A 130,429-nucleotide genomic window follows, 5' to 3' on the forward strand; every position below is an offset into this window, starting at 1 on the left:
TGTAAATGGGTACCTAACAAGGCTTAAGGCCAGGACCCATCGTTTCTAGATTATGGGGGGATACTTGAAATCTTTTGATAATTAATTTAGGGGGGATGTTGAAATAAATTAATTATCTTAGATATGATCGGCACAGACCAGCTGCCCAGCACTGACCATTCATTTTCCATGTGTAGCCAACCATTCAGCCATCCATTTCAACTGTCCACCACCATTAATATTGCAGCTGACTTCTACTATACATTTATGATGTATTTGCTTATAAATATAATGGACTGGGTTGTGTTCAGCAGAGCCCATTTTCTGGGTTTCTCCATGGCTTCTCCTCTCTATGACTTTCTCTCTTGTTTAGTTTCTTTTTTGTCTTGTGCTGTAATTTTCATCATCGCTTGTATAAATTTCTTCCCCATTATTCGATCTTTAGATATGGAATCCGTTGGCTGTAAATTTATGGTTGCACAGACTCTTCCTCTCAATCGTTACCTTATTAGAGAACACAATCTTTGCTAGTATCTAGGAAATTCGCTGCCTTGCAGAGCAGCTCATTGGTCTCCCTTTATCCTAAAATGATTCACAAGGCCTTTGCTATATAGGTGATTGTTGGGGCTAAAAGGCACATCTCCCTGAAGAGCCGACCTGGGTAGTTTCGATGACAAAAAATGAAATGTTTTGGGCTTCCTCCTTGCTGGCTGACCTGACCATGCTCAATTATTATTTTATTATTATAATAGAGCTTTTTTTCATTATTTTGTTTTTACTTGTTTCCACTAATACATTAAATATTTTATCATGTTCATTAATTATTTTTATTTCATACTCTATTGATATATTACATTCATTCTTTATCTAAATAATTTTGTTAAAGGCAAAAGCCTACACTGCAATGGTAACTTACGAGCCTCTCATATGGGAGGTCCTGGGTTTGAATCTACCTTTGCTTAATATATAATAATAATTAATTCAATTATAAAAAAAAATTCGTTTTAACAATAAACTATATTATATTTTATTATTAATATTTTTTAATGGAGGTCATCCACAAAGACGTTTTAGGTACCTGATACGGGCCCACGCGTGCCTAAAACCTCTTCAACTAAGAGCCAAGGACTAAGGAGAATCCACGCTACCAAATTCACCCGAGGCACGATCTTGACCTCATCTGTTTTTGATGTCTTTGGACCTTGCACTCAACAAGACTTGATCCTTGGTGGGCTCTTTGTGAGCCATTCAACTTCACCAGTAGACCAAGGGCCCTTTGACTATTATTAATATTTTCATTTAGCAAGCTATTTATTTATTAGTAATTATTTTTAATTATTACCATTTTATTATTCTATAATTTTGTTATGGTATTTATTATGATAACTTTTTTATTATAATATTGTTTGTTAGACTTAACCTCAAGAGTAGGGACATGACATATAGCTAGGAAGTACTTTCTATGCTAGATAAAATAGCACCATATCCAGACGAAGAAGTTGCTAGTGGGTGCTACAAAGCTTTTGCAAGACTTCCAAGATGACGACATTCACAAAAATGTAAAGACAAGATTTGGCTTGTTTGATTGAGAGAAAAACTTAGTCTAATTGCAATAAAGGACCAATGTGACATATGAACTATCACATGGTGGTACCTCTATAGTCAACCATTTAGGCATCTACAACCTCTCGCAATCAAAATCCTCTCACAAATAAGTATATAATTTTTAAAAAAAATTTACCACTTGTACTCACAATTCTTTAAATTGCTTTCCATTTTTTTCTATTACTTTAATTTTGTGAACATTGTCCAGGTTGCAAGTTCTTTTGCTGCTGAACAGAATCAGGGTACACACTCTTCTATCTACTTAGTGAAGCGTAACAAATTGGACTTGAAAAAAAGCTGAAGGCTTGGTTTACATTTATACCAACTCGTATCTTTTGGAGCATAAGGAGGATCACTACAAAGAAGGGGCAGCCAAAATTTGGGATGTAGAACCTAAATATGCAAACTTGGATGCAACGATTCAAGATCTTAGAACATTTATGGATGATGGTACTGATGGCATCATGACACATGGTACATCTAGCACAAGTGGAATTGTTTTCAGTTCAAGTGATCTTGACCTTGCAGCAATTAGAGATGATGAGGATATTTTTGTGAACTCATATGATTTTGATTCAAATTGATGACATTGAATCATGAACTATATTTTGATTTTGTAATTGTGATGATTTTCTGATTTGTATTGGAATTGTGAACACAGGTGTTCCTGTTATATTATTAAAAGAGTAGTTTATCCAATTGTTCAGTTGATTTTAAAGTTGGGGTATGTGTGTTGCTCGTTTATGTTATTAATTTTCCTTTAGCTAGAAGTTTAGATGCCTTTTAATATAATTCCTTAAAATAATAGTAAAAAAATTGTATGCCTTTTACTTGGTTGTTGAGTTGCCTTCTCGGGTTCTTGGAGTGTTACATTTGCAGATTATAGATTTCACCTACTAATATTTTGTATGCAAAGTATTATCACAAGGACAAGATTAAGGGAGTTAATCAAAATCCCAGACGAGTGGACAAATTAAATTATTTGTGACATTATATTTGACAATTTGAAATTATTGTTTAACAATTTAGTTAGCTATTATTCCAGCTCTTTGAATATTTGTTTCAAATTTGTCTTAGTTTACAAAATAAACATCTTAGATAGTTAGTGTTCTGAAAATTTTGATTTTATAGATTGAAATTGGTTTATCTATTTGATATTGTTAACATACAATACTTCATTATGGTAATATCAAGTTATAGATTAGAGTTTTAGGAGATTTTGAAAACCATGGACCAATCAATGTATTATATGGTGTCGTTAAAATATTAATTAAATTATTAAATAACGTATGTTATTAGAGGTGTCTAGCTAGATAAATTGGTATTACCCATATTTTATTATTATTCTATGTTGAGTTCCTATTAAATTTTAAGAAAGTAGTTTATCCAATTGTTCAGTTGATTTTATAATTGGGGTATGTGTGTTGCTCGTTTATGTTATTAATTTTCCTTAGCTAGAAGTTTAGATGCCTTTTAATAATAATTCCGTAAAATAATAGTAAAACAATTGTATGCCTTTTACTTGGTTGTTGAGTTGTCCTCTTAGGTTCCTTGATGAGGCATTACACTTATAGATTATAGATTCACCTGCTAATATTTTGTATGCAAAGTATTATCACAAGGACATGATTAAGGGAGTCAATCAAAATCCTGGACAAGTGGACATTATGTTTAATACAGTTTTTTGTATTTTATGTTTTTATTGGAAAGTCTCGGGTGACGTTATTGACCACCCATAACAATGGTACAAGTATAATTCAACCACATTCTTGACCTTTTAAAAACAAGCCACACTCAAATCTGCCCCATAATTCTTACACCATAGCCTCACTACATGCCCATGCAAGTTATGAACTGCCTTATATCCTTTTTTGAGTATCCCTCATTGTTATTACACTACAATGAATCAAATATGATACCATTCACATGTAAAGTTGTAATTGGATTGTATACCAGATTAGCATTGTCATTGATAAGTGTTTAGCTAAAGCAATGGCAATAACCTCTTTAGGACATAGTTACCTGGAGATCCGCCACTATGCATTACAAATGCTTTATCACCAAAGCTCTTCAGAAGGGAGCTTTCTATTAGAAATATTTTATAACTTATGAGAAAAAAATTGATTTGAGCTATTCAAGTTGAAAATAAATTATTCAATGAGTGACATGTTTATCAATCATGATCGATACACAAGAAAATAAAATTGAGAACACTCAAAAGCTAAAACCGATACATCTCTTTGCAAAATAACACACTTCAGTGCTTTATAGAATTTTACAATTTTCTACTTTCATCCATGAACATGGATGTGTGTGTGGGGGGTAACTATGTGTGTGTGTTATTCAAATTAGGCATACCCATGAACATGGATGTGTGTGTGTGTGTGAGAGAGAAAGAGAGAGGGAGATTGAGATTTTACCCATGACGAAAAAGGAAATCGATGATGAAAAGTGAACAATTTGACTTGAATAGTTTAGTTTTGTAAATGACATTTGCAACTTGCAAAGCTGGAACCAGCATGAACCTTTCCACCTCTCCATCTGCCAAATATATTTCTAAAATATGCTCAGAAAACTATAATTGAAAGAGTAATGCGACAACAATTTTCATATATATATTCATATTATGAAGGATTTCCTACCACGCCACAGCAACAAAGATGGCTAAAAGGCCTCAGACAATTTGCAAAGCACAAATAGATGTAAGATGGATAGACACGGGAGTCACAATAAATGGAAATGACATTCAAGGTAAACAGCTTTAGAAGAAATGGAAAAGGAATGAGGGATGCCACCTTATGTGCGTTCATTTTAAAAGTACAACGTAGAAATTATAATACTCAAAAGAGAATATAAGTAATTTATCGAGGAACAAAGATAAAAGACAGTAAGCATATGCATGTCAGATTCAAGAAAAAATACTGAGATGACTGATGAAAAGAAAAAATACCAGTTAATTCCACTCACTCACAATCTATTTCCATGGGAAGTACCCGGCTTTCTCCTTAGATTGTCTAGCCATGCCATCAACAACTCTTGTATTGGGTCTGTCATGGTGATCAGTGATGCAACTATTGGCCCTCCTGCTTCAAACTTTGATGCATAGAATAGAGTCTAGACAACTTTGATCTCAATCATTCATGGCCCATTGGGTCTTTCAACATGGTTCCATTGAGGTCTCTTAATTGACATTGTTACATGCATTTTAATATGGCTTTACATTTTATAGCTTGTCCAAGGTCTATGCCTCATGCCTTTGGATTCTCTCCTCTCACACTAGCATCACCCCCCACTAGATCTTCCATGATTTTAGAGAGAGTTATTTTTTCAGCTCTTGGAGATCAATTTTTAAGACTTCTACTTGCTTGTACAATGTTTATTTTGAATCCTCAAGTCAATTTTTTCCTATAATGGACAAATAATATTTCCTTCTATTGTAGCTTGTATTATCCTTGTCCTCTTCTATTGACTTATGTTGCCCATTCATGGACAATAACATTATTTCCTTCTGTTGTAACTTGCATCATCCTCATCCTCTTCTATTGACTTATGTTGCCAATTCATAGACAATAATATTCCTTAATAACATTTGCAATAATCAATATATATTTGTCAAATAGCTCCAATCACCATTAAGAGTGGGTCTATTATCACACTAGTGTGCCAATGCAAGCTAGCCCCCTTGTAGAAACATGGTTGTTGGCTTTGCCATTTCATTAAGTACACACCCACGAACACTGTGAAGGAATGTTCGTTAATGTTTAGCAAATATATTGGGTTTTCCTCTAGCACAAATATTACAAGATGTGTATACAATTCACTTATATATATAACACCTCCATTGAATTCCAATTGTTAGATAGGATACAACATTACTAGTCAAAAGCCCTAGCTTCAAAGCCTACACACGAAGAGCTCCTTAATTATTCAGAACCAAGATCTTGACCTCTCTTTGATAATAAAAGTTGGTACTTCAAGCATTGCAAGATGAGAAAGGCTAAATTTTCTACAAAGCTTTGCTTTTAATAGAAAGCCAAGTGTACAAAATTTGAACAATATGTAATGTAAATGAAAAAGAAAAATCGCATGTGAGGATTCTTCAGACTAAACTGGCATTTTATTTGCTAGTGACTTAGACACTACCACTATTTTTGCTTCACCCATACCTTTATCTTTGCATATATATGCAAATTTTCCTTTTACCTTAGAGAAGTGCTAATCAAAGATCTAATGATCAAGGAACCAATGATTGACAGCTCCAAATACCCTATCATCACATATAAAAATGATGACTAACAATCTCCACCTCATCTTGTTCCCATACCTTAGAAAACAGAAGAAATATGTTAGGCCTAGGAGATCATGCCCTGGGTGTATCATAATTATTAAGCATTGAACTACTAATCTTGGAAAAAATATGTTCTAGATTTTAATGCTATGAATTGGAAAGAACGAACTCTTTGTTCAGCAAGTCATAACATTTGTTTGCTTTCCAAAACAAAATCAACTATATTTTTTTGTTATACAATACACATATTTAAATTATTAGAACTTTACATGTTAAACATGACTTAAGTAAAAGAAGAGAACTGGATTATGAACAAACCTATGTTCTTCGGTTCGAAGTCATGTGGAAGCAGCAGATCATAACAGAAAAGTACATCTCTCTTGAAACAATTTCTATAAGCATCCTCATAGCTAACAGCTCCAACTGGGACAGCCCTGTGATATTTGTTTTAATCAGCAGTATTATATTAAGAGGAAATATTCTATTGGCCAAGAATCATCAGAACTCTTTAGAAGGCTACATATTAGATCTTTGTATATTTCAAGCATAATAATTTCTGTGTTTATGTCAATTTATTTGTAAGTAGGTTAGCATTTTAATCACACCATTCTCTCTGACATCAAATCAGGAGCTCCCTAAGAATAAAATGCCAAACTAATTTGCACAATATATATTTGCTAATCTACAATCTTTATAATATTCTTTTTTCTGGAATTTTATGCTAATGTTAAACAAAAACGAATGTATTTCTTTTAGAGTCCACCTATGGCAAGGGCCATTAGTAGTACCCATGAGAAAATTTTGTGTTTTGTCAGGTTCCAATGTTAAAACCTTTTCTTTCTGTCCATCCCTGTTAGTCTATGTTGTTATTCTCATCTTTATTACTAACTTTGGAGGATTAGATGATGACTGTAATCTCAATAAAGGCAATACGATAATGATGGTTAACGATAGATTAAGGTAGATAAAAAGTATTAAAATGCAAAAACAACAAAGAAGATAGAACTCTTACAGCACCCAAAAATGGCAGCAAACAAATTTTGCAACCAGGAGGAGTAAAAATATTAAACCTTTGCAAAATGGCCGAAATGGAAGCGATTAGCACCCACTAGAATAAAGCGTTTCTTATAAATTTTAGCACACTTTTTTGTGGATAAAATTCATAATGTCTGCCTAAATATCATAAGCAATGACAGAAGTCTTCATGTAAAACATCTAGAAAAAGAAACTGACTAAAGCATTCGTAAAATGAACCTACGAAGGTAACACATTAGTCAATACAGAATAATAACTCTGGTCGCATTTGCTACTCAAAAACTACTCCAAAAAGGTAAAGTGCTTCATTCAGTGCTCTGTTTACAAATCCTCAACACTCTCAGGCTCTGTTGCAAACTATCTCACGCTCAGCAATCTGTCCATAAAACGGGAATTCCTGCTCAATAAATTATCTGAGTAGCTCCTCTTGTAACTTGCTCATACACACTCCACCATAGATCTTATGCAAGACTACCTCAAATTTGGCAGTTTGGCTGTGTGCTTGGGAACATGCTCACACACTTTGATCACAGATCTTGGTGCCAAATACCTCCATCACCTCTTCTGCCTGCTCATCAGGAACTCCACTCTCATACGGCTGATGCAAGGTGCTCCCATATCCTATCAAAAATTATAAATGCAACTACGAAATATAAAAAAATGAAAGGAAAATCTGCAAAACAAGTCTTCTTATTTAGTATCTAAATGTTCCTGCATCACTACAGTACAAAGGCCTTATTTTGTTAAACATATTGAGGAGACACATCTTGAATTATTTGACATGTTTGGTTTCATTTTTCACTTCTAATTAATTGTATGTACATAATATCCCCTCTTATGATTATTTGGACACTACATGGATTACGGAATTCCTTCTTCAATACAAAGTGCTACAACAATGAAATATGAATACAAGGCAATGAACTCTGTGTGTGTATGGTAATTCCAAATACTATAATAATGGAAATGCAATAATGAATGGTATGTGACATGTGTGATGTGTGATGGTAATAATAATGCAATTAACAATACAGTGACAAACGGATTACAACAGAATGTACTGAATCCTCTCTCTCTCTCTCTCGCTATATACTTATATATATAATCTGTGTGTGCCTATATGTATATGTGTATATGTATATGCATATGTTTATGTGTCTATGTATATGTATATGCATATGTATATGTGTATGTATATATATATATATGACTGGTAATTCCAAATGCAATGTTGAATCCTCTCAATATGGATAATGGATGATTCTGCACTCTCAGACTGCAATTTATGTGCAAAGGTTGTTTCTGATGTTACAGTGTATTATATGCACTCAATCCTGTATAGCCATCTCTGGTCTTTGAATGTATTATATGCTGTAGTTACAGGTTCACATGTAAACTTCTGGCAGAGATAAGTTGTCTCTAATATTCAGTATTATGCGTGCAATCTTCTCTGTCACACGAGCCGTCTCAAATATTCAATTATGATGTATGCTCTTCATATGTCTGTCGTCTCTGATATACTATTATAATGCTTGCACCACTGGTTGCGGCAGCAACCTTCTATGCTCTGAATACGAGTGCTTCCACAAAAGGCAAGTATAAGTAATAATATCAAATCCTCTTCAATTTATCTCTCCAATGAGAATGAGTGCACTCTTATATCTGTTGAATAGTTGAATAGATGTGATTTATAGTCACATTCCATATTCATAATGATCTTCATACTAATCATATCTTTTAATCATCACTTCCAATTGATAATTGTCAAATTCCTTTTATAATAATGGCTATGTGGATATGGCCAATAGTGGCATGTTGTGATGGTTAAGTTGTTGCATTGTTATCCTTGTCATCAAGGTTCAAATCTCATGGGGATGAGGTCCCCTGTTTGTGGCCTCACTGGTTCATAGCTCCAGGTCAAAGCGTTTACCCCTCTTTAAAAAAAAATAAAAATAAAAAATGGCTATGTGGATATGATGTCCTATGGTCAATTCTATGTTATATCTATAACCAAGGTATCGATATATGATATAATTTGTTATTACTGTATTTTCCTGAAACAGTCAGCATTATGTACTCTTTTAGATTGTTGTTCCAACATAGATTAATGATGTTTCCATTTCCTCAGTTAATTTTGGTACCCATATTGGCTTTGACTGATTTTTGAGTGATGAAATGATGCTATCAATCAATATTGAAAAATGTTGAATATAAATTCACAGGTCTAAATCAGAACTATAGGTATTCGATCCCCAAGGGTCAGGACATTTATTGATTTCAATGATCATGTCTCTTGTTTGGATCCTCATCTTATATTTGCTCCAAGGGACACAATCATAGACAGTCAAGTCTATTCACCATATGCCTCTTCATGAAGAGACACAATTAAATATTAAAGAGCAATTATTAAGGGCCCTGATCCTAATCGGGTGTGATTAGGTTAAACTAATCATCTGCAAACTTTGATCTGGAATAAACAATCAAAAATGTGATTTGTTTGATTGATTGAACATGATCCAAGAGAATGACTGCTTCAGAATTTATACTCAGTTTGATGATAATAATTTGGTCAATTTCAAGAGCTATTTTGCTGATGGCAATAACAGTTCTGATTATGTATGTATATGTATGCATGTATACCAATTCATATGATGAACTGGTATACATACGTGCACATATGTATATAGATTTGTCAGATCAGTTCTTGAATTCTGACTGGTGCTACCATATCTTTAACACTCCCTCTTAGCTAGTGAAGATGGTTCAGTATGAATTGGTTTAGATATCACCTAACATGTGATATCAAGGAGTCTACAAAATATCAAGTCACGTGATATTTGTATATCCTAGTTATGGTATGTGCACTGACATCACGTCACATGATGTATACCATAACTTATCATGGCATGTCCATGGATATTACCTCACATAATATCCATCATGATTATCTCATAAAGAGCATATTGATCCATAATTGATATCAAGTCAGCATGATATCTATCAATAAGTCTAAGAGATATTAAATTTCAAGACATTTCCATGAATATCAAGTAAGCATGATATTCGCCATGATAGTGAACATTGTAAAATCGTCACCTTACAATGTTGTATACAAGTGTATATTATCAAAAATATTGTCACCTTTTAGTAATGTACACAGGGGGCCCCATAAAGTCATAGAGTCACACATATGACAAAAGAGTTTACACAGAGTCGCCACGGATTCTCTCATGAGATGTTTTCATAGCGCCATGCATGTTTACCATATAGGGTAAAAGGATACTTATCGCATGTACTATAGTAAGATATAACATTGAATAGATACTTTATTCATATATGCAATATGCACTCCAATGCTTATAATATGATTATGATGATGTTCCAAAGTCCCTTCTAGACGGTGTACATATACTTTCCCGAAGGAGTGAATCAACCGTCACACGCCCTTTCAGATACAATTCTACCCATCGGCTACACTATAGAATTTAATGACAACATCATCCCCCCCAAAAGGTAAAGTCATCTCTGGACGACAAAATAAAGACAACAAAACTCAAATTACAAAAAAATTCAATTACATCAATAATTAAACAGTAAGAAGAGGGATGCGTCCTTGGTGTAGTAGCCACCCATGCCCTAAGCTTGTTCAGCTTTGCTCATAGCTTATACACTTGCTCCTTTCGTACTATCAATTCTGCTTCAACCTCCATCTGAAGCTCCAAAGCTAACTGCATCATCCCAACAATCTCTCCCAGCTCTTTCTTTTTGTCATCTGCCACCCACTCCTTCTCCATTGCTAATTGTTCCTTCTCTGTTGCCACCTTCTATAGCTGACTCTGTCTAGCTAACAAGGCTGCCCTCTTGGATTCCTAAGTTGCCCTCTCCGCAGCTAGCCTACTAGCTGATTCCTCTTGAGCCCTCTTCGCTGCTACCTGATCTGCCTAGCTCCTCTGAAGGGTGTACTATACATCCCTATCCATCTCGACTATCTCTTGAATCAAAACCTCTACTTGGCTCTCCATACCTAGATCTGCCGTAGTGGCCCAAACCTAGTGCATCTCTACAATCTCCACACTTGGCCATCCCTGTTCCTTAAAACAAATTCTAAAGGCCGTCGGGCATCCTAATTGCATGAAGGATACCTTCTCTCCAGCTCCTTTACTACTAAGTCCAAAGCTTGTATCTCTGCAAAGGCCACTACTTGGCAAGCCCGAGTCGCTATATCAGTGAAGAATGCCTCTCTCATCACTGATTCTGGCACTAGTGGAGGTTGTTACTAAGCACCCATAGCCTTCTCTATTGCTTCCACCATCCACTCATCAGTGCTATGTGGAAATCCATCATTCTGTGTCAGTTGACACTCCTCCAGCTGTGCCTATAGAGGGTCTTCCTCCGGAACTACTTCTAGCATAGGTGTGTGCAGGTATGTCACTCGAGGCACTAGGGTACGAAGAACCCTCATACTTACGTACATGCTCAACCTCTGGGTTCTGCTCTTTGTCTGGCTCCTGAGGTGATGCTAACAATGTTGTATCCACCATGACCACTACATCTGAACCCACTACGTCCAAATAAACACCCGGCATCCTCAAACCCTCACCTATCAGTATCTCCATCACTCCTTCCTGAGTACCTATCTCCTCATCAAGTACAAGTACCTCAGCCCTAGCCTCTGGCAAAACCTCACGAGCAGGCTCCATCGTTACCTTCAAAATAGCTCTCTGTTGGTGATGGATGTGCCTTTGCTAATGCCTCTTGAATAGCTAGTGTATCCGTAGCAAGCTAAATCACAACTAAAGCCAGAGTCATCACCATTGGCTACCTGAACTAACAAAACCTCGAAATGCCATGTATGCCTACAAGAACCAAGTGTGTTGTCGCTGAGAGTGCAGGCCATGGGAATCTCAACAATGTAGCTATAATTACTTCTACCTCCTTGTCTTCCTCCTCCATGTCAGTCCCACTCTCCTTAGAAGAAGTCTCCTCATGACCACTATTAGTATTTCTGTTGTTCGATCTTCGATCATTTCTATCCGACCATGGTCTTGGTGCCAAGTGTATTGAGATGCCTTCACTGCATGATCAGGGGTTTTCCTGGCATGAGTGGTCTCGATTTCGCGTCCCGTGCATCATTGGGGATCATCCACGTTGTTGCCTCCAAGAATAGATCGGTTGCATAATGCGGCATATGGAACGTCTTGTGTTGTAGTGTCATAAATTCGTACATTTGTTCTACCAACAATGCAACCCAATTGTACACTCTTCCATTCAAAATCTTGTTCATCATTGCCACCTATGGGAATGAAATGTTTAAAGCACGACTAGATCCTATGAGGCAACTTTTTACTACATCCATAAGACAACGCCAATGGGCTTCCTGCATGTTGGGTTTCTTCAATCCTCTACCCCTCGACACGTCTGTGAGAGCTTCTTGCTCTGTTTGTGTCAGATCCCCATATACCAGTTGTATCAATTGTGTCTTTACCTCTCGACTCAATTTTTTTGGTTTGCTACCTATTTTCCTTCCCCCTTGTGCATGACCAAGTATCTGAAATACTTGTGTGAAGTCCGCCAGTCTGAATGAAATTACCAAGTTGCAACAAAGGTAGAAAAACGCATTGGTTCGAGAGAATGTATCGTACGTTTCTATCATGAGGCACAAAAACCCTTCATAATCTCTGATATAGAATACAAGTATTTGTATTACCCACTCAACTTGTGACTTTCAAATGCTAGCCTTCACTGGAAGGTTATCAAGTGTCTCCTGCCACCACTTCTTGCATTCGGCTCCATTCAACCCTTCAAATGAAACATTCTATGATGTGGGATTATCCGTCGTAGCCGACTGTGCTAATTGCTTCCCTTTCTTTTTGCTTGGTCCTATACTTGTCCCTCTTGCTACACGGACTCCAGATGGAAAAGTCTTTACATTCCTTTTCATGGCTACAATTGTCACTGTTTCTTCTTCTAATTTCTTTTTCCAAGCTCTTTTACCAGCTAAATGCATAACTATCACCTATTTGTCATTTTTCTTGAAGAGGACAAAAAAAACCATTAGGTTAGTTGCTCACACCTCATCACATTCCATTGTACACCTTTTCTTCTTAATGGTACGGCTCTATAACTCGAGTTCCACTCTACTATAGGGCTGCTTACGTTATGAAACCACAATTTACCAAATGTTGCTTCCCCTTATGTTTCCATTCATTTTTTACAGTACACAATACAACTATGCTCCAATTGCATGCATTTTCTTTATAACACTTTGAAGCCGTACTAGGATGTCATACAGTGTACGATAATAACTCTCCTTCAAATGCTATTCTCGTTGGCTGTACAATTGTTGCTCCTCATACAAGACCATACAATATTGTCTCACATGCTAAGTGTTTTGTGTCACCTTATGTCCGTACTCTTGAGATAATGGGTGTTGCACACATTGCATAATATTGTTATTTTATTATTTTATTTTATTATGTAATGTTGTACCTAGATGGACATGCAACATGTAAAGATTCCCATGAAATATTCTTGATGAGTTGTATTGTAACATTGTGATAATTTTTCATGTAATTATTTAATATTGGGAAAAAGAATTAAATGCCCAATATTAAATGTGGGGTCAGTGGGTTAGGTAGCACATGGTTTTAGCACATGGTTTATGTAATACCACTTGGTGGTTTTGTGAGACTTGCTACTATATAAGCAGTCACAAGGGTAGTTGTTGTAGAGAAAGAGTGAGAAAGGCAAGAGTCAAGCGGGACAAGGCTTGACAGGTTAGCCAAAGGAGCATTTGTGAAGGTTGGAAGCATGGCATGGGATGTGTGGATTCATGCTTGTTCACATAATTTTCTCAGTTGTGGGTATGGCCATGAAGGCTTCCATGGTTGTATGGCACTAGTATTTTTGCTGAATAATACATGGTGATGGATGCTTTTGGAGGCTGAGTTTTTTTTTTCCTCAATGAGGGTTTCCCAAGGTATATCTTATGTCACATTTTTTAGGTATGTTGTCTATTCTCTTGCATGTGGATTTTAATTCCATGTTTATTTCAGATTTATTATGGGTTATGTGAAAACGGTTATATTCTTTATTGCCAAGTTTCCTTACAATTGGTATCAGAGCTATGGTTTTATTATTGTAACCCTAGATTGAATCCATGAGAATGTATGAGAGGATAAAAGAAAAGGGCAAGATATATGAGTGATTTATTGCAGATCTAAGAGCTTTGGATTTGTTGTTATGATGGGATGTTAAAAGATTTGGGCACGTGAAAATTTTTGGACAAAAGAATTTTTTCGGATGTTTCATTTAAATGAGGGTTTTGGGGGGTAGCTTGCAGAAATGACCTCCTGGGTAAAAACAGACCTCACCATTGGATCTGGGTTGACATTTTCATAAATTTTGATATATAATATGCCCTAGTTTGGCCATGTTCAGAGAAAATGAAAGAGTTTTTTGGTTTCAGCCCATGATGGCTGTCAAATTTAATCCCGTCAGAATTTTCGTCACAAAAAAAAAAATATCGCAGTGAAAATGGTAAAAAGACTGTTTTAGTAAAACGACCATAACTTTCTCTCGGAATATTGGATTTCAGAGTTCTTATATATGTTGAAAAGCTAATTCAGAACACTACAAGATGGTGTAGGTTTGGTTCTGTGATTTTGAAATTTTTTAAAGTTTTAAGAGCCCTAAAGTTAGATGTTTTTTAATTTGAGCACAGATTAGGGCATAACTTGGGCATACAGAGTCGGATTTTGGACTTCGAGTAGTCAACAGAAAGGTCTTGGAGAGCTCTACACATTTGTTCAAATTTGGTATAGGTTTGGCATGATTTATTTGGTGATATATTGATCTGAACAGTTTATGGTATATTTTGACTATGGTAACATTGTGAGTTTATGGCATTGGAGATTTAAGATTTGATGTCATTGTATACTCAGTTCATTATTCAGATTGGTCTCATGATGATATGGTTATCAATATTTGGTTTGGATATGTATGATGACTGTTGGATCTACAAGTTGTGCAGTGTTGTAAGTGGTCTATACTTACATGTTGCATTTATGACTTGGTTATGGGTTGTCTTTGCCCATTGATCTTTCATTATTGATGCATATTCAGATTGGTGGCTTGAATTTGGGTTGTTTATGCCCTAAGTCACATGATTTGCTGATTTCTTCATGTAGAAGGGATGAGACGTTGTTACCAGGTACAATCATGGTGGAGGATTGTGGTTGACTATTTTATGCTGACAGGTTGGACACTTTGAGAGCTAGATGCTCAGTTCATGGATGTGATCATGGTGTCATAGATTTTGACATGACATGATTGGATATACAGGTACATTCTTGATGTTCATTAGCTTGAATTTTTTGATTCAGTTATGGTGGTATATCTTCTTGGTTGAGGATCATGGTTATTAAGTTTCTTTTGAGGAGCTCATGATGTGCACTTTGAGTTCTTTGATGGTTTGATGCCTTGGTTGATTCTCATGGTTAGAGGATGAGTTTTTCATCATTATGTCATGGATAGCTTGGATACACGATTTAGTGGGAGCTTGTGACAGTGATGTGGTGATAGTGTAGGATTAGTTCCTGGTTTGGTTTGGATCTTCATATAGGAGATGGATTTTATAATGCCATAGGTGACTTGGTACCACGGTTGAGTGGGAGTTCTTGGCATTGATATATTTATTAAGTGTTTGTAGATGTTGGAGGTTTGTCTTAGATCCTATTGCTGCAGAAGCATCTTTGACATTTGCATGATGCACTTGTTATCTTCATGATATGTGAAGATGGCTCTTCATGGTATGTGGAGATGTTTTTCTTCATGGTGTATGGAGATGGTTGCATCTTGAGGACTTATGGGGTTCTTGGTAAAGGTACAATTTATGCTTTTATTTGGCATGTTATCCTTGGTATAAGGATGGTTTCATTATTATGTCATGGTATACTCTTGATACATGTTTAGAGTTGTGACGGAGCATGTTATCTCTTTTGTTGAGATGGTTTAGATTATGTTGTCATGTTTATGTTCCTAAGGCCATGGTTGGAACTTTGACATTGATCTCGGTTTAGTTTCTTGGTATTGAGTACACTGATCATAAGCTGGATACTTCATGATATTGCTATGTTGCATTTGGAGTTGGCATGGATTGATTGGTTACAGGTGCTCATGGATACTTAGAGATGGTGGTGATGCTGATTTATCTTGGATTAGAGAAGTATTTGTTGGGATGGTTGATGGTTTCAGCAGGAAGTCTAAGGGGCAGTCACCTGATATGGACTTGTGAGGAGATTTTTCTTGGATGAGTCTTGGTTGGAGACTTGGGTATCTTGATGAGCATTCTCATTCCCCACTCTTGGTCTACTTGGCGGTTTGCTACTTGAGAGATATAGCCCATTGTTTCTCTCAGTTGCAATATATTTATGCTTATCTTTCATGGATATGGATCTTGAGCTATGGTACATGAATTAGTTCTGAAGGGTTCATTTGAGAGATGGTTTAGCATTGGTTATCTCCATGTGCATATGTTGTTATTCTAGTTGAGTTTGGGAGATGGTTTTATATTAGACACTTTCCTTGGATTAGGAACGGTTATTCCTTGGTTTAGGAATGGTTTATTGAGTTTGATCTTCTTGTGAGATGTTTACATCTATGATTAGTTATATGGTATGGTTTGGGTGTTGTTGAGGCTTCTTGTTGGGGTTTTAAGGAGGAGATCATACTTGCACAGTTTACATCTAGAGGTGTGTGTAGAAGGACATGATACAGGTTATGATTTGCATGGTTTCTTTGGTCTTGGTTATCTTCTTGGATGTTCAGTTTTGCCTACATTGGATTTGAGATTGGTTGGAGATTGTGATCATTGGTTTGTGCTCATGCATGTCATGTGAGAGATGACATGGTTATTTCTTTCTCTTTCCTTTGTTGGTTGTGGAGAATTCGGGAGACGATTGGAGACTTGTTATGAGCATTTTTTTTTTCTTGCAGGATATTGGTTTATGTATTGTGGATGTCCTTGATACTACATGGATTCACTTCTTTGAGATGTGTTGTGTGGATTGGTTATAGATTTGACATTATCTTTTGTAGTGGGAGCTTCTTGGTATATATGTGGCAGGTATTGCTCTTGAAGCTTGTGATTGCAGATTATAGATTGGATATGTCGATGATATGAGATTCACTTGTTATACCTTAGAGGTATGGATAGTTGGATGGGTTTGGCACTTGCTATGGGTGCTATTTCAGCTATGGATATTTTGACAACTAAAGATACATGTGATTACCTTTGGATCAGGTTATTTGTGCTTGGAATTTTAATTGGTACAAGATTTTATGATCTTCTAATGTGACAAGTTGGGTGGCTTTCTTTTTGGATGGCTTCTATGTATGTCTAGTTGTAGTGGCATAATAGGAGGTGAGATCATTCATGTTTGAGATGCTAGATACTTTAATTTTTTTGTGAGTACTAGGATGGAGCACTTGGTGTATTTTGATCCATGATGGTGGATGTGCTTGGAGGGATTGTTCCCTTGTTCATTTTGTGTGGCTACGGATTGACCCTATGCAATGTATACAACAAGTGGGAGATTGTTGAGATAATGGGTGTTGCACACATTGCATAATATTGTTATTTTATTATTTTATTTTATTATGTAATGTTGTACCTAGATGAACGTGCAACATGTAAAGATTTCCATGAAATATTCTTGATGAGTTGTATTGTAACATTGTGATAATTTTTCATGTAATTATTTAATATTGGAAAAAAGAATTAAATGCCCAATATTAAATGTGGGGTCAGTGGGTTAGGTAGCACATGGTTTTAGCACATGGTTTATGTAATACCACTTGGTGGTTTTGTGGGACTTGCTACTATATAAGTAGCCACAAAGGTAGTTGTTGTAGAGTAACAGTGAGAAAGGCAAGAGTCAAGCGGGACAAGGCTTGACAGGTTAGCCAAAGGAGCATTTGTGAAGGTTGGAAGCATGGCATGGGATGTGTGGATTCATGCTTGTTCACATAGTTTGCTCGGTTGTGGCTATGACCATGAAGGCTTCCATGGTTGTATGGCAATGGTATTTTTGCTAAATAATACATGGTGATGGATGCTTTTGGAGGCTAGGTTTTTTTCCCTCAATGAGGGTTTCCCAAGGTATATCTTATATCACATTTTGTAGGTATGTTGTCTATTCTCTTGCATGTGGATTTTAATTCTGTGTTTATTTCAGATTTATTATGGGTTATGTGGAAATAGTTATATTCTTTATTGCCAAGTTTCCTTACACATACGACATCCACAACACTCCGCCTTTTTCTATCAATGGTTCTACATTGATGACCCTGACTCTTTTATGCTTCCATGTCACTATACAATGCTTTCTCTATAACCCCCAAGCCGTACAAAATCAACACTACCCTCCTTTCTATCCGTACCAAAGTAACGTGAATTAGAATCGGCAAGGCCAAATCGAATCATGAATCGTCAATGAATCGGTGATGAATCAGTAAATTTGAAAAAATCTTTTAAATTTAGAAATTTTAACAATTTAAAAGTTATTTCATGCACCTTTTATTGAATATAACTTAAACACACTATAACATCATCAAATAGAAGTTAAAACTTAACATACATAAACATGGAAGTTTGGAACATAAAATCCATCACATATGTAACTATGTTATCTAAAATGTAAATTGTAGGCTAGCTGAAGTAAATAGAAATCAAATGATCATAATGATTCAAATCATAGAATGTATGTAAGATGAAGATCCATAAGACATCAAATCATAAATTTATGTCAGAATCTAAGATGAAGATCCATGAAAGTTTGAAATGTATGTCTATCAATGATTTAGTATCAATATCTGTAAACAAAATATAAAAACAAGGCTCCAGCGCAAGCCTCTGGCTCATCGTCATCATCATCCTTAAGTTCAGCTATAGCCTTAGCCTTAGCCTCTGAGTATCTAGCCTGCCTACTAGAAAGGTGTCTAATGTAGGTCCTAGAGAACTGTCGAGCTATATCCCCCACATGTAAGATGGGCTCACGAACAACGTCACTAGGGCCTATGTCTGTGTGTGTGCATGTGCATCTACCAATACTTGAAGAACATGCTCTAGCTGCCTCAGCCTCTATATCCACCTAGTCAACCCACACACGGTCTTCCTCAGTGAAGAATGGATCCACAACCTCTATGAGCCACTCTGATTCTGGATCAATCTCCTCCAGAATGATCATATAGGAGTCAGTACCCAAAATCTATCTTATCCTAAGACGAAGGTTGTAATGAACAAAGACAAGATCATTCAACCTCTGCACTATTAACCTATTTCTCCTTTTCGAGTGGATGTGCTCGAACATGGACCAACTATGCTCACATCCAAAAGCATTGCTTGGCTGAGTTCAAATACAAATGGCAATTTTTTGAAGTTTTGGGGTTGTGGCCTCAAACATTTGCCACCATCTATCCGAAATAAGGGAAAATAAAAATAATTAGTCTCATTCACAAATTACAAATTACAACTCTAAAATTACATAATCAACTTTAAGTTTAGAATCTAGATTCATGAATACTGAATATATTATTTAATTTTTACCTGGCTATATTGTTTCCTGGGCATCTATGGCCATCCTGCTAGAGAAAAGTGGCCCTTCATTATTATTGAATTTATCGAGCTCAATAATTGCAGTAGCGCTATCCTCATCACTACTCAACCTCTGGATCACTATATATAATCTAGTGAGAACTTTCTCATCCGCCTTGAAGTCAGGATAGAAACAAAATGCCAGATTCAAAAAGTAAGTTGCTGCATGGATGGGTTTATGGAGCTGATTCTGCCATCTCTTATCAATGATATCCCAAATAGGGCATACTTCTACTGCACTCCTACATAATGGGCTCTAATGGCCTTCGTGGCTCTATCCATGCCCTCATATATGTAGCCCATAGAGGAGAGATATAAGGGGCTCGGTGGCCTACATATAAAGTAAAACAAAAATTTGAGCCAAAACTTAAATATAGAATAAATTATAATATAACTTAAGGTAAAACTAAATCAATGAATTTACCTTAAAGATTTCTCTAGCAGGTTTCTAAAAACCATCATCATCAAATATGCAATCCACCACATCTATCCCTGCAATGGTCACAGCATAGGAAGATGAAATCCACTCCCACCCAACAAACATGCTCCTCAAATCATCCCTTGATGTCAACAAGGATTGCAAAGTGATGAAATTCGAGGCAAACTTGGTGATCCCTAGACAAGCTAACCCCTTGCCTCCTGTGTACTTCCTCATTGTGCTGAGGACAAATGAATGACTATAAATAAACTTGCATATGTTTTTTTCCCTTTCTACACATGACTTGACCCACTCAAGTTTGCCAATTTTCTCCAACATGAGGTCAATGCAGTGTGCCACACAAGGGGACCAAAATATGGTGAGGTGCTTCTCCAAAATTTTAGCTACAACAATTTTAAGTTAATTAGAAATTCAAATTTCAAACATGTTAGAACTTAGGAAACTTAGAAATTCTAAGTTAGAATTAGAAAAAGTTCAAAATTCAAATAAACTTATTTTCAAAACTTGAAAAGTTAAAAGCTTACCTGCAGCAACATAACTTGTTGCATTATCCATCACCACTTGCACCACATGTTGTTCCCCCACCTCTGCTATGACTTCCTCAATAACCTCACATAAGTATGTAGCATTTTTTACATGAGCAGAAGCATCAATGGAATTGACAAACATGGTATATCCTACAAGTAAAAAAACAACGAATTATAATTAGCAATCAACAAATAAAAATTTGAAATAGTCAATCACGATTAAAAATTATGTATGTAGGAAAGTAGAATGATCAATCAACTCCACAAGATACAAGAAAATTGAGGAGTGTTCTTCCCCTCCTATCTTCCCCTCCTATCTGTCCAACCATCAGTCGTGATGGTGCAACCCTTTTCGATCCACTCCTTTCGGTTGTCCTCAAGCTCAACCCCCATATCCTCTACCATTTCATGCAAGAGGTATCCAATCAACTCAACCTCAATTGGGGCTTTAAACCCCAGACCACAAATAGCAACTATATCTATCATGTTCTGCCAATAAGGAGCCCTATCACAAATAGATAATGATATTAATTAGAAATTTAGATGTCAACAACTCAAATCATAAAACAAGTAGATATAATTAAAGTTTTACTTTTACTTTTAACTTTAACTGTAAAGAAAACAAAGAAAAAATAATTAATTACCTAGCTGCAATAAATGGAATGTTGCAAAAGTACCAAAATTCGCAAATCTCTTTTTTGGTAGCATCATGAATCTCCTTGTTCAAACCCATGCTCTAAAGCGTGGGTTGGGAGCAAGGAGTAGTGCGGGGCACAAAGTAACTATCCATTATGTTTTTCTGCACTCTAGGCTGCAATAGATTGGTGTTGGACTCTGTCTTAGTATAAGACCGACTACCACTAGCACTCGCATGAGCACTAGAACTAGGACAAAAAGGAGGCCTGGAAGAACCCTCTCCAATACAACCTATGGATACATAAGTTGATGTAGATGCAGATGTAGAGGTGGCTGCGGATGCGGGAGCACGGGAGCCAATACCTCTTAACCCTTCAAGTTGTATTTTCTTATTCAACTTGTCTTGTTCAATTTCTTCTAATGCCACTAAACAAGTGCGTTTTGCCTCAACAATTTGTTGAGTGCAAATTGTGACATAGTGTCCAGGTATAACAACAATGTGGTATTTCAATCTATAGATACCTCCAGAATTTATTTTTTCTTTACAAAATATACATTTTGTATGAAATCTGGTTCTTCTAAGAAACTCTTCGTTATATTTCCAACATTTATCTTTTTTACCCATTGTGAAAAATGAAAGCAAAGGGAAACTACAATAAAAAAATTCATGTTAAATATCAAAGTTTGAAACTAATAAATAAAAGCTACAAAACAACAAACCTTAGTTTACAATTTAGTAAAAATTTAAAACATTCAAGATTTGCAAATGAACACTAAAATTTTTTAATAAAAAATGCATAACACACTAACATGCCAAAAAAAATACCAACACTTACCTCTTGCAAATGAGTTAAAGAGTGTTGATATTGACTCCTTAATACTCTCAATGCAATTTATGGCATCCCCAGATGGACTTCTGATCTTTTTGGTGCTCTTTCTTCTTGTTGGTTGGAAAACTATGGATTTTTTTTTCTCTTCTTCTCTCTCTTCCTCTCTTCTATTCATGCTAAGCAATTAGAAGGCCCTTTAGCGTTATAACAAAGAGGAAAGGCAAAAAAGAAAGCAAATAAAATATGTGTTTTTTTAATAATTTTCAACTCAACTTCCTAGCTGCTGTGGGCAATTCACAAGAAAGATTCATGCGATTTTTTGCATGAATCACCTGAATTGGTAATTCAGGCGATTCATGCAAAAAAATTGGCTTTAGCGACTCAAGATTCATAAAAAATTGGCTAGCATGAATCTTATCACGATTTGGGTGATTTGGGCAATTTTTAGGTGATTTTTAGAACTATGATCCATATGGTAGACCCTTCTCCTCTGTTGTAGTGGTCATACATCCGTACGGTCCTATTTATGCTCTTGTTTTTCATATGTCTGTACAGTCTTGCTTCACACTTTCTCCTATATTGTGAGTGTCATACGTTCTATTATGCTTGTTTTAAATTTCTAGCCATATACCATATAGTGCTTCTTTTCTTTACAGACGATGCTCCTTTATGTGCGGTCCATACGATAGTCAAGCTTTCCTTCACACCCATACGATGGTTTTTTTATGTTCGTACGATGAGTACCTCCACATCATTCTATTTCGTACGATCCCAGGTGATACTTTTCTTGTTTTCCTTTCTATCACCATCGTACAGTGGTCTCGTCCTTCGTACGATTCTATTCTGAATCTCTCCTCTTGTGGTATGTTAATATAAGGCTCATCTACAGTACTCATATGCTAATATAAGACTTATATTAGCCGTGCAGTACTCATACTATTTTTATATTATTGTTCTTTATATTTATTAATTTATTACTTTCGCACCATACTAAGGTAATGTGCTTAACTCTATATATATTATTTACATTTTCCTATCTTAAATATATACATTCTTTATCTATTTTTAAAAATATTTTCTCCAAGTTGTTCGGATGCAGAGACACATTATTTCTTTCATGGTAGATTTTCAACTTTGACCCGTTTACTACATCAGGCACTTTCTTCATATCCAACATCCATAATTTGATTGCTCCATTATCACCAACTTCATGTATCTTGTATGGTCCTACCCACTTCACTTTGAACTTTCCCATTATGATCTCGTTCCGCCTATTATACCTCAAAACTAATTGGCCTGGTCAATTTTATTCAATTTTAAAAGCCTATCATGCCATACCTTATGCCTGTTTTGTGTAACTTTTGTGGCCCATTGTGACTACAGTCGTCACTCATCTAGTTTATTTAAATTTTACCTCTCTCAAACTTTCCATATCTTCTAGTTTGTTCTTGATCGTGATCTTTAAACTCGGTACCATGAATTTCATTGATACCTCAGGCTCCTACCCATACATCAACTAAAATGGAGTGTGTCTTGTAGTTATTTTATATGAAGTGAGATATGCCCATAATGCTGATGGTAGTTTTTCTTCCCAATCTTCTCCCTCGAGTGCACAAGATTTATAAATCACCCCAACCAAGATCTTGTTCATAGCTTCTATTTTTTTGTTGGATCTTGGGTAGTACGAGTTTGATAGTGAATGATAAATTTTGAACTCTGTATTGATTAGTCGAATGACATGACTGACAAAGTGTCACCCAGGGTCACTTGTTAATTGTAGTGGAATCCTGTATCTTATGATTATTTGCTCATAGATAAATTTAGTTGTGCTTACTGCAGAGTTGTTTGGTAGTGCCTATGCCTCCACCCACTTGGTTAGGTATTCCATTGCCAGAATGATGTACCTGCACCTTCTAGTTTTACTTACCTTAAGGGGTCCAACAAAATCCAATCACCATCTTTCAAAAAGCTCCTGCGCGTGCAAAGGATTCAGAGGCATGAAGTCCCTCTTTAGTGGTTTTCCAACTCTCTCACCTGTTGCATGCAACAACCCACTCCCTAGCATCATCATACATGGTTAGCCACCATAACCCTACCAAAAGTATCTTTCGCGCAATTGTGTCTGGCCCCATGTGTCCTCCTGCTAGTCTCTCATGCGTTTCCTTCAACACCTTTAGAATTTCCTCCTCCAGAACACATCACCTTAGAATTTGATCAGGTTGCGTTTTGTATAGTAACCCATTGATCAACTGAAATGTTCGGCTTCGTAGCACCAGTTTCCTCTCGTTCTATGACATTTCACTAGGAAACTGTTGCATCGATAGATACTCTCCAATAAGCGTGTACCAAGATGGAAATACTGTAATGTGAAATAGTTGCACATCAAGAAAATCATCGTTGACTCCCTCCGGTGGCTCTCATGATTTTATCCTCGACAAGTGATCTGCACTTACATGACTCTTTCCTAGCCATACCACAATGTTGAATGTAAATTCTTGCAATAGTAACAACCACCTGCTTATCCTTCCCTGGATTATCGGCTTGTTCACAAGGTATAAAAATGCTCAATGATCCACATAAAATACGAATGGTGTTGCCAGTAAATAATGCCTAAATTTATGTACTACGTATACCATTCTGAGTGCTTGTTCTGTCGTACTATATTTTTTCTCTTCTTTAGATAATAGTCTACTCGCAAATACTGGATGATCCAATCCGTGATCACCTGTTTATGCCAGTGTTGCTCCAATCGCATAGTTTGATGCATCAACATGAAACTCCTCATCCCAGTTCAGTTAGGCTAGAACCAGTGCTGTGGCCAACCTCATTTTCAGTCCATCGAACGCTTCATTCTGCTCCACTTCCCATTTAAAAGGTTTTCCCTTGTAGGTAAGTTTGTCCAACGGGTAGTATATTTTCACAAAGTTCTCGATGAACCTCCAGTAGTATCCAATATGTCTGAGGAATGATTTTACTTCTCAGACATCCATCGACGGTGGCATATCCAAAATTACATGAGATTTGTCAAGATCTATCTTTAGCTCTGCCTTGCAAACTATGTGTCCTAATAGCTTCCCCTGTGGTAACATAAACCTGCACTTCTTTGGATTCAATGCCAATCTTGCCCGTCTGCATTTCTCCATGCATTCTCTGAGTGTTGTTATATGTTTATCCTCTACACTAAAAATTGACCAATCATCTAGGAATGCTTTAAAGTTTCCGATAGACATTTTATCAAATATGTGTAGGATAATTCTCTGGAACGTTGCCAGAGTACACAGTTCGAAGGGCATCTTGTTATAGGCGTATACTCCATCTTCCACTATGAATGTTGTTTTCAACCTATCTTCTTTGGCGATGGATATCTGGTTGTCTCCAGAGAACCCATCCATGAATGATAAATTTCATGCCCCGCAACTTCCAGAATGCTATTGGTGAATGGTATCAAAAATGGATCTTTAATTGTTACTGCATTTAGGCATCGAAAGTCTACACATATTTTGATCTGTATAGTGTCCTTTTTCAGAGATATCACAATCAGTAATACCCACTCACTCATCTACACCCTAAGAATAATTCCTACTTCCAACATCTGGTCGATCTCATCAGTGACCAGTGTGGCATAATTTTTGTTCATCTGGTATGCCCGCTTCCGTACAGGTACTACACCTTCTATCAACAATATTCGGTGCACACATAACTCTAGTGGTACTCCTTTCAAATCCGTATATGTCCATGCAAAAATGTCCTTGTACTCCATAAATATTTTGAATGTTGCTACCTTCAAGAATAGATTCCAATCGTCTCCCACAAAGATATTTTTGGATTGGCTTCATCTTCTAAGTTCATTGTTTTTACAGTAGGCTCTTCATACTTTATAGGTTTGTCATCACTAAACATATGCACTAGCATTTCATCTACATGTGCTTCTCCCTCCTTCACTTTGCTATACTCCTTTAGAAACTCGTTCCCTTCTTTTCCCTCTTTGACTCCCAACATGTTACAGCTCAGAAAGAGCTCGTAATCCTCCATCTACCAATGGAGTAAGTCATTAACCGAGTCTAAGTTGTCATCATTTGACCCTCCTAATCTCAATACTCCTTCATCGGGTTCCATTCTTTATTTCCCTCATCATCACCTTCGCCTTCACCTTCAAAATCTGACGACGTTGCCTCCTCACCTACCATTTGTCTATGCAGGTCAACTATAAATCTCCAGCCTCCATCTTCCATGGATAGGGTATTCCGCTTCCAATCATGCTTCACCTTTGCCTGCACTAGCCAGCCCTATCTGAGGATGGCATCATACCCTTTTCATTTTAACGAAATAACCACGAAATCTAATAAGAAAAATTGCATCCAATGGTTACAGGCTGTGCCATTAGAGTAACTAAAGGCTTAATCCCATGCTAATTTGTAGCGAGTAATTGAAATGTAGGTGGCCACAATGTAGGTTGTCCTGACTTTCTCCATATATCCTTCGATAGTACATTTACTCCAAAACTTGTAGTGATGATTTTGTTTGAGTATTGTTCCTAGGATACCCATCTCTACTACTACCAAATGTCTGCCCATAGTGAGTGCCAGTAGCATTGGATCTATTGCAGTCACTCCACTGCCATCCTTTCCTATCTCTTGCATTACTTTTGGGAGTGGTGTCATGTTCAATATCACCATCCACAACTGAGGGATTCTAAGGTCAATTAATTTTATAGGAACTTCTATTTGCATTACCTACCTTATCATGTTTTATTTTGTCAGGTTCCTCTTCGAGGTGTCAGCAATGTCTTTTATTTGTAGCTTTTCTATTTGCATTTGTTTTTCCAACTCCGTTCGTGCTTGCTACAACATCTTCTTTTCTTCCTCTGCATCTCGCTATACTGCCTTCTTTGTTTGTTCACAAGTGACGGCTAGTATCTCCTCATCACATGTTTCGATGCTTAATAGGTTCATCCTTTACTTTGGGCATTTCAAATCCTCGTGGTCTCCCAAACCACACCATCTGCATAACAGCTATGATGTTTCCTTTGTGGTACAATCTCTGGCAAAGTGCACCCAGAGATTCCATGCACAACACTGTATCATCGGCCATCCACTCGAGTCGTACTGTATCCAACTTTGACCTCCATTGTTATTATTATTATTACCACCTCGTCCACATTGGTTATTGTTCTGGTAACCTCTTCAGGTTGTGTCATTGGTTGTGTTTGTTCCTGCTACTACAGTGGACACTTCCTGCATCAGTAACACTTGTTGATGTCCATTTGTCTTCATATTGAATAGGCATTCCTTTGTAGAATGTGTCGCAATCTGCCAGATATCACAAGATTGTTTTTTTGAGCAGAAGCCCTTTGTATGGCCCTCCTTATAGTCTGTACACCACAATTCCCCCTTCCCTGAGTCAAGATTCTTTTTCAGATTTTTAAATTCCTTCATCATCCGTAGCATATCTTTTTGCAACCCTCGAACTTTCTTACTTGATTCTTCGTTGCTGTTGCTACTTTCGAAAGATGAATCGTCCGATTCCTATGATTTTTGCTTCTTTTTGATTGTCTTCTACTCACTCTCCAGATCTATCACCCAATTATATACATCTGTGTATGGTGTTGGAGGTACAATCTTCATTTTCTTCTTTAGTCAGTCGTAGCCCTTCAACAAACCATTCTTTATTTAATCCGTCAGTCGATGGGCTCTCCATCTTCCCCACCAACTCTTTTAGCCTTCTTGCATATACACGAATTGTTTCATTCTTTCCCTACTTTGTACTGTATATTTATGCTACAATTTTTTTTATCGTCCCTTAGTAGTCAGAACTCTGCTATGAATTCTTTCTTAACGTTCGACCATGTAGTTAGCTTCTAAGGGTTGGCATCCACAAACCAATCAATCGCTACACCTCGTAGGGTTGCTGGAAACTATTGAACACAGTCATCCTAGTGCATCAAACCATTTGCCATCCATATTGTTTCACATATTTTGCAGTGTCTGATCGAATCTGTCATCACGTCACCATTGAACTTCGACAATTTTTCCTTTGATCACACCATTACTACTTTCTTCTAAAGTGGTGGTGCTTGCTGCGCACCCACACTGTTCTGAGTACCCACATTGTTCTAAGCACCATCATTGTTCTACACAACTGTGCTACTTTGGACAACCACCCTACTTCTAATAAGTGCATTACCTGGTGTGAAGGAATATTCTTCAAGTGAAGTTGTTTGATTCTCTACCTGTATCCATTCGATGGTGTATCGAGAACGAAGAGTTCACTCCATGCTTGTGCTCCTTTAGCACTTTGACCCATGTGAGATATTTCCCTTCTGTTCGAATTCTCTTCCCTCGATGTATACAGGTTAAGGAACTCATCCCTTGTCTCTTCCACCAAATTCAATCATTGTCGAGTCTCTTCTAGCGATTCCTCGGCATAACTTGGTCTACTAGGTGAATACACTCCCTCCGTTTGTGCTCCTTCACCCCCTCAGTGTCCGTCAATAAGCTACTAAAGCTTCTGTTTGCACTCCGTCTATTGTGCTAAAATTAAAACTTCTTGTGTTGTGTGTATCTCATCCTTATCTTTTATCTTATTCCTATCCTTGTTAAGCAAATTTGGCATTAATCGTCATAACACTTCCTTCATTCCAAGTTTGACTAGCAATGACACCAAATGTTTACTGTACAAGGTAAAAGTATACTTATCGCATGTAGTATAGTAAGATATAACACAGAATAGATACTTTATTCATATACACAATATGCATGCCAATGCTTACAATATGATTATGATGATGTTCCAAAGTCCCTTCCAGATGCTGTACATATACTTTCTCGAAGGGGTGACTCAACCATCATGCACCCTTTTCAATACAATTCTACCTGTCGGCTACAATATAGAATTTATCGACAACAACACATGACATCCACCATGAACAATATAGAGGGTGGATCCATAACAACTCCTAGAGAGTGGAACACAGGTTCCACATTAAGCTTCTCTCTTATAGAGAAGAATCCAATAAGGTATATTATACGAATCACTGAAGCAAAGTCTCCCTTTCAAAAATGGCTTCATTCTTCACAACTCCAATGCACAAACTTTATTTTGGTATGAGACTTGGTGAGAATATCAGTCATATGTTCTTCAGTGATAATGTACCTCAACTAAAAGTTAGAGAGACCATCTCAACATTGTCTACTCCCTCTACATCAATATCATGTTGGATGTCAAAAAATGTAGATCCTTAGGTTGCTCCCTCTATCACAGAGGAATGTCCTATTCACATCAATCATGGAAAATATCTTGTTCCAAGGGGCTCATCATATGTTACATGATTTATTATTTTAATAACAGAAATTTCCCAAAACATAATTGTACTTATCTAATTCCAAAGTAACCTGAGAGAATGTAATAAACTGTGGATTTATCCCCAAATTTGGCTGCATCATGCATTCATACTAATTTGGCTTCCTTTTGAAGCTCCAAGTTCGTTAGCCAACTTCTTGACCTCCTCATCCAAGGTTGCTTCTAATGTAATGATATTTTCCTCTTCTTTGAAGATGTTTCAAGCATCATTTTAGTCCCATGATTGTAAGCATTTAAGTATTCATTTATCCTCAAAGATCAATTGATATTAGATCCTCTAGCTGCTCCCACTTGTCATAGAATGATAAATTTCTTTAATGGACTCACATCTTCTAGCATGATCAACATATGACTAAGATCCAAAAATACTTCAGAGTTACAATCCTAAGATTGAGTCCTCTACAATGCCTTGGTAGCATACCTAATGTACCATTCTTCTTTTCCTGCAAAAGCATCCTCAAAGACAAAGGAAAAGATCAAGGAAAATAACTCTTATAGTACGTATATACAATTAAGGGAGGGAATATAGTGAGTAGATAAATATAATACTCAAAGCTAATGAATACTTATCTATGCATCCTTGATACAAGTTGCTTTAATGAAGGTCCATATCCATCAAATTAGAAAATGCCTTCTTAGATTATTTGAGAGACATCTCCTCTAATCATCTCTCCACTAAGGATGGTTCAAATTGGAACTCTCATAGTGTCTTTTCTCTGATATCTCCCAAAGATGGTTCAAGTGGGAATGGAACATTGGTTACTATTCCCCCCTACAATGTACAATTCCCACTTACTCCATTTTATAGAGTTTTCAATCACTATCAACTTCAATGAGAGACAATCATGTATGAATGACATCAACCTCTAACTCTATTAGTCATCAACTCAAGTCTCATTACACCGATTATCAAATTTTTGCTTTAATGCAATCTCTTATGCTTATTGATCCATCTTGAAAGCATTTTAGAGAAATTTCAATTAGTTCATAAAAAATAACTATCTCGAAGGGTAATACTAATGACAGAAGCATATAAGGTTTTCTATTCCAATGTTGTACCATGAGTTAACTGCATCAAATTTATGATCCAAAGGCATAATCATAAAATATTCATCTCTTATAGTCAAAATTTCAACTCACTGTGTTATGCCTATCTTCAAAGAATTCTGACTACATAAGTCTCATTTCCAATCTGAAGTTGGAGATTAGCTACATACTATATCTCTAACAAGCCACTCACTTTGATTCGTTGGTTCCATCAATATTACTAGAAGGGGCATTTGGGCATTATCCAACATCTCCTCTCACTGATGAATAAGTTAATTCCTTTCAAGAAATATTTGCTCCAACCTATCAGATGACTCATCCAAATTTAAGTACGTGTGCTAAAGTTCTTCGTTTCTCCTCCTTAAGTCTTCAATCACTTCATTTTGTAATGTCCCCATTTTGGCTGGCATTGTTTTGCATATTGAATCAGTCTATCACAGACTCTAGTAGATGGGTGGTTGTGATGAGAGAGTCATTTTGGCATTTATTTGAAGATTGGATGATTTATTATGCTCTTGGAGATATTATTTATATTCTATCATTACTTCTTATATTGCCCCTACATGTTATAATTCTAAGTTGAGTTGCACATTTTATTTTATAAAGTTATTTTATTATAAAAGTGCATTATAATGGAATTTTATAATGGATGTTTCTAGAAGTTCTTAGTAACTTCTTAGAAAAGGATGCTTCTAGAAGTCCTTAGTAACTTTTTAGAAAAGTAAATAAATAGAGGGCTTGGCCTCTTATTTTGGATGGACGGGGGAATTGATGATTATAATACCATTCTCTTTGAGCATTTGTGGCACCATCAAGGTTTGCAAATATTCAGCATAATCCTTGAGAACGATACTTCTCAAGAGATTGCATAACTGAGGAAGTGAAAGACCTTCTGAAGGGTTGCACTTTGGAAGTGGTATTCAGCCATTTCAAGTTGAGCTTAATTTGTATACTCAGACTACCTGAGGGTTTGAGTTATAAAAAGTAGACCAAAAATTAGATCCAAAAAAGCAGGTTTGAAAAAGCAGCCTGAAAAAGTAGATCCGAAAAAACAGTCCGAAAAAGTAGTTCGAAAAAACAAAGCGAAAAAGCCAATCTGAAAAAAGCAAGTGAAAAAGTAGAATAGAAAAAAGCAAAGCAGAAAGACAACATTGGAGGAAATTATTACAGCCATCTACAACTAGGTTCCTTTGTTAACATTGCATTTTAGGTGTTACAAGTTTTAGTTGTAGGTGTGAATTATACCACCATTATCATTTTTGTAATCCATGTAAATACCAAGAGTCTTGGCCATATTTCATGAGCATTGTATTAGAAATTTCATTACAATTAAGGAGATAATAGTTGCTGGTGTCATTTGAGCAATTCAATATCATTATTTATCAGCTAATTAGTTTGCATACCAATTGTTTGTAAAAATGTCAGTTGGCTGTAAGTGTTTATTTCTCATTTTTGATCATATATATGCATTGAATATTGCCAAAATTAGTTGCACATTCATGTTAGGTCATTGTTTAGTCAATTCAGAGTCTACTTGCAAGCATTCTTATTAATGCTAAGTGAAGGAAAGAGCCATAAAAGCAAACTGAAATTTAATATCAGTCATATGACCCTTGTATGCAAAGTGTTTTCTTGAACCTTTATCAGCATTTTGGGATCAGATTTTAGCAGGGTCATTACACATTTTGACTTCAGTTTGAAAAGACATTTCCTAATCTAGTTGGAGGGTGTCACTATGCTTGCTTTGTTCTAACAGATCTCTCTAAGAAATGGCCAGTAAACTGAAATATAGTATGTGTTTGCCCACAACCTGGCCACAAATGCACAGCTATGCTTTGTTGATTAATAAAACTGAAATCTTCCTCACTTTGAGGTCAATATTTTCCACGCCTTCAGCATATTATCTCCACCTTTAATTTTCATAGATTTGGACTCCAAATTCTGCTATTATTGGCTCCAACTGGCTACTACTTCCGTAATGACAACTAGAGATAGACTATTAAAACTTTGCCAGTCACTTGTAAACACCTCGCAAACCAAGTTGCCTTTTGTTACTTTTTAAAGGATTTAAATTGTTACAATTCTTCCACCTGTTATTCTCAGCTCTGAAATTTTTCAGTGATTGCTTCAGAGCACATTACTGAAAAACTACATACATAGACCAACGATTGTGTTAAGAGTCTCTGGAGCATTAATCATCACTTGGCTTTACAATTCCTGCAAACAATATGCCTTCAGTTATTACACCCGAAAACATAAGTGCCTTTGTTTATATTATATCTACTAATTATAAGACTCGAACAAAGAACAAGTGTCATTCTATAGATGTATAACACCCACATAAATCAGGAAAACTCCCGATATGAAAAATGCCACCATAGAAATGTCAACACAATTAGCAAAGATAATTTTCATGCAAGAGATATGCAGATATAATAAGCACCATACAAAGATTTCAGGCCAGCAGCTGCTTAAGGCTTCGTCGTCCAATGACGCACAGAAGAGGAGATCCAGCATAGACAATCTTTGATGGTGTCTCCAGAACTTCAAATATAGAAAATATTTTATTTTCAAACTTGCCTTTCGAAAATGTGGCTTGTCATAGCCTGTGTTTGAATGGCTAGGTTTGTTCATGGTACTAATTTAGTTGATACATATCGCCAATAAAGTATATCATTGTGACTGGAGCTTTGTAGTTAAATCATTCTATATATATATATATATATACCACTAAGGTCTGATGATTTTTAGAATCATTTGATTCGGCCCAATTTAGTGGTTTATCTCCTTTTCATATAACATCACTGGCATATAAACAAAACATTACTCAGGTCACCACCAATGAAGACTGAATATATTGATAATTTTATGGACAATCCATAGATCCCTGTGTCATTTTTCAGAGTACGATCGCTGGAGGCTGTCTTCCCTCTCTGTGATGCTATCATACTTGGACTGGCACTACCATTCCCTATTCCATCTTTGTACTCTATTGACCCTGTGTCTTCTATCATGTCTCTCCATTCTAATATGTTATCTTTGTTATCCAATGCTGCCAATTAAAGACTCGATAGTTTCTTTTATTTGTTACCTTTGTTATCCAAATCAGAGTTACCGAAAACTCCGCTGTCCCTCCTTGGGCACTCGTATCCCATATCCATTTTGGAAACGTATTCGATACTACCCAGATACACATCAAAATATTGTACCCGTGTCTGTCTAAAAAACTTTGATTTTCCAACCATGCCAAATACTACGGGATTTGATTTTTTAAAAGATTTGACGTAAATCTTCCCAAATTTGATTTCAAAAAAACTTTATTAAAGCAATTTAAAAAAATATGGTTTAAAGTTTAAACAAACCTGCACCAAATGAGATAGACAAATAAAATGTTTTTTCTATTTCAGCAACCCATTTTTGAGGTTATCTTCTCATGCAACTCTACTATGTTTACATATTGTGAAGTGTTATATTAACTTATAAATATTTCTGTCAATATTGCTTTAGAAGTAATAAAAATCTCCTATAATAACTTAAAACTATATTAAATATTTGTGTATGTGTTATTTATTAATGTTGTGTCCTGATGTATTCATATTGGTGGTCTTAAAAAATGGCTGTATCCATACCCAATACCGTATCTGTATTTGTATCCATATCCGTATCCATGCGACTTTGATCCAAATAATTAAATTTTCTTCTCTCCAACTTGATTCAGACTCTCGTGGCCTCCTGCAATTTGTAGTACAACATTTGAATCCCACTCTGATACCATGATGAAATGATGCTATCGATCAATATTGAAAAATATTGAATATAAAGTCACAGGTCTGAATCAGAACTATAGGTGTCTGATCCCCAAGAGGCAGAACATTTATTGATTTTGATGATCATATCTCTTGCTTGGATCCTCTTCTTATATTTGCTCCATGGGGCATAATCATCGGCAGTCAAGTCTATTCACCATATATTTCTTCATGAAGAGACACGATTAGATATTAAAGAGCATTCATTAAGTGATCGATCCTAATCGGGTGTGATTAGGTTATACTAATCATCAGCAAACTTTGGTCTGGAATAAACAATCATAAACATGATTTGTTTGCTTAATCGAACATGATCCAAGAGAATGAATGCTTCAGAATTTAGACTTAGTTTGATGATGATAATTTGATCAATTTCAAGAGCTATTTTGCTGATGGCAATAACAGTTCTGATTATGTATGTATGCGTATGCATGTATACGAGTTCATATGATGAACTGGTATACATACATGCACATATGTATACAGACTTAACAGATCAATTCTTGATTTCTGACTGACGCTGTCATATCTTTAACATTGAAGATGTGTTTTTATCCTCTATGTCGTGCATGGCAACGCTATTTGTACTTGTTCATCTGCATCAATATTCGGCATTTTGGTTGTTTATACCATCTTCGATTGATGCCCATCATTTTTAACTATGCAATGTATTAAACTTTGATCATCGTCATCTTTGACAATTGCACTCATGCATACTCCAGGTTGACGGATTTTATCTCTCATGTATAGATTTGTCCACATTGCTACTTCTGACACAAGTATTCATGTCTCCTAATGATGACTATTTCGATCTATGTTACCGTATTTGGCTATTATTGCTGGTTCATTGATGATATCTCCTTTCACATGGTGTAGTCACAATCGTTATTTATTTGATTAGCAAATTTTAATCTTTAAATAAAACTTACATTTAATCATATTTTTTCAATTTGGGAATGTTCAAGCCTTCCCCTCTTGGAAAATGCTTCCCCACAAAAATACTTACATTGCAAATAGTCCCTTGATCCCAAACTTAAAATTGCCATCTCTGTATTGCATAATGACATTAATAAGACTGATTATTCATTGTGATAGTGGTAGAGATCTGGGTAATCAATCTCTGTGAGCTTAATGAACCTTTCATTGTAGTTATCTTATTTGGAACACAATTATGGTGATACTCATCTTACATAAGAGATATTCTGGTCGTATGACTTCCCTTTGCTATAGAATTTGAATAATTAGTTTTTTCTTCTTTGATGTAAAGAAATCTCTTCTTGAATTGGATATTTTGGTACTTTGAATGGAGAGCCTTTACTGATGGTACTAGGAGTTAATTTGTTCCAAACAACTCTCAATGCTTTCTTGATGGTAGATGCACCAAAATCCCATAAGCTGTTTTCATGTTTGCCTTTGTGTAATTTCAAAATAGCTTCCTCATTCATTTCAACGAGTGAATTAATATATATCTTGTCCATTTTAACTTTGAACAATGGATTATGAATAAGTTTAGTTCCACTTATGTTCTCAAGACTAAGCTTGTTTCTCCTAACTCTTCCCTATTTGATTTCTTTAGGTAACCTTCCAAGACATCTTCATCTCCATTGTGATGATGTAGGTATCCTATATTTATCAATCATTTGTATTTCATATTCCCATAATTTTGATATTACATCAAGCTGACTGTGCTAGATACAAGAAGTGGCTTCGAAATTTCTTACACGAGAAGCATTATTTCTCTTATTTTCAACTATGGATGATAACTCTTCTTCAGAAGCTAAAAGAGAGTTTTGGTTAATAATAGATGTCACAAAACTTGGATTATTGTTTCAAGATTTAACCTCTATGTTGTCATTTCTTGTGCCTGATCCTTGTAAGGATGTGAGGTTATCCTTATCATCTTTGTGAATCCATGTACTTGATTTATTTGTGATACATAACTAGTCAGTAGTTGCTCTTTTATCTTCTTAGACTTGCAATTATTTGAAAGATTCTCGTGGCTCTTGATGATCATTTCTTGCTTGGTCCTCTCTTAGGGTCTCATGTTTTGTGATTTCTTTCATCTTAATCACTTCCAGTGCCTCTAGTAACATGTATTGTGAGGGTTGTTGTCAACAAAAGTGTTGTATGCCACCAGGATTAGTAAAACATGTTTTAAGGTGTGTGTTAGTAACCAAAGGGCATTCTGTTATGACACAACGGTTCGGTCGCACCCCTTTGGGATCTTTATGTACACTTTTCGTTGGGAGAGAGGAGGCATTCAGTATTAGTCATTACTATCTATCTTGTATTGGCATATGATGTACTTGAAGCATTGAAACATTAATGAAATATACATTTGGTTCCTAAAGCATTGCATATTTTTATGTGTTATGTGTCATGTCTTGTTACTATAGAATGTATTTAGCCAGTTCACCCTAACCAATAAACATTTGATATTGTTGCCCACTTGAATGTGAAAAGAGCAATGCAGCGACTGGCATATGCAAAATAAATGTGAATACCTATACTGGAGAATATCAAAACTAATGAAGATGGAGTGAATGAGTTTTTCAAAGGCAAGCACACGCTTAGGGAAAACTTGCAAATATTCTTTCGAGCAACGATTGAAACATTCACACAAAGAGAAGCCATATGCGCAAGTTCTTGAAGATACTATTTGGGACGCCTTGAACGTAAGTCCCACAAAAAATTGACTTTTGCACCAATTTCCCTGACTATTCGAGCAGGCATTCCTTGCACAGGTGAGGTGAAGGAGGGAAATTGAGAGGGAGCAACATCAACAACAAACTCTTAAAAACTTATTTAAATGTAACTGTCAAGAAGAGGAGGAACACGATGAGACCCGACATAGGTCCAAGCCATGAGCCTTAGGCCTTGGGAATGTTGAAGGGAAAGAACACTTGTAATTCTATAATGATCGCATAGACGACCCATGATGTATAGGGAATATAAAGAAATAAAAAGTGTTCTTTGTTAATTATGATGTTTTGAATTGGTGCCAATCCAATTAAATAAGGATAGAAATAGAAAAGTGCAAAATGATGTTGTACATTTTGCACATCAAGCTTTAATTCATGTGCAACAAGCCAAAAAGAGGCAAAGGCTTAGGCAACTCACCGAAGGGGACCACGGTGGTGTCACAGAGGGTGACTGCGATGCCATGGGAGGTGCATTGACTGACGAAGAATATAGTTTTCCTAACTATCGGTGGGTGAGAAGTAGTGAGGACTTAATAGAAGAGACACAACAAAGATTAAGTTGGATTGAGGAAACGAGGGAGGCATTCATCAACTTCTCTCGCACACCATGGATGGAGAATCAATATAGGTGTAAAGAAGGAACCGGCACGAGTGTAGAGTAACCGAGACACTCCATTTGTTCCGCACACACCAAACAAGCATTTACAATTTGGTAACCAAACCCTAACCTACCACACTATAGTGCAATGCAGGTGTGCAAACAAAAGTGCAGACATAGACCCCACATAGGGTACAACAAAAATAACCGCTATAGCCAAGAAAACCAATTATAACACAACAATCACCAACTATGGCACGACAGAAGTAGAAAATGCCTAAATACACAGGTAATGGTACAAAACACCCTGTGTGATACTATAAAACATGTGAGACTATATGGATGACCAACAACATAACAGATCAGGGTGACTAGGTGTGACAATCCCCAACCACTCTAAGAGTAGCGATCGATTGGTTCTCTGACATTGATTGGACCAAGGTAGCGATTGGACCAAGATAGCCACATGGCTAGACCAAAAGGAGTTTGGGGTGGAGTTTTGGCTATTAAGAGATGATAATGAAATCATCGTAGAAATCTACAACACCAAACAGGCAAAGGATGAGACCATCCATGAATAGGGGCAGAGATTGAAGGAGTTGGTGAAGATGGAAAGCCCACTAGCCGACGACTTGAAGAAATGTTGGTTCATCAAAGGATTAAAGCTTGCACTTCAGAGAATAATGAAAATAGTACCCCCAATGTCATACATTGATGCATATAACAAAGCAATGCATCTCAAAAGTGAAAGTAAGACAGGGAAGAAGAAGAAGAAGAATGGATCATTAGATGAGGAAGATGATAATTCTGGAGAGAGGGGCAATGAGGAATCAAACAAGAAGATCCAAGCACTACAAAAAGACATGTTGCACATAATGAAGGAATTTAAAAACATGAAGAAAAAGCCTAGCTAAAACATCGATGGGAACTTATAGTGTACGGATTGTAAAGAGAAAGGCAACACAAAGGGCCCTTGCCCCAAAAATTAGTTCTGCGACATTTGCCAGATAATCGAACATTCCACTAAAGAATGTCCATTCAACATGAAAACAAAAAGCCACCAAAAGGTTCTAATGACACAAGAAGTATCTACCTTAGGTACTACAGGAATGGGGAATGCAAACACTAACGCGGCATTGTTAGGAGGGTATAGGAACAACCGAAGAGGAATAGGTGGAAACAACAACAAAAATAACAACCGAGGTCATAGCCATATATAGTATGACCCAAGTGGGCAGCCTATGATACAATGCCACACCTGTGATCAATGGGGCCACTTCGCTAGAGACTGTATGAAGAGTGAAGCACCGCAATTTCTATGCAGATTTTGTGGTCCTAGAGACCATGACGAGTCAAAATGCTCGAAGTCGAGGGTGAACCTACTGAACATCAAAGGGAATGGTGAGGAATTTTTAGCGGTTACCTGAGCACAAGGGAAGAAAGTCACGTACCCAAACCTTGAAGAGGAAAAAAGAAGAATGTGGGAAGCAAAAGTTAAAATAGAGAAGGAAATGATGATAGAAAGAAGGGAAACGAATGATACGGTGAGCACCTCAATGAGTACTCGGGCAAAACAAAACATTATAACGTAGGTGATGCAAGCTGAGATCCCAATAAAACTAAATGACCTTCTTGCAGTGCCACAATTCAGAACAACAATATTAAATGTGACACCATCTACAAAGGCATCAGATTAACCAATGAAGAGTACTTCCAATGAAAGGGAAAAATCCATGAGGAAGAAGATTCCTCTTGGGACAAAGCAGGACCCAATGTTACTTGTGGTGAATATGGGAAGACACCCTACAGTGGTGGAGATTGGCATCCTCAAGACCATCTTGACAGACAACATTGTAGATGGAGGCTTTGGTGTTAACATATTGCCAAAAGAAACCTAGAAGAAATTAGGGCAACCAACATTGTGACCATGATATTTCAACTAGTAGGCGCTGACCAACACGGTATTAAACCTATTGGGACTCTAATGGCACAAAAAGTGATGATTGCAATGCAACCCTTCATGCTGGATTTCATAGTGATCCCACATAGAAGGAAAGGGTATGATGCAATCTTGGAAAGGGGTTGGTTGGTGCAAGCAAAAGTGAATCACAAATGGAAGAGGAATACTCTTTTGATGGAAAGAAGGGGTTGCAAGTTCACAATCAAGATGGTGAGTGAAGATATGTCATCCTTGTCCGATTCCAAAGTCGAAGAAGATGATGAAGTGAAGAGAAGCATGTAACCTAATAAAGAGGGAATCCTAGAATTGGAGGGATGTTCTAATGATAACCTAGATTCATTAAATGGACTCTTCCATTGGCAAATGGAAGACTGGGTTGTTTTGGAGTTGCAACATGTTAGGGGTGGATGAAGGAGATTAAGGGGATGAAAAGAACTCATTCCCAATGCAATATGGGAAAGATAAAGAAGGGGGGGCACAGATGGAAAAAACAACAACACATGAATTCAACAGGGAAAAACTCACCAAGTACGAAGAACCTTCGGTGAAGGAAATGAACCTAAGGGATGAAGTTGACCCGAAGAACATTTGTGTCGGTGATGGCTGGAACCCTATGTTAAAATTAGTGACATTCAAGATATTTATGGAATACAAGGACGTATTTTCCTAGACTTACAAGGATCTAAAAGGGGTCCCACTTTAATTGTCCATCCATCGAATTCCACTTATGCAAGGGGCCTTGTGTGGAAACGAACATACTGAATGAACAAAAATTATGTAGCATGAATCAATGACGAGATTGCGAGATTGCTTGATGAAGGCATCATATTTCATATACAGACAAGCAAACGAGTGTCTCCAATAGTAATTTCACTAAAGGAGGCCAACTAGATAACAATATGTGTGGATTTTTGTTGTTTGAATGCAGTAATCATTAAGGACCCATTCCTGATACCATTCATAGATAGTATTCTAGAGAAAGTTGTTGGACATGAGATTTACTCATTCATGGGCAGAATTTCTGGCTACAACCAGATATCCATTACAAAATAAGACAAGTTAAAAATGACTTTTGTAGTAGAAGATGGAGTCTATGCCTACAAATGGATACCCTTTGGACTGTGGAACATTCCAGCAACATTTTAGAGAATCATTCTGCACATTTTGACAAGATGTCAGTTGGGAACTTTAAGGCTTTCCTAGATGTTTGGTCATTTTTTAGCATGGAGGACACACCCCTAGTAGCCCTTGAGGAATATATGGAGAGATGCTGACAAGCGAGGTTAGCACTAAAACCTAAAAAGTGTAGATTCATGGTGCCTCAGGGAAAACTACTGGGACACATTGTGTGCAAAATGGGCTTGAAGGAAGACCCAAACAAGCTCTGAGTAATTGTGAAGATGCAACCTCCCATAGAAATGATTAAAGTGAAGTCATTTTTAGACACATCAGGAAGTATAGAATATTTGTTAAAAAATTCACTCAAGTGTCCTACCCACTAGACAAACTAGCTTGGAAGGGAGAGCCCTACACATGGGGAATGGTGCAAGATGAGGCATTTGGAGAACCGAAGACTAGACTGGTAGGAGCAACTATCCTCACCTACCTGAACTAGGATAAGGAGTTTCATGTGCACATGTATGCATTAAACTTTGAAATCGAGGCAACACTAGCGCTGACGGGTGACCATAAATTAGACCACACTATTTATTTTGCAAGCATAGTGTTGTCAAAAGAAGAAAAAAATAATAGCGCAACAGAGTGGGAAGTCCTCGACATATTGTATGTCGTACAAATTTTTTGACATTACTTATTGGTGACTTCATTCATGTTCTGTGTGGATCACTAGGCATTGATGGACCTAGTGAATAAGTTGATTATTTAAGGGTGAGTGAGCAGATGGTTGCTCCAACAAAATTTTACATTTATTATTGTTGTACATCTCAGGAAAAGTTACATGACTACATACCACCTTTCAAGGATCAAGTCATAAGAACCACCCAAAGAAGTGAATGATGACTTTTCAGATGCGCACTTGTTTGGGATTGCCATACTCCCACCCTGGTAGACAAGCATTGGAGAATACCTTTCAACCGAGTAGTTCTTGAGGGAAATGCAACCTAACAAAAGAAGGAAGCTTGTGTTGAGGAGACAAACATACCGATTGATTAACGAGTTTTTGTACAAGACCATGCTTCACATCAAGGTCGTACGACACTATTATAGAAACACCTACCAAAAATGGGCCAAATGTCGTATAGTCACATTGAGGAAGATACCATGTGGGTTGCAAGGACAAACCATACCGTATGACAAGAATAAGAACACCGCATGAAAATGCTAAAGTAATGTATGACATTATTGGAGAGACATACCGTGTGGCAAATTTGGAAGCAGATGTGTGCAAGTAGAAACAAATCCCAACACCGTACAACATACATCGACAACAACAACAACCATGCTCAGCTATAATACTATATGGTATTCACTTGCAACATAAAGCACAAGGGAAAAATAAGAATAAAACATCGTACGACAACTTTGGGACACCGTGTTGTATAGTAGTGTTGTGTTAAAAAGGAAAATTAAGTATCCCTATGGTGAATTCAAAGGTATCATAAGGCAATGAAAGAAAAATAAGACAATAGTAAATGCAGATATGGGTAAGCAAATATTGAATCTCGGAGTCACACTTAGATCGTACGGTAGCAACATACACAGAGAAAAGTGAACACTAGGAAAGAAGGAAGATTGCAATGCCAAGGTACACAAGGACAAGAGTCATGGAAGCAACAAGGATCTCAAATTACCACTATACATGAGTACCTAAGCATAGATTGGGAAAGAAAAGGGTTGCAACCATACGCAACAAGGGAGAGGACTAAAACCGTATTTGGTATTTCAGTCATACTTGGAGGGAGAAAGCCAAGCCCTAACCATTTTCCCTTTCTCTCATCTGCACAACATACAAATCAAGAAACAATTATGGACAAACGACCTTGGAGAGCACAACTACAGATGCAAGTGAGCAGGTCAAGTTCAAGCAACACCAGGTCCAAAAAGACCCAAGTATTACCATCAAGGTAGAAAGTTGCAAGACGAATAGACACAACAAAAAAAAAGGTATGCCCAAAAGTACCCATGCCTACAACATCTCATGTTAGGCCTCACAACATACAGTTTGAAGGGTTAAATGGCTTAGAGTACCATAAGTGGTGGTAGGAAACTCCAAACGATGATCTAATTGAGGGCAGCATAAAAAAACCACAGGTAGAATAGGTAATAAAAGAGCCATTATTCTACATTAAATATTATGAGGGTTCCCTAAGGAGAATGATAGATATCTATAACAAGCATTCGAAAACAAGCACCTTCTCCTATCTAGACCATGATGAAGAAATCTCCTTCAAGGTGCAAGATTTTACCAAAGTATTTGGCATATCAAGATATGTGGAAAGAGGCAAAAATATTTATTTAAAAGCCACAAAAATGAAACAAGAGGTGAAGGAGCGACTCGTAACCATGATGTGCAGAGACCTATCTGACGCGAAAAAACAAGCTGTGATGTAGACTTCCGGAGGAAGAAGGATGAAGAAATTAGACATTAGTGAGGAACCGTGGCACTGCATTATGGACTTGGTGAAAAGCAGGCTTACAGGGTCTAGTCTTACTTCAAACATCTCATTTCTGCAAGTGGCATTGATGAATGGGATCATGATAGGAAGGGTATATGACTAGGTTGCATTTCTTTTAGAGCACATGTATGATTTTATGACCTTGCAACATAAAACATTCTATATGCCACACTATTTTTGGATGCCACAACAAGATTGATCCAGTTGATAGGTTGGAGGTCAAGTTGGGACCCTTAGCTCTAGGAGAACCTCCCATTATGCAATGGTGCCATATGGACACACCAGGAAGATAGAAGGCTATGAAAGGGAAGCGATGCAGACAAGAGGTGGACTCAGGATCCAAATGTAGGAACATGAACAACAAAAGACAAGACACCTCATCCGAGAATACCAAAGACACAAATGAGGGAGACAACATACAAACAAAGGATGAGGAGGTCAAGGTTATCAAAGTGACATCACTATTGTCCCCACAACCTATTCTCTCCATGACAACTCATTTGACCACCACTATGGGTATGCATAATCCTTCTTTCAGATAGGTCAAGACACCTATTGACATGACTCCAACTATAGTAGTGGCAGAGAGAGCACCCAGGAAAATTCTTGAGCCAGTAGCCATTCCTCAGGCAATAGTTATAGCTGAGACCATTCCTGTATTGGAGATAGAGTCCCACACCTCTCTAGCTAGGGCTTTGTCAAAAGAGGTAATGGAAGTACCCAAGTAGGAGTAAACATGTGATAGCCAAGAGCTTCTATAGGTTTGGTTAGATGTGATCGGGTCAGATGTCATTGTCATAGTAGACATTGCCTAGCTAGTTAGCCCAGCTAGAGAGGGTACCGATCGAGCAAGTACAACACAAGATCTGTGTGCTTATTTGAGCTAGAGGTTCAACAAAAACACTTTTGGCACAAGAATCTAGCATTCTCTCATCTATGAGAGAGGTATCTAAGGTTGAGACAAGGGAAATTGTTGTATCTCCTACAATTCTTTTGGATAGAGAGAGCCACCCCACCCCTGTTGATGAGCGATTACCTCCAATAGATAGTGCTCAAAGGATGTTGGAAACAGTAGACATGGCGATGGGCACATAGGAGCAGCCAACATCAAGGTCATCCAAGGACATAGGAGAGGACATTGAGGCCTACTTAGTAGATGTAGTGACTCGAGGTAGCCAAGTGGTGATCTGTGCTCAAACACAAGCACTCAAGGGGGTAGTTCAAGAGTTGGAGCATGTTTTCTCATTCATGAGAGTAGGTTGTCTTGTTGCATTCACTGCATGCTTCGAGACACAAGGATGCCCTGACATAAAGACTCCCAAGATGAGATAGAGTGAATTGCTAAGAGAGTTGGTAGTGGAAACATGAGTGGAGAACCTTACTTGCGAGATAGTGTAGGTGTGTTGAAACACGTACTATGCTCTGCAACGGAGTGAGTCAGATTAGGTAGCAGCAAAGAGGGTTTGAGAGGAGATGACTACTCGATTAGTTGCAATAGATGGGAACTTGGCTATATAGCAGTCAACCTGGGAGTAGGAGTGAGCAACACTCATAGCTCATCTTGGGGCAGTAAAGCACAAGAAAGAATTAAAGTGGACAACATTCCTAGCCAAGCTCAAGATAGTGAAGCAAGAGAAAAGTCTACTAGAGGAGTCTAAAGAAAAAGAGGCAAAAATTGGGAACATTACAGAGATAATGAAGACAACATTGGAGATTCAGATATAGACTGAAGAGGATTTGAAGAAAAGGACCGACCCAGTGAGTGAGTTGTAGACACAGTTACACGCTTCAACCTCCAAGGACAAACCCTCCTCTCTCCTAGCTTATGTTTTGATGTATTGTATATAGTAGCATCATCTCCACTTTTGTATATCATCCGAAGACAATTTTCATTTTGGGGGGGATGATGTTGTCAGCAAAAGTGTGTTATGCCATCAGGATTAGTAAAACATGTGTTAAGGATGTTAGTTAGTAATCGAAGGGCATTTTGTTATGATGCAATAGTTAGATCACACCCCTTCAAGATCTTTATGTACACTCTCCATTGGGAGAGAGGAGGCACTAAGTATTAGTCATCACTATCTATCTTGTATTGGCATATAATATACTCGAAGCATTTAAGCATTGCTGAAATATACATCTAGTTCCTAAAGCATTGCATATCTTTTCCATGTTATGTCTCATGTCTAGTTATTGTAGCATGTATTAATCTAGATTACCAGTAAACAAGGGCTGGTTCTATGAGAATCTAGATGCAACAATTTTTTTTGCAATCATTCATCTCCTGCTCTTTGAAGTTTCCATGCTTTCCACTCTCGTTCTTTATAATCAAGTGCTGACTTTGTTTCTTTTTAGGATCATACATCATATGTAGATCAATGTAATCCTCCAAAGATATGTCTTGTTGAAGACCTTCTTTTACCTAATCTAGTTAGTATTGATCTTGAAGATCAATTAAAGTGGGTTTTTTGTTTTCTTTTTCTTCCTCCTTCGAAATAAAAGTAGGAAATGTTGGTCTATATTTAAGGGTATGATATCTTGAATATTTATCTTTTCTTCTCTTTTCCTCTTGTTTTCTGTGGTAACCCTTGATTAGTAATCCCACTAATTGAGCCAACATTTCTTCAATATTTATTTGTCCTTTGATGAATTCATCCAAGTGATTATTGTTAAGTCTCTTATTTTCTCCCATTTTGAACCTCTTTGTTATACTATTTCCTCAGTTGTTTTTATTTTAGCAGGTTGCCAGATTTCTAAGCTTTGAACCAATTGTAATGTCCCCTTTTATGATTATTTGGACACTATGGGAATTATTGAATTCTTTCTTCAATATTGTGTGCAAGAAATGCAGATATATGAATTATTTGTAATAATGAATGCAATAAAAGTGAAATACAAATAGAAGGCAATGCGTTATATATATGAATGCTAATTTTAAATGCTATAAAAATGGTATAGTAATTATGAGTTATCTTCATCTTTATTATGCTCATTATGCATTTGATTACTAAGTTTGAGTCTTTTATTAAAACTTATATTTAATCGTATATCTTTCACTTCAAGGACATTACAATGTACCCAAAATCCTATTACTTAAAAAGGTGACCCCGTGTGACTTTGTAGAACACAATGACAATCCTAAGAGGGGGAGTGGGGGGTGAATTAGGATTGTTCTAAAATATTTTATTCCAATTTAGTTTGTTGTTAAATCTATTATTTTAGGCATCTCAGTAAAGAAAAGAGAAGACAATCTACAAAATAATGCACAAGATGTAAGGTGGAAACCCAATCCAGCAGAAACCACCAGCACAAAGACTGCTAGGAGCTACTGTCCTAAGCTAGTCTCACAAATTTCTCTATTCACTTAAAATTTTTGAGGCTTCAACCCTAAGGAGCAAAAATCGATGTTTTAGAGAAACAAATCTATTCAATGGTGTAATGTCCCCACTATTAGTGTTAACTTGGGACAAGTAATTCCTTCAAAACAATGGTTTGAATCACAACAATAACAAAACTAACTATATTATTCTACCCTTTTAAGTTAACCCCAATCTTAAGGAGGTCTTCAAGTTAGGCTTCCTAGCTCATAGCTACCTTGTCGTCTTCCCAGGAGCGTACCCCTTAAGATTCTTCTTGGACGGGCATCCTCTATCCAAGGCTACTCACAATGGAGATCTTAATATCTCCATGCTCCATGCTTCAATATCAATTCTCGGCCATGGCGGACAATGGAGATATTAATATATCACATGCTCTATGCTTCGAGTTCATTAATATCCACGCTGTTGACCCAATAGGTTAACACAATATCATCCAATAACCATCATTTCTTATATAAGAAATTATATTCATTATTCCCAATATAATTCATTCATATTATTCAAATGAATGTATTTACATCTACATTCAACATAACAAACTAATACTATTCAAATAGTATATTTATATCTATATTCAAAATTATTTAATACCATTCAAAATAATACATATTTTATAGGAATAGAAATAAATGAAATAGCCATTTAGTAATATACTATATACCAACTATGTTACTACCAATACTGATGTAATAAACTTATATAACAAATATAATATGAAAACAAAATATCACATTTACTTACTTACCTTTTCCCTTTTCTATAAAACATATTATTATTATTTCAGTAGCCTAAAGATAGCTTTTTTTAATGAAAAAAAATAGACTACTTCCATATTACATACCTTAAAAAATACCCTCCATATAATTTCGGGTTCCTTATTTTGTAATTACGTGGGCTCCTTTATATAAGAGTGATTTAGTCTTTTATGGTTCCAATACTTCCCTTAATTTTTTTATCTTCCTCATTCTCTTATGTATGATATTCGATTGGTCTTTGTTCTGCTATATATATTATTTCATTCATGTTACATGCTGACTGTATGATGCTAAGGATTATTTTTATTATTTTGAGTTCTCCCCATTCGTTTCTCTTTCCCTACACTCATGCATAGACTTTAATATGTACTCCAAACTGATCAAAGGGTCATGACCTTTGATATGTCAATGTCGACATAGGATTTGATTTAAATAATGATATTAGTAATATTAGTATATTTATTGATTTATTTATTATTCTATATTAATAATCTTTATTATTTATTTTAGTGAATAGTTAATATGTTATATAGTGAAATGCTTTAGCCCTTATTTAGTAAATAATCGATTTCTTAATTATTGGAATAGGGATGTTGATGATTTGTGTTTTAGTGTCAAATCTCAATACTAGAGGGGGGATGTTACAATCCTACCTTCCCAAATTGATTATCCTCAAGCAATTACGATTTCATTTAATTTGTTTAAACCTTAGATCTTGTTCAATTTCCAAGATTGAATCTACCTTGATATAACCAAAAGTTACATGATAAATTAATTAGCATATTTTAGGAGTGACTCAACCATATATCACTAATTCATGTTTGATAATTACATGACATAGGAGGATTGATAGATTCATGATGTCAAGGTTGGTGAGTTTCTCAAATGATTCCTAGCATAGTCTGATTTTATAATCAAGGATATAGCATGATCAATATTTATAGTTTCAATATAGTTTCCATGATGGTTCATTTAATGAAATAGATTAAATAGGTTAGCGTGTCGAGCTTAAGTCCTTTTTGTTTCATACATTACCTCCTTAAAAGGATGAAAAACTCAATGCTGCAAGGCGCTAGATACCTATCTACGAGTAGGCTCCCTCAAGGCATTGGGACTGCATGTTCATACCCATCTTGGACTCCTTCCTTAGGGATTTTGGAATCATGTTCTTACCTATCTTGGACTCTTTCCTCAAAGTATTCGAAACCATGTCCTCACCTATCTTGGAATCATAACTCAGTGCATCAGAACCCATGTCCTTACTATTGTGAGGTTTTCACACATCGCCCCAAAATTTTTGGGGACCCCCTTTTTTTGGTTACCTTACCAAATTTGGAGTTGTCCTGAGGTTTTCAATCTGACGATTTTACACCTTGGACGCCTTTGGGCTAGGAGAGGATTTGATTTCTTTTCACCTAGAGCTAACTTGATTTTTCCAAAACATGTAATTTTGTCCTTAGGCCAAACAAAATTCAACCAACATTTTTTTGATGGTTAAAATGATATCTGGTAGGATAATTTTGCAAAATTTGGACTTAGATTTTGAAAATTTGATATAATTGTATAAGATTGAGCATGTTCAAAATAATTTTTTTAGATTTACTTGTTTTGGAAAGTCTTTAATTTTTTGGTGAAAAGGAAATTTTTGATAGTGAAATTGAATTTGGAGTTTGAATTTTGACTGTCAGGAAAAGGATTTATTTTGTTAAAAAAAATTTTTTTACTTGTATTGTAAGGTTGAAATTGGATTGAATTGCAAAATTACATTAATTTGGTTAATATTTTGCCTAAAAGATTTTAGAAATGTTAAAGGAAACTGAGAAATTGGAATTGAAAATTGATTTTGGCTTGCTACATTTGATTTTAATGATATTTTAATTGCCAAAACATTGTTAAATGAAAATTTTGGCATCTCCTAGGCATTCCTTGTTTCTATTTTGCAATTTCTGATCAAAACTGGCAATTAAATGGGCCAATTTCACTATAGGGCTAAGTAATTTTAATGTTGCTTTTAAATATAGGCCATTAATTGAGGGACTAAGTTCATTTTGTTTTCCCTCAAAGCAAGTTAGCCCACTTGGAGAGGCCTAAAATTTGCTATAAGAGGGGCTTCCCCTCCTCTTATTTCCTCATTCCTTCTTTTCTCCTCCTCCTTGTATGTGCAATTTTATTCAAAGGGAAGCAAATTTCTAGATTGGGCAATTTTTGGGTGACATTTTCCATTTCATGGAAACATTTTTTTCCTCCTTGCTTGGGCAATTTCTACCCTAGGGTGATTTTTTGGGGCAGATCCAATTTTTTGCAGAATTAGGCATTTTTTTGAGTGGCATGGGTAGATTTTGCACAGTATGTGAATTCTAATTTTTTTCTAGGGCATCATATTTTGTGTTGGGACTGAAATTTTTGAGATCTGATTTGAATTTGAAGAGACCCGGTTATTGGTAAAGGCAAATTTAAGGTAAAATTCTATTCATTTTTAGAGGTGAAGATTGGTTTGAAAGGAAAATTCTATTCCTTGTTCTTGCTTGGTTTGTTTCCCTTATCTTCTTCTTGCACTTATCATCCACCACTTCATCATTTCCATTAATAGGCTGAGGTTGGGAGATATAAGTGTAGATTTCATAATAGAACACTTGGAAAGGTAGAAATAAGCTAGACCACTCTAGAATTGAAGTTTGGAGATTGATAAATGTAGTCCATCCTAAGGTAACTAAGAGGCAAAAATAAGTGGTAGTCGCATCCCTAGGGAAGAAGTTTGGAGATTGATAAGTGTAGAGATAGGACTTGGAGAGGCAAAAATAAGCTAGATTCCAATGATATAAAGAAGGTTGGAGATTGATAAGTGCAGTCCATATCATTTAAAACAAGAGGCAAAAATAAGTGTTTAGGATGGTAGATGTTAGTACAAACAAGAACCCAAAGGGAACGAATACCAAAAAAGAGAAGGAAGACATGATGCCTAAGATCACCTTCTTCTCGAAAGTGAGGCGAATAAGTGATACCAATATTGGCATGGTAAACATGGTACAATTAAAGGATAGATTGAAGGAAGGACAATCCCCCATGGCAAAAAAGATCTACAAGAGCGAAATTGTTCATGCTGTAAGTTTCCCTCCTACCTCGCCTTGTCCAAAATTGGTAATGGAGTGTGCATCCCGGTTTGATATTGTTACCAAGTCCATTTTTTATGAAGGGAAGAGAGTGTTGGCTAACATCAGCAGACAAGTGGTCGGAGAAGTATTCAATATTCTCCAACATAGAGGCATGATAGTGGTAACGATGGATCAAACAACCAAGTTCTTTCAGGGTAACTAGGAGGCCTACTTCATTCATCTAAAGCAAAATTGGTTACACAAAGGCAAAAAGAGAGTCACCAAGTCAAATTTCAAGCTAAAGTATGGCGACCTTATTGTGCTTCTCAGCTGGATCATGGGCATGGCTCAAGGTATGCAATTCAAAAATTGAATGTACTACTTTATTGATGAAATTGAAAATGGAAAGAGAAAATTTTATTGGGCTAGAATCATAAGTGAAAATCTACAATTGCAACTTCAGAAAATGCAAAACCAAAAGTAATTCTAAATGGGATCCTATCTTTTCTATCTAATTGGGAGACTATATGAAAATCCTGGACTTAAGACTTTAGGACTAATTAGCAATGGGTCAGAGCAATGTTTGGTGCACGAGTGCTATCCATAGCTTCATTTGCACAAAACCAAAGATTAAGATGTTTTATGATGCCTTTGCCATGAAGATGATAATAATATTGCAAGGGACACCTACTAGAAGGCTCTCATCGGAAGCGAAAGCAAAAGTTAAGAAGTATGGGAGTTGGTTCATCCAATTTTTGTAATTCACATATATTAGAGTAGCCTGAAGTATAGTTTGTCCCAAGAGACTTCAAAGCTACCCACCCGATAAGGTAGTTTTGATGGAGTTCGCTAGGCAACTTGAGCATTATGACAAGATGATGAAACTTAAGGATGAGATAGGGATTACCTTCTCATTCGGAATAGACAATGATACTTGCCCCAATCTTGTTACCTTTTATTTAATCCTAATGGTATAGAGTAAGAGTAAGGCATCTCATGAAAACATATTCAAGCATATTACTACTATAGAAGATTTTTAGGCCAATGCACATGATGACATTCATGTGAGGAAGCTAACTTTCTCAAGATTGTCAGTGGGCATGATGAGGGAAATCAAATGGAGAGGCCTTGATATTCCCAATCAACTAAAAGATGATGAAAATGTGCTAAGAGAAGATTATGATATAGTGGGTGGAACAGAATTGGGTCCAGTGAATTGGGATGATCATCAGGATCCTTCCTTGGAAGTAGTTACAAGAATAGTTAATCTACATACTAAGTCATGGTACAATGAGAAGTTAAGGAAATTACAAAGTCAAAAGGTACACCTTACTTATGATAATATGAAACCAGAGGAAGAAGGTCCAGAAGAGTTAGTTGGACAGAAAGGTGAAGGTAGTAGCTAGTAATAAAGAACAGTTAAGAGCAAGAAGATAAATTTGGAGGTTGATAAAAGTAAAGAACATCAGGAGCCTCCAACAAAGAGATAGAATGTAGCACCGTCAAGGGAGAGCATAATTGAGGCTAAAAGCCAAGGGGATAATACAAGTGGACAAGGGGTTGTGGTATAGGTGAGCTCTGATTCAAAATCAAGTGGTTACAACAATAGTACCGAGTACTCTCCTCTCTCGAAGAACCAACATAGAGATGATGTGATAGTCACTAGTGAAGAAGAAGATAGGCCAATTGATATTGAGGAAATAAGCCAAGCGCCCAAGGCCATTAGTGATGCTTTGCTAGTTGAATCGAATCTAGATTTAGGGAAATGCACTGCACCACTATGGTTGAGGCAAATACTTATGCCAAAAGACGAGGTGGTGACTGTCTAAATGGTTGAAGATATTCAAGGGTTAGTGAAAAAGGAAGATAGCGAGAAACAGAAACAAATTGCAAAAATGGTGATAAAGGTAATTAGGAGTGATGATGAGAGTCACCAAAAAGTTCAGATTGCTATACCAAAGGTTAGCAAGGCAGTAGATGAGATTGTAACCTAGGAGTATGAAATAGTAGAGCATAACTTGGGAAGAATCATGAATGAAATGGAATGTGAGGAGATCCAAGAAGGCATGGTTTCAATTAGAGAAAGGTTGAGGAAGGAAAACAAGAGGATTGTAAAGTTGGAAGCCAAAAACAAGTATTGGAGAGATTGCCAACCTATCCAACAGTTGCATCAAGTAGCCCTTTTGCAAGACAATAGGAGCAACATAGAAGAGATATCGACTCAGCCGCAAGAAATTAAAGATTGGATCAATGATAAAATTCAAGATGGGTGAAACTTCTTGCCTTCTTTTATCTCAATGTTGAGGTCATTGGTGGCTATGAGAGACAAATTCAAAGCATTTGAAGGGGAATGGAAGGATTTCTTTCCAGTCAAGGACTTAGCCATTCGCAGGCTAAAGGCATTTATCGAACTACTAGAGAGATATTTGGAGAGAACCAAGTTGGTATATGGAGGAATAAGTAAGGTGGAGTCTTGGTTTGTTTCCTTGACCATCAGCTTGAGGATACTTGAAGAGATACAGAATGAGATTACACAACACAACCCAAGCGTTTACACTTCCATTTAAACCATGCTAGGCGATGTTGGGGTTGCACTTGATTTTGAAGATATCAAAGAGGAGAATGTTAATGAGACAAAATTCGGATCAGGATTGAATGAGTTGGGGAAGGTTGCCATCAAGAAGAAACATTTGGGCACCCTTGCCTCCCTCAATGCCTTTATCATATATGCGAAAGAATATGAGAAGGATCGTGAGAAGACACTGCAAACAGCAAGCAACATCATGAATTCAACTGAGCTCAAGATGATGCATACGCTTTGCCCTCCCATGAAGGAAGTCAACGAAAAACTAGAAAAGTTCATTGCCTTGGTTAAAAAGATGAAAGAAAAGGGTAGAATTATATTAGAGGATCATTTGATGTAAGCCCAAGTGGCAAATTTTCCTTCTTGGGTAGGATAGTTGTTTGATTCTGATTGGCTACCATTTTGGTGCCTTCTCATTGGTTGCTACTTTTCCTTTTTTCATTGGTTCATTGATGAGGTGGCATCTTCTCATTGATTGATGGGGTGGCAACCCTAATGAGGGTTTTTGAGATTCGATCTAGATTGTTGATTTTACCTCGTAATCTCTACTATTGGTTGTAATTTTGGCCCCATATAAGGCCATTTTGTCTCATATGTAAAGGGATAAAGAAAATTGTTGCTTGAGATAATACCAAAATTGCTTCTCTTATCATTGTTGTGACTTGCATGGTGATTAGGGACACTTAGTGTTATTACATGGTTTCTACTTCCAATAGTTAGAGTTAAATTTCATTGAAGTTCTTAAAGTAGATTTTATTCAAGAAAGTTTTTAAGCAAGAGTAGAAATAGATGGATGGTTGTATGGTGATATTAGTGGATGTTTGATAGGGATCTATAAACTAGGCCACTAGCATCCTAGTGGCTGGTTAGGAAGCCTTGCGTGGTAATCTAGTCTTTTTCCCTTGAATCTTTGCATCTATGGAAGTAGAGCTATTGCTAAGCTTTCATCCTATTTGATCCCCATCTATTTGCTAATCTTTCCATTCATAGGTGTAGAGGTAAAGCAACGAGTAGTGTAGTAGTTGGAGTTCATTCTTAGAAAGCTAGAAAAGGAGAAGCATCATTGGCAGATACACCATCTGTCAACATCACCATCAACATTATTTGGCACTCATATACTTTACAAAACCAGACATCATTACCATCACAACGAGAGTTTGACAATCCTTGAATTAACAACGTAAGTTAGCCTACATGATTAACCAGAAAATCACTTTAATATAACTGAGTTAGTATCCACAGGTGTAAGGAACATTGGAATTTTTCTCATGTCTTCATGAGTATTTACTTTTCAAGAGAGGGTTGAGTGTTTGATATTCCATATCAAGTATTCAATTTGTAATGTCTCCTTCTTTGATATGAAATTAATAATAACAATCAAGATAAATTTAAAATAAATAAAATGTAACATTAAAATAATGACATAATAATCCAATAATAAGTAAATAAGCGATAAAATCAATAATATATATTAATTATAATATATTGAATATTGTCATATGTATATATATCCAATATGTAAATTAGAGATTAGTCAATGAAGACATATAATGTAAAATCATTATTATATAATTAATATAATTATTTTTTAAATGATGTATATTATCATAATATGAATTTGAAATATATAATCAAACAATAAATAAAACAATATAATGATTTATGATAAAGTATATGTATATTTAGAAATACATCAATAAAGTTATCCTCAATATAATAATATAAATACTTGTCTACTATATTCTAAATCTAAATCTAAATTAGTCAAACTATTAAATTAATATTGAATATATTAAAATAGATCTAGTATAAATTATATTTCACAAACAACCAAATGGATAATCGTGACCTTTCACCCCAGACACATATATTAGAGAGAAAAACTTACATTTTTAAGGGGAGACGAGGGGCAACAAAAAAAGAAATGGAAGAAGATTTCACCGATAGAAATAACTAATGAATAGTTCTTTCCAAGCAATGAGAAAGCAAGATACAGCTTTTGAGAGGCATCTAGATGGGATAGAGACATCTGGCAGAACAACTATGATAAATTTTAATAGAGGATATCAGATAGTAGTTGACCCATCAGCTAGTAGTTGGGAAACATATAGTAGTAGAAATATACACCACAAAACAAGGAAAAAATGAAACAATCCGTGTATATGCTAGAAAGCTAAAAGAATTAGTAAATAAAATTGAAAGTAAGCTAGTAGACGGGCTGAAAAGAGATGGTTCATAGAAGGACTATGCCCGAAGTTAAAAAGGAAAATGAAGATTGAATCACCATCATCGTACACTGAAGCATACAATCGAGCGATGGACTTAGAGAGTGAACAAAAAACAAAGAAAAAGAAGAAGAAAAGAAGATCATCTGACTTGGATGAATCCTCTTTTGAAGATAGCAGTGGTGATGAAAAGGGCAGTAAGAAGGTTCATGCTCTCGAAAAGGATATGATTAGGATGATGAAAGAGTTTAAGAATATGTAGAAAGGGAACAAACAGACCAAAGAAAATGAGCTATGGTGCACAGAATGCAAGACAAAAGGTCACACTAAGGGATCTTGTCCAAAGAATCAGTTCTATGACATTTGCCAAATCGCAGAGCATTCCACAAAGGAATGCCCATTCAATATGAAAACAAAGGGGCATCGACTAGTGCTCCTCACACAGGAAGCTTCCATGTTAGGAGGGAACGAAAACACAAACAATGATGGTGCCACCTTGGGTGGGTACAGAAACAACAGAAGAGGAAAAAACAATAACAATAACAATAATAACAGAGGCTGCAATTGGATTCAATATGATGCGAACGGCTGACCGATGGTTCAATGTCGAGCATACAACTTATGGGACCACTTTGCATGAAATTGTACAACAATGAACAAACCGAAGTTGTTATGCAGATGGTGTGGTCTCGGAGACCATGAAGATGCCAAGTGCCTAAAATCAAAATTAGGAGTGAATTTGATCATTATCAAATCAGGAATAGATGAAGAGGAACTCTTGGCAATTACATGTAAACACGCAAAGCTGTACCCAGACCTGATGGAAGAAAAGAAGAGACTAAAAGAAGCACAGGCAAAAATTGAGAAAGGGATGTAGACAGAGAAATCACAAACGGAGAAGGGGGAACTGCACAAAATAGAACATCATAAGGTTGATATTACAAATTGTAGTACCAGTAAAATTAAATGATTTGATGCTTACAATGCCCCAACTATGAACGGCACTCACAAACATGGTTCTGACTACTAAACTACTAGAAGAACCTAGGAAGGAGAAGGAAAGCAGAGCAAGTGTAGCAGACCCAATGCTACTAGCTCTCACATCAAGAAGGCATTTGACAGTCATAAAAATGGGTATATTGGGAACGATCCTTTCAGACACAATTGTGGACGGAGGTTTGAGAGTAAATGTCCTACCAAAAAATAAATGGAAGAAGCTAGGATAGCCAAAGTTGTGGCCACCCATGTCCCAATTGCTAACTGAAAACCAACATAGCATTAAGCCTCTTGGGATCCTAATGGCACAACCAGTGACTATTGGAACATAGTCATTGCTGCTCAACTTTGTAGTCATACTGCTAAAAAGAAGGGGATATGACACCATTTTGGGATGAGGATGGCTCGTACAAGAAAAGGTTAAACACAATTGGAAGAAGAATACACTATCAATGGAGAGCAGAGGACGAAGATTCATTAATGATTTACACACACAAATGGTGGGAAAAGAAGCCAAATCATCTGATTCAGAAGGAGAGCACGAAGGAAAGAAGAAAATGGAACTAGATGAGGAACAAGTCCTACGGTTAGGTGGATTGAAGGACGACAATTTGGATTTAGTAAATGTTCTATTTCACTAGCAAATGGAGGATTATGAGCTCTTTCCAAGTTGTAATATGTTAAGGGTCGACAAAGGTGAGGAAGGGGAGGAATTGTTGAAACAAGTTTGTATGGAAAAAGCAACTAACCTAACAGTTCATGATCTATCCAGCAAACAAAAAAGAAGTGAAAGTTATGCAGTCAGATGGCAAAAGGGCTTGGAAAAAGAAACTGGATGAAGACACAACCATGAATAGGAATATGAAGACATTGCCATCCGAAGTCCATGTAGTAGGAAGGACCAATGCAGGTCTAAGAAGAAGAAAGTAAAGCAACCAAAATAGCTGACAAATATTCCTACAGTACAGAGTGTTACATTTGAAGGGTTAAATGGTGCAGAATGCTGGAAGTGGTGGCAGGAGGCTCCAGACAACCACCAGGTGAAGGCTAGTATCCGAAAAGAACAGGTAGAATGAGTGGTGCAAATGTCAGTATTTTGTATCAAAGACTATGAAGGGTTTCTACACATAATGATAGAAACGTATGATAGGTTCTCTTGAACCAGTAAATTTGAATATCTTGGTTGCAATTTAGTAGTGTCATTCAAACCGGCCGACTCCATATGGGTATTTGGGATACTTGGCCATGCTCAAGATGGAAGGAAAATAGAAAGTAAGCCTAAAAAGATGAGCCGAGAAGTGAAGATACAGTTGATACAGCTCATGTGCAGAGACCTATCGTAGGATGAGCAGGAGGCTCTTTCACACACATCAAAGGGCAGAGGGTTGAAGAAATCTAATATTTAGGAAGGTCACTGGCATTGTTTAATGGACATCGTTAAGAGCTGCCTCACAGGTTCTAGCTACACTTCAAATATTTCATTCCCACATGTAACAATGATGAACAACATTTTGCATGGCAAGGTATATGACTAGGCAGACATTGTTGGCCAAACAGATGTCAAAATATATGACATTGTAGCACAAGACATTCTACATCCTACATTATGCCATCAATCTGTTCCTAGATGCAACAATGCGGATGATCCCCACAAACCGAGACCACTCGCACCTGGCAAACCACCGATTATGTAATGGAGGCATTTGGATACATTTGGCACCAAAACCATCAAATAGAAATGACTGAGGCCAAACGGTGGAAACACAGATAGTGGTCAAAAGGAGACTTCTTCAGAGGAGAGTGGGACCGATGGGGAAGAGGAAGAGGACGAGGAGGTAGATGTGATCACAACTATGCCATTGAGATTTTCATGGCCTGCACCTTTGGCTATGACACACTTGGTTCCTATGGGCATACATGGCATTCCAAGGTTTTGTCAGTTTAGGCAGCCAGTGGTGATGACACCAGTTTCATCTGTGACACAGCCCACCATGGAGACACAAGCTATTCCGAAGGCAATAGCAGAGGCACATCCATCACCAACGGAGATAGCTTCTTTGGAAGTAATGATGGAGCCGGCTCATGAGACTTTACCAAAGATGGGAGATGAGACATTGGTACGTGATACAGAGATGGACATAAAGATAGGGGTAATGGAGGTACTAGCAGGCGAGGAGTTTGGGGCATCGAGTGTTTGATTGGATGTAGTAGGTTCTGATGCAGTGGTTACGATGGATACGACACTGCTAGCATCACCTGAGCGAGACAAAGAGAGCCAAACCTAGAAGTTGAGTATTTACTTGAGTACGTGGTTCCACCGAACCCTAGCACCTCGAGTGTCATACTTTCCCACACCCACACGAGAAGTAGTTCTAGAGGAAAACCCATTACAAATAGAGAAGATTGGGTAGACACAAGCTCAGGGAGTACCGCATAGCACTATTGAGCATATGGCGGAAGTAGTAGAGAGGGTTATGGCTGTGCAGTAGGAAAATCTAGTAGCATGGAAGGTAGGGATGAGAGAGGCATTTCTTGCTAATGTAGCAACTCTAGCGACTCGGGCTCACCAAGTGTTAGCTTTGATAGAGACTCGGGCATTGGATTCAATAGTGAAGGAGCTGGAGGGAGTCATATTTTATGAGATTAGGATGCCTAGCTCCGTTCACAGTCTGTTTTGAGGAGTAGGGATGGCTGGATGTGGAAACTGCAGAGATGCGATAGGACTGGGCTACAAGGAGAGATCTTGGTATGGAAAGCTGAGTAGAGTCTTTGACTCACAAGATAGTGAAGTTATATAGGGAGGCGTATTACACTCTTCAGAGGAGCCAAGCAAATCAGGTAGCAGCTAAGAGGGCTTGAGAGGAGTCAGCTGCCAAGTTAGCCTTAGAGAGGGCAGCCTAGGAAGCCCAAAGGGCGGCCTAGGAATCCAAGAGAGCAGCCCTATTAGACAGACAGAGTTAGCTACAAAAGTTGGAAACCAAAAAGGAACAAGTGGTAGCAGGAAAGGAGAAAGAGTTGGGAGAAATTGCAGAGATGATGCAATTAGCTCTAGAGCTTCAAATGGAAGCAGAAGCACAACTAAAGGTTCAGAAAGAGAAAGTCTACAAGCTATGAGCGAAGCTAAACGAGTTGAGGGCACGGACGACCACTACACCAGGGATGCATCCCTCTGTTTAGTATTTATGCATTGATGTACTTTGTTATTTTGAGTTTTGTTGTATTGTTGTCCGAAGACTACTTTTCTTTTGGGGGCGATGACGTTGTCGGTAAAATCTATAGTGTAGCCAACAGGTAGAATAAGTATCTGAATGGGCGCATGACGCTTGAGTCACCCCTTCGGGAAGGTATATGTACACCATCTGAAATGGACTTTGGATCATCATGGGAATCATTGCAATCATTGTATTTGGATTGTAAGCATCGAGTGCATATATGAATAAAACATTTTTTTTGTGTTGTATCATGCTATTACTACATGCGTTAAGTATCTTTACCCTGTACGATAAACAATCTTCATATTTAATACATTTATAATGGTTCTAATTAAAAGTTGAAATTTTTGTTTCAGGTAAGATGATATCCAAGTTGCATTATAAACACAGAAGTTTTGCATTGCTTGAGGACGAGCAATTTTGGAAAGGGCACACTGTAATGTCCCCTTCTTTGATATGAAATTAATAATAATAAATATAAATTTAAAATAAATAAAATGTAACTTTAAAATAATGACATAATAATCCAATAATAAGTAAAAAAGAAATAAACTCAATAATATATATTAATTATAATATATTGATTATTGTCATATGTATATATATCCAATATGTAAATTAGAGATTAATCAATGAAGACATATAATGTAAAATCATTATTATATAATTTTAATATAATTATTTGAAATATGATGTATATTATCATAATATGAATTTGAAATATATAATCAAACAATAAATAAAACAATATAATGATTTATGATAAAGTATATGTATATTTAGAAATACATCTATAAAGTTATCCTCAATATAATAATATAAATACTTGTATATTATATAAAAAAACTAAATTAAATTAGTCAAACTATTAAATTAATATTAAATATATTAAAACACATCTAATATAAATTATATTTCACAAACAACCAAATGGATAATCATGACTTTTCACCCTAGACACATATATTAGAGAGAAAAACTTACATTTTTAAGGGGAGACTAGTGGGGACAAAAAAAGAATTCACCGATAGAAATAACGTGTGAATAGTTCTTTCCAAGCAATGAGAAAGCAAGATACAGCTTTCGAGAGGCATCAAGATGAGATAGAGAGATCTGACAGAACAGCTATGATAAATTTTAATAGAGGATATGAGACAACAGTTGACCCGTCAGCTAGCAGTTGGGAAACAAAGGAAAGGAAATAGCGAATTACCTTGGATAGCATCAAATCAACGGGAAAAAAGAAGAGGAATACTGGATTCTGAATCCCACAATACACATCAACATATACCCTCCTCGAACATTTGATTTACATAAGAGCAGTCATAAATCTTTGATCGTAAGCTATAGCAGAAGTATAAAAGTCTAGTTGGGATGACATGAGAAAGCAAATAATCGTACATACATATTAACCAGTGAGTAGAGGCGGAAGAAATCAAACAATTCGATTCAGTCACTTTATAACAGTCAAATTATGTATACCGAAAGAAACCTACAGCAGTGCTTACACGAAGGAATTACATTTATAGCTTTAACCTGACTAAAGAGGAACGGGCAACTACAAGGCATTAAATTCACAAGCTAAAGATATATCTAAATTAGGATACATAACCATTGAATCCACCGATATAATCACAGATTTCTTCTATCATATATGGAGTCCCTCTATTTAGAACAACTTCCTATAATCAGTCATACATACTACATACAAGATTATCTCGTACCATTCAGATAGAAATCTATTTATTTACAATCGATAGAGTTCAACCATTAAGATTCTGAAATTCATGAGATAAACTTTATTAACGATCAGAGGATAATGCATATCTGTAAATTAAAAAATCAGAATTACAAATATTTGAATCTCTAAAGGATCTAGTGGTATATCTGAGGTGTGCATATGTGAGGATTGATAAAAGATCATAAATCCCATACATTCATTGTGACAAAATAAACAGTTGGGCACAAATGATAAATATAAAGAGGCCTTTTGGAGTGGGAACTCTAAGAATTTTGTACAAAACCATAGTGTGATAACCAGGGACATTACACAATTCCTATATGTTATGTAGTGGTACAAAGCTGACATCAACACTTACCTATCTTGGAATCTACCTATATCGAGTGAATTTACTTTGCCTTTCCCATCTTAAACAATAATTCACTTGTATATTGATAATTTTCTTAATCATTTTTCCAAACTTCTTTATCAAATGTATCAATAATTTGATATGTTTATAACTATATTAACCCTACAGGATGGTAAGATCATGTTCTGATACCACTGTAATGTCTCCACTATTAGAGTTAGCTAGGGACAAGTAATTCCTACAAAATAATGGTTAGAATCACAACAATAACAAAACTAATCATATTATTCTACCCTCTTAAGTTAACCCCAATCTTAAAGACATCTCCAAGTCGGGTTAACCCCAATCTTAAAGACATCTCCAAGTTGGGCTTCCTAGCTCATAGCTACCTTGTCATCTTCTTGGAAGCGCACCCCTTAAGATTCTTCTTGGATGGGCATCCTCTATCCAAGGCTACTCACATATGCATATGTTGACAATGTAAGAATATTTTGCCACATCGATTATCGGCCATGGCAAACAATGGAGATCTTAATATCTCCATACTCCATGCTTTGATATTGATTCTTGGTCATGGTGGACAATGGAGATCTTAATATCTCACATGCTGCATGGTTCAAGTTCATTAATATCCATGGTGTTGACCTCAACACAATATCATCCAATAACCATCATTTCTTATATAAAAAATTATATTCATTATTCCAAATATAACTCGTTCATATTATTCAAATGAATGTGCTTGCATCTACATTCAAGATAAAAAATGAATATATTTATATCTATATTGAAAATAATTTAATACCATTCAAAATAATACATATTTTATAAGAATAGAAATAAATGAAATAGTCATTCAGTAATATACTACATACCAACTATGTTATTACTAATACTGATGTAATAAACTTTTATAACATATACTAATATGAAAACAAAAGATCACATATACTTACTTCCCTTTTCCCTTTTCTATAAAACATATTATTATTATTTCAGTCTCCTAAAGATAGCTTTTTTTAATGAATAAAAATATACTACTTCCATATTACATACTTTTAAAAAATACCCTCCCTATAATTTCGGGATCCTTATTTTGTAATTACGTGGGCTCCTTTATATAAGCGTGATTTTTTCTTCTATGGTTCCAATACTAACCTTAAATTTTTAATCTTCCTCATTCTTTTCTGTATGATATTCGATTGGTCTTTGTTCTGCTATATATATTATTCCATTCATGTTCGATGCTGACTGTACGATGCTAAGGATTATTATTTTTTATTTCGAGTTCTTCCCCATTCATTTCTATTTCCCTACACTCATGCATAGACTTAAAAATATACTTCAAACTGATCAAAGGGTCATGACCTTTGATAGGTCATTGCCGACATAGGATTTTAAATAATGATATTAGTAATATTAATATATTTATTACTTTATTTTAATAATCTTTATTATTTATTTTAGTGAATAGTTAATATGTTATATAGTGAAATGCTTTAGTCCTTATTTAGTAAATAATTGATTTCTTAATTATTTGAGTAGAGATGTTGATGATTTGCGTTTTAGTGTCAAATCTCAATGCTAGAGGTGGGATACTGCAAATGGACACCAATCGAAACATCATTACAATCCCTGATGACTGCTTACAATATCACTCAAACTGTATAAATATGTTCTCTTGTCATAATCATTACAAATCAAATACTGTGAACTGATAAAAAATAATCATGACAATTTCCTTGGCTTTCTTAAAGTCTGGAACATACAAATGTTATATCAAACTAGATAGGTACAACTATGTAAACTTCAAAAATCATTGTAGTCTGATATACATATTTACTAAGTCCAAAATCAATATTACTCTGCTCAACTTCTCTCAGTGCAATACTGTAACATCAGAATGCAAACAAAATATAACATGAACGAGGAATTTTTATACCTTCCTCTAAAGATATAGACGGTAGGAAATCATCCAATATAGAGCATTTGTGTCTGCAGAATTTAATTTATTCATTATTTCCATCTACAATATTCATTCCTTAGTGCCACTTCATTACTTTTCCATTCTTTGTCATTCACGTCCTCTTAGTCACCCACTATTCTTTTTACAATTTCTTTCACACACCATTCTCATCGTACTTAGCATACACACATGCACACGCATAAACACACATATATACAATATTAAAACCACACCATGCCAACTATTTTTTTTTATCGACTTAACATACTCAGATTTACCAATAATGAAATGTTGTTCATCCAACTTCCACCATTTCGACTTTGTCTGTAGGAAGAACTAATTTTGATTTGTTTTGTTTTCCATGTGGCAGCCATGAAACACGAATATATATGATTACAAAATTGAAAATCATTGTCCTGCTTCAATTGTAATTGTCCTGCTTGGGTGAGTGCCTGATAATGCAAAATCATAAACAAATGTTTCAAACTTATTTTTTCATAAACCTCCATTAGCTATTGTTAAAGAGTTTAGAATATTAATTGAATACCAATGTCGAAATCCACGTTGTCTTACATATAAGCAACGAAGGAAATAATTGCCAATTCTATTTCAAGCAAACTTTTGAGATTTCACAATCTCTATTATCGGGTGTAGAGAATTTTCAAAAAGCACAATGTCTGTGCAGGAACTATATGGATTTTTGCAAGCACCTAAAGCTTGGTATGCGAGATTGGATAAACATTTGTTGACTTTGAGATTTAAGAAAGGTAATGCAGACAGTAATATGTATTTGATAGTTAACTCTTATGGTTTACTAATTATTGAAGCATTTGGGGATGATATTATTTTTGGGGGTAACAATGAAGCAAGTAATAAGTTTTTCTGATGAGATGAAATATGAATTTGAAATGTCTATGATTGGTGAAATGAAATACTTTTTGAGATTCCAAATAACACAAACAAAAGTTGGTATCTTCATATCTCAGACTAAGTATACTAAAGATTTGTTGGTAAGATTTGGCATGAAGAATTGCAAACCAGTTGGAATGCTTATGGTTACAGGATGCAAATTGACTAACAATAATGATTCACCTAGTACTATGCAAACTAGATATAGATCAATGATTGGGGACTTACAGTATTTGACTCATACAAGACTAGATATTGATAATGCAGTTGGAATTGTCGCAAAGTATCAAACAAATCCTAAGGAGACACACTATTAAGTAGTAAAAAGGATTTCTAGATGTTTAAAGGGAACATTGGAATTTGGTTTATGGTATGACAAATCTAATGATCTTACATTGTATACATATACTAAAGTTGATTGGGCAAAAAATGTAGATGACAAAAAAAGCACAAGTTGAGGAGCATTTTCCTTGGAGGAAGGTTAGTATCTCCGCTGAGCAAGAAGCAAAATTGTATTTCTTAGTCTACAGAAGAATATGTTGCAGTAGCAAATAACTGCAATTAGATAATGTGGATGAAACAGATGCTAAAAGATATCAATATTACATTTTATAAACCTACTATTATGCATTGTGATAATACAAGTACAATAAACATGTCTAAGAATCTGTTTTACATTCTAAGACTAAGCACATTGTAATTAAGTATCATTTTCTATGAGAGAAGGTCACTAAGAAGGAAATCATATTGGAGTATGTGAGTACAAAAGAGCAAATAGAAGATATATTCACTAAACCATTGGCTAAAGACACCTTTGAGTATCTCAGAGGTATGCTTGGGGTAATGGCCCCATCTAGTGTAGAGTAATTGATGCAGGTTTGCATTAGTCAAGTATATTAAGACTTAATTCATTCATCTAGATGTGATGCTTGGTATTGTTCCTTATGGGGAGCGGTTGGTGAGCAGAGCTATTTCTAGAGCTCTTATGTAATGCTTTTGACATAACAATGTTTGTTGGTACTTGATATATATTTTGTTGCCGATTGACTTGATCCAATGCAAGTACTTTGATGGAGGTCATCATCAAAGAGAGAGTATTTCAGAAGGACAATTGATATTTGGCATATTGACACCTTTGTGATTGATGTCAAAGGGGGTGAAGGGGTAAAATAAAAAACCTAATTGAAAGGAAACATAGTTGATCGGAGAAGATTTTTTGTAGGATTGTATAAAAGTTTTTAAAGGTTGTTATGTTGAGGATATTCAGAAAATCATATTCCATTGTTAACAAGTTACAAGGTTACTTTTGGATTGGTGGTTTTTCACCATATGTTGCCATTAATGCCAAAGGGGAGATTGTTAGGAATAGAGGTCTTGTTGGCACTTAGATGTATTGCTTATGTGTTGTATTGGTGACTAGTTTTGTCATTAATAACAACATATGTTTATGTGATACAGAAATTTTGTATACTGTAGGATGATTGTTAGCACAAGGAAGTTGGCGTACGACAAGTTAAACTATGCGAGCTTAGATTTGTGTAAAAGAATGCGTATAGAAACCATGTCTATGTTCATTGGATCTTATGTTTGGTTTAGGATGAGTTATAGTTTGTTTGGTGAAGATTGGCAATAGACCAATGTACAGAGATTATTGATAGATGGTAGCATTTTTGTTTTATCTTATTAGCGAGGTGGAATTAATGTCAATGAGCTTGGATTACGGTAGAAGGCTTGTTCATGCACTTATGTTCTTGATGGCAAGGCATTTGGATTATTTTGGAAAGGTCGTAATTTGTAATGTGTAGTGTATTTTATTGAGTAGCCGATAGTATTGAGGAAACATATTATTAATCATTGTAAAATGTAATATTTGCATTGTAGCATTTGGGAACTATATTGTACTATTTGTAATAATTTTTATAAAGGCGTGTATGCCTGAGCATGGACCTGTGTAATTAATTATACATTGGGGGAGCCTTAACAAGCCGACCTAATTAATTATTTGTAAGGATATAAAGGAAAGATGTTTTCCTTAGTTGGGGATCATCATGTATGTATCTATGTGGTTAGTAGATGCAAGCTTTCATGCTGGATAATTAGAGCAGAGCAGTGATTATGTTAGGTGATTGAGGTTAGCTTCAAAGGAACTATTTTGGCAAGTAAGTTGTAGATTAATTTGTTCATTGTTTTGGAGATGTTATCCTGAAGGTTTATTCTTCACACTTGCTAGAGCATTTAGGCAATGGGTCTACTTGTTTCCTATCAGCCTTTAACAAGGTTGGAACCTTCTAACAAGGGTTCAAGGTTCCTAACAAAGATTTGTCCTCTAACGGGGACCGTATTACTAAATGCATTGTATTTGACTCCTAACAAGGTCACATCCTTTCACAAGGGACTTATTTATTAGTACACTGTCTTGTGCGTGTCATCCCCACCAGGGTTTTCCCTCTGATCAAGGGTTTCCTTAGTCAACAAAATCATTGTGTTATGGTGTATGGTTTCTTATTGTTGTGCATCATTATTTTAATTGTTAGAGTTCAGATTTATAAGTTTGGTTTTAAGTTTAATTGGAGACAACTGATTCACCTGGCACCACCCCCTCCCCTCGCTCCCCATCCCTCGACTCCCTCTTAGTTGTGCATGGACTTTACTTTTTAACAATTTCTTGAGCAGTGTTATGATTCAGTTAAATGTAATTGTTTCAACTATGTTTAAAAAAACAGCACTAGAATGTTAGCTTAAATTTTCTTTAACAAGTTTATTCTTATTCATATTTAATGTACACTTCTTTATGTTCAGTAGTTAGTTTTTACTATATTGCATAGAACTTTTAGCATGTTAGAGATAACTTTTCCACATATCAATAAACATAATCAGCTAATGATTCCAAGTGAGCTTATGTATAATTGGTTTTTGTAAATTTTTCTTATAAGCAAATAAATATTTTCCAACTCTTAAGAGTTCCATGCCAAGTGTTTGTATTTTTGTCTAGTTGTTGAAAGTGTACATTTTCATGTGTAAGTCATATCTATGCATCTGGAAATACAAAAAGAAATCCATGTTCATATTAGTTAGTTGATTAGTCATCTTAATGATCATTTGCAAGCATTTTGGGCATATTTGATATCTGTCCAAGAAAGAACATTAAGACTGATAAACACACCTAGCAAAATTTAAGATTGTATGCATTGTGCAATGTGTTCCACAATAGTGCTTGAGTCCAAATTTAACAAGTAAGATCACATTTTAGAGAGGGATAAGATTTAAGCAGCAGAGTTCCTCACATATACTGCAAAATTTCATAGACAATACAATTAAAAAGTACCTCTCCATGTTGTAAAGAGGTGGATAAGAAAGGAAACAACATACATTTCAGCAACATCCCTTGGAATACCAGCTTCTTCACTACATTCTTTTATCATATTTTCTTTGCAAGTGATCCCTTTGGGCTGCATAATTGTAAAAATTGGAGTGTATTAAATGCAAAAATAAAAGTCCTCATGTAGAAAATATTATTTTATTTATTCATTTTTTAACCAGAAAGAAAAAGCTACAACTGTCAAAAACTAATCTTCTTGGCAGTTTATAAAATTCTAAGCTGAAATTTGATTAAAATTCAAGGATAAAATAACGAATAATGGATGGATACTTATCCAGTGATGTCATGACAATGCAATAGAAGTAGAGAATTAGATTGCACTACCAAAAAGCTGCTATTTGCTCAAAATCAAGAAGAAGAATCTCTACAAAGGACAATGAATGGCGTATACTTAGCGGTTTGCATTATTTAATATGCAAACATTTATAAAATATAGGAAAATCTATGGAAAGTTAATAATTATTGACCTTATATCATAATTGAAAAACTTGAATGAGGAAATAACTTGGTTGACCTAAAAAATCAATGAGAAAATCAGCAATAAATTAACCACTTCTATCAAACATTTGAAAATATACAACTTCTTAAAATATTGAAAAAAAAACATAGGTATACACCAAATTAGTAGACTATATACTAATTTGAGATTTCCACCATATATAATCAAAGTTTTCAATTAAATACAGAGCAATTAGAATTTAGCAAAGTAGTAGTCATACACCCAAAAAACAAGTGCAACATCTGAATACAATTGGTTCAATACATGTCGAAGTCCAACTCCACAAACCAACTACAACCTATGAATACATATTAGTTTCAAGTTTTGGTATCAATGATAATTAGAAATCATAAATTGCATCTACAACTAAATCTCTAAAGAGATGGTTGTCATTGTAGGGGTGGTGCTAAAGTAGTTGCAGCATCCTCAATAGATGCCTTATCCATAGTGATAGGTGCCTCAATGGAAGCCTATGTTAGATTTCCAAGCTTGTGTTCCCCCTTACATGTTGCCACTTCTACATCCAATTTATTCCCCTTCCTCTCCAACTCAGCTAGGTAATCATCAATAATTAATGGGTCCACATCTATATCATCACCATCTGGAGCAACATTCCAATCTATTGAATATGGATCAATGTCATCCAAGTCAAGTTACTTTATGTGAGCCCTTCCTTGGCACACCTTTTTCATATAATCAAAAGTTGCACTACACATACACAAGGTCATTAAAACATTGTTGAGTCAACCTAATGCATTTTTTTGTGGGAATCGCCTAGAAGATGCTCCATTTGTGCTCACAACTAACAACACTAAAAGGCTGTGATAGTATGTGGATGACAACCTTTTAAAGATTAGGCATGGGGGTACCATAATCTTCCAACCACATATCGCAAGGATAAAAAATGCAATTTATAAGTTGGTAAATATTTCAATAAACATGATGAGTGTAATAAATGGTTTTAAAAAAATTAAACACATATTCATTTTTACTTTGCTCCAAGGTATCATTGTATGTTTACAATCAAGAAAAGAAAACAATGGCCCCTCAACCTTCTTATGGGTCTTGATGGTGTGCATCATCAACTAATCTTTGAATAAGTTTCCAGGCCAACCTTAACCTTTACATTTGCTCCACAAGATTTGGTGGAAAAAAAACTTGGGGTTCAAGTAGTAAGCATCAATTTGAAAATATTGGTGGAGTTCTTACTTCCACCTTTGATTGATTATGCGCCATATGGGTCCATATTGGTCTTATTTGACCCATACAATAATAAAAGGATGACTTTAATTTTAATTAGTTTAATTGGAAGTGCCTAAAATAAGTATATATTATAAAGTGACTTTATTTAATAAAATTCTCCAGCTTGTTTGAGAAGCAACTCCATGAGAGAAATTTTGAAAGGTTTTGCAATTCATTTTGACATGTTCGGATATTATATTCGATTTGATAAAATTTGAGTAGTGTTTTGCATTAGTTGAATTTTTGAAGATAAAACCCTTTAGAATTGAATTGAAGGTTAGATGGATACCCAATTTTCTTGGCAAATTGATTCACCCAAAGTCCATTGTTGTGCTTATTCGCAGAGGTTTGGAATTTAATAAATGGTGTTTTGACTTAAATAGAACATTGCAATCTGAATGCTTTATAGACATGACCAATGAATCTTTGAATAATATATTTTTGAGTTTTAATTTTCCAAAATAACACTAAAGTGATTTGTAGGTTCTGATATTTGTGAATATTATATGAAAAATCAAAATAAATTAGTAGTGATTTCCTTCTGGAAATAAATAAATTCTTTGATTGCCTAGAGAATGATTAAATAAATAGTGGGAGCTCGATTTATAACTTCATCTAGTTTACATTTTAATATTCAACTTGCTTGATAATGATATTATACTCTTTTACATAGCTTGTCGAAAAACTTTGTGAGTGGCACCTTTACATTTGTTGAGGGTATTGCCCTTAACACATTTGTTGTAAAACCTTGCGTAAATTGTTGTTGTAAGAAATTATGTCCATCGAACCAAATAATTATCACTCATTGGCCAACAACTATCAATATTATATTATGGGTGTCGATATTACCCATTGTCATGAGTAGTCGCCACTAAGATTTGCATGGACCAGCTGGGAAGAAAACATGTCGGTACTGGAATGTCCTTGAGGAAGGGACCACTTGTCATTGGTGTGATGTTGGTTTTAGACTCATCGACTAAGTGATTCTAAGCCTTGTTTGTTTTATGCAAGCCTTTATGGTTCACATTTGTGTGCAATATGCATGAAATATTTGATGAAGGGTACTGCCCTTAATACAACAAACACATAACACGAAAAGAAGCCCTCATGGTTTTCATTTGTGTGCATTATGCATGACATATATGATGAAGGGTACTCCCCTTAATAAATTATTAAATTAATACTTGATGATTCTTAAAGATATAATCGATGACTTTATCAGTATTAAATACATTTGACACTTAACTGAACATCTTATATTATTAATTAATTCTCATTAAATAAAATTTAACTAAATTAATTAACAATCTCTAATTTTGTTAATATTTATTAATTACATTCATCATTTATAATTTTAAACAAATTTAATATAATTAAATAAGTATATTAATATATATATATATATATAATAAAAATTAATATTAAAAATCATAATATTTAAAATTAATAATTTAATTTTAATATAAATTAATTTTAACTTATTTAAATAATATTAAAAATACATAATATTAAAACTTAAAAAAAAAAACTACCTATGGCTTGTTATAATAAATGTCGACCCTTTTAAAGGGTGGTTGCCATGGTAGGCCTGCTGACACAGGGCCTGTGAAAGCTTGCTGATGCAGTCCCTGCGTCGGCAGTGACTGCCGACAACATTATTAAAGGGGGAGTGGGGGAGGTCATGGCCCCCACCTCCCATCATTATTATATATATATTTTTAAATTTTATTTTTAACTAAGTCAAATTCCAATAATTTTGTTTATTAGAAGAATAATCCCTCGAATAAAATTTAAATAAATTATTACATATGAAAATTTTAAGAATTGTATTATAATTTTATAATCTTTATTTTATTAAAATTTATAATCATTATTTCAACGAACTCCATAACAATATTATATATATATATATATATATATATATATATATATATATATATATATATATATATATATATATATATATATATATATATAAAATAACATTTACGATATTAGTTTGATAGGAAAAATAAATCGAACCCTTCAAATTTTCAATCTTAGGATTTTCATTTCCAAAAAAAAACCCTTTCCAAATTTAAATTTCTTAATTCCATTTCAATCCAAAACCTAGATCCCAGTTTAATACTAATTTCTTTCAATTGTAGAACGAGGTTATCTAAATAGTTTTTTTTCAATCCCTATTTCCAGAAGAAATCAAATAGCAAAAGATTCAGAAGAAAGGGTGGCAAGATTCATTCAATAAAATTTGATAAAACAATTTTCAACAAGCATGAAGAAAACAGAGATCTGAATATATTTCTACAATGGTTCACAAACCCTACCTTGATATGATGCTAACAATTTGGTGAAACCCTTGCTAATCCAAACCCTTCAAAGCTTCCAAAGATTTCTTTGTTCCCCTTCCAAAAGTGTGTTCCCTAAAACTTGTGTGTGCAATAATGACCTGAAAACACTCTAATATAAACTTTAATTGCCTTTTCAGGTTTCTGTCTCCACAACTCTAAAATTATAATTATTTTATTTAATTAATTCTTTAACACACAATTAATTTGCTTTTAATTAAGACAAATGAATTATTAAATTACTTCATTTAATTTCTACTTGAATTCATTTTAAATTAATTTATTAACTTTTTAAAATCTCATGTGCATTGTAAAATATCTTTATTAAGTTCACATATTTTATCTTTTAATTAATTTCCTATATTATAGTCTCATGCACGTATCATGCGAACTTGAATCCTTTCCATAATTTAATATCTTTCAACTTCTTAATTTATTTTCAAAACTTAATTGATAAAATATTTATCAACTTAAATAATAATATTTAGCATTTATTTAAAAATGAACTCTAAATATATTATTATTAAATTAAATAAATATTATCATGTTCTAAAATTTAAACTTATAACTTTTATCTTTGAATTCCATTATTTTATTTAATTAACTTCTCAATTAATTAAATATAATTAAATATTAAAATGTCATAATAATTTCCATTAAATTAAATCATTAATTTAATCTTTTAATTATACTTAATTAATAGAAAATTCATCAAATACTCACAAAACAACATACGCACAAAATACTCACGGGTTTTAAAAAGGGTAGACAGTCTGTTACGAGTCCTCCTTGTAGGACAAGTATTATAAGCTATGGCTAGGATTGGACCTCATCATTATCTTCCCATTCTCACCATTTGAGTATTTGTAATAGGGCACGCTCATCCTAGAAATTCAGGGAAGTCGATGCCCGGTACCTACATCTTGCATAAAATACGAGCATGTACATGTATATAAATATATCTAAACAGGCAATGGCGGGGAGTGGTTCATCATGTAGATGCCGACTAGCAGGTGACTATGACTCCCTCCCTTAACCACATCAAACATGTCGGATAGAAAGATAAAATAAACACGCGCACCATACACATGCAAGTATGGGGTAAGTATCATAAAAATCACAAGTCTAATATCAAATGCTCATTTATAATAATGCATCTCTATCAATATAAACACATTCATCATTAAAGACATCATGTTATGAAAGAAACCACATTTCCTAATTAGGGCTCATCAAGACATCATTAACAACACGTGAAATGAAAACAACTAAACAATTATAATTGATATATTTGTAATTCAAAACATGAAATAATATCATAATATTATAAATCCAGTATCTCTAAAACTAATCAATACATAAAATCAGCCTAAGAGAATTTGACAATGATGACATAAATGTGAACAAGGGGCAAGCACTACACCAATCATAATCAAGAGTAGCAACATCATATTCATCTTTCTCTCCCTTGGGCCTGGTAGGAGAAATGGCTAAGTCCAACCAGGGAAACACCCACTTGGGGTCTGAGTGAGTAGAGGGCCAACTAGTAATAGGAGTGGTAGGAGGAGCCATTAGGACCACCTCGAACTAGATATCCAGGGAAGTGAGGCCGAGTAGTGTCAACCATAAAAACCTCCAGACATGTGGCACTAACCAAAAGCACCACCAGTGAGAGAGCAGTGCTGCTAACAGCAAGGTGTGTGCGAGTGGCGAGTGGAACTACTACATCCTTGATAGTGATTGCAAGGTGGGGTATGGTCGCTAGAGGCCAAATCTGGTGGAACATGAGCAACTATTACTGTTGGGTCGAAAAGGGCTGAGGCCATTATATGCTAAAATAAATTCTTGCACTTAATGTGAAATGACAGATAGTAGTGCAAAAAGGGCTCAGATGCAAACCGTACAAACCTTAGCAAAGCTCATCCTCATTCTATCCTTAACCATCTAGGGCTAATCTTATTTGTTCAATCTAAGTTCATTAATCTTATTTTTTAAAATTGGAGGTGGCTTCTCATTTACAATATTAAAAGCTTGTTTTTAAAAAAATTAAATTATTTTGATATCTTCTATGTAGTCTAAATTGTATTCAATTTTAAGTGTTACTTAAAAAAAAAAAAATTATAAATATTCTTTTCATATTGTTCTTTGTTTGTCTTCTCTATATTATCGTTATTTTAATTAACATATGTAATTAAAAAATACTCTTCTATGCTCTCTATCATTCTCATGATAGACCGTGGAGTCTGATCTAACCATTGATGATAAAAAATTTAAAGCAATATAATCTAGAAACTCTTACATCTTGAAGAAAATATTATGTTCTTTAAATTAAAAACATGTCATAATTAATATACAGATACACAAATAGGTTAGAAAATTAATATATATTTATAGGTGTATTTCATCAAGTAGTTCTTCTATTAAATTGAATTTCCAAAAATCCACTTATGACCATCCAAAATGATAATACCCTCTTCCATGACAAACTCCTAATAACACAAAAACTAATATCATTGATGCTCACCTACATTAATCTTATTCACCTATAGTCTATGGTGTCTTACTATTCTAATTAAAAATAAATTGTTGTAATTTTTTTTGTAAATTGATATGAACTTCACCAGACTTGCTCTACACAATTTTTGCACCACAAATCAAATGTTAAAATTTATAATACAAATACTTGGATTTGGGAAAGAAATGATGGATTTCAATTGAAGAGTTTTGTAAATCAAAGAGTGAGAATACAATTCATGCGCATGGATCTCTAGACTTGCTATATGATGCCATTTAGGTGGTAGAATATCAAAGACTCTAAACATCTGTGGGCATGTAGGATTATGAAAAGATTTTGATATTTTTTTTTAATTTGAAAATGTTTTTAGATAGGGTAAAAATGATTTAGATAAGTTTAATTTGTAGATTCATCCATTTCAAGAAAATGCTAGTGTGGAAATGGATAACATAAAAGAATTGGCCAGGGAGGGAACCCACTGATATAAGATATAATCCCAAAATCATTTGAAAGTTGTGGATAAATATGCAAGTTTAGAATGCCCCACAATCACTCCAACGAAAGATAGTGGCATTGAGATTTTCTATTGTAGCCATGGAAGAAAGTTACAAGAAAACCACCCAAGTATTAAGAGGTACGGTGGCTAACCAAGAAAACTTCTTTATTTTTCCTTCCCCATTAAACAATGGTGTTTTTTTTTTGGAATTAGATAATGGTAGCTTTTATGGAAGAGTTTTCATCCACAAAGTATTTTTAGATAACAATATTTAAATTAATTATTACTTGACTATTCATGGCAAACATATTCCTAATTAGGCAACTATTTTGAAAACACACAACAAAATAGTAGTCATCTAAAGCTAGGCACCATGTATATACTGTAAATAATTTAGGTTTCATTAAGTGCTTAGATATAAGTCTTTTAAAAGGGAGTGGTAGGATAAGCTCTATAAATGGAGGTAGCTATTTGTATTACACAAATGAGATAACAATATTGCATACTTGGATAAAGTAGAGATTTTTGAGCTCAATCAGTATGGCTTTGTTTGAGGAAATTATTTTTTCTCTTTCAAATAATGAAATAGAAACTATCTCTGCTTATGGATCCAAACCCCAAGTTCCACTAATCTAGAAGGTGCTTAGCTCTAGAGACAGGTTTATAAATGTAAACCTTTTGGAGTTTATGGATCGTTTCTCCTTATCATGAAAAATTTAACATTTTTTTGGTTTGACAATCGACTTGACCCTCAAACCTATGAGATACAAGTGCTGGTTTAATTTTAAATCAATAAATTAAATTTTGAACATGTATATTTTAATATTATACTAAATATATTCACAACCTAATGCAAGTGACAAATGAAATGACATTTTATAAAGTTGTTTGACTAGTAAAATTTTTAAACTAAATAGTGAAAGAAGAATTGAGTAGGTTAATGATCTGATTTCTAGGATCTATGACTATTACAGAGAATGCTAACCAATTATATAAAGTTAATTTTAAAACTTTAAATAAGCAAAATTAACGTAATTGCAAATAAGAAAACACAAAATGAGATGATAGAAAGAGAGATAAGGAGACAACACGTTTGACTTTGGAGTTCGTCTGGTTAGGACTATGTTTCCGAGTCTAGCTCCAATAGGGGGATCGATCCGATTAACTCCAATATATCAATACAAATGATTGATGACAATTCCGTTCAAGCACACTTAGCAAAATTCCTCTGTGCAGGAAAAATCACTAAGTCTCCAAATACATAAAATCTCTCTCACCATTTACATCATTTCTCCCTTAATTTTCATACCTTCAAAAGGCCCCTAACCCCTCTTTTTATACAAAATAATGTCTAATAACAGGGAAAAATAAGATTTTACATATTTAGACCCTTACAATAGTCCCTCCTTGGAATGAGACTCTTTTTTATTTTATAATTTTGTCCTTATTTACTAATTGCCCTTATTTAGGCAAGGGGAAATCGGGCTTTGATTCTCTTTAAATAGAACCTATGCTAATAATGTCACAAGCCACTCACATGGCGCAGTGGCAATGAAAACTTTTTAAAGGCACATAAGGGAGGGGGCGGTCGGTGGTTCCAACCACCGCACCGCCCTTTACACTAAACTAGGGTCGGTTAATGTTTATCAACAACATTGCACATTATATGCTTGAAGATAGTTAGTGGCGTAAGGGCCACTGGCTCTGTTTTGATGCCCGGTTGTCAAGGGATCGACCCCCACTATCCATTTGTCAATGTCCAAATTGAATGACGCCACATAGATGTAATTCCAACAAACCCGAAGGTGCCACGTGGCTTCCTGCCATACGTGTGGCACCTAATTTTTTTATTAATTAATGCCATGTTGGTGACACATGTCGCCTCCATAATTTGCCACATCACCATCATTAATCCTTTTGGTCAACCAACTTTGATTGCACATAACTTTTGCATACGAAGTCCAATTTCAATGAAACAAATGTTTCCAAAAAGCTCTCGATGAGACCCTCGTTTTGGCACCAACTTTGACCAATTTTGGAGATTTTGAAATTTTTCCTTTTTGATGACCTCTACCCAAGGTTTGACCCAACTTTGACTGGCCATATCTCAAGCGTATGAACTTCATTTTTTCTCATTCGAGTTGCATTGGGTGCAGAATTTGAGGACTTAAAACTTATGCCATTTATTGGAGTTTTGGAGATACTTCAATTTTTGGTGAAAATATCCCCCAGATCAGTTAAAAAGAATGTATCCCAATAACTTTTATTTTTTCATTTTCTTTATGTCTCCAATCCAACCTTCAATTTTTTTTGGTTTGTAGACTTATCCCAATTGACTAAGGCTAGGTTTAAGAGAGAGTATGCGCATACACCTTGTCAAATTGAGGACCAACATAATGTTGATAATTGATGTAACATTTTTTTATTGAGAAGTTAGAATTTAAGTTTTAGTGTTCATTTATTATGTTATATATATATATATATATATATATATATATATATATATATATATAAGTTTTTAAAGTTATAAATAAAAAATGTTTTATTTTAAATATATTTGTGTGTATAAAAAAATATGTTTGAATTGTTTTTAAAAAATTATTTTATTTTTAGAAGTGTTGAATAGATTAGAAAATTAATTATTTTTTAAATTAAAAAACAATGAAGAATGGGAGTTGACCTAGAAAATAAAATGTTGCAAGTTAACTACAAATCAAAAGTAGCACATACTAATCTACCCCCTTATTAATTTAAAAAAATCCCACATTAGAGTGTCCCAAAGTCTAACTATCATAAAGTAACTGCAAGTTGCCTTAAACAAAATATCTACATAGCCCATATAAAAAGAGAGTAAAAAAAAGTACCATGAACAAAGCCCACATGAGTTGAGTGTCAAAATAAGGAACACAACAAAATCTAAGACTAAACCAAGAGGGAGAGCTAACTCTCCTTGTTCTTCTCTTCCCTTCTAGCTTATCCAATAGTAGTTGTAGTCAATCATCCACTAGGAACCTATAGAGAGCATGTGATGTCCACCCCCACCAGAAAGATAAGGTATTCCTTCTCTGCATGCAAAAGGTGAAGCATCGATGTCGTAGAGTTCATAACCCTAACTACAAAATTGGTCACATCATCGAATATTTTCTCAACAATCTCTTGCCTCTCCTCAAGTTTCTTGAAACTTCTATTAATGGCCTCCAACCCTTCATCATTATTTTGGTTTGCATCCACGAAGGTTCCTTGGGGTTCCTTATCCTAGGTATGTTTTCCTTTGTTGTGCTAATGAGGAGGGAGGTGAGAGTTTCACCTTTTTCGTTGACCTATTTGTCAGGAGTATCATTCTTTAGGGTGTTTGAGACATGTGACAAAAGAGGGTTTCAGTGGCTACTTTCTCCACCTTATCCCTTACTAGCAATATCCTCTTTATCATCCTCAATGTATTCCTTCTAGTATACCTTTTTCCTTTGCCTTTTTTGAGGTAGTTTGCATTTACCACTACCAGTGGAGTGTGAGCTAATATGGTGCTCATGTTTGGGCTTGGGGTCCATAATCACATATTTGTTCTTATTGCTAAGGGACCTCTACCTTCCACCTTCCATATTCACATCAGAGTCAGAAATCTGAATATCCTTGTCCATGTTAAAAAATAAATTGATTTAAAAATTCAATCATTTTATTGATTTTTTGAAACTAGATTATCTTGTACATTAATTCTATGTCATTAAATTATAAAGATGATAACAACTTCATGATGTTATAAAAAAAACTTTAAAAATCTATTGATACGAAATTTTGAGTTCTTGAAATAGTATTAAATTATAAAAGTAAAAAAGTTATAAGAACATATAATTAAATATTAATCAAAATAAGTAGATTTAAACAAATAAATAATGAAATGATTAAAACTTAACAATAAAAATTGTAAAATACAAATTTGACCTTTTTCAACAACTTATATATAAATTGGTTTAGTTTCCAAATTTTATTTATTTATTTTATTTTTTTATAATTTAACAAAAAATAATTTAAATTAAATTTTTTAATTTTAAATTAATTAATTTAATTTTTGAGCATTTATAAGTTTAAAATAAAATAAATTTAAAGTTCAATTTTAAATGAATTAAATAGATTTTTGAACATTAATTAGCTAGCAGGCTATTTGTGGGAACTTTGTTCCTAGAAATTGATTTTTTGATGGAAAAGTTGTCAGAAAAGTTATTGTTTGACTGAAAAATTGTAAATCCTTCCCATTAATTATTTATCAGTTATTCTTAGCTCACTTCAGTCATAACTCTTATTTTGATATTTATTGTTGGTATCTCCACTTTTCACTCTTATTTTTCTTTTTCTATTTATTGTTTTCCTTTTTCTTTGTCCTTTAAATATTATTTTTCAGTTTCTATAATTTATTTAGTCAATAGAATATTTGTTAGAGACATTGCTATTTTTTCATATTATTATTATTTATTTCTCTTATTAATTTTTCATAATACATTTTTTTGATGGAGTTTTTAAATTTTTTTTTTTAATATTTGATAAATTGAATTTAATAAATAATATTTACTAATCTATTTAGAATATTTTAGTAAATATTATGTTATTTAAATTGAAAACAATTAATAATCTAATTTGTTCATATAAAATTATATTTTAAATCTCCACTTTTAACTATCATTTTTCTTTTCCTATTTATGTAAAAAATAATTATTTGATCTCCACATTAGTTCATCTTGTGATCTCTATTTATTTAACTTTTGAGTTTTAAAATTTATTTTGGCTTTAATTTTTAATTTATTTTTTATATTAGTTTAGTTTTTTCTTTAACTATTATTTTTAAATTTCTATAATTTATTTAGTCAATATAATAATTGTTAGAGATGACATTATTTTTTCATATTTGATATATTGAATTTAAATAATATTTATTAATCTATTTAAAAAAAATTAGTAAATATTATGTTATTTAAATTCAAAATTATTAATAATCTAATATATTCATAAGAATGAGAAATTAAATGGTATTTCACAAAGTTGTCCAATTTCAAGAAATTTTAAACCAATTGGTGAAAAAAAGAATTGAAATAGTTCATGTATATATAACTGCAATTAACTCATATTGTTTCTTGATACTTACAATTTTTAACTCTCGTTCACCCGAGTTCAGTGCTCCATGCATAAATTAAATGTTCTGAAATGGGGATTTTAGCATTTTAAAAAAAAATTAATCTTTTTACCAAGACTATGAAAATCAATAAAAAAAGACTGGTAACACATGAATTAATTCTCAACATGAAAACATCCCAGATCCAACACGACAACATTACAAGGAAAGAAAATGGTAGAATGTGCAGGAAAAAAAAAGGCTATGAAACTGATTAGAAAAAAATGTTTTATAAAAATAGAAGGCAAACCAAAACATATCTATTTGTGTCTTCTCAAAATAGATGGAAAGATTAGTTCTTCACAACCAATGAAAAACCACAATACAACAATGAATTTGAAGAGCCCAATAAAATGACAATCAATTTGGAAAAAAAACAAAAGAAATCAAACACTCACAGTGGCCACAGATTGGATCTTGATGACATGGGACAAGTGTGGGGACTTCTCAATAGAAACCCATCTTTGTCTCTTTAGTTTCACCCCTGTTCTGTTTCTATTCGTAATGGAGGTTGGTAGATATAGAAAACTACACTTTTGGTGCCCGATTGGAGCCCACTCAATAAAATCCCATCACTATGCACTACAACATCAATTCTATCGAGAGCCTCAGGAAGATCATCAACAATCTTCCACGATTTCTGTGTAGACTCAAATTCTACCACAACATCCAACTAGAAGCAATACAGATGCCCAAATTGTGAGAAATATTAATACAACTTCAAAACTCATAACCCTAAACCTAAAATTTTGCTCGGCAACAACTATTACCGAGTGCCAAAAATTATTCAGTAACTTAAGAAACCAAGTGGCAGGAGAGTTTACTGAGTGAGCTTGGTAAATGAAGAGAAACTCGGTAAACACTAGATACTGAGTGAGGTCTATTTATGAGCAATGTTAGTATGCTAATAGAAACCAAATTTAAATAAAGCTTTTAAAAACTAAACAAAATTCATAAACTTCAAGATAGACTAAGATGAGCTCTCAATTGAGAATATTAGCCATTAATGGGCTCTCTCAATGAGAAGCTCTCTTGTTGAGTAGCTTTGTCTAAATAGATAGGATGTATGTTCAGGCTTTATGCTTCAAAAAGGGCTTCAAATGGAGTTGGAATTTTGGTGTGAGTGTATGGTTTTGATGTAAAATGGCTTCTCAAAATGGCATTATGACTTTACTTCATGGATTCTATTGTTTTGCAAAGGGGAAGGATCCAATTTATAGGCAAGAGGTTTGAGGGATTGAGGGCTAAGATGCAAGGATGGGAAAAAGCTCATGGAGGGCTTAGATTGCATGAGAGGAGAGCACATGGATTGTGCTTCCTTATAGCCAATCAGGGAGTGACACATCTCACAGGGTGAGAGGATGGAGGAAAGGGGAAGGATGAGTCAAAAAAGGAGGCTCAAGGGATAAAATCTTCATAAAGACCCTCATAATGACTTGTAAGAGCAATAAAACAGCTTGGAAGAGTCATTTATGGCCTAGTGGGTTTCATAAAGTTTTATGGTTGAGATATTTTGAGGGAGATGAGAGCAATTTTGACTTGGGCTTGATTAGGAGGGTTTTAAGCTTGCTTAGGATTGTGCAAATGATTAGAGGATGGATTATGATGGTTTAGGATTAGCTTAGGGATTGGCAAGTGGATGGCATTTAATGAGGGTGGGTGAAAGAGGAGATATTTGTTAACTTTGGCTTGGGTTAGTAAGTTTTAACCCATGTTTAGAGAATGTGACAAGGTTAGGAGGGGATTAGGATTAGGTTTAAAGACATCTTTTAGAAGAGTCTAGACTTTGGATGAGGATAAAGACTTTCTAGAATAGTCTAGAACTTCCTAGGATGAGGATGAAGACTTTCTAGAAGAGTCTAGAACTTCTTAGGATGAGGATAAATTAGATTTTTAGGAAATAAATAATGTTTTATTTATTTCAAGGGTTTGGGTTGAGGAGATATTTATTAAAACTTTTTTAATAAACATGAGGATTAATATTTAATCTTAATTAAATATTTTGAGTTGGGATTAGGGGTAGGAAATGATGGGATTAGCCTTTAATCAAAATTAAAAAAGGATTAGAAGATTTTGGAAGAGGTTAGTGGTCTTAAGGAAATCAGCCAAGTTTTGGGAAAAAATAAATCTTTTATTTATTTTGGATTTTTGGTCAATTTATTAATTAAATAATTAATAAATAAGGAAACAATGTTTAAATAAGATTTAAACATTTTTGGGAGGGATTCTTAATTAAATATTTTTAATTAAGATAAAGGGATTTAATGGCATAAAAATAAATAAATAAATTAAATAATTAATTAATTAATTAATGATGATGTCATCAAATTTTTTTTAGAAAATAAAAATACTTTATTTTCTAAAGGTTTTTAGGTGTCTACAAGGTCGGTAGATGAATAATCAACTTGGTAAACAAAGAACTCGATAGACACTGTAGGGTGTGATTACCGAGTGAACTTGGTAAGTAATGCGATTACCGAGTGAACTCGGTAGCCACTGGAGAGTGGAGCTCAGTAGAAGAAGGCATTGAGTGAACTCAGTAGCCACTGTAGGGAGGAGCTCGGTAGAAGACGTTATCGAGTGAACTTGGCTTGAACTGTAGATGACTTCTACCAAAGACAATACTGAGTGTAGACTTATGACATAAATATTTTCACCATTAAAACCAAAGACCCAAAGCTTGAAATACTCAAACAATAAATTTCACAAATGCAATGAACAAGAAACAATGGAATCACGTATGCCTGCTTGCTTACCATTCAACTTAGATTCAAACTATTACAAAATCTGGGAGCATTTGGCTTCAACCAGAAAATCCTAAACTGGTAAAACTTGAACAACTTCAATACTTAGAAACTTTAAACTTGCAGCTCTAATGGCTGCATACAGTAATGCTTGGAGCAATCACTACTTCAACAGGATAAATGAAATAATAAAACATTCAACTTACAGAATGATCAGAGAAGAAACACGTACAACTGCAAGCATGAAATGAACTTCCTTTTCTTTGCACTCTAACATCTGGATCTGCTGATCACTTCTCTCTTCTTCCTTCTTTGCAACTTCTAATCTACTCTTCTTCTCATTGGTCGAATGAATTTGATCATTCCTTATACATGCAAAATGTTTTCCCCCCATTTCTGAATTTGAAAACTCACCTGCTTGTAATAAATTTTCTGAACGTTCAGGGGTGGTAGGTGGGCATTTGGCTCCAGGGACAAACAACAACCGTATTAAATATTCCAACACAATTGCAGTCACAATGGGATTGACACAATTTTTAAGAAACCAAATGTTGGGCAAAGTGGACCAAACTCCTCTTTCTGTGTTGAATTGTTGAAGCTCTTGATGATACGTTCTCATGACATACATCATGTTTTCCATAAAAAAAGAGTAACATAATAGTCCTTTTGAATCATGTTGGGAAGAAGCTTCCACTCATCTCTCTCCACATTATAAATAGTAGCTTGGCTTGTGATTTCATCTTCCACTCTTCCTCTTCCTCCTACAATGTGAATTAGTCCTTCTTGGGAACATGCACAACACACAAAGTCTTCCTCTTCCTTTTCCTCTTTCTCTTCCTCTTCCTCTTGCAACATATCTATGCTTTGCCACCATTCACAAGACACAAAATCAAAGACCAAAATAGCCTTGAAATTTCTTGCCGATCTTTTCCATTTCAAACCTGCAGTGTAGTTGTAGTGCTCATGTGACCCTAATAAAACTAGTTTCTGTTTAATATGGATATATTTCAAAAATTATTAGAATTGAAATTGGGTAGGGATGGGAGGGAGTGTCTTCCATAATTTGTTGATGGGGTCATATATAGTTACCAGAGGACCTACATTTTCAAGCAAACATATCAACACCTCTGATGCACCCTCCTCAATCTCTCCTCATAAAACTTCAAATTTTTGAGGAGGGACTTCCAATTTTTGTTAGCGTGATTAATTCCAACTAATTCTAACTCTAGTATGTGTAGTAGAATAAGACTACAACATAAATGTAGGGGAGAGTTTGAATAGGCATTGATTCACTATTCCAAAATTTCCAACACAATTTTTGACTACAGCGTACATGCAGGGGAGAGTTTGAATAGACGCTGATTCACTATTCCAAAACTGCTAGTGCATCTTTGACTGCAGCGTACACGTAAGGGAGAGTTTGTTTTTCAATTTTTAATAATAAGAGCTGATGAAAACGTATAGTAAATGTAATTTTGTTGAGCTCTACTCTGTTTAATATTACATGCTCTATTTTCTTTTTTTGCACAGATTTGTGTTTTACCTTTCTCTATTTTTTTTTCCTGCTAAGTCTGTGAATTTCACATGGTATCATAGCAGGTTATAGGAAAGGGAAAAATATAATATTCTCTATTGCAAGTATAGAAAATCAAAACTGAAAAATGGAATCTCTAGCCTCTATTATTTTCACACCATACAACTACTTTGATTGGAAGCCTAAAATTTTACTCTAGCTCCAAAGTAAAGGTCTCTATTGAATAGTTAAGAATAAAGAGGTTGAGTCCAATCTAGTAGTAGAGAAATCTAAATACTTCAACCGTATGGATAAAACATTTGGTTTGTTATGCTTGTCCATATCTCAAGAATTGTTGTTCCATGTTGAGGCATGCACAACTCCAAGTGAAGTTTGGGATACCTTGGAGACCCTATTTGGCAAGAAAGATGAAATGTGGGGTCATATCCTTGAAGATGAGCTCATCTCATTAGATCCAAGGAATTTTGACAATATCCAAGATTACTTCACAAAGTTCAAAGCTTTGTTTCTTTAGCTGAAAGGATGTGGTTTTGATAAATCCACAGAAGAAAGTAAGTTAATTCTTGCCATTCTATCAAAGTTGGGTCCAAAATATGTAGTATTTGTTTCTTCTTTCCACACATTTAGAATCACAATAGGGGAAAATTGGAAGATGCCCACACTCAATGCCTTCATTGAATCTTTAATACATGAGCAGGAAAAACTTATTAAGATGGGTACCTTGAGGAATTCTAAAGCTCATGCACTCGTTGTGCATACAACCAAGAAGAATAACTCTAAATCCAATCAGCAATCCAAAGGAAAATAGAAGAAGGATTTAAATCCAAGAAAGGAATGTAATCCAAAACCTTCGTATGGGTCCATAGGTTCAAAAGAAAAGGACTCAAAGGACAAATCAAAGTGCACCTATTGCAATTGTGGGTATCATCCAGAATCATCATGCATGGAGAAAACCATTGATCTCATGGTGTAGACACTTCAACAACATAATCTTGGTGGTTTTATTCCTAAGAGTGCTAAGAAGTAGAAAGAAAAAGCACCAGAAACCAAAGGCAATGCTCATGCCTTGATAGCTATTCATTCTTCCTCAGATGCATGCATCATAGATTCTGGGGCTTCACACCACATGGAAGCCACAAATGATGCTCTTTCATCTTTGAAACCATATTTTGGTTCTCCTATTCTCATGGGAGATGGATATCCTGTAGAAGCAACTAGAATTGGGAAGGTAGAGCTTGGAATTGGAAGTTTTGAGAATGTCTTGCATATCCCAAAATTTTCTGTAAATTTAATTTTTGTGTATCAAATGACACATATTTGAATCAGGAGTAGAGTTGAATTCACACCAAATTCAGTCATGATCTATGACATGCAAGAAAACTCCAAAATTGTTGTTGGTAAGGTAAATTATCAATCTCATTTGTACACTTTCTCTAATTTTGTTGCAAAATCAGATTCTACTTTACTTCTAACACATGCAAATGATGAAAGTAGAATTTGGCATGAAAGATTTGGACATCTAAATTTTACATAAATGCAGCAACTTAGCAATCAAGGAATGGTAAAAGTCTTGACTACCATGGAATTCTCTAATGGAGTTTGTGAAGGTTGTGCTCTTGGAAAACATCTAGAAGAAAATTTTCCCAAGGGAATCTCATGGAGAGCCTCCTCTCCTCTAGAGCTTGTTCACAGTGATTTAGAGGGTCCTTTTCCTGAGCTTTCCATGAGCAAAGCTAGATATGTCCTTACATTCATTGATGATTACTCAAGGTACACATGGGTATACTTTCTTAAATACAAGTTTGAAGTGTTTGAGAATCTCAAGCTTTTCAAAGCCCATGGGGTAAAAGCACAAACCTGTGTCACCTTTTATAAAGAAACGTGATATCAGAATGTGACAATTCAACATTAATGACAAAAAAAATGGTATTTGTGTTTAAAATATGAAGATGATGTAAATTGATGAAATGTGTAGAATTGTATGAATTTTATGCCTATAATTTTTATAATTTTTTCGACTAAGAATTTATTCATTTTATTTTATTTTGAAGTCCCTTTTTTAACTGTAAAAAATATAGGATGTAGTTCTCGTCAAACAAGTATGTGCAAATCACCTTTTTTTGTTCTAATTTGAAAATATTTTATAGATGACATGTATAGCTAGTGCACAAAAAAAGAAATAATTATTTTTGATGTATATTTTCTTTGTTATAAGTACTCAAGTTCGACCTTGTCAGAATCCAATAGTTTTTTCCTCCCATCAAAACTTCCCTATCAAATCTATACGTTCTTGAAAATAAATTACATATTCATGAAGAGGATTCTCTCCTCTAGTGATAAATATATATATTTTTATTTTTTTGATATGATTTACTATTTTTTTTTCATTTTTTGAGAGAGCACTTCTGAAATGTTGAAATATTGACTTAAAATATTTTGAGATTATAACATATTATAACTAATCAAAACGCTCAAAAATTTATATAATGATGATATTGAATCTGAAATCTATAAAAAGGTATTTTAAATTTTTTTTAAAATTGAGTTTTGATAGAAAAATGAGATTTGACCAAAACAGGTTTTTGTATCACAAACGGTGATACAGATCTATGCTTTTACCCCATGTAGAAAAATAATCTAGAAAATTGGTTAAGATCCACCACACAGATAATGGGGGGGAGTATGTGAACAATGATGTCCAAAATCTTTGTGATGAAGTAGGAATATAGTTGCAGAACATAGTTCTATATACTCCACAACAAAATGGGGTAGCTGAGAGGAAAAATCAATCATTAAAGGAGATGGCTAGCTGCATGTTGCATGCTAGGTCACTTCCCTCAAAATTGTGGGCTGAAGAAATCAACTATGCTTCATATATCCAAAATAGATATTTTCACAAATCTGTTAAAGGAAAACTCCTTTTGAAGCATGGAGAGGTATCCAACCAGTGGTCACTCATTTTCGTATTTTTGGATCTCGTGCATGGGCTCACATTCCTATTGATGAAAGGAAGGCTTTGGAGCCTCAAAGAAAGGAATGTATCTTTGTTAGTTATCCAAATGGTGTAAAGGGTTATAGATTGCTAGATCTTTCTACAGAACAACTCTTCATTGAGAGGAGTGTATATTTTGATGAAAGTCCCATGCTAGCATCTCAAATGCAACCTACTACCATTTCTATGCTTCCTCCTCTCACAGATCTTGAAGATGATGGAGATACCACAAATCTAATTTTAGATTCATCTGAATCTGGTGAACATGAACATGCAAGTCTCAATTGGGATTCAAGTGACGATTTAGCATCTCCTATGAGAAGACAAAGAACAAGGAGCTTGGATGATATATATGATGCTTCTCATGCATTTTCAGCTATCGATTCCATTATTCCAATGCATGCTTATCTTCTTCAAGTATCAGATCCTCTAACTTATGTAGAAGCTATAGGAAATCCTCATTGGGAAGCTGCCATGGATGAGGAGTACAATTCTCTTATTGCAAACCAAACTTGGGAGTTGGTTCCATTTCCATCCAATCACAAGCTTGTCAGGTGCAAGTGGATCTATCGAACAAAGAAATCAGCAAATGGTCAAATAGATACAAAGCAAGTCTGGTAGCCAAAGGCTTTCAACAACTTCAAGGCATTGATTATGATGAGACTTTTGCTCCTATTGCAAAAATGGATTCCATTCGATTGGCTCTAGCCATTGTAACAACAAAAAGGTGGGAGATTCATCACATGGATGTGAAAAATGCTTTTCTTCATGGTGATCTTGATCAGGAGATCTACATGGAGCAACCACAAGGGAATGTACATAATTCTTCACTAGTATGCAAGCTCAAAAAATCACTTTATGGCCTCAAATAGGCACCTCATGCTTGGTATGCTAAAATATATTCTTATCTTCTGTCTCAACAATTTTTGAGATGTAAATATGATCCAAATGTTTATATGTTGAGAACATCTGACTCTTTGCTACTCATAGTACTCTATGTAGATGATCTACTAATCACAAGTGATTCATGCTCAATAATTGCAGAAACCAAGGTATCTTTACATGATACCTTTTCTATGACAAACATGGGCCTTCTCAATTTCTTTCTTGGTCTTGAAATCAATCAGAGTGAATCAAGTGTCACAATTGTACTTAAAATTACACCAACACAGGGAAGGCAGGTGGCCTTTTTACCCTCATACAATTTTATTTTTCTTTCCTGTTCGTGTCCCAGCAACCTAAAGTTTTTTATAAACAGAATTTTTAGAACACATTTAATTGTGTTGTGCTGATCTGCCGCCGTCTCGCAGAAAGAGAGAAGTTTTCGCCATGCTTTTGGCGGAATCATCTTGCCTATTTTAGCGAGAACACGTATAATTTTACGTTCCATTTTAAAGAAATTTAAAAGTAATTAATATTGTGATAAGACGGAAAAGCAATTTTTTTCCTCTTTACTCGCAGGGAGGAATTAATTAACAGTTTATTTATATCTCACCAAAATCTCGTTTGACTAGCAACGCTTTGTGTTTGCAATCGATAATGAATATTATTTATTAAAATTTAATTTATTAAATATTAAAAAAATCGTTTAAAAAAATCTATCAAAAAATTATTATGAAAAATTAATAATATAAATATAAAAATAATATGAAAAAATAATAACTGATTAAATAAATTATAGAAACTAAAAAATAATATTTAAAAGAAAAAATAAAGTAATTAAAAATAATTTAAAAACTAAAACCTAAATCAATTCTAAAAATCAAAATTTAAATAAATAGTTCACATAAGGTAATAAGGTAATGTGGAGATCACAATAATTATTTTTTGAATAATTATGTGAATAAATTAGATTTATTAATAATTTTCAATTCAAATAGCATAATATTGACTAAAATCATTTAAATTGATAAATAAATATTATTTATTTAAATTTAATTTATCAAATTAAAAAAAAAATTATTTTTAAAAAATGACATCAAAAAATCTATTATGAAAAACTAATAAGAAAAATACGAAAAAATAATATGCAAAAATAAAATGTTTCTAACAAAAGAAGAACTCCACGAACTATTGAACCAGTTTATGTTTATAATTTCAATGGCATGCGACTTTTCACACACACACACACACAGAAAAAATAAAACTAATCTAAAAAAAAAATTAAAAAATCTAAATCTAAATAATATAGATATAGATATAGATATAGAAAAAAATTAAACTAATATAAAAACAAAATTTGAATATTAAAATCTAAATAAATTTTTAAAATAAAAAGTTAAATAAATATACATCACAATACAATATGAGCTAATTTGTACATAACAAGTAATTTTTTTTTAAAAAAAAAATAGAAAAAGAAAAACAATAGTTAAAAGTGGAGATAACAACTAATAAATATCAAAACAAGAGTTAAAGATGATGTGAGAGAAAAATTTGCTAGTAAATAATTAACGGGAAAGATTTACAATTTTCTTTTGAAACTAACAACTTTTCTATCAAAAATTGAGAACTTTGTCATAAAATTACAAAGCTATCTAGTTTTGTCAATATACCTTTATACCTTCAACATCACCTCCAACATTATACATATCAATTAGTCCTAAAGATTAAAAAACATTACTTTATAATCCTCTAAACATTTACACAAATTACAGATTTTCACAGTTAATTGAAGTGGAATTTTGGAGTCTGAGAAAATTTTGGAACAATAGTTTACATTCACCTTTTGGATCCTAGAGTATAATCGATCTTGAATGTGATTAAAAATATCAGTGTAAAAATGCATTATTTCTAATTTGGAAAATTCAAGCAAAACACAACATTTTTTCCATTCATATAGCTCCATACCCTATTGAATTAAGGGCACTGTAGAGATGAAGAAAGAGAAAAAGATGAAGAAAGAGCTAAAAAGTAAGTCAAACTAACTATTATGAGACTAACTGTATAAAAATCATATTCCATAATCTAGAAGACATTGTTAAAGATTCTATTTTTGAGAGTTTTGTGAGGCTTCATGTAAAAAGAGAAAAAAACAAAATATGCCTCCCTTTTTTGTGTTCGGGGACTCTAATTTGGGATAAGTGTACAAATTGTTAATTCTTTGGTATTTGATTAAGAAATTTCCTTGCCAAAATTATGATTGGATATTGCAGAGTGATTTCTTTTGTCATGGAGTTTAGATGCACTCAAATTTTGTTGAGATATGAAGTCCAATGGTCATATGATTGTTCATTCTCCCTCAACTCTTCGTATTCATAGAGTTCTATATAATCGTTATGTGTAGCTCATATAATGTATTCAATTATTTCCATAATAAAGCATTTCCTGCTTGAGTGTGGATGTTGCCAAGTTTTGCTGAACCATGATAAATTTGTGTTCTTTGTTTTCTATTTTGTTTCAGTTCTCTACTTCTTTAATATTTACAATTGGAATCAAAGCCAAGGTGAGACTAGACCAGAGATGGAAGATGGTGAAATTGATTCTATTATTAACGAATTTATTGGGAATTTAAACCCAGTAGAGCATAAGGTTGTGCATGGAAAGAGAAAAAGAATCCACCATGTACATTGGTGGGATGGCTGCAAAGATAAGCTAGAAGATGAAGTTGAAGAAGATTTTAAAGCTCTTAAATATGAGCTTAATGCAATTCTTGAGCGCATAGGTGATGGTGATGCGCAATATAAGAAAGATGTCATGAAAGAAATGTGGAAGAGAGAAAAGGAGGACAAGACTGGTAAGCCTGTAAAACACTTAGTGTTGACCGCTTATAGAATGGCTTCTCTTATTTTTACTTTCAGACTACATAATCCAATGCATTCAAAGTGCACAAAATGTTGCAGTTGGAAAACTATAAATATGTCCCAAGAGGACAAAAAGTCTAGATTAGACAAGAAGTTCATTGTAGAAGAAAATAAAGGAGAAAATAATAAGCTCACCATGGATAATGGTAAAAGGATAGGTGAGAAGTCTCCTATGCAAGAAGTTAAAGGAACAACTAATGTAGGAGAAGAAATGACTGGCCTCATAGAAGACACGGTTGAGAGAAAAGGCATGTATGTCGACCAAGAAAAAGGTTAGGTGGCCAATGTTGTCCCTCATTGTATAGATAAGGTGGCACATAGTAAGTCGATTTCGTCTTTTGAAGATGAAAGAGGTCCAAGATATCAAAGTGTGGGATCTCATAATGATGAGGAGATAACAATAACAAAGCCTATAATAGGCTCAATATTGGATGGAAGGAAGAAAATAAAATAAAACTACAGGGAAACACCAAATATGAACAACACCTTATAGGTTACATGTGTTCATTCATGGCCAACACATAGGGATGTTGCCTTACCAAACACATGTTTCTTCAAACTGTAGCCCATTCCTGCAAATGGCCATGAAGAAAATAATGTACATTCCTCCTACCCACTCTCCACCACACTCAGGCCACTTTACATGGTGATTATGCGAGCAAGAGGCATTTTTGCCCAAATAAACTTCCAGAGGTTCTTGTGTGTGTATGGCCTCCTGCAACGATAACTTCTGCAAAAAGGAAACAATGCTACTACTACTGAATAAAATAAAACCAAAACCAAGTATCAAGAACACACTGCAAATATTATTTAATTCATCTGTTTAGGCTGGATAATAATCTTCTCAACATCTCAGTCCTTCACACAGAAAAGAAAATCTCAAATCATACCCTCCCAAAAGATTTCGGAGAGAATTTATCAATGAAGCCAAACAGTTAAGAACTAGTTTTGGCAACCACCAGACCCGTAAAGGTTTGTTTAAACCTTTACTAAAGTTGTAACAAAATATTAATTAAACCCTAAAATTAAACACCACCCCGAATGCAATTCAAACCCTAAAATTTAATAATAACAAAAAAGAACATCTAAACACCATCACAATTGCAAATAAAAGATTTATTCCTGTGCCCAACAATTGCTCCTGCAGCATACTCCTGAGCTTCAAAATTTTCCATGTCCTCATGGAAATGTTGATGAGAATCTGTGCCTCTTCACCATCATTGCTGCAATGCCTCCTCTACTTTCTTTATCTCTTTTAATTGACTCCTATCAATGGAGTTATGCTGGTCGCCTCCATGGTTCTTCCCATTCCTCAGTCCACTCCTCCATGCTACATCACAACCTCTATCCCTCACCTGGGAGTCCATCATGCCTCTCTCCCCAGTCTATTGGCAACACACAAGACCATCTCCTATGGCCTTTAGTAGACTTTCATGTCCACCCCCTGCAGCTGAGTGAACCAGCACCAAACTGCAACCACAAATTTCATACCAAGAATCCAAAAGAACCACAATACTGCCTGGTGTAGATCACCTTCCATCTACATGCTCAGAATCTTCTGAGCTCTGATACCAATATGATGCGGAGATAACAATAACAAAGCTTATAACAGGCTCAATATTGGATAGAAGGAAGAAAATAAAATAAAACTATAGGGAAACACCAAATATGAACAACACCTTACAGGTTACATGTGTTCATTCATGGCCAACACATAGGGATGATGCCTTACCAAACACATGTTTCTTCAAACTGTAGCCCATTCCTGCAAATGGCCATGAAGAAAATAATGTACATTCGTCCTACCCACTCTCCACCACACTCAGGCCACTTTACATGGTGATTATGCAAGCAAGAGGCATTTTTGCCCAAATAAACTTCGAGAGGTTCTTGTGTGTGCATGGCCTCCTGCAACGATAACTTCTACAAAAAGGAAACAATCCTACTACTACTGAATAAAATAAAACCAAAACCAAGTATCAAGAACGCACTGCAAATATTATTTAATTCATCTATTTAGGTTGGCTAATAATCTTCTCAATATCTCAGTCCTTCTTCACACAGAAAAGAAAATCTCAAATCATACCCTCCCAAAAGATTTCGGAGAGAATTTATCAATGAAGCCAAACAGTTAAGAACTAGTTTTGGCAACCACCAGACCCGTAAAAGTTTGTTTAAACCTTTACTAAAGTTGTAACAAAATATTAATTAAACCCTAAAATTAAACACCACCCCGAATGCAATTCAAACTCTAAAATTTAATAATAACAAAAAAAACATCTAAACACCATCACAATTGCAAACAGAAGATTTATTCCTGTGCCCAGCAATTGCTCCTGCAGCACATAAGCAATTGAGCGGTGTTGGTGGGAAATATTGCAGTCCCCATGTGGGAAACAGGACAGGGAAGATGGGTTTAGAATGCAGCCTATACAACGGCGTGGAAGGAGGACACTTGATGGTGATGGGGACAATATTGTTCCCCATTCCTGTCATGCACCAACTATAATCGACTTGCCATAATTTTCTAACAATTCCCCGATTTGTGCCGCTCAAACTGTTGTCTCTGGTGTCTGTTCACATAGACTATTGTTTGAGGAAGGAAGGTTTGAAGCTATAATCGATTTGCCAGATCAGCACAACTTTACAGTGGAGAAAATTGGTGTTAAGCCTCCTCCCTCCAAGTTTGGAGCACGTTTGGAGGAGTGCCCCAAGATATTCCCACTTGATGTTAATCATGGTGGATTTAAGAGACGTCAAAGTTTTGGAACAAAGTTACATTTGGAAAGGAGAGTTTCTATCACAAGAGCATAGACAAGTTATTTATATCATGTCGGCTGGAAATTATATAATGTCATACACACGTCACAGCGATAAGAAGAAAATTTCAACTGCTGCTAGTCATGACAGATTTTGACGTGAAGCAGCACATATGTAATGTTAGTCTCTCAACACAAAACAATGAAAATGCATTGGCAAGGGATAATGGCAAAGCTGCAAATATAAGCAATTTTTACATATATAGGTAAAATGTTAAGACTAGAAGCGTAATTTAGAATATGCGGAGAACGGTAATTTTTAAAGTCTTGCAACCATGAAGTCTTCTCAAGGTCTTGTTGTTCTCTGAGGTTTAAAATTGGAGGCAAGGAATGCTTTGAAACATGGTTGTACTGGTTGGATTTCATAGGGGAAACTGTTGGAATATGAAGCCCAACGGTCATATGATTGTTCATTCTCCCTCAACTCTTCATATTCATAGAGTTTTATATAATGGATGTATGCAGCCCATGTAATGTATTCAGTTATTTCCATGATAAAATATTCCCTGCTTGAGTGTAGATGTAGGAAAGTTTTTCCGAACCACAATAAATCTATGCTCCTTTGTGTTTGTCTTCTTTGTTTGCTATTTTGTTTCAGTTCTTTGCTTGTTTAATATTTACAAATTCAACCTTGTCTGATATGCATTTTGGAATTATTTTTGTTTTTAGAGTTGATGCTCAACAATAATTATGTCAAGAATTGGGAAATAACTTTTTTCCTTCTCCCAAGATTAACAATATTGTGCAAGGGAGATAAGATACTTTACGTCTTTGGTATGTAAGGTCCACAATGTGCCATTTCCTATTAACAGTCTTCACAATCTTCCCTAACCAATTTGGGAGTTTATACACTGAAGGTGACCTTATGAAAGATTTAAGATTTTTAGTTTTTTATTTGCAAGTGATTTTTATAGATTATTTATCTGATTTTGTGTAAACTGGGTGAGTCCAATTTTGTGCCTAATCATACCCATCACACGTTTTGAGCCAATCTGTGAAATTAAATTAGTAATGATGTTTCAGGATTGTTAAAAAGAATTTGTCACACCCATCGCACATTCTTAGCCAATATGTTAAATTAAATTAGTGACGATGTTTCAAGATTGTTAAAAGGAATATATATAAATTTTATTGACTTGTTGTTGGTAAACAGATTTGTCACAGTAGAATTTACCCAACGGAGTGTGTGGAAAACTGTTCACAACAGTTGGATAGGCCCTTGGTATGCGGCCTTCCTCTGCATTTAGAGGGGCAGCTCCCTCGTATGATATGATTTTGAAGTTTTTCGAATAATGAATCTAAAACTAAAAGGTGAGAAAGCTCATGATGAAAAATTCACCACACAACTCCAAGGCTTTCCTGAATTACTAAATCAAAACCGCTAATAACAACAATCAAGATCTATGCTTGAAAACTATTACTAGCTCAATGCTGATCCATAGATTCATAAACGTCTACACCATACCGTGAGAATGCTCACTACAAAGAGAATCAACATTTCTAACAATATAGATTTAGAAGAAGAGAACTCAAACTGCATGTTCCTTTATTTTCTTGCACCAAGAACTCAAGAGGAATTTCTTATTACAAAGACAAAATTTGTACATACTTTCCAAATATCATCTCCTCATCAAAGTTTAAGCATAGTGCTCCCTTTTTCCAAAGCCCAAAAAGTCCCTTTACAAAGCCAATAGGAGCCCTTATATAGACATAGAGGTTAATAACTACCTCTTCGTTGTTAATAACCACTTCCAAAATATGTGATTTTGGGGAGGTTAATTAACCTTTATAAAATTAACCTAGTACGACCTGAAACTTAGATTTTACATCTTTCCCAGAAGGAAGATTGCATAATAAATCTTTGCTGATCTCTTTGTGATATTTGAACGATTCATTCAAATAACATCACTTTATTAATGAATCCATATCCTCCTTTTTATGAAGAGACCAAGAGCATGTACATGTGCACTGAATACTAACTTTATGTTCACGATCTCTCCAATCATGTTTATATCTACCAATTGTGCTTTTCTTCAATGTAATTGTACATCTTCTCATACACATCGTAGTCTTTAACAATTGTCCACCCATGCTGGGAACCTACATGGCCGATGAGCTTGAGGAGAGTGAAAAGCATAACATCATCATCAGCTGGGCTTGGGATTCTTGTGAAGTGAGGCCAATAATATGCACGACCATTTATATCTCTCACATTCTTACTCGTCAAAACATCTTTCTTCAACCAACCATCTAGATTGTTTGAAGATGTTACAAATTTAATGAACATAGAGGTATCCAATTTCTTAGCTTTTGTAACCCAAGTTCTAGTGTTTAACTTCCACACATAGTCCATTGAGTCGAACATCTCTTACTGTTCTCTATACAAGCCATAGTATGGAGTAGCATCAAACACTTTGATGGGTTTGGCGGATTGTGGGCTTTTGAAAGGCTGTAAACATCGGCATTGATAAGTTGGGTAGAACCTGTTCCAGGAACAATATATCTTCCTTTTATGACCGCATTTCCCACAAGTTCATCAATGGCACAAATCTGTTTCTCTAACTCTGGTGATGTGGCAACATATTCCAAATGGTTGTTTACGTCGTATCTCATTTTGTACCATGGCGGCACTACTATTGCTACTGCTTCTACATTTGCAATCTAGAATGGTTTCAAGAATGTGGGATCTCCTTGGTCGGCATCCACCACACAATTTGGAACAAGTTGTGAATAGTCAAGTCCAGTGTAGTAGGGATTGCATTCACAAACCAAAAATCCATTCTCATCTCTTAGAAATGTATCAACAAACACATAACCATATCCTGAACACTGATACTCCATTGCTACTTCTGCTTTGTTTGCAGCTCTTCTACTCCATCCTCCTCTCTTTTCACTTATCAACATCCTTCCTTTCCTATTATTATTATGAGTACTTCCCAACAAGTGCCCATTTTCATTATCTGAGGGACCATGAAGAAGGAAATTTTTTTTTAGAAGCAGAGAAAGTAGCAGCACCACACTGTGCGATCACTTGGGCTTTTGGGAGCCAATTGGAGGGTTGTGTTGAGGCTCCATATTGTTTATCTAAGTTTATCTTCTTGCCTTATGTTTATAGCATTCCACGTGACTACATGTTGTTTAGACATTCTAGCAAACAATTTGTGTGCTTTCTTTATGCTTCCACACTTTGCATACATGTCCACCAAAGCATTCACAACTTATGACATCTGACGAAAATCCATTTCCAATTACGCTTTTATGAATAGCCATAACCTATTTTGAAGCTTGCTATTCCTATTACTCATATATCATAGCAAAGTTGATATATATATGTTGCTGTTTGTAATTTTTACTTTAATTGGTGAAGAGAATTTGATTAGAGTGATCATAGCTAATATTGGGACATCATCTTTTATATAACTGATAGAGCTCAAATTCTGCCCAGTACTCTTGATAGGTGTGTGCCAGAGTTTCTCAGTTCAAAAACACCTCCCACTTCTACTCCATGCTCCTCAGATTTACAATAGTGATTATATTGATGAAAATCCTCCCTTTCTTCTATAAGTGGCAATGATCACATTCCATGAAAGAATGTCTTGCTCAATCATTTTGTCAAATACTTCGTGTGCATCTACTAGACTTCTAAATTGATCATACACTCATATAGGGGTATCCTATAAAATTTTGTGTCCAGATATCTTAATTTCCCTTTTGTTGATGTGAGTGTGAATTTTCCTACCCTTTGAAAGTGCATTCTTGGAGATGCAGGTCTACAAGAGTTGGAGATATGTAAAAGATTTTATAGTTCGTTTATCAGAGGTAGGAAAAATATGTAATTCTTCCTTCAAGAAAACCCCTTTACATAATGCAACGAGTTTGAGATTTGAGTCGTGACTGACATGTTGGGGATGCTCGTTCAATCTGCTTATTATGACTGCCTTTGAGTACAAGAGCTTGAATCTTCTTACTCGATCACAAAATGTTAGTATTCTTACATCCCCTTAGAACACTAGAAAAGCTTAGAGCATTTGGTGCAATACCAAAGCTGTACAATTCAAAAAATAGGCTCAAGGTGTCATATCCAAGTTCATTTTGGGCATATCCTGTTGTCCTTGTTCAATGGTTTCTGGCAAAGAACAAGAATTGATCACGCTTGTGATGGTTATGGAATCTAGCTTAATGCCTTTATATTGTAGGTGAGAATAATGATCAATAGCCTCTGCAAATTGTCCATTTTGAGCATATGCTGCAATTATAGAATCCCATGATACCAAATCTCTATTGGGTATTCTCTAAAATACTCTCACTTCACATGGTGAATTACTAGGAACTCCATCTAATTCACTTTTGGGTATTCTCTAAAATACTCTCACTACACATGGTGAATTACCAAGAACTCCATCTGATTCACTTTGATTGTTATTGTCAATTGCTCCCATTTACATGTATGACTTCTCATGGAAGAATTTTAAATAGGTTAGAGAAATTTTCAAACAAGTTAATAACCGTCCTGAAGAGGTTTAGAAATACGTATTTTTGGAGAGGTTAATTAACCTACTCCACAATGTGCAATTAGAAAGTTATCATTAACCTATTTGAGAGGTTGAGAAATACACATTTTTGGAAGTTATCATTAACCTTTTTGAGAGGTTAAGAAAAATGCATTTTTGGAGAGGTTAATTAACCTACTCCAAAATGTGCGATTTGAAAGTTATCATTAACCTTTTGAGAGGTTAATGGTTAATGATAGACTTGAAAATGCATATTTTGGGTCTCTCTATTAACCTGCAATAACTTGAGGCTCAGAAGTTAGATTTTAAAAATTTCAAGTGCTATGTGGATTTGGAAATGAGCCAGAGATATTAAGATTCAAAAACTCACAAAAACTTAGAGATAAAATGACCATTCCAATGATTAAAATGGGACGTATTTCACACATAATGAGGGAATTAACAAGTTCAAAAATTGAAACACTTTATTACTGAGCAACAACTGGCTCTAACTGGGGACAAGGACTGACAAGGACGAAGTTTGAATGCAGAATAATTAGAACAGTGCTTTATCCATAGGGCTATAGAGTCACTTGAGGGATCACTTTGCAAAAGGGAGGAAACAAACACCAAAAATGGGACAACAGAAAGAAAAACTAAAGCAACACAAACTCCTAACTAGACTATATAAAAGGTAGGTTTCCCTACCTCCAATCACTGAAGTTATAGTCATGCAAATCCATTCACTAGTTGGGAAAGATAAATACCATGGTGTACCAAAATGTGACAATTCTTAAGCTTCCATGGGTTCGAATATAAGTGTGCTCCTTGAATTCTAACTCTAAGATTCCTAGCATGCCTTGTATCTTTGGATGAAAGAGCATATCCGAATACCCATGCTTTATCAAAAATCTCAGACTTTAAAATCGACTCTGCTTCTTGTTGCATGTCATAGATGACTTCATTATGAAAGAGTTGAAGTATAAGACTCTCAAGTTTCTCAATGCATTTTTTATTTTCTCTTGTGCTCTATGAACCTTCTTCTTTTATCATTACCATGATCTTGGTTGAATCTTCTATAAAATTATTCCAACTTAGATCTTCCTTATCTTCCAAAATATCATCTTGAATTTTTAGGCACTGCGAAGTTACACTAATATCATTGTCAACATGGTTGGTCATAACTTCAATTTCCTTTCCATTAATATCAAAATTTTCCTTCTGAAGATCCTTTTGGTGATTAAGACTTGAAGATATCAAACCTCGTATTGGATTGCCTTCATACGATCTATGATGCAAAGCAATGTTATGGAGTTGTAGCCATCAAACCTTGTCTTCGAATACCAACTTGAGAATCATGAATAGAAATGCCTTTCTCTAAGAATAAGGGATTAAAGTAAACATTTTCTTTATAGAGAAATTTACCATCTAGGGATTTTGAGCACAATCTTGGAATAAATACATCATAAGAGTTTGCTTCATTGGATTTTTCCACGAAATCCCCTACTAACTCATCATTTTCTTCATCATGGTTATTCTTCTCATAGAAGTTCTTGGGCATAGAATTTCCTATTTGATGAAAATAGTCAAAAAGAGGATTTATTTGAACTTTGAATGATCCATAGATTTTTAATTTTGATTCCATTGGATTAGAGGAACTTTTCATTACATCCATATAGCTTTCATCTTCAACACGTTCAATGATATCTATCCCCTTTTGACTCCCCATTTCTTGTACAAGACATCTTTTATGAAATGTAGAAGTTGGTATGCATGCTAATGAATGAAGGCTAGATGGTTCATCTTCTCCTCTTTGAAGCTGATTTTTAACTTTTTCATCAATTGATCTTCCAATTACAAGTTCATCAATATCATCAAATGTAAAGGTCTCCATTTCCTTAGGGAAAGTAGATATTTGTAGAAGTTCATTGGTGCTCTTATCTCCATCAATGGTAGTAGTTTTAGATTGTTCCATGACATCTGAAGTATCGATATCATCAATAGATTCATCATCCTAAATGGTCATCGAAGGATGATTGGGAAGATTTTCTCCACATAGGAAGTCATCATCAGAAGCATCCAGGCACCAAGTAGGAATAAAAGTAGTATGAAATTCACCTTGATCCACATTTTCTTCATCTTCAATCATATGTTGTGTAGTTTCTCGAGATTTCTTTTTCTTTCACATTAGGATTGAGATGACTAAATAATTTCTCCTGGATTTTGAAATCTTCATAGTCATGTCTTGATACATTTGAGAACCCTTCTTCTCCTATAGACTCTCTTTCTTGACTATCTCCTTTATTACAAATAGGATCCCTATCTTCTTTCAAGCATGAAGATTTAGATGAATCCTTTCTAATATTTGGATCAGAAGATGTTCTACTATCAAGAAAATAATTCTTGCATGGGTCTTCTTTCTCAAGTTCTCACAATGTTTGAAGTAAAGAAGGAAGTACTTTGTTAGGATCTAGGTGTGCATTTCCATAGAAGCGTTTTAAAAATTCAACCTGATTGGGATCAAAGGAAGTATGACTTTGATGAGCAATAGGTGCAAGTATGGGGATACCTTTTTGACCACCACTATCCATCTTCATTTAACAAGAAACACTTTTATTATCAAGTTCTTCCTTATGCTCACATGCGGAACTTCCTTCTAAAAATGATTTGGGTCTGTGAGAGAAAAATTGATTATCTGTATCATCATCTTCATCTATCTTTTTTAAAGTTCGAAGCAAAGATGGATGAATCACTCCTAGGTCAAGTTTCCATCCACCATAGAAACTTTTCAAGAAGCTTTTCTACTTAGGATCAATCTGATTTTGCTGAGATGCAGGTGCATGAGAGACATTTTTATTATTCCTCATTGCTGATTTAGATGAAGCACATTTTTCAGCAAAGCCTTCTTTATCTTTATATGCTGAATCTTTTTTCAAAAAGAATTCTTGATCATGAAAAAGAAAACCATAATCCTTTCCATCCTCTTCTTCAATCTTTTGAAAAACTTGAAGTAAGTGGGGATGAGCCATTTTAGGATCCAGCCTCGTGCCACCATAGAAATTCTTCAAGAATTCGACTTGCAGGGGCTCATCAGGAATTTGTTTCGTAGGACATGAAAAGTATTCATCATCACTATCACTATCACTATCACTTTCAACTTTTCCCTTATACCAAACCATGATTCTGAATTACCACCTTGAAATAGAGTCACCAATAATCAATCTTTAAAATAGAGTTGCCAACCTTCGTTCTAGGGAAGGTACCTTTTATCAACCATGTTATTGATTATTGTTCACTTGGTTTTGGATGTGACCAAGATTTTTCCTGTTTCTTCTTGGAATGACTACTATTCTTTCTATGACTACACCATTCTGACCAATAGGAGCCCTTCGCAAGATTTCTCTGAACTCTTCTTCTTCTTCAAGAACTTGAGTCACTAGATGGTATTGTTGAGCACTTCATCTACACCTCTAGGCTAGAGTGTTCAAGTCTAAAATAATATCCTCCTGGGTGTCTTGGAAGCCAAGGTTTGGTTGGAGAACTAGAAAAATGTTCTCATGAGGTAGCACCATTGTGCTTCATTACAGGCGACTGTCAATCTTTCTTGTTCATTCTCCCCAGAAAAGTCACCAAAAATTTGTTGATAAATAGATTTGTCACAATAGAATTTTCTCAACTGAGTGTGTGGAAAACCGTTCAGAATAGTTGGATAGGCCCTTGTAATGCGGCCTTCCTCTACGTTTAGAGGGGTAGCTCCCTCGTATGATATGATTTGAAGTTTTTTGAATAATGAATCTAAAACTAAAAGGTGAGAAAGCTCATGATGACGAATGCACCACACGACTCCAAGGCTTTTTTGAACTACTAAATTAAAACCGCTAATAACAACAATCAAGATCTACACTTGAAAACTATTACTAGCTCAATGTTGATCCACAGATTCATAAACATCTACACCATACTGTGAGAATGCTCACTACAAAGAGAATCAACATTTCTAACAATTTAGATTTAGAAGATGAGAACTCAAACTGCACGTTCCTTTATTTTCTTGCACCAAGAACTTAAGAGGAATTTCTGATTATAAAGACAAAATTTGTACATACTTTCCAAATATAATCTCCTAATCAAAATTTTAGCATAGTGCTCCCTTTTTCCAAAGCCTAAAAAGTCCCTTTACAAAGCCAACAAAGCCCTTATATAGACATAGAGGTTAATAACTACCTCTTTGTGGTTAATAACCACCTCCAAAATATGTGATTTTGGGGAGGTTAATTAACCTTTATAAAATTAACCTAGTATGACCTAAAACTTAGATTTTACATCTTTCCCTAGAGGAAGATTGCATAATAAATCTTTGCTGATCTCTTTTTGATATTTGAATGATTCATTCAAATAACATCACTTTATTAATGAATGCATATCCTCATTTTGATGAAAAGACCAAGAGCATCTGGCATGTGCACTAAATACTAACTTTATGTTCACGATCTCTCTAATTATGTTTATATCTACCAAATGTGCTTTTCTTCAATGTAATCATACATCTTCTCATACACATCATAGTCTTTAACAATCATCCACCCATGCTGGGAACCTACATGGCCGATGAGCTTGAGGAGGGTGAAAAGCACAACATCATCATCAGCTGGGCGTGGGATTCTTGTGAAGTGAGGCCAATAATATGCACGATCATTTATATCTCTCACATTCTTACTCGTCAGAACATCTTTCTTCAACCAACCATTTGGATTGTTCGGAGATGTTACAAATTCAATGAATGTAGAGGTATCCAATTTCTTAGCTTTTGTAACCCAAGTTCTAGCGTTTAACTTCCACACATAGTTCATTGAGTTGAACATCTCTTTTTGTTCTCTATACAAGCCATAGTATGGAGTAGCATCAACCACTTTGACGGGTTTGGTGGACTATGGGCTTGGGAAAGGCTGTAAAAAACATCATTGGTAAGTTGGGTAGAACCTGTTCCAAGAATAATATATCTTCCTTTTATGATAGCATTTCCCACAAGTTCATGAATGACGCAAATTTGTTTCTCTAACTCTGGTGATGTGGCAACATATTTCGAATGGTTGTTTATGTCGTATCTCATTTTGTACCATGGTGGCACCACTATTGCTACCGCTTTTGCATTTGCAATCCAGAATGGTTTCAAGAATGTGGGATCTCCTTGGCTGGCATCCACCACACAATTTGGAACAAGTTGTGAATAGTCAAGTCTAGTGTAGCAAGGATTGCATTCACAAACCAAAAATCCATTCTCATCTCTTAGAAATGTATCAACAAACACATAACCATATCCAGAACATTGGTACTCTGCTACTACTTCTGCTTCATCTGCAACTCTTCTACTCCATCCTCCTCTCTTTTCACTTATTAACATTTTCCTTTCCTATTATTATTATGATTACTATCCAAAAAGTGCCCATTTTCATTATCTGAGGGACCATGAAGAAGTAAAAATTCGTTCAGAAGTAGAGAAAGTAGCAGCACCACACTGTGCGATCACTTGGGCTTTTGGGAGCTAATTGGAGGGTTGTGTTGAGGCTCCATATTGTTTGTCTAAGTTTATATTCTTGCCCTATGTTTATAGCATTCCATATGACTGCATGTTGTTTATACATTCTACCAAACAATTTGTGTGCTTTCTTTATGCTTCCACACTTTGCATACATGTCCACTAAAGCATTCACAACTTATGACATCTGATGAAAATCCATTTGCAATTATGTAACATAGGAAAGTTGATATATATATGTTGCTATTTGTAATTTTTACTTTAATTGGTGAAGAGAATTCGATTAGAGTGATCATAGCTAAAATGGGACATCATCTGTTATATAACCGACAGAGCTCAAATTCTGCCCAGTACTCTTGATAGGTGTGTGCCAGAGTTTCTCAGTGCAATATGATTTGTCAAAAATACCTCCCACTTCTAATCCATGCTCCTTAGATTTACAATAGTGATTATGTTGATGAAAATCCTCCCTTTCTTCTATAAGCGGTAATGATCGCATTCCATGAAAGAATGTCTTGCACAATCATTTTGTCAAATACTTCATGTGCATCTACTAGACTTCTAAATTGATCTTACATTTGTATAGGGGTATCCTGTAAAATTTTGTGTCCAGATATCTTAATTTCCCTTTCGTTGATGTGAGCGTGAATTTTCTTGCTCTTTGAAAGTGCATTCTTGGAGATGCAGGTTTGGAAGAGTTGGAGATATGTAAAAGAGTTTATAGTTCATTTATGAGAGGTAAGCACAATATTTAATTCTTCCTTCAACAACCCCCTTTGTATAATGCAGTGAGTGTGAGATTTGAATCGTGACTGACGCATTACTTATTATGACTACCTTTGAGTACAAGAGGTTGAATATGCTTACCCGATCACAAAATGTTAGTATTCTCACATCCCCTCAAAACACTAGCAAAGATTAAAGCATTTGGTGCAATACCAATGCTATGCAATTCAAAAAATAGGCTCAAGGTGTTGTATCCAAGTTCATTCTAGGCATATCTTGTCATCCTTGTTCAATGGCTTCTGGCAAGGAACAAGAACTGATCACGCTTGTGACAGTTTTGGAATCTTGCTTAATGCCTTTATGTTGTAGGTGAGAATAATGATCAATAGCCTCTACAAATTGTCTATTTTGAGCATATGTTGTGATTATAGAATCCCATGATACCAAATCTCTATTGGGTATTCTCTAAAATATTCTCACTGCACATGGTGAATGACCAGGAATTCCATCTAATTCACTTTGATTGTTATTGTCAATTGCTCCCATTTATATGTATGACTTCTCATGGAATAATTTTAAATAGGTTAGAGAAAATTTCAAAAAATTTAATAACCATCCTAAAGAGGTTAAGAAATACACATTTTTGGAGAGGTTAATTAGCCTACTCCAAAATGCGCAATTGGAAAGTTATCATTAACTTGTTTGAGAGGTTAAGAAATACACATTTTTGGAAGTTATCATTAACCTTTTTGAGAGGTTAAGAAAAATGCATTTTTGGAGAGGTTAATTAACCTACTCCAAAATGCATGATTTGAAAGTTATCATTAACCTTTTGAGAGGTTAATGGTTAATGATAGACTTGAAAATGTGTATTTTGGGTCTCTCCATTAACCTGTAATAACTTGAGGCTCAGAAGTCAGATTTTAAAAATTTCAAGTGCTATGTGGAGTTGGGAATGAGCCAGAGATATGAAGCTTCAGAAACTCAGAAAAACTCAGAGATAAAAATAACCATTCCAATGATTAAAATGGGATGTATTTCACACATAATGAGGGGATTAACAAGTTCAAAAAATGAAACACTTTATTACTGAGCAACACTTGTAAATTGCCCTCTTCAAACACACTTTGGATGAAATAAAATTATACCTCAATATTTCTAGTTTCGTCGTAAAAATAGAAATTTTGGCCAAGTAACAATGTTAATATCAGAGAACAAAATTGAACTTTCTTGTCTGTAATCTAACTCAACAAATAATCTTTGCAACCAAATCATTTCATGTTAACTTGTTGCAATATATTGTTTCAAACATAACTTCTTTTGCAATTTTCGCTCTCACAAATCACTTGGATGAACTAGTGCAATTAGGATCAAAATTCACATATTCAGAAATTAGAGAGGAAGAAGAGGAATGAGAAGGCCGCCTGGGTTATCAATGTTGGTGATTTTGATCTTTTTTTGGTATGATAATATGTTTTTAAAACTAGCTGACATTCTTTTCTATCATCATAATCAGTAGTTTTTCAATTTTAGGGTTTAAGTGAACCAACGATCGCCTTTTCTAGAATTAAGATAACTTAACATACTAACAATGTAGAATATTTGATTTAATTAAATAACTATAGCTAATGTAATAAATAATAATGAAAGTAAATTAGTTTTAAATGTCAACATTTCATTCCATTGAGAAAATATTCACATATAAAATATATTTTAAATTTCAATGTAGATTTAAATATATTTTTGACAATTTCATTATTGTATTTGTCGTAGGCAATATACTATTGCAATCAGTTCTACTTAAGTTGTTAAGTTGTGATTAATTTTATTTATTTCAACCAACTACATTTTAGTATTTTTATTTTGAAGTTCCTTTTAAAAAATTTCTAATGTATAAATGAGAGATTTTTAATTTTTAAAATTCGTAAAATTATTTTACTTCAATTTAATTGGCTCATACCTTTGGGGTGTTAAGAAGCGTACCCATATTATGAGGCAATATTTTGGGTAAGAATATACGAAAATATGAAATAGATCAAACATATTTTAATACATTTTTAAAATACTAATACATTAAATGCTAAAAATTTATAAAAAATAGAATAATTAATTTTAAAAATTATAAATTGAATATAAGAATTTTTAACATCTTAAATATTATGAAAATATTAAAATTATAATTAAATTATATTATACATTATATTAGTGATTGACTTCTATATTAATATTATTTAATTTTTAAATATTGATGTTTAGCTTCATTTATTATTTTATTATTTATTAATTAAGAATAGTATCATTTGAATAATATTATTGGAGAAATATTATTCAGTAATATTGTTTATTCAAAGTATTTATTGAAATTGGAACACACACTAAGTATTATTAATTTAAAGGAAATACTCAAGTTCTATATTGTGCCAATTATGAATATTCACTCAAGCCCTTTAATTCCCACTTGGATTATGGAAATTTATATATTTTAAAATATTCAATCAATGATACCTTACTCAAATATTGCTCACTTTGGTTGGTGTACTTTGTATTAGATATGCTTTATTACTAGTTTTATATTACATTATTTGAGAGTTACTAATCCTCCTCCTACTTTCTTGTTACCATCAATCATTATCCAAGTATATCTTTTAAATCTTTACCTTGACTTAGATATGTTGAGATAATGGGTGTTGCACACATTGCATAATATTATTATTTTATTATTTTATTGTTTATTATATAATGTTGTACTTAGATGGACGTGCAACATGTAAAGATGTAATGATCCCATCTTTTGGCCTTCACATTCTCCAAAGTCTAAGTGGAGGATAAGAAAAAATTAGGGCCAAAATGAAGTTGATTTACTCAATTTCAGGCATACTTACTATTTTTAGTAAGTCGGCAGGACACAATGCAGGTCAATTTTGGTGATTGGATTCGATACTCCTCGGTGAGAGCTTTCCGATGAGCTATCACTCGCATTATTCGGAGTCCGATTGCTAATACATTTTAATGCCTGAAGTTTTATTAAAGTAACGTCTAATTTAATTGTAAAATTTTAAAGTGTTACTTTAATATTTATTTTATGGTGATGTGTACCCAAGGGAGACATAAGGGGTATTTTAATATATGTTTTATATATTACACATCTTTTATCCCACATTGCCCATATGAGTTGAGCGGACCCATGGAAATAGAATAAAAGGAAGCATCTGTGGCTTCATTAGGAAGGTTGAATATGAGAAGAAATTGGTGTGTGAGTTGCAGCTTTGTTCTTGGCATTTGAGGATGTCTATCCTCTCTTGTAACATTCTAGACGTCATTCCCTTGGGGTTTGGCCTTTGGAATTCTTTCTTATTGGCTTCATTATCAGGCAGTTTAGTTGCATTTTCGGCTACAGGCAGATTTGATATTTTGCTCATATCTTCTTCACTACTTGTCCGACGCTTATGCCGCTTGGAGGGAATGGTATTATGAAGGTAGTAAGCATGGGCTGGAGTATTATGACAATATTGCTGAAGTAATTACAATTTGGTTTAGTTTTTGGGACATTCAGGGGTGTCCATTACAGTGGTATCAGAGCTATAAGTCTTGCCATCCTGTGGAGATCATATTTATAGCTAGATAAAGATGTATATTAGTCCAGATCAAGATGTGATGTTCAGACAGTTATTGGGTGCATTAGAGAAGGGGCAACATATGCAACAGGAGCAGAATAGGCGAATGGATATGATGTTGCAGCTTATGGCTAGACAGATGGGCATCAACATTGATGATTTGTATGTTGCTCCAGAGCAGAAGGTAGTCGATTTCTCAGGTGGGATCGAGACACGTATAGAGCCAGCCAGCTATGATGTTGGTGATGTGGGGATTTTGACAGAGTTAGTAGAGACATGCGTGCGAAGTCAGGAGACCACATATGAAGCCTTGTCAGGGGATGATGACGTAGCAATAGTGGAATTAGGAGAATGCGAGGAGACTATCATATCAATAGCCACTTCTATGTCAGTTAAAGCATCCAATGAGGATTTTAATGGTATAACTGCAGTGGTTGATGTATTTTCTAATAAAGCCACACACGTTAATGATTATGAGTTTTCATCAACTACAAATTCAATTCAGTTTTTTGTTGCAGTAGTTAATGTTGTTCCTATGTCCATATATTTCAATGCGGCAACACCTATTGTTGATACAGTTAGCATGAGTACATATGGTTCACCTAAAACTACATCTTTTCCAATGCATGATGGTGATAATATGCACTCCAGTCCAATATATATTATGTGGATGGATAAAGGGAAGAAGACGTTTCATAGATCTTCTATGGAGTTGCCTTATGGTGACATTCTGACTTCATCAGCACAAGTTTTCAATGCTAGGCTACCGGGGTTGGTCCTGATGATGCGGGTTTGCAGTTGGTTTAACTTCCATATGGATATCACATATTGGGATCCAGGTGGAGGTTGGAGTCCATTATGTTATTTAATTGCTTGAGGACAAGCAATTTCAAGGAGGGCGGATTTGTAATGATCCCATCTTTTGGCCTTCACGTTCTCCAAAGTCTAAGTGGAGGATAAGAAAAAATTAGGGCCAAAACGAAGTTGATTTACTTAGTTTTAGGCATACTATTTTTAGTAAGTCGACAGGACACAGTGCAGGTCAATTTTGGTGATTGGATTCGATACTCCTCGGTGAGAGCTTTCCGATGAGCTATCACTCACATTATTCGGAGTCCGATTGCTAATACATTTTAATGCGTGAAATTTTATTAAAGTAACGTCTAATTTAATTGTAAAATATTAAAATGTTACTTTAATATTTATTTTATGGTGATGTGTACCCAAGGGACACATAAGGGGTATTTTAATATATGTTTTATATATTACACATCTTTTATCCCACATTGCTCATATGAGTTGAGCGGACCCTTGAAAATAGAATAAAAGGAAGCATTTGTGGCTTCATTAGACAAGGTTGAATATGAGAAGAAATTGGTGTATGAGTTGCAGCTCCGTTCTTGGCATTTGAGGACGTCTATCCTCTCTTGTAACATTCTAGATGTCATTCCCTTGGGGTTTGGCCTTTGGAATTCTTTCTTATTGGCTTCATTATCAAGCAGTTTAGTTGCATTTCCGGCTACAGGCAGATTTGATATTTTGCTCATATTTTCTTCACTACTTGTCCGACGCTTATGCCGCTTGGAGGGAATGGTATTATGAAGGTAGTGGACTGATTGGAGGACAAAGTATTGTAGCAGCAAGTTCGTAAGCATGGGCTGGAGTATTATGACAATATTGTTGAAGTAATTAGTGAGTTGATAAATCTGTCATGTATTTGGTTTTATGAATTCTGAAAATAACATTTTATTAGCAGCAGTTCATTTCCACTTTGCATATTATTATAGTTTCTTTCTTGTTTATGTTGTATGATACCAATTCCATGCACGAAACACAACAAACAAATAAATGTTTGATTTCCAGAGTTATAAGGGGTTTTAAGAAGTTGAATGCAAACTGTTTGACATAATTCCTTTCAGCAATTTGGTTTAGTTTTTGGGACATTCAGGGGTGTCCATTACAAAAGATTCCCATGGGATATACTTGATGAGTTGTATTATAACATTGTGAAAATATTTCATGTAATTATTTAATATTGGGGAAAAGAATTAAATGCCCAATATTAATTGGGGGGTCAGTGGGTTAGGTAGCACATGGTTTTAGCACATGGTTTATGTAATACCACTTGGTGGTTTTGTGGGACTTGCTATTATATAAGCAGCCACAAGGGTAGTTGTTGTAGACAAGAGAGAAAGAGTGAGAAGGGAAAAAAGGCAAGAGTCGAGCGGGACAAGGCTTGACGGGTTAGCCAAGGGAGCATTTGTGAAGGTTGAAAGCATGGCATGGGATGTGTGGATTCATGCTTGTTCACATAGTTTGCTCAGTTGTGGCTATGGCCATGAAGGCTTCCATGGTTGTATGGCAATGGTATTTTTTGCTGAATAATACATGGTGATGGATGCTTTTGGAGGCTGGGTTTTTCCCTCAATGAGGGTTTCCCAAGGTATATCTTGTGTCACAATTCTGTGGGTATGTTGTTTATTCTTTTGCATGTGGATTTTAATTTCATGTCTATTTCAGATTTATTATGGGTTATGTGGAAACGGTTATATTCTTTGTTGCCAAGTTTCCTTACAAGTGGTATCAGAGCTATGGTTTTATTATTGTAACCCTAGATTGAATCCATGAGAATGCATGAGAAGATAAAAGAAAGGGGCAAGATATATGAATGATTTATTGCAGGTCTGAGGGTTTTGGATTTGCTGTTATGATGGGATGTTAAAAGATTTGGGCATGTAAAATTGTTGGACAAAAAGATTTTTTCAGATGTTTCATTTAAATGAGGGTTTTGGGGGTTAGCTTGTACAAATGACCTTCTGGGTAAAAACAGACCTCACCATTGGATCCGGGTCGACATTTTCATAAAATTTGATATATAATATGTCCTAGTTTGGCCATGTTTAGAGGAAATGAAAGAGTTTTAGAGTTTCATCTCATGATGGCCGTCAAATTTAATCCTGTCGGAATTTTCGTCACTGAAAAAAGAAAAAAAGAGAAAAATCGTACTGAAAATTGTAAAAAGACTATCTTAGTAAAATGATCATAACTTTCTCTCAGAATATCGGATTTTAGAGTTCTTACAGGCGTTGGAAAGCTAATTTAGAGCACTACAACATGGTGTAGGTTTGGTTATATGATTTTGAGATTTTGTCAGGTTTTAAGAGCCCTAAAGTCAGATGTTATTTATTTTGAGCACGGATTAGGGCATAACTTGGGCATACGGAGTCAAATTTTGGACTTCGAGTAGTCAACGGAAAGATCTTGGAGAGCTCTACACATTGGTTCAGATTTGGTGTAGGTTTGGCATGATTTATTTGTTGATATATTGATCTGAATAGTTTATTGATATATTTTGACTATGGTAACATTGTGAGTTTATGGCTTGGAGATTTAAGATTTGATGTCATTGTATGCTCAGTTAATATCTCAGATTGGTCTCATGATGATATGGTTATTAGTGTTTGGTTTGGATATGCATGATGACTTGTTGGGTCTACAAGTTGTGCAGTGTTGTAAGCGGTCTATACTTACAGGTTGCATTTATAGCTTGGTTATGGATTGTCTTTGCCCATTGATCTTTCATTATTGATGCATATTCAGATTGGTGGCTTGGATTTGGGTTGTCTATGCCCTAAGTCACATGATTTTATCTTCATGTTGAAGGGATGAGATGTTGTTACCAGGTACAGTCATGGTGGAGGATTGCGGTTGACTATTTTATGCTGACAGGTTGGAAACTTTGAGAGCTAGATGCTCGGTTCATGGATGTGATCATGGTCTCATGGATTTTGGCATGACATGATTGGTTATACAGGTACATCCTTGATGTTCATTAGCTTGGATTTTCTGATTTGGTTATGGTGGTATATCTTCTTGGTTGAGGATCATGGTTATTTGGTTTCTTTTAAGGAGCTCATGATGTGCACTTTGAGTTCTTTGATGGTTTGATGCCTTGGTTGATTCTCATGGTTAGAGGATGGTTTTTCATCATGATGTCATGGATAGCTTGGATACACGGTTTAGTGGGAGCTTGTGATAGTGATGGGGTGACAGTGCAGGATTAGTTCCTGGTTTGGTTTATATCTTTTTGGTTTGGAGAGGATGGATATTATGATGCCATAGGTGAATTGGTACCACGGTTGAGTGGGTGTTGTTGGCATTGATATATTTATTGAGTGTTTGCAGATGTTGGAGGTTTGTCTTAGATCCTGTTGCTGCAGAAGCATCTTTGACATTTGCATGGTGCACTTGTTTTCTTCATGGTGTGTGAAGATGGTTAGATCTTGAGGACTCATGGAGTTCTTGGTTATCTTCATGGAATGTGGAGATGGTTCTTCCTAGTATGAGGAGATGGTTTTCTTCATTGTGTGTGGAGATGGTTGCATCTTGAGGACTTACAGGGTTCTTGGAAAAGGTGCGGTTTATGCTTTTATTTGGAATGTTATCCTTAGTGTGAGGATGGTTTCATTATTATGTCATGGTATACTCTTGATATGTGTTTAGAGTTGTGACATGTTATGGTGTGTTCATATGGAGCATGTTATCTCTTTAGTTGAGATGGTAAGATAATGTTGTCATGTTTATGTTCCTGAGGCCATGGTTGGAACTTTGACATTGATCTTGGTTTAGTTTCTTGTTATTGAGTACACTGATCATAAGCTGGATACTTCATGATATTGCTATGTTGCATTTGGAGTTGGCATGGATTTATTGGTTATAGGTGCTCATGGATACTTAGAGACGGTGGTGACGCTGATTTCTCTTAGATTAGAGAAGTATTTGTTGGGACGGTTAATGGTTTCAGCAGGAAGTCTGAGGGGCAGTCACCTGATATGGACTTGAGAGGAGATTGTTCTTAGATGAGTCTTGGTTGGAGACTTGGGTATCTTGATGAACATTCTCATTCCCCACTCTTGGTCTACTCGGCGGTTTGCTACTTGAGAGGTATAGCCCATTGTTTCTCTCAGTTGCATTATATTTATGCTTGTCTTTCATGGATATGGATCTTGAGCTATGGTACATGAGTTAGTTCTGGAGGGTTCATTTGAGAGATGGTTTAGCATTTTTATCTCCATGTGCATATGTTGTTATGCTGGTTGAGTTTGGGAGATGTTTTTATATTGGGCATATTCCTTAGATTAGGAATGGTTATATGAATTTGATCTTCTTGTGATAGGCTTACATCCATGATTAGTTATATGGTATGCTTTGGGTGTTGTTGAGGCTTCTTGTTGGGGTTTTATGGAGGAGATCATACTTGCATAGTTTACATCTAGAGGTGTGTGTAGAAGGACATGATACAGGTTATGATTTGCATGGTTTCTCTGGTCTTGGTTATCTTCCTGGATGTTCAGTTTTTCTTACATTGGATTTGAGATTGGTTAGAGATTGTGATCACTGGTTTGTGCTCATGTATGTCATGTGAGAGATGACATGGTTATTTCTTTATCTCTTTCCTTTGTTGGTTGTGGAGAACTTGGAGACTGTTGGAGACTTGTTATGAGAGTTGTTCTTGCAAGATATTAGTTTATGTATTGTGGATGTCCTTGATACTACATAGATTCACTTCTTTGAGATGTGTTGAGTGGATTGGTTATAGATTTGACATTATCTTTTGTAGTGGGAGCTTCTTAGTATATATGTAGCAGGTATTGCTCTTGAGTCTTGTAATTGCAGGTTGCAGATTGGATATGTCGGTGATATGAGATTCACTTGTTATACCTTTGAGGTATGGATAGTTGGATGGGTTTGGCACTTTGTTGTGGGTGCTATTTCAGCTATGGATATTTTGACAACTACGGATACATGTGATTACCTTTGGATAAGGTTTTTGTGCTTGGAATTTTCAGTTGGTACAGAATTTTTTGATCTTCTAATGCGACAGGTTGGGTGGCTTTCTCTTTGGATTGCTTCTATGTATGTCCAGTGGGAGTGGCATAATAGGATACAAGATATAAAGAAATTGTATTCATAATATGTCATGCCATCTAGATTTAAGGACATATCTTTAAAATGATATTAATAAGAGGTGTTTACATAATTCTTGATCATGATAAAAAATAGCATATACTTTCCAATTGAAAATCTTTCTTAGTACTAGAATTCAAATATAGGTTTCATGAATATAAGATAATCATATATTAAGAATTATTTATATATTGTAATAGAAAATAGATAAAGTCAAGATTTAATGTCTCTAATCTATATTTTTATTATTTGGTTTAAATTTAGCTATCTTTTAGTTTTTTTCTAGCATCCAATTTTTTCACTTTTATATTCTTAAGATAAAATTTAATCTAATGTATTTCAAAATACAATATGACTTATGTGCTTATATTTAAACTATATTTCTTCTTAGTAATTAGCATAATATAAATATCTAACTTTTATTTTGTATAATTTAATAATTATGAATACTACTTACAATAGCTATATAGCAATGCTAATTAATACTAATAGAATAAAAAATTGCACAACATTGAAAATTATGCACATATTTAATAATTTCTCAAATACAACAAAATTATGACTAATAATTTTTCATTTGTACTATTTATTTATGGCAAATACAAGCCACTACGTGGCACTTGTTTCAAATATATACGTGATAGCCAATTTAAATTTGCATAGATTAGTAAATAAAAATTAATTGAATATTTTTAAGCATGTAGTATTCATAAAGACAAAAAATAAAATTTTCAATGTAGATTTAAGTATGTTTTTGATAATTTTACTAGCATACCAAAAAATTTAATTCAATTTTTTCTGAAAAATAAGCCAAGAGGTATCCAATTTCAATAGAATTACTATAAGTTTATTTGTTTTATATATACTATCCCTTAATACATAGAAATATTAAATATATTTTTAAAAAATACATAGAAATCTTAAATTTTAAAACTCTTTCTTAGTTTTATGAGACTGAAAAATTCCAACAAATCAAATTTAGAGAATTATTTACTTCATCACATCCAAACATGAAATATACAAATTAAAGAAAGTTATAGCACTAAAAAAAGTCATAGCAATAAAATAAGCAATGCTAATAAATGTTTTGAATTTATTTTTATTTTATGCTCTAACTCGTAGCATAATCATAAGAAGATTGTAAACCATATTTTAGAAAGTGAAATAAATACGACATACATTGAGGAGGAACTGATTGTAAATTCAAAAACCACCAGTTCACATTGAGTTAAACTATCCATTGCATGCAACTTTCAAGATTTTAATTGTTAAAATTCTATTTTATTTTTGTGACAAGTAAATGTCATTTTTTTTTTAAATGAAAATTTTTACATTGAAGATTGCTACCATTGTAGAAAGCCTCTCGGCTTAAATATTTAAAAATATGGTTTTAATTAAAATCCATTATGTTTTTCGTAATTAGGATAAGTTTCAGAACTTTTGTCATAGTAGTGCTTGTTTGAACAAAGAATTTATCATTTTAATATATTAGTATAATTTATATGGCTTGGACTATTTACCGATAAAAAAATCAATAGGATAAGTTACTTTTAATAAATTAAATTATCTAATAAAATTGAATAAAATAAAATTATTTACAATTTTCCATAAATTAAATCTCATAGGTGGGATAGAATTGAAATCCACCTTACCCTTGATCTAGCCTACTTAACTAAAGCAAGTATATTCTTTTGGGTTTCCTACTAAAATAGAATTCTTATAGCTGACAAGTTTACTAAAGTGGGCTTTAAGGGCCCTTTGAGATGTCCCCTTTGCAAAGAGAGTTCTGAAATAGTCAAAAATATTCTCTACCGATGTAATTTTTCTAAAGATTGTTGGCATTGGCTATGTAACAAACTTAATTGATCACGTGCTCTTCAAAATAACTTTTGGAGCCATATCAAGAGTTGGCCAAAAGATGGACAATCCAAGATTTATAACAAATTATGGAATATTTCCCCTTCCATCCTCTCATGGGAAATTTGGAAGGAACGTATTAGAAGAATATTCAAAGAAGAAGAAATGTTGGTCAGATCCCTTCTAAACAAAGTGGAAGCTAGTAATTACAAAAGTCCTTAATAACTATCTATGTAACTCAATCTAAGAAGAAGGAACCTTCTCAAAATGAGATGCATTGATGAAAAATAATTATAATATAGTCATTAACCCTCTAATGATGTATCCTAAAGATAGTAAACAAGCAATGAAAAATTGTAGATATGAACCTCCTCTGGAAGGATGGGCTAAACCCAATCTTGATAGAATATCTAAGGGCAACCATGGAAAATCTGGAATAGGTTGCTTCATTTATTCTTTAGAATCTTGGGTCATCAAAAGAATCAAACCCCTAGGGATTACATCTAATAACTCAGAAGAACCCCTCCGCATAAGTTTGGGAATGGGGATTAAGAGAACCATCATTGAAGGATATTCCCAAATAATACTTAATGCATTAAGAAAGAGAAGCACTCCTAATTGGACTCTAAACTCAAAAATAGAGACAACTTTAAATCTAGTTGATAAATTTGAAGAAACCAAGATTCAACACATATATCGAGAAGGAAATAAGGAGGCAGATCTATTAGCAAACCTAGGAGTTGATGGTAAAAATTCTTACCTTAAAGATGTAGTATCCATTGATCAATATGAAGTCTAGTATATAGATGGATGTAAATAATAAAAAATGGAATCTAACTAATATTAAAATCTACAAATTATGATAGAGTCTAAGTTAAGAATCTCAAAAAAATCTCAATGTATGCATTAATAAGAGTTTAATATATACTAACCTTTAGCTTACAACCAAACCAAAACTCTAATCATATACATAGCAAATAATTATTCACCATATTCCATATAAATTAATAAAAATATAACTTTATATTAGTCATCCCCATTTTCCAATCATCACAATTTTCTTGACATGAGCAGAGCTACTCTCTTGGCATATTTAAACTCAATAGCATCATTACACATGCGAGTAGATTACCTCCAACTAAATACTTGTACCTTAAGCTAGGCTAGAAAATTATGAGGTTTCCAGAGCATCACATTCACATCAAGAGAAGTATTAAATTAAGACTACCTTTTCTCATTAAATAAATTGCAAAGGATTCAAAAAATCTAATGTACATGGCCTTGGGCAATGTAGTAGTTTCTAATAATTTTTACCTTTCAATTTAAAGAGTATAGGTGAGCCTATATTGAGGCATTTGCCTGGTTCAATGTTAAATTATGATATTTTGTAGGTTACATTCCTTAGACTTCTATAGACTCCATAGGTTGTTACCATGGTAGCCATGGTTACCTCAATCAAAATGATCTCAGGCAATAGGGAAATGGGGTTCTAATAAGAATTTTTCTACCTTAGGATTAGCAATATGGTAATTCATAAGGCCATTAGGGTCATTGTGGGTTAGGAACTTTCTAAGATGATGGATTGAAAAAAGAATAACAAAGACATGATGGTCATGTTTGTAGAGACCATCATGCAGGTTGACAGGGACAAAGCTATTATTAGGGATTTTTATAGAGTAGTCTTTAACTTGATCCTATCATTAAAGAACTTGACCTAGTTTTGGATAACTTAGAGGAGGACCCATATATCCCGAGGAGAAGTGAGTATGGAGTACAAGATGAATTGGTCCAAGTCTTCCCATCCTGATTATTAAGATAAAAAAAAAACTTTATGCTTACTCATAACTGGATGTTCCTCTTGGCGGCTATAAAACTTGCATATGTGTTGACTGGAAGCGCATAAAGTGGTATTTACATAAAGAGGACCCACTCGCTCGAGAATGACAAATGGGTAATCCTTTGGTTTTATTTTGATCAAGCCATACTTTTGATTGTATAGTATTTAGATATGGTTAGTCTTCATAGTGTCCATATCTGTCAGTATGTCTTTTTGTGACTTTAGCATAGGTTAAAAGTGCTTTATCCATCTTAGGCCACCTATAGATCTTCAGTGGTATATCTTCTTCATAGGCCTTTTTCAATATAATGCTATGTAATTGTCTCATTTCCCATGTTTTCCTAAAGAAGGGAAATGGTTTTTTGTAGCCAGTTCTGATCTATACATTTTTGACCTATATGAAATAGCGTCTAGATAATTGAGTTGACAAGATTGTAACCCAAGTATACAGAAAATGTACATTATGATATATAAATAGAAATGTTATATATGACACTTTGTAAGTATTATGTCTTCATGGTTTGAATCATGGACCTATTTCATTAATGAAAACTCATTCAGTCTCACTTTGTTTTCTATCCTTCAAAGATTTTCAACTTAATGCCAATTTCCCATGGAAAATTAGATACAAAGATGTATGAATGTGGTTTGAAATAAAATTAAATATAATCAGACTTAAAGTAATTTTTACAATAAACATAAATTCCTATCAAAGAAATCATATCAGCTCAAAAGTGGCAACAGGTCCCATCATCTTTCAAAATAAGGATTAAATTCAAATAAAAGAGAAACATACTAAAAATGGTATAGAACACACTTAGATTGTATCAAACATTTCTAATAAATTTACCAAGAATGGTAATATATAGTCTCACTAAACAAGAAACCTTAAAGAGAATGCCAACTCTTGTTTTTAAAATCAATCACTACTAATAGTTGATATTTCATTAAACCTTATAAGCTGGAACTAAATCATATTATCCTTTAAACAATAGGGACTCAAAGAACCTCATCATCCTTTGGCATCAAGAGAGGAGATTGCGGCTCCTCATCTTTTGTAGATTCTTCAAGCTCTAAGATAGGAAGCTCCAATAAATCAAGGGTCACGAGTTGATTAGTCTCTCATGCATCCAAATGATCTTCCTTTATGTACTCATCCATTTGATTGAGTCTAGATGTGGGTCAAACATTAAAATAAATCAATAGGAAAGTAACATTCCTTCTCACTATAGGGAACCACTTTATGAGTCTAGTAGTGTCAAATGTCGATACTAATGGATATTAAAGGGAAACAAGTTGTTGACTATCTGAGGGTAGATCATAATGAAAAGATCGACAAATGTACATACTCTTCTAAATATTGGAAAAATCCTTACAATATTCCCCATATATGTTGCCTTAAAGAGCCATTTACAAAGAATACTTAGACTAGACTTGTTGGATTCAGCTAGGCTTCCTGTGGCTATAGACATTGAAGGAATATTACTAGGAACTCTATACCACTCATAATTGTTAACAAATTATTTTCCCAAAATTTTCTATACAACCCTTAAGATCAGAAAATGAGTATTCAAAAGAATAACAAAGAGATGAAGGCTAGATATGGGGTCATTAAAGGCCATTAGGGGAACCAATCTCTTTAACTTTATCATAGTGTTTATGATTGTAGTTCTAAAACTACTAATTCTCATCAATAGCAATCTCAACTAGTAAAAGTAGTTCATTTCCATGAAAAAATGGAGCCCAAAATTCAAGTTGGTTTATGACAAATTAAATAACTATCAATCAATATTAGGGTAGTCATTTGGATATAAGGAAGACAAGAAGTACAAGATTGTTCAATTCCCTTAGGGAATCCTTTAAGTTCTAGAGCATGGATTTAAATTTTAGAAATGATATCAATTTTTATCGTTCCCCACCTTATCTCACCTTTTTTTGAAGTATACAACTTTTCTGAGGACTATTAGGATAGATCATTCTTTTATTAAGTTGAGTTTATTTAGGAAATTCCAAATCATGTTTTATAGAGAATCTTTCCAGGTATGAATGTAATTAATTTCTATGTATCCCTAAGGTCCTTTTGAGTAAATCTCAAATTCCATATGGATAGACACTAACACCCTATCATGGGTTATTATTATACTAAATTTATCTAATATATTTATTTTGACTATTGAATGATTATTTTTTTGTAGAATGAAAGGGGAAGACGGAGATCAATAAGAATGATTCTAGTAAGTACCATCAAAACCACTACAGAGATATAAGGAATAATATGGAAAAACCTAGAATCAAATGGTTTCCTTAAAGAAAGAGAAGGAAGGAATGCCCTCCTGAGTCTACCAATGGTACTATTAAACAACAATTGTATATAAGTCATAGTAATCAAAGTCTTATGCAAAAAGATCATAATAAATGTAATACTGGGGATGTCTCTTTTAATTTTGTAAATTTTATAAGGCCAATGTCCCAGGAATGACTGGAGGTTTTCTTCTTCATTCTTTCCTACCAGTGCCCGTTTCAATGAAGATTGGTGTAAAATGTCAAAATTATATTAAAAACAATTATTAATATGGCTTTGACCTATTAAAGATCAAAAAATGAAAAAATGAAAATTATAGCATAGAAAAATGAAACCGTGCACCTAAGAATGAACTCGAATACTACTTTAACATTACATTACATAATATGTTTGAGGCCTTTAGGAGGGAGAGAAGGAAAGAGAGAGTTAATTACAAGGTGAATGTGTGTGTGTGTGTGTGTGTGTGTGTGTATGAGAGAGAGAGAGAGAGAGAGAGAGAGAGAGAGAGAGAGAGAGAGAGGATAATTATGTTGAAGAGATGGTGAGAGGGGAAGGGAAAGTGAGATCGAGTAGTTACGAGATAGAGAGAGAAAAGGGGCAGGGTCAGATAAATGAGATAGTGATAAAGAAAGATAATAATTAAGGCTTATCATAAATATTTTTGGTGATGGGTTAAGGGTTATGGAGAGAGGGGGTATATATGATGAGAGTACATAACGAAGATCATCTTAGAGGGTAATTGTAGGAAGATATATATGTAAGAAAGAGAGATAGGGAGAGAGGTGTCTAGAGATAGTGGGTAAATAGAGGAAGACATGGTGAGTAAGGTAGGTAGAATGGAAAATTGGGAAGAGGTGGAGAGAGAGAGAGAGAGAGAGAGAGAGAGAGAGCGGGGGGGGGGGGGAGGAAATGGTAAACTAAACTGTATTGGACATAAAATCTGCCTAAACCAAATTAGATTAGGATATAACACTAAATAAAAAACTAAACATAATCATACACTAAACATTAAACCTAACTCTAATAATAAACCAAATTATATCCTTATGTAAAATAAATTGACCCTAAACATATTTGATCATTATACCAAACTAAAGTCTAACAAATATATTAGACTGAATTTACTATTACGCAAAAACCCAAAAGAATTTGTTCTCCGTCATAGAAAACCATATGAAAGCCCAATCCTAAATACATTGAAATACTATATAGTTCAACCTCCATCCCTAATTGATTTAAGAAAATAAATTTGTGTCCATTTGAGATTTGAACTTTGGTTGGCACATTAATACAATCACCACTTCACCACTACATAAACTATTGGATATGAAAGTAACTACCAAATAATTATTTCATTCTTCCATTTGGTAGTTAATTTAAGATAAAATTAATATTAAAAATAGTGATTAAATATATTTTAGGTAATGAATAGTTTTTATATTTGTTCTAATAAAATTATAGTTGTAACTAAAAAATATAAATAATTGTAATAACTTTTAATTGTGATCAATAAATTAGGACTAGGGTGGAATTTGATTTTTGATTATCTCAAATTACTAAATTTTTTTGTGTTACTAATGTATATGCAATAAGGATTTGAGATTGAGTAGTTGATTTATTATATATTAAACAATACCTTTTTGTGTTTTAGATTAACATTAATATTTTTATCTTAAGGATGTGTTAGATTGTAGATTAAGGTTACACTTTTCTAAAATTATTTACCATTTACTTCAAAAAATTTAAACAAGCTTAAGTACATTTAAAAATAATGATCTAAAATGTATCCAACATCTATCCATGAATGTTTGGCCCAAACTCGACAATGTCGTGCTAACTATATAAATGATATATAACTTGCTTGATTAGTTTTATGATGTTATTTATACCCCTCCCATTCATAAGGACCATAGAGAATAGAAAATAATTGTTAGCATTGATTTTGTAATTTAAAAACAATCTAATAATGCACAAAATACGATAAATATGTTTTTAAAGTTTCTTAGCCTATTTTATTTAATAATTTATTATTATCTTTCTAGGTGTGTTTCTTTTATTTATACACTTGTAAAGGTTCTTCATAGATGGAGTTGAAGTATTATATTTTGGAAGATCAATAAGTTATCTTTAGAACAATAAGGATGAACTAAAAGACTATGGTCAACATTGAACAAATTTTGGAAGACATAATTTGACCATTAAATAAAAACAAATCATATGATAAAAATCAGGTTTGTGCTTCTTGTTTATTTACTCCACACTATGTGCTTTTATTTTCATTATGAACACATTTCTACTGTCTTCATCTTTCCATAGGAAATTGATAGCTTATATAATGTAAGATTTCCATTTCTACGATTAAAAATGCTTTTAAAAATATTCATCTATTTTGATCCTTATTAACAAGGGACAGGCTCTACAAACTATGCAGATGATAAAGATCAAATGCTGAAATGTCTAGAAAAATCCATCACGTTTTAGATTTTTAAAAAATTAGTCCTCTTAAGTTATTAACAATATCCTCACAATCTTTTGAATGTTTTCATACAAACCCAACATAAGGAAAGGGCGCCAACAATTAATCGCCCAACCAGGCGCTACATTCCCTTTGTGAACCAGATTTAATGATCATTCAGGCGTTACATTCCATACTCACAGGAACGACATAATGCCTAAACGATCAACTAGGAACCCAAATCTAGACACACCTTCGATAAGAGAGATCTTTCTATTGTGGAACAGAGATCTTTCTATACACCATTTTCTGTTTTGTCTGAAGAAGTAGAGAAGCGCAAAGAAAAAGTAATTTTTGGTTCATTTTCAAATTTGAGCCCGGCGGAGTGACAATAAAACAATCAATTTGGAAAAAATGGTATATTTAAAAGTCGTTTCTTAACTAAAATTTTAAAACAAAATACTGAAAAAAGGATTGAAAGAGGTTAAGAAGAATTGGAATAAGTAAAGAAAAATGAAGTTAACTGCAGTTAACTTCCGTTCCATTATATTGTTTCTTGACCCTTGCAACTTAACTCTCGTTCACCCGAGTTCAACGCTCTATGCATAAATCCTCATTGCTTTTGTTTTGTATTTTTAATTTTTTATCAAGATTATGAAAATCAACAGAAAACTGGTTAAACATAAAACAATTATCAACTTGAAACATTAAAAACCAAGGAAAGCAAGTGGCAGGAAAAATGTGCTAAGAAATCCCATCAGAAAAAATTGTTTTATCAATAGAGGAAAGCAAACCAAAATAAATCTGTTTGTGTTTTCTCAAAATAAATGGAAAGATTAGTTCTTTACAGCCAACGAAAAACCACAAAACCACAATGAATTTGAAGAGCCCAATAAAATAACAATCAAAACCAATCAAACAATCACAGTGGACACAGATTGGATCCTATCATGGAACAATCGTGGAGGCTTCTCAATAGAAACTGTAATGGGCACCCCTGGATGTCCCAAAAAACTAAACCAATTTGCTGAAAGAGATTTTGTCAAACAGTTTGCATGCAACCTCTTATTTCTCCGTTTAATGTTTTAAACCCCTTATAACTCTGGAAATCAAACATTTATTGTTTGTTGTGTTTCATGCATGGAATTGGTATCATACAACATAAAAAAGAAAGAAACTACAATGATATGCAAAGTGGAAATGAACTGCTGCTAATAAACTGTTATTTTCAGAATTTATAAAATGAAATACATAACAGATTTATCAACTCACTAATTACTTCAGCAGTATTGACATAATACTCCAGCCCATGCTTACGGACTTGTTGTTACAATACTTTGTCCTTCAATCAGTCCACTACTTTCATAATACCATTCCCTCTAAGCGGCATAAGCGTCGGACAAGTAGTGAAGAAGATATGAGCAAAATACCAAATCTGCCTGTAGCCGAAAATGCAACTAAACTGCTTGATAATGAAGCTAATAACAAAGAATTCCAAAGGCCAAACCCCAAGGGAATGACGTCTAGAATGTTACAATAGATGATAGACGTCCTCAAATGCCAAGAACAAAGCTGCAACTCACACACCAATTTCTTCTCATATTCAACCTGTCTAATGAAGCCACAAATGCTTCCTTTTATTCTATTTCCAGGGGTCCGCTCAACTCATATGGGCAATGTGGGATAAAAGATGTGTAATATATAAAACATATATTAAAATACCCCTTATGTCTCCCTTGGGTACACATCACCATAAAATAAATATTAAAGTAACACTTTAATATTTTACAATTAAATTAGACATTACTTTAATAAAACTTCAGGTATTAAAATGTATTAGCAATCGGACTCCAAATAATGCAAGTGATAGCTCATCGGAAAGCTCTCACCGAGGACTATCGAATCCAATCACCAAAATTGACCTGCATTGTGTCCTGCCGACTTACTAAAAATAGTAAGTATATCTGAAACTTTGTAAATCAACTTCGTTTTGGCCCAAACTGAAAATGACTAGGCCAAAACACTCCAGGATCCCCATTAAACCCTTCGTTAGCCCTCAGGACCATGTAGAACAAGGCTAACGCACACACACTTGGTCAACTACTAAAAGATGGGATCATTACAAATCCGCCCTCCTTGAAATTGCTTGTCCTCAAGCAATTAAGTAACATAATGAACTCCAACCTCCACCTGGATCCCAGTTGAAGTAATGTGTGATATCCATATAGACATTAAACAAACTGCAAATGAACATCATTAGGACCAACCACATGTCCTGCAAGTTAGCTCCCAAAATTTGTGCTGATGAAGTATAAGTCTGGATGTCACCAGAAGGTGGCTCCATAGAAGATCTATGAAACCTCTTCCTCCCAACTGCTGCAACACAAAACTGAATCTTTGTAGATAGTGAAAACTGAGCCCAACTCCACTCAGGTGAATGATTAACATCAACCTCAAACATCAGATTGTCATAAGACAATGTTGCATCCATGTTGAACATAGTACTATCCCAAGAGTGAACATTAACACTTTTTTGATTGATAGTATAATATGACTTTGTCACTATATTGCTCACCTCATTAGCAATAACAAGTGTACTATCTGTGATGTGAATATCAGGATTTAACTGTGTGATTTTTGAGTCAAACTCGATGACCCATGTTTCATGAGTAGTGATTCAACATGAATCCATCTCTCATGAGAATAAATGGAACACTTAGCACTCATTGGATCTAGGTGATGCTCACAGGGGTGAAGCACCGGGACTTCCCGGGAGGTCACCCATCCCAGTACTACTCCAGCCTGAGCGCACTTAACTACAGAGTTTCCTCCACAGTTAAACCCAAAGCTTGCAACCCCATTTGCAAAACCTTCACCAAGTGTTGTGCCTTATGAACCATTCATTAGAAAGCCCCTTAAGCTCATCAATTGATAAGTAGGAGATGATTTCCACAGCTAGTCAAATTGTGATGTGAATATCAGGATTTAACTGTGTGATTTTTGAGTCAAACTCGATGACCCATGTTTCATGAGTAGTGATTCAACATGAATCCATCTCTCATGAGAATAAATGGAACACTTAGCACTCATTGGATCTAGGTGATGCTCACAGGGGTGAAGCACCGGGACTTCCCGGGAGGTCACCCATCCCAGTACTACTCCAGCCTGAGCGCGCTTAACTACAGAGTTTCCTCCACAGTTAAACCCAAAGCTTGCAACCCCATTTGCAAAACCTTCACCAAGTGTTGTGCCTTATGAACCATTCATTAGAAAGCCCCTTAAGCTCATCAATTGATAAGTAGGAGATGATTTCCACAGCTAGTCAAAGTGTACTATCATCAGAGCACACATCTACAACCACATGCTTATTACCAAACTCCTCATTGGATGGTTCAACTGACATAGAAGTGGTTGTTGATATGACAGTTCCCTTGCATTCTCCTAATTCCACTATTGCTACATCATTATCCCCTGACAAGGCTTCATATGTGGTCTCCTGACTTTGCACGCATGTCTCTACTGACTCTGTCGAAATGCCCACATCACCAACATCATAACTGGCTGGCTCTATACGTGTCTCGATCCCACTTAAGGAATCAACTACCTTCTGCTTTGGAGCAGCATACAAATCATCAATGTTGATGCCCATCTGTCTAGCCATAAGCTGCAACATCATATCCATTTGCCTATTATGCTCCTGTTGCATACGTTGCCCCTTCTCTAATGTACCCAATAACTCTCTGAACAGTACCTCCCCCTGATCTGGACCAGCATTCCCGCCTTCGCCTAATCCTGTATTCCTGTCATCTCGATCACCCATATTGTTGTCCTGATCAAAGAATATCTCCTCTGTGTCTGTATGGCTGGATTCAATGTCCCCCTGCACAGATGTACTAGACTGTTTGCTTTGCAAATCTGAAATCCTATTTTGTCTTGCTTTGGTATCGTGAAAATTATAAGGCCCCTGTCGCATGCTCAAACATAAATGCTTATCCTGTATTTTTTATTTATTTTTGATTTTAGTGTTTTGACATTTCGTCAAACACTTTTCCCTCTATCCGGCTGTTCCAAATTCCCTATAAGACCTCCATAGGATGGCAGGACTTATAGCTCTGATACCACTATAATGGGCACCCCTGGATGTCCCAAAAAACTAAACCAATTTGCTGAAAGAGATTTTGTCAAACAGTTTGCATGCAACCTCTTATTTCTCCGTTTAATGTTTTAAACCCCTTATAACTCTGGAAATCAAACATTTATTGTTTGTTGTGTTTCGTGCATGAAATTGGTATCATACAACATAAACAAGAAAGAAACTACAATGATATGCAAAGTGGAAATGAACTGCTGCTAATAAAATGTTATTTTCATAATTCATAAAACGAAATACATAGCAGATTTATCAACTCACTAATTACTTCAGCAGTATTGACATAATACTCCAGCCCATGCTTACGGACTTGCTGCTACAATACTTTGTCCTTCAATCAGTCCACTACCTTCATAATACCATTCCCTCTAAGCGGCATAAGCGTCGGACAAGTAGTGAAGAAGATATGAGCAAAATACCAAATCTGCCTGTAGCCGAAAATGCAACTAAACTGCCTGATAATGAAGCTAATAACAAAGAATTCCAAAGGCCAAACCCCAAGGGAATGACGTCTAGAATGTTACAATAGAGGATAGACGTCCTCAAATGCCAAGAACAAAGCTGCAACTCACACACCAATTTCTTCTCATATTCAACCTGTCTAATGAAGCCACACATGCTTCCTTTTATTCTATTTCTAGGGGTCCGCTCAACTCATATGGGCAATGTGGGATAAAAGATGTGTAATATATAAAACATATATTAAAATACCCCTTATGTCTCCCTTGGGTACACATCACCATAAAATAAATATTAAAGTAACACTTTAATATTTTACAATTAAATTAGACGTTACTTTAATAAAACTTCAAGCATTAAAATGTATTATCAATCGGACTCCAAATAATGCGAGTGATAGCTCATCGGAAAGCTCTCACCGAGGACTATCAAATCCAATCACCAAAATTGACCTGCACTGTGTCCTGCCGACTTACTAAAAATAGTAAGTATACCTGAAACTTTGTAAATCAACTTCGTTTTAGCCCAAACTGGAAATGACTAGGCCAAAACACTCCAGGATCCCATTAAACCTTTCGTTAGCCCTCGGGACCATGTAGAACAAGGCTAATGCACACACACTTGGTCAACTGCTAAAAGATGGGATCATTACAGAAACCCATCTCTCTCTCTTCAGTTTCACCCCTGTTTCTGTTTCCAATTGAGGTTGGTTCATGTGAAAAACTGCAGTCCTTGTGCCCCACTGAATCCCCTTCAAGAAAATCCCTTCCACCAACACCGCAGCCTCAATTCTGTCAAGAGGCTCAGGAAGATCATCAAAAATATTCCACACATTCTGTGAAGAGTCATATTCAGTCACAACATCCCCGTGGAAGCAATACACACGCCCAAATGCAGCCACAATCTTTAACAAACCAGATGTTGGGCGAAGTGGACCAAAGTCCTCTTTCTGGATCGAACCGCTGAAGCTCCTGATGATACGTTGTCATCACAAATATCACGATTTCCATGAAGACAGAGTAACACAACCACTCCTTTCGAAGCATGTTGGGAAGAAGCTTCCACTCATCTCTCTCCACATTGTAAACTGCGGCCTGGCTTGTGATTTCACCATTCACTCTTCCTCCTGCAACGTAAATCAGTCCTTCATGAGAAGATGCACAACATGCAAATTCTTCCTCTTGCAACATATCTGCACCGTTACGCCATTTACAAGACACAAAATCAAAGATCAAAATGGCCCTGTAATTTCTCGCAGTTCTTTTGCGCTTCAAACCTGCAGTGTACTTGTAGTGCCCATATGACCCTAATAAAACCAGTTTCTGTTTAACACAGATACATTTGGAAAATGAGTAGAATTGAAATTGGGTAGGGCCGGGAGGGAGTCTTTTCCATGATCTGTTAATGGGGTTGTATATAGTTACTAGAGGACCTACATTTCCAAGCAAACATATCAACTCCTTAGACCCACGCTCCCTCAATCTCTCCTCATAAAACTTGGGATTTTCCAGCACGGACTTCCAATTTTTACAAATTGTCTTCAGATGGCGGGAGATTCATAAGACGTTTTCATTAAGATCTTTCTCACCAAATCTTCTGAAATTACCTCAAAATACTCCATTACCAACCAATTCTGCTGTTACACTCTGCTCAAAAAAATTCCAACTCGTATTCAATTAATTTCCATAAGTTATATATATATATATATATATATATATATATATATATATATATATATATATATATATATATATATATATATATATATATATATATATATATATATATATATATATATATATATATATATATATATATATATATATATATATATATATATAGAATTAGAATATAAGTGACTCTAAATATAGGCATGCTTCTAAATATAGGCATTGATAAGATTTTATGAAAATCGAGTTTCCCTAAATATAGTTTAAAAAAAATAAAAATTAATTGAATTAAATTATGATAAATGTTATAGAATAGTGTGCCTATTCAAATTTAGACTAGATATAATTTAGAATTTTGATCTTAATTTTGAAATATAACATGTAGATAACTCATGTTTTAAATATTTTTTTAAAAAAAAGTTCAAATGGAAGTGCTAAATATTTTGAAAAGTTGTTTTTAAAATTTTTTTTTGTGTGTGTGTCATTAGGAGGTGAATCTTAGTTTTTACCCTTCATTTTTGTATAAGGTAGCAGATTCATTTTGCCCCTTATACATTTTGGTGACCCTGATACTTTCTCTCATTTTTCAATTTTGAAGTTCGATTTTTTCTTGGTGTATCTAGATCTACTTTGTATGCTCTTGTTTGCATTAGTGATATTTAGATGTCCTTTTCCATTCACATTTTTTTCATATAGCTTGCATTTCATTTATATGGTGATCAATTGCATTTCCTTTTAATGGGGTTGTTATATTCATTTTCAAGTTTCACTCACAATCTTCAAGATGTTCCATTTGATGCATATGATGAGAGTTTAGTTTTTCCTTTCATTCATTCTCACCCCCCTCTAAAGGGTGAGCATTTCAAAGATGACATTGTTAAACCTTTAGTGATATATGATGTTCCTAACACAGATACTCCTACTATTTGGGATGAACTGTTAGATAAGGGCATGTATTACTCCCTTCCCCATGAGGCACAATTAGATAATAGAATTATTGTTTCTCCTAATGATCAACCACTTTGCATGCATCTTATTCCTTCTATGCATCAGGCCTTTATGATTTTTTTCTATGCTTCTCTTGCAAATTTTCCTTAGAAATAGAAAACTACACCCTTGATGCTTCTTATTCTTCTCAAGATATGTCTCAATTCAAATTAGATCTTGTTGAAAATAATGATCATTATGACCTTATTTTCACAAATCTAGCATTAGACCATATGGACCATAATCAAACACATTTATTTAGTAAGTATATTCATATCAACTGTTTCTCTTTAAGTCTAAGTACACCTAAGAGGTCTTCTTTTTCTATGTTTCAGCTTTATTTTCAATATAAAGAATTCATTGTTTATGTTATGTTTTATATGAATTGCAATGATGAATGGTATATTTTCAATGATCATTTTATTTGATACATCTACATCCCTATTATGATACTCCTAACTATGTGACATTATTAGCCTATTCTTTGTAGGATCATTGTCCTACTTTATGAGTGAGATAATAGTCATTTCCCTTGTCTCC

The 130,429-nt window shown here is 34.6% G+C and overlaps 2 protein-coding genes and 2 pseudogenes across 2 annotated transcripts; all 4 read right to left on the reverse strand.

Annotated features, from left to right (window-relative positions):
* Positions 1 to 4,000: 4,000 nt before the first annotated feature.
* LOC149576280 (uncharacterized) lies at positions 4,001 to 83,322 on the reverse strand. Its single transcript, XM_089794174.1, has 4 exons — positions 82,924 to 83,322; positions 67,680 to 67,759; positions 6,191 to 6,306; positions 4,001 to 4,125 (listed from the first exon to the last, which is right to left on the reverse strand). Exons 1-4 carry the CDS (start codon positions 83,320 to 83,322, stop codon positions 4,001 to 4,003), a joined length of 720 nt encoding a protein of 239 aa, XP_089650300.1.
* Positions 83,323 to 95,542: 12,220 nt separating this feature from the next.
* On the reverse strand, positions 95,543 to 96,743 carry LOC149576281 (tryptophan aminotransferase-related protein 3 pseudogene; annotated as a pseudogene).
* Positions 96,744 to 102,840: 6,097 nt separating this feature from the next.
* On the reverse strand, positions 102,841 to 103,730 carry LOC149576282 (tryptophan aminotransferase-related protein 3 pseudogene; annotated as a pseudogene).
* Positions 103,731 to 123,214: 19,484 nt separating this feature from the next.
* On the reverse strand, positions 123,215 to 128,853 carry LOC149576283 (uncharacterized). Its single transcript, XM_089794190.1, has 4 exons — positions 128,821 to 128,853; positions 128,262 to 128,554; positions 127,885 to 128,203; positions 123,215 to 123,295 (listed from the first exon to the last, which is right to left on the reverse strand). The coding sequence occupies exons 1-4, from the start codon at positions 128,851 to 128,853 to the stop codon at positions 123,215 to 123,217; spliced, it is 726 nt and encodes a 241-aa protein (XP_089650316.1).
* Positions 128,854 to 130,429: the final 1,576 nt, after the last annotated feature.

This window comes from Cupressus sempervirens, chromosome 1 (assembly GCF_028749045.1).
Source record: "Cupressus sempervirens isolate cs-2001-9-10 chromosome 1, ASM2874904v1, whole genome shotgun sequence".
In the NCBI taxonomy this organism is placed as follows: domain Eukaryota; kingdom Viridiplantae; phylum Streptophyta; class Pinopsida; order Cupressales; family Cupressaceae; genus Cupressus; species Cupressus sempervirens.

What these genes read in the sequence shown, in the direction of transcription:
- LOC149576280 (XM_089794174.1), bottom strand. Translation starts at nt 83,322, where the DNA reads ATGATGTATGTCATGAGAACGTATCATCAAGAGCTTCAACAATTCAAC. An exon ending in CCAAGGGATGTTGCTGAAAT is followed by an intron (nt 6,307 to 67,679) that starts GTATGTTGTTTC and finishes CAAATATCACAG; the next exon opens with GGCTGTCCCAGTTGGAGCTG. An exon ending in CTTCGAACCGAAGAACATAG is followed by an intron (nt 4,126 to 6,190) that starts GTTTGTTCATAA and finishes TATATTTGGCAG; the next exon opens with ATGGAGAGGTGGAAAGGTTC.
- LOC149576283 (XM_089794190.1), bottom strand. Translation starts at nt 128,853, where the DNA reads ATGGAGTATTTTGAGGTAATTTCAGAAGATTTG. An exon ending in AGGTAATTTCAGAAGATTTG is followed by an intron (nt 128,555 to 128,820) that starts GTGAGAAAGATC and finishes TGTGTTAAACAG; the next exon opens with AAACTGGTTTTATTAGGGTC. An exon ending in AGAGAGAGAGATGGGTTTCT is followed by an intron (nt 123,296 to 127,884) that starts GTAATGATCCCA and finishes ATGTTTAACCAG; the next exon opens with TTTTCTGTTGATTTTCATAA.